The sequence below is a fragment of the Oryctolagus cuniculus genome, chromosome 2 (assembly GCF_051225735.1).
Source record: "Oryctolagus cuniculus isolate XC-2025 breed Fujian yellow rabbit chromosome 2, ASM5122573v1, whole genome shotgun sequence".
NCBI classification, from domain to species: domain Eukaryota; kingdom Metazoa; phylum Chordata; class Mammalia; order Lagomorpha; family Leporidae; genus Oryctolagus; species Oryctolagus cuniculus.
Window position 1 is genome coordinate 177,200,909 of NC_142868.1, and position 102,279 is coordinate 177,303,187.

General features: G+C 49.3%; 1 protein-coding gene across 1 annotated transcript; it reads left to right on the plus strand.

The window, feature by feature from the left end:
* The first annotated feature begins 7,355 nt into the window (after positions 1 to 7,355).
* LOC138843257 (calpain-13) lies at positions 7,356 to 58,226 on the plus strand. Its single transcript, XM_089326591.1, has 23 exons — positions 7,356 to 7,384; positions 11,510 to 11,741; positions 16,564 to 16,636; positions 17,643 to 17,758; positions 23,891 to 24,027; positions 26,386 to 26,560; positions 27,155 to 27,229; positions 31,572 to 31,657; positions 35,311 to 35,385; positions 36,800 to 36,945; positions 38,648 to 38,790; positions 42,680 to 42,691; positions 44,843 to 45,045; positions 46,084 to 46,120; positions 46,479 to 46,535; positions 49,562 to 49,619; positions 49,716 to 49,774; positions 50,792 to 50,860; positions 51,904 to 51,979; positions 53,990 to 54,118; positions 54,987 to 55,042; positions 55,602 to 55,659; positions 58,045 to 58,226. The coding sequence occupies exons 2-22, from the start codon at positions 11,544 to 11,546 to the stop codon at positions 55,626 to 55,628; spliced, it is 2,007 nt and encodes a 668-aa protein (XP_089182717.1). The 5' UTR covers positions 7,356 to 7,384; positions 11,510 to 11,543; the 3' UTR covers positions 55,629 to 55,659; positions 58,045 to 58,226.
* Positions 58,227 to 102,279: the final 44,053 nt, after the last annotated feature.

Sequence of the window (102,279 nt, forward strand, 5' to 3'; positions counted from 1 at the left end):
CTGCAGCAGAAGGTAGACTCAAGACAGTTTCCTCTGTGAAATTCCATCTTCTTGGTTTTTTTTTTTTAGATTTATTTATTTATTTGAAAGTCAGAGTTACACACACACACACACACACACACACGGAGAGAGAGAGAGAGAGAGAGAGAGAGAGAGAGAGAGAGAGAGAGAGAGGTGTTTCATCTGCTGGTTCACTCCCCAGCTGGCCGCAGTGGCCAGAGCTGCACCAATCCAAAGCCAGGAGCCAGGACCTTCTTCCGAGTCTCCCATGTGGGTGCAGGGGCCCAAGGACTTGGGGCATCTTCCACTGCTTCCTAGGCCACAGCAGAGAGCTGGATCGGAAACGGAGCAGCCAGGTCTTGAACCAGCACCCATATGGGATGCCAGTGCTTCAGGCCAGGGCATTAACCTGCTGTGCCACACTGCTGGCCCCCATTTTCTTGGTTTTGAGATCATTTAGAATCTTAATTCTGCCATCTGTTGGTTAAAGATTATTCTTGTATTTTTATTATTCAAAATGCTGAAAGACTTGAAAAGGATCTTCATTTTCATTTCAACATCTTCTTCCACAAGTGAGATGAAATGTTGAACAGAGCAGGACAAGGAGAGCTCTGTGACTGTTACAATGCAATGGTTCCAGGATAAGTCAGAATCATTAATCTATCATCTCTGGGTCAAGTAGAAAATTCTACTCACTGCACTATACTTACTATGCTAGAGTGCACTGCTGTACTACATGTTATACAACCCATCCCGTTTTACCATCTTACAGGTAGAGGACATGGGAGCTAAAATTAAAAAAAAGAAAGAAAGAAAGAAAAGGAAATGTCTGTGTGTATCAGTATTGCTGCAAAGATAGTTTTGTAAAACTTTTTAAAAGCAAATGTTTTACATATTTTTGTCTTTCTCCAAAGTAGGGACTCTATATAGGGGTGTGAGTAGGGAGGAGAAGTGGAGGGAAATTAAATACTTGGCTTTAATGAGATTATTACCTGTTTTTAGAAATACCAGCATTATTTCCTAACAAACACTTAAAAATATCTCTTTGCAATTCCATCACAAAATTTGGCTATGAATACCAGGCTTCTTAAAAATATTATTTAGAACTATAAAAAATTTAAATCAGTGTTTTAGAAAAATGTGAATCACAAATAAATGTTCTATTTTTTAGAAAGACTCACAATGTTTCTTCTATTAAGTAAATTGTGTTCCTGGCTGCTACATGGGACACCTGGATTGTGTTCTTGGCTCCCACCTTTGGCCAAAACACTCATCCATTGTGGGCACTTGAGGAGTGAGCCAGCAGACACGGATGCTTGCTTTTTAACAAATAAATAAATATCTGAAAACAAAGATGAACATTTGGCTCAGCTTCTAAAAGTTAAACTGATAATTGCTTGTAATACATTTCTATCTGTGTGAAGTGGAGGATATCTGTTCATCAGCAGACACTGTAAAAACGAAGAGGATAAAGCTGAGTGGGAGAAGATACTGGTAACACAACCAATGAAAGACAAATGTCCTGTGTAGGGGAAGAATTCCTACAAATCAATAAATAAAAGACAACACAGTGGACAAATGGGTGTAAGATATAAGTATTCTTTTCACCAGACAGGGAACGGTGAATGGGGAAGAAACTTATTGAAAGATACTCAATCTTCACAGTAATCAGGGAAACAATTTAAGACCATAGCGGGTTGCCCTTCCCACTCTCTAGACGGATACAAATAAGAAGCTTGCCAATACCAAGGGTGAATGAGGATTTATTGCAATGGGACCTCTTACAGCACTGGTGAGGTTAAAAACTGGCACAGCCTTGGAAATATTAAATGTTGGCATACTTGGCGAGGCAGAGTCTGTGTGTACCCTAAACCTGGAAATTCCACTCCTGGGAATGTGACCTAGAAAACAGCAGGTGTGCCCAAGAACATTTACAGCATGCTTTTTCAATAAAACACAGGAGAAGATTATTAAACATCCAAGGACTGGCGATAGTTAGTTGTACAGAAGAGGAAGTGAGTGAAATCTAGCTATTATTAACCTGGTGGGGTTAAAAAAAAAAGAGTTGCTGATGCATAAGTTGTATATTTAACTTTTAGGCAACTTTAGTTGTAACTGACATACAATAACTGAACATAACCTGTACACCTTGGTGAGTTTTTACACATGTGAAACATCACCATACTCAATAAATATTTCTATCACCCCCAAAGGTTTTCTTACAACTCTTTTTAATGCATTGCTCCCTACATCCCCATTTGTGAGTAACCACAGAATTTCTGTCATGGTACATTAATTTGCATTTCTAGGATTTTATATAAATGGACAATATGCTGTGTACTGTTTTGATTGGTTTCTCTCGGTATTTTTGGGGTTTTTTTTTGAGATTTATTCATGTTGTGTCTATCAATAATTCATTCCTTTTTATTACTGAGTAGTGCTTTATTTTATGGTTATATTATGTCACAATGTGTATATTCATTCACCTTGTGACAGAGTTTGGGTTGTTTCCAGTTTTTGCTGTTAAGTGGAAGCCTGTGTTGAGCTTTTATCTACACAGCTTTGCAGGAACATAGCACTTTCATTTCTCTTGGGTGAATTCTTGGGACTGGAATGGCTGGATCATATGGTATGTGGATGTTTACCTTTTTAGGAAATGTTTAAGACATTTTTAAAGAGAAGTTTAGGAAAACTTATTGCCACTGTTTACTGATGGGTCTGTACCATTTTGTGTATCCACCACAATGTTGTGAAGGTTCTGGCTGCTTTATTTTCTCACAATTACTCTCATCTTTCCAATTTTAGTCTTTCTAAAGTCTATAATGACTTCTCAGTATGCTATTAATTTCTGTATCACTGGTGACTTATGATTTGGGACATGTTTTCATGTTGATCATTGCCTGTACTTACATGTTCTTCGGTAAAGTATCCATTCAGATCTTTTGATCGTTCTCATGGATTATTTTTCACTCATTATTTATCTCTTCTTTACATATTCTGAATACAAGTCCTTTTTTCTGATATATGTGCCATGAACATTTTCTCCTGATCCAGATTTTCTTGTTTTCTTAATGGTATCTCTTTAACCTTGCTAAACCTAAGTTACCTTTCCTCCACTTTTTTTTTTCCTAGTAAGGCTTATAAATTTTTCTGTGCCTTTTTTGTAAAGATTTATGTTTTTGTTTATTTGTGAGGCAGAGTTGGAGAGAGAGAGAGAAACATAGAGAGAGATCTTCCATCCTCTGGTTCACTCTCCAAATGGTCCCAATGACCAGGGCTGGGCCAGGCCAAAGCCAGGAACCAGGAGCTTCTTCTAGGTCTCCCTTGTGGGTGCCAGGGGCCCAAGGACTTGGGCCATCTTCTGTTCTTTCCTTGCCTATTAGCAGGGAGCTGGATCGGAAGTGGAGCAGCCACGTCTGTAATTGGTTCCTTTGTGGGGTGCGGGTGTCTCAAGCAGAGGCTTAACCTGCTATGCCAGAATGCCGGCCCCCAAGCTTTTATGTCTTATCAAATACATTTCCACTTGTCTCAATTGAGCAAATGTTTTCTCCAATGTTGTCTTTTGAAATGTAATTTTAAGATTTACCTTTAGGTCTATGGTCCTTTGCACTTGTGTGTATGGTGTGATGTGTAGTCTAGGTTTGTTTACTCTTTTCCATATGGCGAGCCTGTTGATACACTTTTATTGGAAGACTTTTATTTCCCCATTGAGCTGCCTTTGTATTAGCTCACATAATTGACCATACACGTGTCTGCATTCTGCACTCTGCTCCATCAATCTACCTGTCCATCTGTTTGCCCTTATTATAGATTTATAACATGTATTAAAGCCCAATTAATTAAGTCTTCCAGTATTTTTCTTCTCTTGAAAATTTGGACTATTTTAGATCCTTTTCATTCAGATGTTTATTATAGCATCAGCTTGTTGATTTCTAATAAAAAGAATATGCTGGAGTTTTGGTTAGTATCATGTTGTGGAAATGCTATGGGTAATCGGGGGGGACTTGTCATCTGGTCATTACTGAATCTTTTAATCAACGACTCTGATATTTCTCTCCATTTATTTAGGTTTCCTTCAGTTTCTTTCGTCAAAGATTTGTTTGTTTTTTTTTTTGTAGAGATCTTTTGCTAGATATGTTCCTATGTCGTTTTTTTCTAGGTGCTACTATTTTCCTGTTGTTTCCTACTGTTTACTGCTATGGTAGGAAATACAAGCTGTTTTGGGTATTAACCTTGTATCTGTGACCTTGCTAAGTTTAATTATTATTTGCAGTAGTTGTTTTGAGGATCTCCCACCATCAAGATGTTAAAGTAGGGGCCACTTTTTCTCCTTCCTGATCTTTTGGCCTTTTCTCTTTATTGCATGGGCTAGGACCTTCAGTACTGTGGTTAATGTAGTGACAAGGGTATCAGGGTATTGCCACCTTCATTCTGACCACAAAGAGAAGAAAATACACTCTTCCGTTATTAAGTATGATGTTACCTGTAGGTTCTTTACAGGTGCCCTGCGTACATTTAAGAGCGTTACCTACTGTTTCTAGTTTTCTCTGAGTTTTTTTTGGTTTGTTTTTGTGTTTTAAATCATAGATATATGTCTTTGTAGCCCTTCAACGTGGTGAATTGCAAACCAGTCTTCCATTCCTGTGACAAACTTAACTTAGTCATGATAAAATATCTATTTGTTTTCTTACATTATTGGATTTCACTTGCTAAAATTTTGTCAAGGGTCCTTGCATCCCTTTGCATTCATTGGAGAATATTGGTCTGTAATTTTTTTTCAGGGGCTGAATTTCTTTATGAGGTTTTGTTAGTATGGTGCTGAACTGATAAAATAAACTCAGCAGTGTCTGTTTCTCTTCTACTCTATTTTCTGAAGACTTTTATGTGAGATCAGTGTTACTTTGTCCTTGAAAGTATCATACATTTCACCAGTGAGATTTTGTGGGCCTGGGGGTTTCTTTGTGAGAAAACCTTTGATTAGCAAATTGAGTTTCTTTGTGGATATAGGATTATTCAGAGTTTCTGTTTCTTCTTATACCAACTTTGGTCAGCACATTTATATAGCTCATCAATTTTTTAGCATTGGATTGTATGTAGTATTTTCCTGTTAGTCTTTAATGTCTTCAGGATGCATGATGACAACCGTTTTATCAATGATGATAGTGATATTTTCTCTCTCTCTCTTTCTTGACAGGCAGAGTTAGACAGTAGAGAGAGACCGAGACAGAGAGAAAGGTCTTCCTTTTTCCGTTGGTTCACCCCACAAATGGCCGCCACGGCTGGCGCGCTGCAGCCAGCGCGCTGCACTGATCCAAAGCCAGGAGCCAGGCGCTTCCTCCTGGTCTCCCATGCAGGTGCAGGACCCAAGCACATGGGCCATCCTCCACTGCCCTCCTGGGCCACAGCAGAGAGCTGGACTGGAAGAGGAGCAACCAGGACTAGAACCCAGCGCCCATATCGGATGCCTGCGCCTCAGGCAGAGGATTAACTGAGTGAGCCACGGCGCCAGCCCTATTTGCTCTCTCTCTTTAGATCTTTTTGGCTTGACTGGGAGAGTGTGTCCATTTTGTTGACAGATTTTTACTTTTCCTGTTTCCTCCATGGTCTATTTTATTAAGTTGTGCCCTTGTATTTGTTATTTGCTTTTATTTTGAGTTTTTTTTTTTAATCTGACTTATGCCATCATCGTTCCCTCGTGAGTTATTTGGGGTTTTCTTAAATATCCTATTGCTATGAAATCCAGCCTGTGCATTTCGTGTAGAAGAACAACTGGGAGGAAGGGGGAAGGTGAGGTAATAATGCCCTTACCCTGTGCCCAGGCAGGTGTGATTTAGATTCAGCTGTGTCTGTTCTCACAACTCTTCATTTTCACGGTGTAGGGGGAGAAATGCAAGGAAGCATAGGACAAGATTAGAACCAGAAAAGTAACTAATAATGGGTGTTCTTGCCTAAGGCTCATAGCTTACATCTCCTGTCTATTTTCTCATTGGGTTTTTGCATCAAGCATCCTTGGCAAAAGAAGAAACTTAGGTGCTCGGTGCTCAGGAAATTCCCTGGGGATCAGAGAGCTATGAAGGGGCAGAATGAGGACTGGAGGCCGGGGATCCTGAAGTCATTTAACTTCTGTGAATCTTTTCTATGTTCCAACAAAAGGGCTTGCCAGTCCTGTGTGTGAAACCCTGAAAGTGAACTTCAGTTTCTTCACTGAGGACTTCTTCGAGCTTCTTGTGAATCCCCGTAGAGATTGATCAGTATGAAATGTTTCCCAGAACAATTCGGCCACATAAGCTGCTGGTTATGATGCACATCAGAAAGCTACTGCTCCACAGGACACACCCAGGAAGAGCTGCTATGTGACATTCATTCTGACAACACCTGCCAGCAGTGCATTGAGTATCTGTTATGTGCCTGGTTTGGCGCCAGGTACTGGCAGACCAAAAATACTGTGGAGCCCCATTAGCGGGCCTTGGTATTACCTGAGACATCTCGGTCAGTCAGGAGCCCTCATGCCCTTTCTACTGTGAATCCAAGACATGTCTGCTCACCCAGCACTGTCAAGCTCTCCTCTGTCATTGTCCTGGTGTCCAGTGGCATCCAGCACCTGTTGCCGGAGGTCCTTAGTGATACACCCAGCTCCCGTTTGATCTACATTCTCCCTCAACTAGGCAGCCAGGGCTGAGAGAGGCACTGGGCCAGCCCGGGGCCAGTCAATGCTGTGGCCTGAATTATCCTGTTGCCAACTTCACAAGGGGCCTTGACCCCAGTGGGACTGTCTCTGAAACCAGGTCTCTAGAAGTTACCTAAGGTTAAAGAGTGGAGCCTAATCTGATAGGACTGTGGCCTTATAAGAACACGAGGTGTGGAGGGACCTCTCTCTCTCCCTCCCTTCCACCCATTCCTCTTTCTTCCCTTCCAACCCCATCCCATGCTGTGTGAGGACATGAGCCAGGGAGGGGGCTCTCACCAGCACCTGCTGTGCCAGCTTCCTCATTCCCAGAAGTGTGAGAAAATGAGCTCTGTGGTTTAAGCTTAACGTGCAGGGGTTTTTGGTACCCAGGCTGAGCAGACAGTCAGCTCGGCAGGGGTTACTGCGAGGACCTGGGCTACACTTTGTGTCATAGATGCTGAGGTGAGCAGAAGAGGCCTCCGTCCCCGGCAGCACCTCCCGCCTGCCTCTGGAGCTGGAGACAGGAGCACACACACTCTCCCAGGGAGAGCTTTATGCTAGCTATGTTCGCCATCTTGCTAGCCACTCCGGTGCCATTTTTCTTGCTACCCCCAAGAGTTACCCCAACAGCAGAAAACTTAATACCAGGCCTTTAATCTCTCTCTTTCCGTCACTTCAGGTGGCTGTCTTCTGCCTTTGGCTGTCTTGGCTTGTGAGGTAAGTGTAAAGTAGAAAAGAGGGGAAGAAACCAGTGTGACGAGTGAGAACACTTTGGGGGGTCCCTCCTGGGGCACACAAGAGGGACCTGTTGGCATGTTCTATACGCCCATCCTGAGAAAGTGAGGCTTCAGGCTGTTCCCCAGCAATGACATAAGCAGTTCAAAGAGAAAGGGAGAGCCTGGTAGGTGGGAGGTGTGTGTGTGTGTGTGTGTGTGTGAGTTGGGGCTGGGTTGGGGGGAGAGGTTGCCGAGCAAGCTTCCCCTGCCTGCTTTCCCTTTTCTTCACCAAGGTTCATCCCTCAGTTGATGATGCTGTGGCACAGCAGGTTAAGTCACCGCCTACAATGCCAGCATCCCACGTAAGCACCAGTTCTAGTCCTGGCTGTTGCACTTCCAACCCAGCTCCCTCCTAATGCATCTGGGAGAGCAGCAGCAGGTGTCCCAAATGGAAGATGAAAGGAGATTGAAGATACATCTGTCTCTCTCTCTCTACCTCTGTCTCTCCCCCACCCCAACTCTGCCTTTCAAATAAATAAATCTTTAAAAAAAGATAAAGATTCTCCCCTCAGAGGTGCCCACCTCCTCCAGCATTAGATGTATTCCTGTGAGTGGTTCCCACAGCCTTTCTGTTCCCCCTGGGCCTGGGCAGGCCAGTCATGAGTGGTGAGCAGCAGCAGAGCTGAGGACACAGGTCTGGCCGCCCACTGTGGCCCTCGCCTCTGCCAGCCTCTCTGAGCCTAGCCTGTCCAGGGTATGAGCACATCCTCCTCTTGGGGCTGTTGGGTCTCTGCACATTCTCTCCACACCCAAAATAATTGCATCACATGGATAACTGGTATTAATTGACCCCTGTCCATTCACCTATCCATGTGATAGGCATCTTACAAGTGTGGCTTCCTCTGCACCTCATAGCAACCCTATGATGTGTGTACCACTACTATCATCTCCACTTCACCAATGAGGCAAGTAAATACTAGAATGGGAGTTCCAGGGGCGGGCACTGTGGTGCAGCGGGTTAAAGCCCTGGCCTGAAGCACTGGCATCCCATATGGGAGTCGGTTCTAGTCCCAGCTGCTCCTCTTCCAATCCAGCTCTCTACTATGGCCTGGGAAAGCAGTAGAAGATGGCCCAAGTCCTTGGGCCCCTGCATCCATGTGGGAGACCCAGAAGAAGCTCCTGGCTTTGGATCAGCCCATTTCTGACCCTTGCAGCCACCTGGGGAATGAACCAGCCGATGGAAGACCTCTCTCTCTGTCTCTACCTCTCTCTGTAACTCTCTCTTTCAAATAAATAAAATAAATATTTTTTAAAAAAAAGAATGGGAGTTCCTGAAGTCCAGCCAGGTCACTACCCAGCATGAGCAGTGGGGTTCTGCAGGTGGGCTGGGAGCCAGTTGATTTTTTTTAAAGATTTATTTATTTATTTGAAAGTCAAAGTTTTTTAAATATTTATTTATTAATTTGAAAGTCAAAGTTACACAGAGAAGGAGGGTCAGAGAGGGAGAGAGAATTCGCTGGTTCACTCCCCAATTGGCTGCAACAACCAGAGCTGCTCTGATCCGAAGTCAGGAGCCAGGAGCTTCTTCTGGGTCTCCCACGTGGGGGTGCACATGGGTACAAGGGCCCAAGGACTTGGGCCATCTCTACTGCTTTCCCAGGCCATAGCAGAGAGCTGGATTGGAAGTGGAGCAGCCAGGACTCAAACAGGTGCCCATATGGGATGCTGGCACTGCTGACCGTGGCTTTACCTGCTATGCCACAGCCCTGGCCCCCATGGGGCCCAGTTTTATGATGCTGATGGAGATGTGAAGCAAGTCTTTAGATGTTCATTTTCTCCATACAAGTAAGGGCTGCTTGCTGGAATCCCAGATTGTGTTATTAAGGGTAACCAGTTTAATTTTCATGAACTAAAATTAGCTCACCACATGAGTTGATCTTATGTGCTAACATTTCACAGAGAGGTGGGAAGTTTGGCAAAGCTGTCACTGAGCACACACAGAGAGCTGGTAAACCCACAATTTTCACAACTCTTCATTACCAGGTGTTACTGCCTTTGCCTTGAGTTGTCAATTTCTGTCACTGTTTTCTTGCTCTTGAATGATGTCTGGCTGTTATTTCAGCTTCATCACTGTTTATTTAATTTGTTGTGGACTTAACCCTATTGCGAATGGTGAGGCATATTGGATATTTCGACTTGTTATTTTACAAAAACTATGTTGAAGAAATGTATATATCATGTTAAGTAAAAACCAAATGAAATTGTGTATATTTAACCATTTTTTACCTTAGGTTAAACCATACAAAACTGACTATATTTAACCAAAATTACCTACAAATATGACAATTACACATTGTTCCATCTACTAGTTCAAATATAAATTATTCATATCCTGTTTGCAAGACAATTGTATGTACATTTCCCTCCAAATTACATTTCATTGGTAATATTCTAATCTATGAAATCTAAACAATTTGCCACATACAGCCATTTAGCTGTAAGAAAATTGCTAAGTTATTGTAAGTTTGCTTACAATCACTTGCTTAGGTTCACGTCACATTCTTGATCACATGATTCCTTTTCCCATGTGATATGGGGAGGGGTGAGACACACAGACGCTGGGGTCTTTTGTGCCACCTAAGCAGACTGATGGAGAAGCTGTAAAAGCAGCACCTTGGGGTCTGAGGAGGTTTTTCAAGCCCCACAACAGGTAAGCGTGGATTCTGCATCGAGACCCAGGCCAGCTCACAGGTGCAGGATCTGATATATATATTGGCAGACAGTATCATCATTATGGTGGCCTGAATGAAAAACCTCAGACTTACTCGACTTCTTTTTAGGGAAATTGGGGCATGCACATTCATTGAACGCCGACTGTATGTGTGTTCTTTTAGGTCAAACCTCATAGAACACTACAACTAGCCCTGCAAGGGTGGGCTGATCAGTCCACACAGGTAGAGATGTAGCTGTCCAAGCTCTAGGATTAGCTCAGTATTGTAGACTTGATGGACATGGAAAGGAAACTTCAAAACCACGTGACCGTTCTCCACCATGTCTTGATTTTTACTCCTTCCCCCCTCCTTGCCATATTCAATTTACCAACTAATCCTCTTGGTTCCACCTGAAGTGTCTCTCCCCTCTGCCATGTTCACTCTCCACTCTCTATCATTGTCTGTCCCATGGACAAGAGCAGCAGCCTCCTCACTTCTTCCTCACTTCTATCTCTTCTCATCCTCTCCACCTGGCTCCCAACTTGCTCCCTACATCACCACTGGACATCAGATCTGATCCATCTGATCAGACCCTACCTCTTCAGACCCTGCTTGCAGAATGTAAAACCCTTCAGAATCTGACTCTAACCCGTATTGCTGGCCATCTCTTCCAAAGTCCCTGCCATTAGCTCCCCCTGCCCCCTGCCCCACAAAACCAACAAAGCCTCCAGTGACTCTACATTCTGTCCAGTGCTCCAAGACATTTCCAGCCCAACTGCTGGACCTCCGTACACTGACCACTCGGGGTGCCCGTAGGCACTTTGGAAAGAAGTCAATCCATCCTGTGCCTGGAAATTTCTTCCTGGAAGGCACAATTCAAAGGTCACTGCCAGTGAGAGAGTCATTCAGAGTGCCATGCAATTCACAGCTCCTCCTCTTTACTCCACCGGACTTTGTACACATTTTCAGTTGAACTCTTCCTGTTGGATGATATATATAGTTATTGAAATGTCTTCTATCTTTCCCACTTGATAATGAGCCTCTAGGGGATAAAGATCATGTTGTATTTATATTTGGATTGCCAGTATTCCAGAGAACGCCTGGCACAGGTCAATGCTCAACCAGTGTCCATTAAATGTATCAATGGCCCGGTAGGCTCTCAGGTACATCGGAGCACACAGTGAAGCTGTTCAGTACAGCAGACTGAATGCAGATCTGGAGTAAGAATGTTGAATTCTACCTGAGGCTTGCCTACCCACTGGCCACGTCACCAGGAACAGCGTGGATCTGGGTCTCAGTCTTCCCACTTGTAAATGGAGGGAGGGTAGTGGACATCTGAGTACCCTTATAGACTCAGGGCTGATGATCCAAATGACTTGACAGCTCACTCCAGAAAATATTCCTTCTCTCACCAGAAAGAAACCATCTCCGAAGTTTCACAAGGGAGCCATGGCGCAAAACTGCAGGCCTGTGGCAGAGTCTTCCTTCATCAAGTTCAAGGAGCAGGACTTCAGCTCCTTGCGGGATCATTGCTTAAGCAGGCGCCAGCTCTTTGAGGATGAGACATTCCCTGCCACGGCTTCTTCCATAGGCCATAAGTTGCTCCAGGAAAAGAACCTGTCCCAAGTGGAGTGGAAGCGGCCACACGTGAGTGAACCCCCAGGAACACACCCAGCTCTGGGACCCTTGGAGCACCTGCCTTGGTGCCTCCCACTAAAAGGAGGAAGGACTCAGAATGAAACTGGCCTGGTCCCTCTGCTACAGTGGTCAGTGGTGTATGCACTCGGGGGGATGGGGAGACTAATGAAAACAGGACCTGGGACCCTTGAGCTGTACGTAACCCAGTTCTAACAAACTACATCATTATGTTGAGTGAGCACATCACTAGGTTAAAATGCCTCAGTTTTCTCACCAGAAAAATGGGAAACCCCAGTTATGAATATTATAGTAGTTGGTCTATAGGTATAGTAGTTGGTCTACAGAGTCTCTTCCACCCCCGTTATTGGTCCATTTATCAGTCTGCCATCCTTTATTCTCTTCAGATATGAATAACTATATGTCCTTTTCTGTGCCCCTATCTGAATTTCCTCCCAGGGAATATATCATGTCAGTCATTCATACTGTAGGATGAATTTCAGTTCTTGCCCTGCCTCTCTTTTATATTTACATGTTTAATCTTATAGAAAATTGATCACCTAGCCGGCGCCGTGGCTCAATAGGCTAATCCTCCACCTTGCGGCGCCGGCACACCGGGTTCTAGTCCCGGTTGGGGCGCCGGATTCTGTCCCGGTTGCCCCTCTTCCAGGCCAGCTCTCTGCTATGGCCAGGGAGTGCAGTGAAGGATGGCCCAGGTGCTTGGGCCCTGCACCCCATGGGAGACCAGGAAAAGCACCTGGCTCCTGGCTCCTGCCAGGATCAGCGCGGTGCGCCGGCTGCAGCGGCGGCCATTGGAGGGTGAACCAGCGGCAAAGGAAGACCTTTCTCTCTCTGTCTCTCTCTCTCACTGTCCACTCTGCCTGTCAAAAAAAAAAAAAAAAAAAAAAAAAAAAAAAAAAAAAAAAAAAGAAAATTGATCACCTATAAAAGAATTTCAGACATCAGCCATCAAACTAAGGAGATATAGCAGAGCAATGTTTAAACCAGCCTCATTCCCGCCCCAGCAGATGTCCACTACTAGTTCTGCCTTGCAGCAAGGGGAGCCCTGATGATTTTTCTAGAACAATCTCAATTTTAGGGTGTGAAACTCCATGGGATATTTCTCATGGTCATACTCTCCTCGGGATTAATGTTGAGGCAAAAGATCTGGATTAGAACCACTGTGAGGGTTCTGAAACCCATTGCTGCTGTTGGTGCTTCTGCAAACTGATGGCAGAACCCAGACCAAGGGAAAACAGGATAATATCCAGTAAGTTAATGAATCTAATATCAGCAGCCATCACTAAACACTGAATACCCACCAAGCACTCTACTGAGCACTTTCAATATGGCCAGGGAGGTTAAACAGGAAAGGAACTTTCTGGCTGTGGATACGTAGTGGATATCTTCTCCAGGGAAAAGTTGACGGCATCTAGCTCTACGGGAGACAGCCTCTTCCCTGCATCTAGACAGATTTGTAGTTTAGGGGAAGGGAAGCGTTCATGGGGATGAGGTTAGGCTTGAGGAGCTGCTTAAAGGAAGATGTGGGTATTTCAGCCTCCTAGGGTCTTTCTCATTATCCATCCTCAGTAAATCTCCACCAACAACTTCATTCTTCTGACCTTCACCTGTCAAGGAGAGTTGAGGCAGGCACCACACATGCTGTTCTTTTCCTCACGTGGTACTTGAGTGCGTAACAGGGACTCTGCTAGGATTTGGATGAATGAATACATGAGTGAGTGAACAAATGAATGAATGACTCTGAGCCTTTAAATGTGACGTTCCCTTGGGTCTTTTATCACAGCTGGCAACATGCATATTTTAGTAGAACTTTTGAGGACTTTCCGTGTGTCCTCTCTTCCTTTATCTCCTCTGTTTGCTCCCAATTTTATAGGAAGGTGAGTTGAGGCTCAGCCAGGTGATGAGACTTGCCCAGGTGACATGGTTAGGGAAGGGAAGGGTCCAGGATTGAAATTCAGACTCCTGACTCCACATACTGTATTCTTACTCACATGGACATGAATGCATAATGGGAACTCAGCTAGGATTTGAGTGAATGAGTGAAAGAACACTTGAATGAATGACTCCGAGTTGTGAGATGCAACTTTCCAGCTTGTATGTGCATTAGAGAAAACTCGGGTTGCCCTCTTTTCTAGGCAGGATGGCAGAGGAATAAACCAATGTGTTCAACCCTTCAACATTGTGATGAACTTGACAGCCATAGTTGTAACTGTGGTCACAAACAGCCCGAGACAGGAACCAGAGCCAGGTTTTCCACCAGGCTGACAGGGACTCAGCCACTGGAGCACTGCCTGCTGCCTCCCCAGGTGCACATTAGCAGGGAGCTGGAGTCAGGGGTAGAGCCATACTCAAACCCAGTCACTCCCAACACGTAACACAGGCATCCAAGCAGCAGCATCTTAACCACTTCACCCAGTACCTAACCCCAGAGAGAGCATTTCCTTTTCTTTTTTTATGATTTATTTATTTATTTGAAAGTCAGAGTTAGAGAGAGAGACAGAGAGAGATTCTTCCATCCATTCTTCCATACACTGATTCCCTCTCTCTCTTCACTCTCTTCTTTTTTTTTTTTTTTTTTTTTTTTGGACAGGCAGAGTTATACAGTGAGAGAGAGAGACCGAATGAAAGGTCTTCCTTCCGCTGGTCCACCCCCAACAGGGCCGCTGCCTAATTCGTGTTTATATTCTATCATGTTCAATAATGACTGCGCCCTAGACTCTGGCTTGGCCTGTGGGGGCAGCCTTTTTCATTCTGCAGGTATTACAAAAGAACTGCATCAATATTTATTGAGCAAGGACTCTGTCAGCTGCTGAGCTAAGCACTGCACTTCCTGCTCCTCATTCGCAGGTGGCAGGTCTGGTTCTCCTCCACTGCAGGGCATAGTCGTGGCATCCAGCAGCTGGCCCTTGCCATGGTGGCTCTATCACGTGTTTCTCCCACCTGGGTGCACCTGTTCTGTGTTCATGCTCATTTTACATGGAAGGATACTGAGGCTTAGCCAAGCAGAGCAGAGAGCTCCAGGCTCAAGGTCATGCAGGGAGAACTGTCATGGCAGAATCCACACCGGTTTGTCTGCCGGGGCTGTCCAAGCATGCCCACCATGAGGAAGGGCTGCAGCTCCGTGGCAGAGAAATGGAGTGAAACAGTCCTCACTCCTGGTCCCGCCGTGGGGCCCCAGCCTGTGAAAGTCCCATGAGAGGAGGGCTCTGGGTGTCCCTGCTCATGGCAGCAGCCTCCTTTAAGAGCTCCAACTCCTTTTCCAGTATGGAAAAAGTGAGATGGAGTGGAGGGTGGGGTGGCACACTTGAGACACTGAGGTGCCAGCATACCGTATCAGAGTGCTGGGGTTTGAGTGCCGTCTCTGCCCCTGCTGCTGCTCCCAGCTTCCACTCGTGAGTCTGAGAAGGCCAACATGGAGTTCTGGGCTCCTGGCTTTGGCCTGACAGCCCTGACTGTTGGGGAGTGAACCAGCAGATGGAAGATTCTCTCTCTCTCTCTTTCTCTTCCTTTAAAATAAAAATAAACAAAACTTCATTTCAAAAGCTCTTAGGGTGCCCCCAAGGTGTTTTAAAATTGGCTCCGTGGCCCCAGCACACTGCCAGACTCAGGCAGGGCCTTCTTCCCTGCTGGCTTGTGTTAGAGGAGACGCGGTTCTGCCCAGCCTTGGCTCTGGCCGGGCAACCCCCACCCTGCAGGCCTGGGCCTGAGCGTGTTCCGCCTGGCATCCGATGGGCTGGTGTCTGTTGGGAAAGCAGGGAAGCAGTGCAGGGGGAGGATGCCCTCAGCTGGGTGAGGTGTACACTTCTGTTTGTCCTGGATTCTGCACCTCTACCAGGAGACTGGCAGCTCAGGCAGGGCTGGCAGGTGCTCCTGGACACATGACTCTGTACACTGATCACTGTGGAGCCAAAGAATCCATTTACAGCCCTGCCCTGTACCCTGGGAACTTGCTTGTCAATATAAGAAGAAATGACACAGCCAAAATTACCAAGCTGTGCACCTTGTACCACAGAACTGCAGGCAGAGCTGCACTGAGAGGTAGCTGAGACGAACACCGAGGGCTCCTTGTGCACACAAACCTCGAGGCCTGGCTGTGGCTGGGACGGGAGACAGACCCTGGCACAGTGTGCCTTGAATGTGCATGTGGGCCCCCTGCAGGAACTCTCAGGTCAGCTCAGAGTCCCCCGAATTCTGCCAGACACTGCTGCTCTCTGGAATCCTCCACTCGCCTCTTCCCGCCCTTTCTGTGGCTGGCAGGTGCTCTGTGTGTTGGAGGTCAGGGAAGAATTGGACACTGAGTAAACAGCACTTGGGACAAGGGCCCAGGCACCTTCCGGTCTCACTCTGAGTTAGCCGCATCTGAGCAGTGGGCCAAGAACTGAGCAATCGCATGTCCCATGTGGCATAAGGCTGGATTTGAACCTGGAGTCCAGAATGCCTAAGCTTCGGTGTGAGCTGGTCTGGTACTGTATTATGTTTAGAAATGTCTCCTCTAATACAGATATCCCATTCTGTTTTGTCCATTTGCAACCTCTTAATAAAACGCTGGTTTGCGGAAGGCTATTTGCTACAAGAATCTTGAATCCTCATTTATGTTATCCTCAAGCAGTTTGTGTGGGCATCATTGCCTCTGATTCCTGCCTTCCTGGTAGCAGGAAAAGCTGAAGAACAAAGGGAACGTTCAAACTCCGATTTTCAGTACTCACCTAAGATTTAACCTCGGTCCTTCAAAGACAAAGGGAATGATGTCTTAGGAACCCCCCTGGGACATAGAGGACAAAGGATGCTATAGTGTTTCTTCCTCTTTCCTAAGGATTTGTCAGTGGGCCCCCCTCACTTCATCCTGGAAGGTGTGAGCAGATTTGACATCCAACAAGGAAAAGCAGGTAAGAAATCAGCTTTTTCTGGGAAGCCACTGTGTCTTGGACCAAGTAGATAGATGCCCATCTGTACACCAGCCCATAATCCCCCATCTGGGCTTCTCCTGCCTGGAGAGATGATCTCTCCGTGGGCGTCTTTGTGGCATGAAATGTCATGGCAAGGATTGACTGCATGGAAAGTGTGGGAGGGAAGGGCTCACATGACATCCAAAGAGGAACTCAAGACCACACAGTCCTCAGCGGGGAAGAGGAGAGAAATCCGATGAGGGCTATAGGGTTCCCAGCATGCACAGGGGCTGAGCAAATATGAGCAGAGAAAAATAGAAATTTGGTTACTGCAATTGCACGGAACACTCTTGTCCCTGATGTTGGCAGCCAAACTCACTATGATGTTAGCCCTGGGTGCCTATGGCCAAAAGAGAATCAGGATTATGTCGGCTCCTCAGCTTCACCCCAGGTTTGGCTGGGGCATCTTCGCCCCATCTTCACTCACTGTCAGCTACCACCACTGCCACGAACACCACCAGCCCTTTGCCTATCTTGCTCAGAACTGACCCACTGAATCCTTCCCCCAGTGCTCTTTCAAAGGGTAGGAAACCATTACAATCTGAACAGCCATAATCCAAAACTCCAAAATTCAAAACGCTCTAAAATCCAAACATTTTGGGGGCTGGCATGATGCCACCGTGGAAAATTCCACACCTGACGTGATGGATTGCAGTAAGATGCAGCTGCACTACAGATGCTGTGTCACATTGCCTTCAGGCTGTGTCTAAGGTAGCCCGGGAAGAAAAGGGTGTTTCATGTTTAGACATGAGGCCATCCCCAGGATATTTTCTTTGGGATATGCAAATGTCCCAACATCCAAAAGCTAGACATTTCTGCTTCCAGGCATTGCAGATACGGGATTGAGAAGGAGCTGTGCAGACCCTGGAGACAGGGACCTGTGAAATCCTGGGTAGGGGCTTCCAGGTGTGGCCAGTCAGCTTCCTGTGGCTCTACCCTTTTCCAGGAGACTGCTGGTTCCTGGCAGCGCTGGGCTCCTTGACCCAGAACCCACAGTGTCTGCAGAAGATCATGCTACACCAGAGCTTTTCTCACCAGTATGCGGGGATTTTCCGCTTCCGGGTACGTGTACCACTTCCTGCACGACCAGGTTCTCTGTGAGCACAGGGAAGTGGCAAGAGGCAGGGTGAGTCTCATGGCCTGGCAGCTGGAGAGAGGAGTGGGGGAAGTCCCGTCTCTACAAGGGACTGGAGTTTATGGTCTGACAGCGCATGGGAAAGAGGAGAGTCACAATGTTTTTGTGCAAATAAAGAGAAATGGCAGAAACAAGTAGCAAGAGGAAAGAGCTGTCGGTCAAGAATCCTGCAGCCAGCACTGAACATTTGTCTCCAAGTCTATTTCTGTGCCATGGCGTGTTCTGTTGATAACAGGGGCTTTCTATGAAGCTGCAATACCTCCCTGGCTGAGTTCCCCTTCGTTATTCATTACTCTTTTCTCAAAAAGATCTTCCTAATTCTTGCACATTTATTCTTTCATGAGCATTAAAAAACCCTTTAGTCTAATTAAAAAGAAGCACCATTATGATGCAGAATAGAAGAGCCTTAAATGTATGTATTAATTTGGAAAAAATTACTGTTTTATTATTTTAATTATTCCTTTCCAGAAACATGGTATATCTCTATATGTATTCAGAAGTAGTTTTATGCCCTTCTATAAAATGTTGCGGTTATGTTTTCATATTGGTGCTGTGCCGTTCTTTGTAAATTTATTCTCAAATATTTTATGATTTTGTACCGAATGTGAATGAGGTTTTATTCCTCTCATTTCTAGCTTGATGTTGCTGGAAAATAGAAAAGCTACTACTTATGTATTTAACTCTATCCAGCTACCTTACCAATTTTTTTATTAGTTTTCCTTTTTTTCTTTACCTGATAATATCTGTAAGTAAAGATAATTCTGTCTCTCATTTTAATATTTGTAAAACCTATTTTGTTCCTTTGTCTGTCACATGGGAAAGAACCTCAGTATTCTGGTTTTTTTTTTAAGATTTATTATTTATTTGAAAGACAGTTATGAGAGAGGGAAAGCCAGAGTGAGAGATCTTCCATCTACTGATTCACTCCCCAGAGGCAGCTGCAGCCGGAGCTGGGCCAGGCTGAAGCCAGGAGCCAGGTGCTTCTTCTTCCAGGTTTCCCACATAGGTGGCCGGGTCCCAAGCAAGTGGGCCACCTTCTGCTGCTTTTCCCAGGCCACAGCAGGGAGTTGGATCAGAAGTGGAGCAAATTGAGCACTTGAACCCGTGCCCATGTGGGATGCCGGTCAAGAGGGAAACCCTGCCTTCTCTGGCTTTTAGGAACATACTTTCTTGACATTCTGTTCTTTCCATACACTGTTGGATTCAATGTGCTGGAAGTGCTGTTAGCATTTTTACCTATATCATGCATGAAATTGGTTTCTAAGTGATGTTACATTTATCATGTTTGAATTACACTAATTTTAAAAAATGAACTGATTATGCATGACTTTTTAAATATGAAGTAATTTGAATAACAGTTGCTAATCCCTGATGATCTGTTTTGTGAAAGTAAGATTGACCATTGTTGAAGGCCTCCCTACTCTTCAAATGTGATTTCTTTAACTCTCTCAGTGTATTCAGCTATGGGTCTGCCTGAACCTCGTATTTCTACTGGAATGAGGTCTGGAAATTTATGCTTTACAAGAAAAAAACTCCACTGTTTCTTCTGTGTTTCCAAATGTACTGCCATAGAGTTCCACGTACGATTTTCAGAGGGTTCATTCCATCTTGTAATCTATGGCTAAGCCTGCCTTCTCAGTCACAGTGCTAGATGTTCATTTTTCCAGTTTTCTTAATCCAACCAATTGATATAACTAATTTTTTTAGCAAATTAACTTTGGGTTTTCATTTTACTTATTTTTTTGAAATTTTTTCTAAATAATTAAATTAAATTTAATTTTATTTTTTATTTATTTATTTTTTGACAGGCAGATTTAGACAGTGAGAGAGAGAGACAGAAAGAAAGGTCTTCCTTCCATTGGTTCACCCCCAAATGGCTGCTACGGCCAGCGCGCTGTGCCAATCCGAAGCCAGGAGCCAGGTGCTACCTCCTGATCTCCCATGCGGGTGCAGGGCCCAAGCACCTGGGCCATCCTCCACTGCCTTCCTGGGCCACAGCAGAGAGCTGGACTGGAAGAGGGGCAACTGGGACAGAATCCGGCGCCCTGACCCGGTGTGCGTGTGCCGCAGGCGAAGGATTAGCCTAGTGAGCCATGGCACCGGCCAAATTTAATTTTTATTCTTTTATGTTCTCCTGGTTAATTTTATTGTTCGTTTTGTTTCTTTCCTGAAATTACACATTTAATATCCTTAGTTTTTTCTCAGTAATGTAAGGCTCATAATTTATCTCCGAGGTCTTACCTGTAGCCATCGGTTTCAATATAAATGACTTCCTTTTATCAATGTTAAGATGTTGTGTTCTTAGTTTCATTTTTTTTCTTTCACATGGTGGTTTTTATTAATGTTTATTTTATTCTCAAGTGATTAAGTTTGCAGAGAGTAATATTCCAGTTGCTGGGATTTCATTTTATTAAATTATGGTCAGAGAATATAATTTATACAATGTCTATCTCCGTTTGGGGAAATTACTAAGTTATTTGTATTTGTGGCCGCGTCCAGGACAGCTCCTGTGAGTGGCTCCTGGATGCACAAGAGATGCGGACCATCCACTCGTTCGTCAGTTTCGTGTAGGGAATCAACACCTGTTCTGACTTGCAGTTGGCATCACCTGCGCTGTCTGTTTTGTCTCAGCCTCATTTGCCTGCTTGCTGTACCAAGTTCTGAAACAGACAAAGCTGCCCCTCATGGCTTTTCTCTGGAGATCCCTGATGCTTCCAGACCTTCAGGCCGGCCTCTGCCTGTGCTCTTCTTTGCTGGTCATGGGGTTATAATCTTGCCATCTTCTTGTCGGCGTCGTAAAGCTTGCGTAGGGTCCCCACCTGCTGCGCTTACCTTGCTTTTGGCCACGAGTTCATGTTCTCCTGCTGTCATCTTGGCACCTCGCCCTCATACTTCCCTTCCATCCTTGGCTGACCCTTTGCCATTGCTGTCATTTTCCCAGTGTGATGAGTATGTCTCTTATATATATAAGTACGTAAGAAGAAACTGAAAAGTCACTAGCCGCCACTGTTTCTTCCCTTTCCTCCTTGTCTTAACACTTTTCCTCTAACGTCTCCTCCATGGAGAGAAGCAAGACCTTCAATCACCTCCTCAGATGACAGGAAGTCTCACTGGCTCGCCCTCGAGAACAGGTCACACTCAGGCGTGCAATTCTGGGATCCCGTTCCTTTTCCTCGGAAGTCTGTAAGTGTTGCCCCACTGTCTTGTAGTATCTAACAGTGCAGAAGAGAGATCCAGAGTTACTCTGTTCTCCTGACTTTCAGCATGGGCTTCCTGGTTGCTTGTCTGTAAGAGATGCTCACTCGCTCATTTGCTCGCTATCATGTGTGTGTGTGTGTGTGTGTGTGTGTGTGTGTTTGTCTGTCAGTCTTTATGGAGTTCAGGAAATTCTCAAGACTCTATCTGGATATATGCCTTCTAGAAACTCATCTCATGGGGCCAGTGTGTGGTGAAGCAACTAAAGCTGCTGCCTGCAGCGCTGGCATCCCATATGGGTGCCAGTTTGAGTCCCAGCTGCTCCACTTCAATCCAGCTTGCTGCTAATGGCCTGGCAAAAGCAGCAACAGATGCCCCAAGTGCTTAGGTCACTGCACCCACATGGGAGACTCAGAAGAAGCACCTGGCTTCAACCTGGCCCAGCCCTGCCTTTCAAATAAATAAATAAATCTTTATTTACAAAAAGAAAGAAAAAGCAAAGAAACTCATCTCACTGGAATTCAGCATTTTCAATCTGAAGTCCTGCCTCCTGCTCAGCCAGATTTCTGTGCCTTTATCCTGGGCTCCCGCCTTCATCATGTTCTTGCTTCCTGTGTGCCAACATGTGTATCCTGATCTTCCAACAGGTGCCCAGGTGCTGCTGCTGCTGCTGGTCCGAGGACCACACCACAGGAGCAGCTGAAAGGCTCCAGGGCTGAGCTGTGTCCGAGTCTGTCCTGGGGCTGCCAGCATAGAGGGAGTTAGGGAGGTGGTTGGACAACCTAAGGCCCAGGTGGGACACACTGTGCTCTTCCGCACGTGGTTCTGCAGAAGCGGCTGTGGTGCTGACCTCTGCAACCTCTTCCTGTCCCTGTGTGCTCTGGCCCTGCTTCCAGAAAGGACCCAGTTCCTAGAGTACCTCAAAAGGTCTGTCAACAAAGCTCTGGCTTCCTTATCAGACCCTTGGCTATTGCAAAGATGGCACCAGCATGGTTCTTGGGAGTCTACAGGCAATGTCCAAATGCCAGTCCTCCTCACCCAGAGCCAGGAACCAGGACACATAGGTCAGTAGTCTCATTCTTGGCCACAGTCAGGTCAACTGCACCTTATCTGGAATGGAACTCTTACCTGTGCTCCCTTTGTGTAGACAGAGCAAGCCTGGTCCCTGTTATCTGGGAGGAGAAGAGAGGGGAGGAAACTTTTAGAAGAAAACCCACCGGAAGTGCTCTTTCAAGCCAGGACTCTCTCCCTCTTCCTCTCTCTGTCACTGTCCCTGTCTCTATCCTCCTCCCTCCCCTACTTTTTTTTAAATTTCCTTGTGTATATTCTACTAGAATGGCAAAGCACTTTCTACATAAAACATTATCATTTTCCCATTACTTCAAAGCAATCCAATAAATGACTTTACAGTAAAAGGGCCTGAATGAACTCATTCTTGATGGCCAACTGTGCACCAGATAGCATCCTGGGCGCTGAACATCCCAGCTGTTAAAGACACGGGCCCCCTTCTCAACACTGGACTCTCACCCTCACAATCTCAGCCACTCTGCTGTGGCCCTTGGGCCAGCTCCTACTCTTACAACCAACTGACAGATGCAGAAGCTGAGTCACAGAGAATCAAGCGTCTTGCTCAGCATCTGTTGTTTGGGTGATAAGAGGCAACACCAGAATCCAGCACAGTCCCATCAACGACACCGTCTACTGTACGTTGCTTCAGAATTCAGCAGGAAGTCCAGATGATTTTTCCAGGACCCCACTTTGTAGGAGCTGTGTCCAGGCTTCCGGGTGTTCTCCCTCCCAATGCTGTCCCTGTGACCTCAACCTCCCCTACCTCCGCACCTGCCCAGAGAATGTTGAGTCCATGGCTCTACTGCGAGCTCCTTCAGAGCAATGGCTCACTAGTGAGGGTGAGATCATCTCCGTGGCTGTCTCCGCTGACAACGCCAGCTCTTCTCTGGAAGTGTGTCCTCAGCTGGACACACAGCCTGGCCTCTGGGGCGTGTGACTGTGCGAAGGTCATGTGCATGAGAGGCCACATTCACCCAGGACTCTGCAGCCCACCTGGCGCAGACTTGCCTTTCTCTTTTCTGATGCCCAGTCCTGAAGCCAGCGCAGGGGAGGCCAATGAAGGGGTACAAGAGGCTGCTTTGTCATGCATTGCCCTCCCAGGTAGTACCCCCGGGTGACCCACCCAGAGTTGCACTCTAAAGTTGAAAGCAGTCTGCTCTGGTGAGGGGCACCTGCTTCATCGGTGCTCTTAGTGGTGGCAACCCCATCCAGTCTCGTGTCTCAGCTGTGACAACAGGGCCAGCAGGCAGAAGGTGGGCCACAGGGGGGCTGTCGCTCTTATTCTTCCCAAGCCGGCAGTGTCGTTTTGCTTCCAGCCCCCCACCCCCATGCCCGCACAGTCCCCATGGCCTGGGGTGTCTTCCCTAGATGCTTGCTACGTGCTTATACTCCACCTCCTCCCTCAAGTCTCCAGCTCCTCATGGCCATCCTGCTCCTTCCTGCCCCCTGTGGTAGGCTCGCACTCCCCGTCTGCCCTATGTTGCATGTCGGTGCTCTCGGAGGACATGCCCATGTTAGGCCACAGCAAGTAGTGAAGCCGAACTAGAACCCAAGTCTCTTCTGCCCTGCCTGTACTTTCCTCGGCTACCTTGGCACAGGGCTCACTCTTTCCCTCTGCCAGAGACCCAGGCATGCCTGTCTTCTGCTCAGCAGCCTGGATGACATCTTGTTCTGGGTGAAGCTGGTGTGGTTTTCTTCCAGATGGAGTTGAGGGTGCATCCGTGGTGTTGGGGTGCAGGAGTTGGGGTGTGGGAGCTGCCCCACCTCCACTGAGGCATCTGCCTGTCTCTCTCCAGTTCTGGCAGGATGGCCGCTTGGTGGAAGTGGTGGTGGATGACCGCCTGCCTGTTGTGGACAACGCCTGCCTCTTCGTGCATCCTCGCCAAGGCAACCAAGAGTTCTGGCCCTGCCTGCTGGAGAAAGCCTATGCCAAGTAAGTATGGCACCCTCAGCCCAGACTTCCCACGCCGGCCCTGCTGGCCAGCATCTCAACCTGCCAGGCACTCTCGGCCAGTTGGCCCTGCAGCTCCCCACGGCTCTTCCGAATGTAAGCAGTGCCCCCTCGTGGCGTCAAAGCCTTTGCCACCTGGCTGAGCATCCTCTGTGAACAGTTACCACCTCGAGGGTCAGCACTGGGGCCACTGAGAGAGGCCAGAGGCACTGAAGAAAGGGGCAGCACTGCAGTGACCAGATAGAGATGCAGAGACAATGTTACTGGTGTAGGTAGCACCCACATGAACACCTGAACCCTACCTGCTCAGTTGTCCTCCTGCTTAGGGAGTGTGGGCATGAATTGGCCAAGTCTGTTGAATATAGGGGAGAGAAAAGCTTATGTGGGGATTTTTTTAAACCCCCTCCCCCAAGGTTGGAACATCGAGAGGAAAATGGGGATGATGGCCAGGTTGGCCGCACATCCACCCGCCCAGATAATCTGCAGAGTGCATCTGCTGCACTGCCCCCTGCTGGCCACCCCGGCCATGGATCCCAGCACTGCCCCCTGCTGGCCACCCCTGCCCTAGATCCCAGCACTGCCCCCTGCTGGCTGGCCCTGCCCTGGATCTCTTCACTCCTCCCTCTTCTCCACCATGGTTGGGCCCACGCTGCCCACAAATCAGGCTGAAGCAGGGCACAAGGACCAGGCTCTCAGAATTCCCCCCTTCAGGTGGCAAGGGATGGTGACAGCATGACAAGCACAGCTCTCTCTGCTGTGCTTGCTGTCAGCCACAGGGGCTAAGAGTAGTCACCCGGCTCCCAAAGCGCCAGCAGGACAGAACTCATATTTATACAGCGGAGGGAGTGAGATCTCCTTGTCCACAAGCCAGCTACCTCCACGATGGGTGTTATGGGAACTGTGGATAGACAGAAGGCTCCAAAGGACACAGGCAGGGAGCTAGTGGACCATGGAGGGTGGAGGCAGAGAGAGAAAGAGATTTCCCATGTACTGGTTCACTCCCCAAATGCGTGTGTATGTGTATGAGTGATTGAGGCTGAATGGTAGCTGAAGCCAGGAGCTGAGAACTCAGCCCTAACCTCCCACATGGGTGGCAGGAACCCAATGACTTCAGTCATCACCCCACGTCAGGGTGTGCATAGCTGGAAGCTGGGTGTGGATCCCTGTACTCTGATGTGGAACTTGTGCACCTTAACTGCTAGGCTAAATGTCTACTGCAGCACTATGGATTGAGGACCAGGAACCAGAATCCAGGAGCATCAAGGAAGTGGAGCAGTGAGACCCAGCAGGGCATAAGCGTGGCCAACCAGAGGCTCTGCTATTGGCTGAGTCAGTGCTCCTGCAATCAGAGCCTAGTGCCGGCCATAACCTGAGTCAGAAGGAAGGAGAGACAGGACGCTAAGGTCTGCAACCAGCCCTAAAACAAGTTGGTAGAAATCTGTCATGTGGCACTTGCTGTGGCCACAACCCTTTGTCCTGTGCACCCTGGCTTTCTTTAATAAAACACTTCCTAGGGCTGCTGCTGTGGTGTAGCAGGTAAAGCTACCGCTCGTGACACACCAGCATCCCGTGTGGGCTCTGGTTCATGTCCCAACTGCTCCTGTTCTGATCCAGCTGCCTGTTGGTGGCCTGGGAAAAGCAGAGGAAGATGGCTCACATGTGTGAGCCCCTGCCACCCACGTGAGAGCTCCTGGCTTTAGTCTGTCTCCGCCCTGGCTGTGGCGGCCATCTGGGGAGCAAATCAGCAGATGGAAGATCTCTCTGTCTCTCCCTCTCTGTGTGTAATTTTTACCTTCAAACAAATACGTGAATCTGAAAAATAAAAATCAAAAGGCGGCAGGGCTGGTGACTGGGAGTCCTTGGAGGGCAGAACATACACCCTGCCTGGTGTCTGGCACACAGTCAGAGATTAACACTGCCACCAATCAGAGCAGATGCTCACTGTAATAGCATCCAGTATTGGTGTGCATGATGCTGAGCAAACCCCATGAGGCCGAGCAGCTCACCCAGGTCCCACGGCTAAGCCTGTGGCGAGGCTAGGGCTCGACCCCTGGCCTGTGACTCCAGCACCTGTACTGCCCACCTCCACACAACGCTGTGCTCGTGGGACTGTCTAGTTCTGGAAGGCCAAGGAAGCGAGGCAGGGAGGAAAGTTCTGGTCCCCCCACGGGCAGCAGACTGCTGGAGTCCCAGCTGGATGAGTGGAAGGGGTAGCTGTGCTCCTAGTGGATTGGTAGTTCCTCGCCCGGGAAACGTGCAGTCAGTGCAGCCTCCTCCCTCCCCGGAGACGGTCAGAGCGGCAAAAGCAGCCCCCTGTGTAATCCAATTTCCCCCTCCCAGGCTACGTGGATCCTATTCCCACCTACACCACGGCTACCTCTCTGATGCCCTGGAGGACCTCATGGGAGGATTAGTCACCAACATCAACCTGCAGTCTTCCCCTTCTGAGCTGGTGAGGGCAGTGAAGATGGCCGCCAGGGCAGGCTCCCTGATGACCTGCGCCACGCCGAAGGGGGTGAGTTGGCTGCAAAGCCAGGACCTGCTGCTTCCTTGCAACCAGGAGTGGTAGATTCCCAGGTGACCGTGGAGCCCTGGGCTCTCTGATTCTTGCTGGCCCCAATGGGAGGGTAAGAGGCGCACCTCTGCGTTACCTGAGTCTGTCTGAGTCGCCTGGCTCCCTGTGCACGGGGAGCGTTCTCACACTCTTTAAACATGTGGGCCTTGATTCACATGATCCTGATCCCAAATGCCACTGGAAATCCAGGATGCACTCAGAACCCAGTTACAGCACAAAGAGGGAGATTCCTGGTCCTTGTAAATGGCCCAGCAGGCACACTGTGCAGTGTCTCCCTGATGGCCAGTGGTCGGCCTAGCAAGCAGCGCAGGGTTTCAGGTCTCTGTGGGGTCCCTTCAGCCATGGGTGGTCTCCTGGGACTGGACCTACCTGGAACCTCCACACCCAAGGGCCTTCCTACTCCACCTCTCAAGAAGAGAATTCTAGGCAGCGACACCTTCCCCAGTGGGCTGGGGGGACCCAGCTGGCTCTGCCCCTCTCTGAATTGAGGGCTTCCACGTCTGTGAGAAGTTTACCTTGCTTTCTCCCCTGCAGCCAACAGGTCATGCCCCGGTGATGGAGAACGGACTGGTGGCTGAGCATGCCTACACGGTGACCGGGGCTGAGCAGGTAAGGCCGGCCACAGGCCTGGTGTCTCTGCACTGGGCTCGGCTCAGTGTACTTTTCCCTCGACCCGGGTGCCAGCACAAAGGCCCCCAGCAAAGCTGCCAAGAGCCTTTATCACGTGCACTCCCGTGGTACCCACCACAGCCAGCCTCGGGTCCCCTGTCTGTCCAGAGTTCCTGGCACCCACGCCCCACCCGCCCGAGGAACATACCTGAAAAACACTGTCCTTGAGCTGACTCAGGTAAGGATGTCAGCGTGGCTGCAAGATTCAACCCCAGAGAGGAGGAGCTGACTGCCCCACTAGTGGACTCTGGAGGGGAGTTTGTCCTGAAAGGGGTTTCTTTGTAATGTACAAGCCGAACCACTATGGTGAAGCCCACTCCAAATAACAGGTGCTTAAAGAAGATAGAGGTCACCGCTCCCTCGGGGACACAGGAGATCCAGGGCACATGGGTGGCTCTGCCTTCCTCAGCTCAGAGCTGCCATCTGGGAGTCCAAAACCAGCTCCTCCCAAACCCCTTCTCTCCCAAGTGCGGGAGAAAGAGGCCAGGGCACCCTCATTCATCCGTGTCGGGGGCACGGAACATTTCCTCTCACTGCCCACGAGTCTGGCCGTAGTCCCATGGCCCCACCAAGGACAGGGTGTGCTAGCTGGACCACCATGTGCCCAGATAAACCTCTGTCTCTGTTCAAAAGAAGGAGGACATTGCTGGAGGGCACCCTTGGCCCTGGAAGGGAGAACTGACTTGAAACAGACATAAGTCTAAGGAGGTCGGTGGGTGGAGTCGGGCCTGGAAGACCCTGCTGAAGTCCAGCCTCCTCCATCCACTAATGCAGAGGCTGAGGCCTGCCCGGAGAGATGTCTCTCACTGGGATCCAGAGACAGCACCTGTGACACGGCTGGTGCAGCCGCTGCAGCTCCTCACTTCTCATCTCAACGTCCCTATGAGGCTTTCCTGCTAACGCCGCCCATCTCTATTCTTCTAGCACTCTTTACACCTAATGATAATTTGTAAGCCGAGAGAGGCAGGGTCTAACCCCCAGGATACATTTCCCACAGGATTATGGAGCAGGGAATGCAAAGTGTCAGGTTCTATCTGTCGCTTTCCCATGCTTGCACCACCTCCCTCTGCATCAGTCTCTCTCCCCTGGCCAATGACCTGAGGCCAGTTGCTCCATTGGTGGAGAATGTCCCAATTCCTAAAATGGGACAATATCTCCTGTCTCCCTAGTGCCCTCTCTGGGGTAGGGGACTACTGTCTCCCACTAGGCATCTAATCTATACTTGTTGGATCAATGGATGGGAGCACTGGCATGAATGAATGGGTGCATTGCCCTTGGCTGTGAAGGGGACCCTGCTGACTGACCATCCCAGAACGTATGTGAGGAGCTCAAATGTTGTTTCCTGCCAGTGAGGAAGAGCTTCCTCTGATACACACAGCCCAGAAGAGACCCTGGTCGTGACGTCACCTGACTCCCTGCTTCTGAACTGTGCACCAGGGCCTTCCCTGAGGTCTCCTTGGTGTCAGACAATGCCATCATCACCACTGGCCACATATGGACACGCCTGTCCCCGCAGCTCCCCTGTCCCAGACATGGCCACGTCTTGGGACAGAGAATAGACTTTATGTCGTGTGCCAGTTTTGCTCAGTTTTCAGCCCTGCCTGGATTACCAGGTTCACCAGATTATGGCTCTGCCCAAGACTGGTGAAATAGAGCTGTGATCAATGGGAAATACCTGTGTTGGGCTGGGACCAAGGAAGTCGTGGTCCCCACACTATCTACTTGCCACCCTTGGAGAAAACACTTTATAAACATTGAGACAGCCTTTCTGTCTCCTCTGAATACAGGGGAGATGGGCTTGTGTAGCCAGACGTCTCACTGGAGTGTGAGTGCGTGCAGGGGGTGGCTAGAGGTGGGCAGGGGTGGCTGTGACTGCCGGGCCACAGAGCAGCAATGAAAATGCCTCAGCTGGTGGGGGCCGCTGCCCATCCCATTCACAGCCCGTATGCTTCGCAACACGCAGTGACTTGCTTTTAGGACACCCTGAGCGATCTGATCAGCATACCTCTGCTGTGACAAGAGGTGATCAAGACCACATGTCCCACGTGTTCCATTCCCAGCAGCTGCCGTTCCCCAGCGTGTGCTCTGAGGACAGACAGGCTGGCTGTGTCTTCTGTAGAAACAGGTTTTCTAGGACACTGGACAAGTGCAGCTTGCATAGCCCCTTCTTGGAAATTCATGGAGTGTGTTAATTTCTAAAAGGTTCTGAGAGAGTCTGCATTAACCACACAGGGACTGCTTGGATTTCTCTCTAGGAATAATTGTTAGTGGTCAGCGGAAACTATATTCAAGAGAATATATCTGAGGAACCGCTAGTCTAGGTTTAGATAACTTGGGCTGCCTCTTGGCCTTTTCTGTGAGCTGCCTGAGGATAAGAGTATGGTCAGTAGCCAAGGAAGAAGCACATGAGCCAGCCCATTCTCATCCACAGCAAAGGCCTTGGCCTTGAGGGTGACCCAGGTGCTCCCTGGCCAAGGCCCACATGCTTCTCAGTAGGGTACCATCATGAAGGCATGACATAGTCCTACAAGGGCTGAGAGCGAGGAGGTCGGAGAGCTGACCCACCAGTGCTGAGATTAAATGAGCCTGTGAATGAATTGTGCTTTGTAATCTGCTCATCCTTCCTCCAGGTGGGTCGCAGCCAGGAAGACAAATGAAGCTGGCATTCTTTCTTATGCACCTAACTCAGTCAGCAACTCCCCTGGGCAAGGGGGTCAGTGTTATCTGCATGCCTCATTGAGCCCTAGCCTCAGCCCCTTTGAGTCTCTGGCTGATTTTCTTCCCCATGCTAACTGAGCCCCCTCACCATCCACTGTGCACAGAGGGTGGCTGTAAAACTCTTTGGGCCACCAGGCAACTGTTTCTCTTGTCCCTGTCCCAGGGCTCCATCAGATGCTGGTAGTTAATAATTAACTCTGTGCAAGGCTCAGAGTGCCTGGAGGGGCACAGAGAGGGGTGAGAAGCCTGGGTTTGTGCCACTTAGAGCCAGAGCACCTTCCACTGCAGTGCCAACCAAAGACAGGGAGCAAAGAAGGAACACAATGGGCAAGCTCCCGAGCGCTTAAGTGACCGCTCTTTATGGCGACGACCTATTGTTCGTCCAAGAGCCTAGCCCAGTGGCTCCAGTGTCACATTCAAGGTCAAGGTCACAGGCATACCCAGGAATGGATCTTCACCCATACGCAATTCCAGCATTAAGAGCCCAGAGTTGGGGAACAGACAACTGGAATCACAGCTCTGCCCCTGCCACTTGCCCTGTGTCCTTGGGAAAGTGCCTAAGCTCTGATGCACATTGCCAGCTCTGCAAGGGAGGAACAAAGGACCTAACACACTAGTGGGTGGCTGGCTTGGAGCCCCGCTTCCCCACAGGGGTTCTCTTCCAGGTTTATTGTGGTTTTCTGTCTCCCCTGCCTTAGAATCAGCAGGCAAGCTCGGCCCTTCTCTCTCCCCTGCAGGTCTCTGTCGCTCAGACAACATTGACACAAAGCAGTATCACGGCTGTGACTCAGTGGCATTGTCGGGCTGAGGGCTGCTGGCTCCTGGGACGTGGGCTCAAGGGCCTGCCCTCGTTTGCTTGTAGCTTTCCCGTGTGTGGGTAGAATGAAATAAAGGGGCAACCCTGGCCTCTGCAGTGAGTGATGATGAACTTCCCAGGGGCAGGTAGCAGGGAGAAAAGTTTAGGTCATCGTGGGCCACCTGCTCACAGACAGAGACATCTGGTTAGTGCTGGGATACAGGATGAGGAGGGCTAGCCTTGGGCTATGGCTCTCAGGCTATCCCACTCTTAATCATATCAGCCTCTTCTACCTTCCCATCTCACTTCAGTGCCATGGAAATGGTGCCATAGCTCCTAATGGGCTGGGAGCCAGGAAACAGGCTGTGTCTATGGAATAGAGATGCTGCCTGTGACAGGGCTTGGCAGGCCCTGGGAACCCATAAAGATCTCTCCTCTGCAGCCTGAAGCAACATCGCTGCCATTTATCTGCTATTGCCCCTCAGCTCGCCCAGGGTCTTGGATGCAGTCACAGGGGTGCTGAAGTGGCACCTGCCCTTGCGAAGGGCCAACAGAGACAGGGGCAAGTTTCTCCCCTCTCTCATCCCAATACCACGCAGGCATCAGAAACATGGTGGTTTGTTTGCTTCCATTTTTCTTGCTCTGGCTGCAGCCAGCTGAGGTCTGAGGTTAAATTCATCCTTACTGGTAAAATGCAGCTGTGCTCAGCTTCCTCTGCTCTGACTTGCACTGGAGAGCCCTGACCACTTGCTTCTCTGTTCTTTGCAGATCCAGTACAGGGGAAGACAGGAAGGACTCATTCGCCTGTGGAACCCCTGGGGCAAGACGGAGTGGAAAGGGCGCTGGAGTGATGGGTATGGCTTCTGCAAACTTCTCCCCATTCTTCCCTGAGAGGCCAGTGTGGAGGGGGCACCCTGCCCACGTGGGCACATCTCTCTTGCTGACTGTGGGTTTTACCACAGACCTGTCTGGTTCACACCTGGTGTGGCTGTCACTCTAACTCAAGCTCCCATGGTGCCATTCACTGAGTGCCTATTAGACACCTATTTTGTTCTCTGTATTAAGTGCCCTGAGTTGAGAGGACAGGTGCTGTGGGATATATACAGTTGACAAAAGCCAGTGTCTCTCCTCCAATTGGCCACGGTCTGGAGCTATGAACCCACATACCTAGAATTAGCACAGAGGGCTGGAGGCAGGGCAGGAGCCAAGCCCCCATTTGGCCAGAGAGATGGAGAAAAGGAACATCATCTTTTGATGGGATCCGATGGGATTCTGGTTTGGAGGAGTCTGCATCATCAAGATGGAGAAGGCTTCCTATGTAGGGGGAGGTGGGGAAACGGAGGCAGGGGTCTGAACGACCTTCTGCTCAGTGGACTCCAAACCTCAGTCCTGCCTGCTGCCCTGGACTGCCGCTGTCCTGGGTGCTGGAATAGTGCCTTGCTCACTGTGGGAGTGGATGCTCTCAGTGCCCTTAAGTAGGCCCCAGCGGGGACCAACAGAGTGGTCCCAGCATTCCGCCAAGAGCTAGGCTGGCCCTTCGCCATTGCCATGGGGGTTGACTCCTGGTCCCCCACCTGCTTGCTGACTGAGAAGGAGAAGTGGTCCCGGGAAAGACAGAGGGGCAGCAGCAGGTTACTTGTTCTTCCCAGCTTCCCTGGGTCCCAGCCCCATGGTGTGGCTCTGCAGGTCTGTGTAGACCAATAGAAAGAGCCACGGTTCAGTGGCCACCAGCAGCATTGCTGGGGAGGGAGGCGTGATTGGAAAGGAAATGAAATGCATCCAAAACAATAGGAGGACTGGGCCCAGCAGGAGTGAAAATCAATACAGTGAGGACAGTGAGTTCCAGAAGGAGACGCAGAGCCAACCAGGGCTCCAGGCCCAGGTCCAGGCTGCCCAGACTCTGGCTGGCCTGATGCTCTCAGATAAGCTGTGCAGTGGTCACTGATTCCAGGTGAGCCCGAGCAGCTGGTGTGTGCCTGGTACATGTGGGCGCTCTGCACGTGTGAGATAAACGCAGGACTGGGTTGAGGGAGAAAGAAGCGAAGGGAAGCAAAGCAGAGTGATGGGTACAGTAGCCCTGGCTGTGACCTCAGGTGCCCCTGAAGAGTAGATCCAGGCTCCTGCCCATCCCTGCCCCGAGAAGGGGAATGAACTTGTAAACTCCAAACTAAGCCAGCTTGGTCACCCCTCTTCCCTCTGATACTTCTATTCCTCCCCTTCCCCAGGGAAATCCTAACAGCCTCTATCTTGTCCAGTTCTCATTCCCATTCCTTACCCCAAGCTGCCCAGTACAGCCTGAGGTTGAATTCCTGATGTGGGGTTGGCTGGGGGGCAGGAATGGAGAGAGGGCGAAAGGCAGTGACATTCCCTGGGGGAGGCGGGGAAGAGGCACAAACCCACCTGAGCTGATGGTTCACTCATGTCTCCAACTAAGCATCAAGTCCTTTGTGAACCTAGCAGAGGCACTAGGGAGTGGGCAAGGAGAACCCTGGGTGCCCCTGGGTGGGAGGGGACGTGCAGGCCAGGACACAGCCAGGCTAGCCTGATGAAGAGGAAGGTAAGAGAAGGAGTATTGGGAGCTAGGCTTGGGGTGCCCAATGCCTGCATGGGAACTTGGATTTGTACCCTACAGGTGTGGGCATTGACGGGGGGCTTCTAAGCGGGGAAGACGTGTGTGCAGGCCAGGGCTTGGACGATGGATGCAGGAGTGGCAGCAGCACCAAGTCTGTAGGTCACTGCCTGGTTGAATGGCAAGGGACACCCACTTCCACCAGAAGCCAGGCTGGAAGGCAGCCACGGGGCCGGCAAATCACTGTCTGCACTGTCTGCAGGTGGGCGATTTCTTCCCTGCTTTGTAGGAGCGGAGATGGATGGAGTGCCCGGATGGTCTTGTGCCAGCCGTAATTAAAATTTCACTCATACACACTTAAAGGCAAACTTGCATGAATCAATAGCATATTGATTTACACTACATTTATTTTCCCTTACACACTGCAGAAAATGTAATTATCCCTTAATTATGAAATTGCCATTTTACAATAACACATCTGACTGCCTCAGCCTGCAGCCGGAAGCCGGAGTGGTGGCCCCTGCTTGTCATCCTGGTGGGGAGGTGACCCGGGTTCTCCATGCAAGCCCTTTCAGGAGAAGGAGCTCATTAAATTTTTTATGCCGCTGGGCTGTTGCCCGTGAGCATGACTCCACTCTGAAAAGCGGGCAGACGGAGGGGCAGCTCCTCCCTTTTGCCTGTTGAGGGTCTCCTTGTCTGCAGACCCTAGGACTAGCTTCTGGAATAGCGGGGGTATTCAGAAAGTGTCTGGAAAATGCACATTATCACACAGTTCTTTTACTTTCATTTTTCCCATGACCTTTTAGAATTATCCATTGTATCTCGTTCCAACATTAACCAGAGAAGAAGGCAAACAAAAGCTCACTTGCCTGCTGTGTCAAACTCACGTGTTAAACACCTGGGATGAGATGGTGGCCAAGAGAGCTCACTGACCTCATGGCACTGGGAGCTCAGTGGGGGACAGCATCAAAGAAACCAGCAGCAGGGTGCATATTGCCAAGATAGGAGTGGTGCAGTGGGCTATGGGAGCTCAAAGGCACCGTACCAATCCTGTGTAGGGAGCATGTAGGTGGCAAAGGGCCAAAAAAGTCATCCTAGGGGAAGTGTCCTCTAAGAGGAAAGATGAGGAAGAGACAATGGGCTCCACAGCTGAGAGAAGGAATGTTCCAGGTGGAGGAAGCATCATGGTGAAAGCCGAGATGGTGGGAAAGGAGGGATTTCTAAGGAAGTGAATTCAGCCATTATCACTGGAGTACTGAATCCAGGGTGGGAAGAGGAGAGGAAGTGGGAGATGGTCCAGGGAGACCTGGAAGGTAGGAAGAAACCAAGGCTCTCCTTCAGGAGCTGGAATGTACCCTGAGAGCAGGGGAATGACATCCCATGACTAAACTTTAAAAAGATCCTGTTGCTGTCGGTGCAAGGAATGGATAAGAAAGTGGCCAAGACTGAGTTCAGGGAGGCCAGTCAGAAGTCCAGCAGGGAGATGAGCGTAGTCTGAACTAGGGTAACCCCAGGAGGGCTGGAAATTAGTGGATGACTTTGAGAGCAGTTGAGGAGGTGGAATCAACCAGTGACTAACGTGTGGTGACTGGACGTGGGAGACAGGAGTGAGAGTTACCCCCTGCTACTCCCACTCAGGCAGTAAGAGGAGGAAGTGGATGAGTGTGGTCTGAGACAAGTGTCTTGAAGTATCTACAGAGAAGTGGGGCGGACTGTAGAGCCATCCAGAGTTCACCGGTGAGGATCAGGCTGGGGACAGGTGTTTGGAAGTCATCAGCATACAGGGAACGACTGACTCCTGTCCCCAGGTAGATGACACTCTCCACCTGCTCCCCGGTACTAGTGGTGGCCTGTGCGAAGCACCCTGCTGGGCAACACACCTGGATGAGATCAAACGCTCTGCATAGGTCACACTAATGATTGTCTCTCTATGCTCAGGTCTCAAGAGTGGCAGGAAATCCATAATCAGTGGAAAAGCCAGCTACATGAGGACAAAGAAGATGGCGAGTTTTGGTATTTACCCTTCTTTACTACATAAAAATCCCTGCTTTAGAAGGATGGACAGTACCTGCAAACACACAATTTTGGATGGAGATTTCCATGTCCTTTCCTTGTGTGTGAAGGTTTTTTTGGGTATGAAATACTGTACCTCCAGGGACATTTTAATGGTCAAAAGGAATATTGGTACCAAAGGTTTCCTAGCAACTAGGAGGCATGGTTGTCACACCTCTGTCTACTGTGCCAACGTGTTACCACCCTGGCACTCTGCAGTCTCCTTGGTGTGATATGCCAAACAGCAGCAGGAGGCCACTGCCCAGCTCTGGCTCTGAGTACAGGGGTAGACATCAGCATCACCACCCAGAAGTCAGGCAGGGATGGACGGTCTAAAACCACATTCTTGGCCAGCGGCTCATTTCTTTACTTAGAGGATAAGATGGAAATTTTTTTAATAAATCTTTTTAAAAGATTTATTCATTTCTTTGAAAGGCAGACAGGGAGAGAGGGAGGGTGCGGGAGAGGGAGCAGGAGCTGGAGAGGGAGAGGGAGCGGGAGCGGGAGCGGGAGCGGGAACGGGAGCGGGAGAGGGAGAGGGAGCGGGAGAGGTCTTCCATCTGCTCCTTCACTTCCTAGATGGCCACAATGGCCGGAGCTGCATTAATCCAAAGCCAGGAGCCAGGAGCTGCTTCTGGGTCTCCCACATGGATACAGGGACCCAAGGATTTGGGCCATCTTCCACTACTTTCCCAGGCCATAGCAGAGAACTGTATTGGAAATGGAGTAGCCAGAACGCAAACCAGTGCCCATATGGGATTCCGGCACTGCAGGCAGAAGCTTAGCCTGCCATGCCACAGGGCTGGTCCCAAGATGGACATTTCTTTGAGGGCTTGTTTGGTTTATTTATTGTGAATATGTGAAAAGGAGCCCGGATCTGAGTAATTAAAACTCAGAGGGACAAATGTGAGTTAGAAGGAGATATTCTCAGTATCCCTGGTGTAACCACAGAACGAGGTGGGGTTTTCAGTGTGGAATGAGCTTTATTCTGAGAAAGACCTCAACAGTGACTTTGGCAAGAGGCTCCAGAGAAAGGCAATGCTTGCAGCAGCATGTGAGGCCTGTAGCAAAGAGAACCTGGCAGTCGCTGTGGCCTGGAGAGGGCTGGGAATTGGCTCAAGGGGTTGAGGAGATGGTAAGTGCCAAGAGACGTGCAGAATTGAAGGTTTGACCCTGCCCTTGTCCTGCCGGCCACTGAACAGAATGGTTCTTGGAGGGGAGTGAGCCTGCGTCAGACTCAGGGCTTCAGGTAGGACAGAGGTAAGTCAATGGCTACTTCAGCTGGCACAGAAAAGGTACAGTAAAGGGGTGGAATCCACCCCTGGGGAACACCAGTGGTCCTTTGCTGATCCTGGTGTGTATCTGTTGTTAACAGGATGTCATGTCAAGATTTCCAGGAGAACTTCACCTGCTTATATGTATGCAACCAATTTCCAATCATCCTGCACGAAGGATTTATGTCCCATGAGAGATGGTCTCCAAAGATATTGAAGAATCAAGTGACTCTAGGAAACACTGCAGGTATTCCTGGTGTTGGTGGTCATTCTGCTAGCATGGAAGCTGTCAGCCCTGGCCTTGGCCTGGCTTCAGCTCTCTTTGGGCCTTGATTCTGGATAGACCATCACCCTGGAGCTGAAAGGAGGGGGATTTTACAGCCACTGCTTCTCCAAGGAAAGTGACTGCTGATGGGGAGTGGGTAGCAGAAGCTCCAGTGAGCATCCTCTGGCCCATCATGGTCTGCCTCTGTCCATATCACCTCTCCTGGGAGAGGAGCAGGCTCTCTGCTTATCGGTGAATGTTCAGGCAGTGGACAGAGCTGAGGAAAGAACACAGGACAGAAGTGAGAATCTAGATTAAACCATTATCATTGCCATGTGTTAGCTTTGAGATCCTGGGGTACATTTGACCTCTGGGTCCTCAGCACCCCAGCTGTTAGCAGTGGAACTAGAAATCCCCGTGAGCCCTCTTGAACCCACACGCACCACCCACCCACCGGCGAGAGGATGTGTGAGTCCCTGTGCCCTGTTTTGGTTGGTGAGCCCACAGAGGTAGGTCCTTTTGAGTCTGTCCCTCGGCTCCTCTGAGATGAATCTTATTGCTCTTGAGTCTGGGAGGGTCACATTCCCTCACTCTATATCCTGCTCGCTGTTTGTGACATTGATACGTGAAACAGCTCCCTGTAGAGACAAATATGAGTGTGCCTATCTACCCTTGATAAAAGAAGCTGTAAATATATTTGTGTGTGTGTGTGTGTGTATGTGCATGCCTGCATAGGTGTGTGTGTTGGCACTGAGACACTCGCATTCTCTTTAATGGCTGCCTTGTGACAATGGTTTGCTTGAATGATTCCATAGTCAGGGTGACCTTTTCCACCTCCAGCTGTAGTGCTCACTGTGCTGCTCACAACCTCATCACCAGGCGGTCATTCTTAGGTGGCTAAGTTACTAATTCACCTGCCTGAGCTGCACCTGTCTGCCTGTGAGACCCAAGTCCCCTTCCATGGATGTACTGCACGTAGTTGAACTAACCAAAGTTACACATTGTGGCCATTTTTAGCAATAGCTGACAAGGGAGAGAAGAAAGGAAGCCTTGATCAAGTACCTGTTAGGTGCAGTTTAACGCCTCCCCTTACTCGAGGGGAGCAGGAAGCCCGTGGCCATGTCCTTGGCAGCTTCCCATTCCCCTGTCAGAGCTTCCCAGGTTGAGACCTGGACCCTCTGATGTGTGTTCGCTCATCTCTGTCTTATCTTCATTCCTCCATGCATTTGAATCTAATGGTGTCCACAATGGTCCTCTCTCTTGCTATGGCTGCCGTGAGCGTGCTTGGGCAGAAGAGAAACCTAGCCTGGCACCTCCCGTTTGAACTTCCTCTGTCTCTATTGGTGCTTGAGTGATTGATGCCATTTCAAGTCTCTGGTGGTTACCCCTAATGCCTTAACACCCAAGGGCTCTCTCATTCCACTTATTATTAGAAAAATAGGCCTTGACTTTACAGGTTGAGAAATGTTTTTGCCATGCTGAGACTATACTCTACCACCCTGTATTTGAGGCTTAGAAAATAAACTTGTACCCCAACAAGTAACTGTAAAGACCAGACCCAGGCCTTAGGTCTCCAAATCCAGAGCTTATAATCCAACCCCACAGGAATCTTGAACTTGGTGATTGACCCAACTGGGAGCCCCAGGAGTGGAGCTGAGATCAGTAACATCTCTTTCCCATATAGGAGGACCTCAGAGGGACACTCACTATCTGTTTTCTGTGCAAGAGGACATGGGAGGCAGCAATGTCATCGTGTCCCTCACCGTCAGGCCACAAAGTTTGAAGGCAGAAGATGACCACTTTCCTCCACACTTCCAGGTCTTCAAGGTAAGACAGCCTGCCGCAGGGCTTTCACTGGGGACATTTCTCCCAGCTGGGGAGAGCCTCTGCCAGGCTGGGAGATTTGAATGCATCACATCATGGAAATTAAGCTCACAGTGGCCATCATATTCACCTGGTCCAACTCTACATTTGCAAGATAACCTAGGAGCTGAGGGAGATTAGATGTTCCTGTGTTGATGATGGGACTCACACCTTCCTGGGCCACTTGCATCACTTCCTGTTTTGCAGAAGCTAATACCTGTTGCTCAGAAAGGAGTCTGGTCCAAGCCCGGTTACTGCAGCACTGCAGATTCCTGGGTCCACCGTAGGCCTCATGAAGCAGAATCTCCAAGGACAGAGCGTGAAAATCTGCACTCTCAAGAGTTCCCTGGGGCTGGTTATGCTCAGTAAAGTTTGAGAATCATTGACTTCTCTAATCATTGATTAGCAAATCCTGGACATAAATGAAAAGGGTGCATTTTTCTCTTATGTGTCGACCAAAATGCAGCCATAGCTGGGATGTGGCCTGTGAGCAGCTGTTTGGCCATTTGCCCAAGTCCAGGTCTTTCTCTCTTTGTGGACCCCCAACCAACTTCTTAGCTGCAGAGGTGCCGTCTGCCCCTCAGCACGCCAGCACATACAGCGTGTGAGTAGAAGACACAGGAATCTGCTTTGTACAACATCATTTAAAAGGGGAAAAAGCTGCAAAAGGAAATTTGATGCCTCTGCTTCCTCCTTCTGCCCCAAACAATTCAGCACACCCAAAGGAAGGGGAATTGGTTCTCAAGTCATTCTCTGCACTAATGTGGGTCATTTAAAAGCCGCCACCACCAAACGAAGGATTTCCTCTACTCATGTTGAAGAAAGTAAGGCCCAGGGAGGAGATGACATAGAGTTCATAGCAGAGCTGGGGGTGGAGCCCAGATGTCCACCATGCCTTTGTCCAGCACTCCAGTTGCCGTTGTGAGTGCCAGGGATGCCTGAGTCCCATCACCAGACCAGACTACTGATGACAGCATCTCTGGGAATGACTTCAAACCTGCTGACTGGGAGTAAGGCAGAATTTGGGCCCCAGCTCATTTAGGGGCAGGCAGGATCCCTGGGTACTCTGCTCCTGGCTGAACAGTTGGTTGGACTGATGAGAAGGCCTCACAGCAATAGTGTGCTTCAAAGTTACAAGCATGATCACATTCATGGTCTCAAAACCCGGGTAGCCCCACTGTTGGAGATGCAGAAGCTAAAGTTCAGGGAGTGAGAATGAGCTAGCCAAAGTGCTACTCGGAGCTAATGGGGAGGTTTGATCCCAAGACCTGTGATCCCAGGTCCAGGGCTCTACGCTGGTCTTAGGCCCTTGCCTTTCTCTTGATGCCCAGGGCCCCAAGGGAAACCAAGATCCTGTCTCAGGAAAAGGGAGAGAGTGGCACTGGGTGGTAAGAATTCAGTGGAACTTGTTGGGGTTCAGCACAGTACCTTGAGGGTGTCCCAAACCTACTGAGGCTATCAAAGGACATCTCCCAAGAATGTTTTCTAGACTTTAAAAAAAAAGATATTATTTGAGAGTCAAAGTTACACAGAGAGAAGGAGAGTTGGGGAGGGGCAGGGAGAGAGAATGGTCTCCCATCCACTGGTTCTCTCCCCAAATGGCCAGAACAGCAGAGCTGTCTTTAACTCAGGAGCCAGGAGATTCTTCCAGGTCTCCCATGCAGGTGCAGGTGCCCAAGAACTTGGCCATCCTCCACTTCCTTCCTAGGCACATTAGCAGGGAGCTGGATTGGAAGTAGGGCATCTGGGACTTGAACTGGTACCCATACAGGATGCTGGTGTGGTAGGCAGAGGCTTACCCTCTATGCCACAGTGCCAGGCCTGGACATTTTCATCGCACTCTGGCACCAGAACACCCTTCCACAGTGGGGGAACTGGAGAGAACCAGGGTCCATCCTCCACTGCGGTAGCCAAGGAGAACAGGAATTCCCTTTACCAGACTTTGGATGCCAAAGGTGTAGACTTGTGATCCAGGTTGGTCCAGTTAGGTGCTCCCCCATCGCCACCATGACCTACCTGCCCCCAATCCACCCACACACACTCTGCCACTCGGAGTTTTCCTCTTGAAGAATTAAATGGAAGAGATGGGAACAGACTAGAATTCTGAGCCTCCCAGCAGCAAAGTAGGGCAGTCCCTACGGTGGTGTCCATCCATGTAGCCAGCTCACCTGGTGCCTGCCCACCTTCCAAGCTGTGCTGTTCAGATTCCCATGGACATGAGAAGCTACACTCTTCCAAGAAATGCTTTCTGGCCCATGCCAGCTGGGTTGTTTATGGTGTTCTCAGCCAAGAATCCCTCCTGATTCAGATGCCTGCTAAGAGGATCCTCATCCCCATATCCCTCACCTCTCAGCTCTGTGCAGATAAAAGTTTGGACCAAAAGCAACGATTTGGGAAGGGCAGGGAAGACATTGAGGCACTTGGTCCTCCCACCCAGGATGGAATAAGCCAGGGCTCCAGGTAAACCCAGTAACAATAGGTCAGCTGAGTCTCCCATTTCTGACATGAGTCAGAAGCCCAGAGAGGGTCCCAGGACGGCTCTGATGCACAGCCCCTGGGTCTGCTATTTACATGATCATCTGTGAGTCCAGGTCTCTGAGCTGGACAACACAACATGGTTTGTCAGAGGGCTTTACAGTTCAGGAGCCCTAGCCAGGAGGTAATCACACTCACTTTTAAGATGCTAGCAAGACCTCTTCTCGACTTTTCAGCTAGATTTGCATTATTTCTCACTTGCCCAGCTTGCAACACCAGGATTTCAGATCTTCACTTAAACAACAGACAGCTCGAGAAACACTTGGGTTGCAGCAGGCCCTGTACGTAGCAGCAGCCAAGCTCTCAGGAGTCCCTCGAGCTCTCATGGTGTTTGTGGCACAGGGCAGACCCAGTGAAAACAGCACTGTAGCCCTGGCATGGGCCTGTGGCTCCCTGCTTACTATGGGGCCTCTGCTCTGCTTTACACCAACATGCGGAACATGTGTGGTGTAAGAACAGGGAGGGAGAAGACAGGAGGTGGAAAGGGACAGGGGTGGACAAGCCATGCAATCCTCACCCCAAATCTCCACCCCTATTCTGGGACTCTCCAGCCTCCTCTCATGTCACCCTCGGCCTCCAGAGAAAAACATGCAAACCAAGTCAGTCCACATGGGTGGGCCTCAGGATCAACAGTGGAAAAGAACCAAATCCCAGTGTCATGGCAGCAGGACTGAGTGACAAAGTCACATGGCTTGTTGTGTGTTTGAGTGACAAAGTCACATGGCTTGTTGTGTGTCCCCAACTCCACTGAGCTTCACTTTCTATATCCATATCCATAGACCTGGATCCTAGGGTCTGCTGGCAGGATTTTTGTGAATGGCATGTCCCATACAAGTGCTTCACAAAATGCAGAGTGGCTTGGATTCGGTGCTTCCTTTGACTACACAGAAAGACTGGCATTTGGCCATTTCCCCATAGACATGCAGAGGTTCCTGACTGCTGGGCATCCTAGAACAAATACCCATATTTACGGTGGTCTGATGGGAAGACAGTTCCCTTCTCACTGGAGCTCCCAAAGTTGGGGAGTTTACACTGGGTCCAAGTTCTGTCTTTTCTGGAGGCCCCGTGAGTGCTGTCAGCGTTGTTAGGAGCGGTAGGCATGCCTCAGATACTTCCCCTCCTGGTCTCCAACTTGCTGCTGCCTGCAGCTGAATCGGCTTCCTTTCTTACAACTCTGCACAGCGGGTCAGTAATCATCCTCATTCTGTCCAGGGGTACCAGGGAACAGGCTGACACAGGAGGTGAAGAGATCCAGGGCCACTTGACTTTCTGTTTCAGTGCAGGTCCCTGAACCTGTCTTTCTTCCTCTCGTCCACAGGTGGACTCTCAGGTATGGCTCACCGGCACCTTCCCTGGGCTTCCCATGCCTTGGCCGCTGTCCGTTGGTAAAGTGCTCTTCCTGTTCCGGCACCCAGGGCCTTCATGCAATCAGTGGCTGCAAATGCAGCCTTGCTTTGTCTCGCATCAGATACTTGGGCTCCCCAGACAGGTCAGCTCGGTGGGAAAACACTGAGCTGCCCTGGTCTGAAGGTTGGATCCCCTGAGCTGCTCCCTTGTTTAGCATTCAAGAGGGGCTGGACCCATTTGCAAGCATTTGCCACTGGTAGAGGGGTGAGCTTGATGCATCCAATCCCATCTCACCAAAGACGAGAGCAGCACAAAGTGGGTGCCTCAGGAGCATCCTTTGCCCCCTGCGTTAGTCAGCCCCACAAAGCCGCCACCCACAGAATGCGTGCGCTCCAAAGGCAGCCTCAGGGAATGTCCTCCAACTCCACTCACAAGCAAATCCCCCCCTTCGAAATGGGTGACCTGGCTCAGTGTCAGTGAAAAGCAACTTAGAACTATTAGGAAGGACCAGAAGGTCAGACAGATTCGGCAAAGTCCGTGCTCACAGCACTCAGCTCTGTCCGTGTAGAGGAGCCGTGTGGTGCCCTCACTGCCAAGTGGGCAGGTGTAGTGGAGGCACATCTGCCTGGCTACTGAAGACAGGTGTGGGGAGCAGGATGTGGCCACAGTCAGCTGAGCATGGCTGCGGCATTTCCAGCCCTTCCCGACAGAGGTCAGAGCAGGGAGTCTCAGTGCAGGGGACAGTCGGAAGTTCAGGCAGAGAGCTGATAACAAGGAGGCCTGCCTGGGAGCTGTGTCCCAGCTGCAGGCAGGGGTTAGGATCCTGCTCTGGCCCTGGGTGCCCCAGCCCCGGAAGGGAAATATCTGGCAGGGCTTTGAGAGGAGCAGTCAGGTGTGAGGAGTGGTCAGCACCCCATTCCCAGCTCTGGAGGACAGTGTGGAGACTTGGACCAGGAAGGCACATGCCCATCCCTAGAACAACATAAACAGGTCTGTGCACAACTAGTCCTGTGTTAACTTGATGTGTGGGGAAGGGGACCCCTGAGCCATGGACCAAGGCCTCCCCTCTCTCCCCACACTCTATTTCTCACTGTCACTGGGGACCCGGGACAGGGCTGTGAGTGTCCAGTGGTGGAAAGAGGGCAGTAAGCAGGGCCATCTTCGCCTTCTGGATGGTGGGCCATGCGCTGCGTCCCCCCACCCTCACACACGATCAACCCAGGGACTCCTGGCATGGCTCACCCTCTGGGAAGGGCTCGTGGGTGCCAACACTGCTTTTGTCAGGAGGGTCCAAGTGAGTCAGGTTCCTGAACCCACTGGGGACTGCAGGTTCCATCAGCTGGATAGCCTTGGAGGAGCTGCTGAACCCCCCACTGTTCACCTGGGGGACTGGCTCCTGGCTCACCTGGGAGACGGCCCTGTCCTTGCCGTGTACACAGCAGCTCTCTCCTTCCCCCTTCAAGCAGAGCTCGTAAATAATCATTTCATGCTGTGTAACCATTCTAGATGGATTCTTCAGGCTAGACTATAGTAGGGAAAATTTGTTTAGTAAGGGATTTTTATTATGTAATATGACTGTGACATCCAAAAATGGGAACTGCATTATATTTATTGTTTTATCTCTAAGAAAAATATTGAAATAAAAGGAAAGTCATCAGGGCCTATTATTTTCCAAAGAGAAGGAATCTCAGGGCCCCACTGCAGGTGAACCAGAGGAAGTGAAAAGAATCCTACTGTGCCACGCTATCACAGGCTGGGGTGTATTGTGCCAGGTTCAGAAGAGAAGGGCAAGACCCAAGGGGAAAAGAAAGAACCTCGGTACTACACAAGGCCATCAGTTTTCCTGGAAATCATCTCTCTCTCTAAGCTGAGAAAGGAAACCCAGAAGCCAATGTGGTCTCAGGCTCAGCAAGACGAAACTGTGTGTTCTACTTCTCTGCATTCATTGTCGAGGGGCCACCCAAACAGAGCAGCCTCAACTGCGCTGTGTAAGAGTTCAGACAAAGATGGCCTCCATTGTCAGTGTCTTTGGTGCTGTTCTGGTGAACAGAGAAGGATCTAGAAGGTGGAGGAGGGAGGGATCCTTTCCTGGTGGCTGGAGAGCGTTTTCTCACGATGATCCTGTGTCTTCCAGTTCCAGGAGTTCCGGGAGAGATTGCCGCCCAATTTTTTTTCCCAATTCAGAAATGCTGTCCAGGGTGTAGACTGTGAAACCAAGTGTAACCTGACAAAGATCTTCCATCTGAACCCTGGGACCTACGTCGTGGTCCCCTCCACACATCGAGAAGAAACCGAGTTCCTGCTCCGAATCTTCCTGAAAGTGCCGGATGGTGACAGGTACAGGGCTTGCGGCATCCTGCATGTTTGCTTCTGCTTTGTTGTCTGAGGTTCATCGTGCCACGCTGCGCTGTGCCCTCTGTGTCGCGCTAGTGTGTGCTGTGTCCAAGGGGGACACGGTGAGGGCCTCGCTATTGAGAGCCTATTGAGAGATACTGTAAAGGGGGGTGACAAGGCCTAGGAGCGAATGACCCTACCACCAGAAGGAGGCGCTGCTGCTGGATGCAACACTCGATGCAGAGACAGCAGACTGGAGGGGACTGCTTCCAGCGAGAGGGTGAGAACACTGCTCCTTGGAGGAAACAGCACTTGAACTACTCCCCACAGGACAGTGAAAGTTAATGGCTTAAAGGGGAAGGCCACGCAGGTGGAAGAAAAAGCCCAAACAGGATGGAAGGGGGTGAGCATGGGGCTTTTTGACGAGTTGAGTGGTGGCAGCCACGTGTATGGGAAAGTGGTTTGTGAGCACGTGTGTCAAGTTGTCTAGAGTTGGGGGTATATCAGGGAAACATATCAGGGAGACACTGAAAGGTGGGCTTTAAAGATGGATGACCCCAGTCATGAAGGGTCCTGAATGCAAAGTCATTGGGTCAAAAGTGGGATCGAGAAGAACTCGCTCTGCTGGGCACCTCGTCCCCTCTTGGGGCTGAGGAAGACACCACCACAGCCATGCTGGGCATTATAATAGCATGGGTGAGGCCTGCAGGCAGCACACTGCCAGTTGGTGGTGGAACGTAAGACACAGCTTCTCTGCCTGATGGCATTGGAGGTTACTGTGCTGAGTGTATCTGATTGTGAAAGACACCATTCACCAATGACTGGAAGACCAGACCACAGTCACTCCCAAGGCTGGACACAAGGCCACAGTGCTTGACTGCCTGTGAACTGCCATAGCGGTCCACGCCCCAGCCAGCAGTGCTGAAGACTCCACTCAAGTCCTTGGCACAGATATCCAGTGTCCTTGGCTGCTCTCCATAGGCAGGTGTCCTTTGAATAGTGAGCTGGCCATTTACATCACATATTCCCCTGTTTTTCCAGGAAGGTCGGCAGTGATTTCAACCTCAAGGCACTGAAGGTAGGTGTGCAGCAAAGTTTGGCTAGTGAGTGTCACTGCCCACATCCCATCTCCAGGAGATTCTGTCTCCTTCACTGCCTTACCCGTGACCATGAAAACAGAGACACCATAATGGGCAAAAGGGGGCTTGAAGGGGGAGGGGCGAGACAGAGCAGAGGGGTTAGGGGAGGAGACCAGGCCCCCAGGGCCAGGCTGGACACAATAGCCTTCCTTCTACAACCTTCCATTGATTTTTCATGCCCCTAAGGGGTTCTCCACTTGTCTGACCTCTATCTCTGATCTAGGCGGGGTGGTTGTGTCCTTGTTGGTGGCCTCTTTCCCCACAAGCTTAATGTTGACCATTTTCCCTTTGGTCCAGGGAAGTCTACCGGAGGATGCCTCCCCAGAAGTTGTTTTCCACAGATACACTCAGCAGGTACAGTGTCTAGTGCTGAGGGCCTTTTGGAGGATTGGGGAGGGAGGGAGGGAGCTGAGGAAGGAAGACTTCTCCCAGGCCCTCATGAGAATTCAGGGAGGAAAAGCAAGGTGACAGATCATTCTATCAGCCCCTCTCTCTCCCTGGATTGGCTCCAGAACGTCTCCAACTGCCAAGCTCCGTAGAGAAGTGGCGTCCTCATTGGGATGGCATCCATATGGAACTTAGAGCTTGGGAAGGGAGGGGATAATTATAGGAGGTATATATGAAGTGTGTTGCCTTTTGAATCTTTAAACAAGCAGCTGGCGCTGTCCCTTGAAATCCTTCCTTCTCCCACTTGGCCACCTCTATACCAACCTGGCATCACTCTTCCTCAGTGCTGGCCAGCTGCAGAGAGCACCAATGGCACGCTTCCTGCCAAGCCACCTATGTGCACACGGGATTTGCCTAATGGTTTAGTAAACTGTTATAAAGAACTCCCTGACTTGTCAGGTTAAAAGCAGCTGCCAAGGGCTCTGCATGATGGGACTTTACCGTCGTTAATCATGTTGGCATGGGAAGTGGAAAGCGATACAGATGACCACATGCACCTGCTGCCTTGGTGCAGCCAGAGGCCAAGGACAAGAATGCATTTTCATTCCCAGTGCTAAATGGGTAGTGGTAACCTGGAGGCAGCCTGGCCCCAGCAAGGAGGCAAAAGGAGAAATGAAAAGTGTGACCAGACATAGAGGGGGCCAGTGCAAAGTACAATGACTTTGGACCCCTGGGATCCAGACTTATTTTGAAAGATGGAGTCCAGACATGGACTCAGGCACTTTCCTTGATGCACAGCAAGGCAAGACAGGATGACTGTCTCCAGCCCATGAGCTTCGGAAGGCAGAGATGACATCATATGCATTCCTTGTCCCCAACTCTGAACGCTGTCCTTGGCCAGAAGAGGTGCTCAATCATTTCTGTGGAATTGAATTAAGACAGATTGGCTCCCCCAGAGCAGGTGCCCAAGCCAAGGTTAGCTTCCCAGAGACGGTCAGCAGGGCCTCATTAGAATGCCTGAGTCCTTGTTTCCTTCAGGGCAGGTGGGAAATTCTCACACGTGGCCCGTGCACCTGCACCTCTAAAATAAGCTACCATTTGTCATGTGATGACATGGTACAGATTCCCTAATCACAGCTCTCCTACCCAGTAGCCAAACACCTCCTCACAGATGGTGACTGGGAGCCCCCGTGGGGCCTTTGTAGGAATGAGAAGACGCAGGTGCAGCACTGTGCCAAGGGACACAGCTGGAAGTAGATGCCAGCCCTCCTTTTCAGCCCATGGTGGGGACGGTCTTGAACTGGTCCTACTTGGCTTCATTCTGCAAAACCTGTAGGCTATCCTCAGAGGCTGTGTCCTCCACAGCAAGTTTAAAGCAAAAATATTCATCCATGCATTCACAATCCCCTAATCTCTTATATGAGTTTAACTTATGAACTAATACTACAGTGTGTTCTTACCACTCCTCCTACTTCTTCCATTAGCCAGAGTGTGGTGTAACACTCCAACCAGCTTCTGCCTGAGGGCAAGGAAGCACACACTGGGATTCTTGGACAGGCTAGGTCCTTTCTTCTACCCATCATTTAATTGCAAAGCACTAAGGACACTGAGAGTACTATGCCAAGCACTTGTTAAAAGATTTACTTATTTATTTGACAGGGGGAGAGGAGAGAAGAGGTGGGGGGAGAGAGGAAGAGAATGACTTCCATTTGCTGGTTAACGCCCCAGATGGCTACAGTGAAGCCTGGGTCTCCCCGTGGGTGTCAGGGGCCTAAACATCGGCTGCTGCTTTCCCAGGCACATGAGCAGGGAGCTGGATCAGAAAAGGAGCAGCTAGGATGACTACTGGCACTTCAACATGGGATGCCAACCTTGCAAGCTGCAGCTTAACCTCCTGTGCCACAACGTTAAGCTTTGGGAATACCCAAGCACTGGCCCTTGGGTGTCATACATTTTGGTGGTACAGGCAAACATGCAGTTCTTTGGGAATTATTCAAGCAGCTATCATCTCCATTCTCTATCTCCATTTCAACTCATCACCCCTCATTTCCTCCAATACTGTGGTTGGTTACTACGTGTAGGGTCCGGGTCAGAGTGATCCTGAGGGATCTGGCTTAGAGCTGAAGGGCCCCCAAAGGAAAGATGATGGGGCTGCTTTGTGTCCAGTTGGAAGTGCCGAGGGCAACCCTAAGAGTGGGAAGGGACAGTGCGTCTGTTGCCTTTGAGGTGCTGGCTCTCATGAAAACTCCCAGGAGGCACCTTACCCTCCCTCACCCACTCTACAAGACCACCAATGCCAGCTCCCTAGGCAAAGGCTTCCCCAGGTGACAGTGTCACATCCTCCTCTCAGCTCTTGCCAGGACGTGAGAAAGGGCCACAGGAGGACGTAGCACAACCTTGCCTCTAGAACATCATTGAAGACGCTGCCCATCGAGCTGTTCACGGCCCCCAACAAAAATTCGAGTGCAGCTAACTCCTGCAGAGCTCAGGCCAGGACAGGTTTCTCTCCCCCGCAGCCTCAGTTGCTTCCTGAGTTTAATCCAAGGAAAACCATGCCAGCTCCCTCTTTGCTTCAGCTGCTGGGAAGACTAGTAATGTGCTCAGGTGCAGCCGCCTCCCACAGCCTAGATGTCTGGTATTTTTCACTCCGTGCCCACCGAGGTACACACCGTAGTTGTATGTTCTCAGTGTGTTTCTGGAGGCAGAGGGGAAGCACACAACAGCCCTTATCCAGAGGGGCTCCCAGCACCTGGGACAGCGAGGAGGAAGCACCCACTGCTTGCAGTCCAGGGGTGAATGGAGAGAGAAAAGCAAGGTGCCAAATGTCGGGGGTGGCCAGCACCACAGGTGTTCAGGGGAAGGCTTTGAGACAAAGCCTGCCGGGCCCGAGGTGGGTGGGAAGTGAGTGTTTAGAGAGTGCTCTACTGTCAGGCAGGTGTGCCTGCTGGGTCCCAGCTGTGCTGATGCCCATGGTCCTCTCTCAATTGCACCAGGGGCTGGACGTGGACGCTACCAGGCTGCAGAGCCTTCTCAACCAGGAGCTCCTGTCAGGTATGGTCATCCCAAGGACCTTCTGCTCCCAGCCTGACCCCACCATCCCCCTGCCCCCTCAGACCAGCATTTCCAGCCTTCCTGTTCTCTCTCCAGGACCTGCGGGGGACACATTCTCCTTGGATGAGTGCCGCAGCATTGTGGCTCTGATGGATGTATCCTTTGCCATTCAGAGCCTATGCATTCTGAGAGCTTCCCCAGGGGCCCAATTAGGGCTCACCCAGGAGCTGGGGTCTTGTGGATTCTCTGCTAGCTCATTAACCCTCTGGACCAACCACAGCCCCTGTACCCATTTCTGCTAATACACTGCATTGGCAGGTGCAGGAAGTGGCTACAAGCGGCAGGACCAAGCATCAAGGTCCGGGCTTGTGCTCTCCAATGAGCTGTTTGGCCCCTGCCCTCCCCGTCTCCCAGGCAGGAGAGACGGGCTCTGCACATGGCTCTCCCCGCACCCCACTGGCCCATGTGCTGTCTCCTGGGAGAGACAGATCACCCAGTTAGCACACTGTTAACAAGGCTTGATTGGCAACGCAAGGGTGGCCACTGTAGAACAAGAAGCTTCTCGATGAAATGATAAATCAGGTCCTGTCTCCGCTGGCTGTGGTGGGAGTGCTCGGAGACACACAGCAGTCTCCTGGCCTGGGCAGCCAACAGCCTGGGGCCGGACCCAAGCAAAGCAAATGGGGCTTTGCTAGCCTCCCTCCTCCCCACTTGCCAGCTTCCCTTCTTGTTTCTCAGAGGACTTCATCTGTTGTCGTTGAACCCATCTTACGTGTTGACCAGGGCTGGCTTTACCCTGGAGAGTGTTCCCTGCACACACCTCTCACTGCGGCTTCCAGAGTGACAACCCCCGTGCTCCCTGGCGGGGACCCCACCCCGACCGGTGAAGGCCGTCTCCTGGGCTCCTGTCTTCAGATGCCAGCGACATTGGCCTCCCTTTCTCAAGGCTTCCTTCTCCCTCCAGCTGTTCATCTTTCTCTAGAAAACCAGTCTAAGCCTGTTTGCTCCCAGAATCAGAGGGAGCTCGCTGGCATGGGGCAATGCCCTGGTGACGCCACACGCAGGGGGTTATTGCTGATGGATGGAATGCTTGGGCTTCAGCCTCCTTGGCAGTACCAGAGGCCCCTCTGCTCTTTGCACGCTGGACCGGTTAACCCTTAACTCCCCATCAGCTGAAAGTGAACGGGTGGCTCGACCTAGAGGAGTTTGCGAGACTGTGGCAGCGCCTCATCCACTACCAGGTGCGAGCAGGTTCTCCATGACTGACAGTCCTGTTCCTTCCAGTTCAGCAAACGTTTGCTGGGGGCACAGACCTGCACTGGGATTAAGTGGTGCAAACAGAGGGACTCTCGCCCCTGCCCTCGCAGACAGCTCCCATTTTGTTTGAGGAGGTGTGCTGGCAGCACGAGAGGGCGCAGGCACTGCCCGATGAAGTGGCAGGATGATGGAGGAGAGCCAGGTCACTGGGGACTCTGGCCTGCCGGTCAGCTGCACCTAGACCCTGACCTGGGTCTGTTCAGCTTCTGCAAGGGCTGTCAAGTCTGCCCTCCCCACCTTTAGATTTCAGGTCCTCCAGGGCCGAGCTCCCTCAGATTCACCTTCTCCCACTGGCTTCCATGGGTGGAAGGCCCATGCAACAGCAAGCTGGTTCGCAGACCACCTTCTGCAGTGCGTGTGCACCGGGGATGGGGAGGCGGTTCTAGTCTGCTTTCAGTAGGGACGACACAGCGCTCACTCCTGTGCAAGCCCCGCTCCTAAGCACTTTCTAGAGATTTGCTCCTTTAGTCCTTGCAATAAGGCTGAAGTAGGCATCATCATTTGCCCTGTGCTTCTGATTAAGAAACTGGTGTCTCAAAAGGGCTACAGTGTGCCCAAGGCTGCACAGCTGTGGGCAGTGGAGCTGGGGTTTCCATCGGAGCAGTTTGGTTATAAAATCTGCTGTTTATTGCGACACCGTGTGAACTTTTCAGAGAGCCCACACCTCCCTTGAAGTCAGCAAATTGCCCTTGGTGTCAGGGGCCATGTCAGGGTTGGAGAGGGGGAGTGGATTGGGGAGCAGCTGGGGAGCTGAGGAGCTGCAGTCCCGGGCATGGCCAGGTGTAGCCACTCCTGCCTTCCCCAGCCAGCTGCTCAGCTGCCCTGCCTACCTCTGAGCTGGCTCCACCCCAGTCTTGGTGAGCAGCCTCCCCCACCTCTAGGGGGGATGGAGACATTTCTGGGAACTGCCCCAGTGCTGGACACCTCTAGGTCTCACATGAGCTTCTTGCTTCGTTTTCCGTTTCAGCGTGTTTTCCAGAAACTCCAGCAGAGCTCTGGATTTCTCCTGAGCTCAGACCTGAGGAAGGCCATAGAGAATACAGGTAAGGCGGGGCCCTTTCAGCTGTGAGACAGGGGACGTGGGGGTGGCGTGTGTGATGTGCACGCTGGTAGCTGCTGTAGGCAAGGTGGGCGTAGTCATTCTGGGAAGTCAGGAGAGAGGTGATCCTGCCACTCTCCCCCTCCCCCGTTCACTCGGCCTCAGTGGGCCTCTGTGACTTGGGCATCACCCCTCCTGCCCCCACCCGAGTCCTCATGAGCCAGTCACTTTCCCCAGCGACCTTTCTCCCAGTACAGCTCTGACCGTGAGAAAAGAGCCCTGGGTGATTGATACCCTACCAGGAATGAACGGGGCTCGCCTTGCAGAAGCTCGCATCTCAGGACCTGGGCCATGGGGGTTCAATACCCAGAAGCAGGTTCATGATCTCTCTTCCCTCTCTTCACTGAGGGCTTAGGCTAAATTAAACCACATGGCATCTGTCTGCTTCAAGGAGGGGAAGCTTCCAGGCCTGGGATGATGACAATAAAGCCAGAGGGTGCACAGGTGCTTCATAGTTCACCAAGAACTCCTCATCACGTCATCCCGCCTGATTGTCAGAAACCTGGGCAGGGCAGGGACCACCACCTGTAAAACCATGGCCCCCGGTTAGCACTGGGAGACAGTCTCCATAATTCTCTCTCCGGTGACACCTGGCCAGGACGTGGGCTAGGAGGACAGGGCAGCTGGTGTCCACGTAAGCACCGACCCGCCCTCCAACCTGTCATAACCGGGGAGTCTGTGCTCGAAGCTGAGCGTGCTGCGGTATCCCCTGCAGGGCTTGTTAAAACACACGTGGCTGAGCCTCGCGCAGCGTTTCTGAGGCACAAGCCTGGAGGGACTGAGCAGCTGCTTTCCCAACAAGCTCCCCGGTGATGCTCCTGCCTCTGTCCTGGGAACCATACGTTGAGAACCGCTGAAGAGTCAGAGCAAAGTCTGTAACAGAGACCTCACTAATGGCTCCAGAATAATAAAAAGCAGAAAAAGAGAAGTTCAAGTTCAGCTGAAAAGGCTTCAGGGCCAGGCAGGTCATGGTCACGTAAGAGGGGTGACCTCTGAAGGTGGCCAGTGGGAGAGTGTGCGTGCTCTGCCTACAGGCATCCAAGTTCACGTCTTTCTGAGTCTGCTGGCAAGACCAGTCCTGCCTCCAGCAGGCTCAGCCCCTGGTGGGTAGTGTGACTTCCAGGGTCAGCTGAGCTGCAGGCCCCACCACTGGCCAGTCTTCTGGAAGTGCGAGTTAGCCAGGCCAGAGTGAGCCAGGTGCTGATCTCCTGCCCACCAGAGGGAGCATCCTCTGAGCCTTGGCTCCACTCCGAGGCCCAGCCCTTCTCTGGCGGAGCAGCGCAGGACTGAATCTCCCTCCTCCCCGGCCCTCTTCCACCTCCCCCCATCCCCCCGCCAGCAGCTTCCCTCATACAGACCTGGAGACTGCCATGGTTGGGGGTAGGGGGAGGCCGGGCAGAGGCAGGGCTGGAAGCGAGCCCCACCGCCCTGACAACTTGCACACAGCATGGGAATGATCTGAGTGCTCTGAGGGCTGCTTTGTCCCCAGAAGAGGGGTTGGTTGGAGGGCGGGTTGGTGCTTATGTGGGGACCAGCTGCCCTGTCTTCCTAGCCCGCATCCCGGCCAGGTGTCATTGGAGGGAGAATTATGGAGACTGTCTCCCAGAGTTAACCTGGGGGCCATGGTGGTTTCAGACAATCAGGCGGGATGACGTGATGAGGAGTTCTTGGTGAACTATGAAGCACCTGTGCACCCTCTGGCTTTATTATCATCATCCCAGGCCTGGAAGCTTCACCTCCTTGAAGCAGATATGCCGTGTGCTTTAATTTAGCCCTAAGCCCTAAGTCTGGTCTCTGGCCGACTCCAGAACTGTGTCCATGGGGCCTGGCAGCCACCGGGGAGAAGAGACACCGAGCAGGAGAGGGGAGAGAGGCTGCTGGGTACCCAAACCTCACGAGGCAGAGGGCCACCCCCAAGGCTCCCCCGACTCACCAGCTCACCCTGGGGCCCCAGACTTCCTCACAGGGGTCTCCATCAGCGGGAAGCTGCTGCATCTCATGACTCTGCGGTACAGTGACAGCTCTGGTAGCATCAGCTTCCCCAGCCTGGTCTGCTTTCTGATGCGCCTGGAAACCATGGCAAGTAAGTGTCCCTGACACCCTGGGTGACCAAAGAATACAGCAGAGGGCTGGGGGGGCACCTCGTCTCAGCCCTGGACAGGGCCTCAGGAGGGGGTGAGCTTGGTCCAGTGTCAGCAGTGGCGTTCCCAGCCTGGTGACTGTCGCCGTGGGCCCCCGGCACTTCCCCTTGCTGGGGCCTCTCTTTCCTCTCTCAGAGGTCGGTGTGGCTCCCTGTGTGCCCTTGGCGGGTTGTGTTGCTAGCCGCACCTGCTCTCTCCTTGGGCAGGGAAGGCTCTGGCCTCTGCTGAGGAACCTCCCACACTAGTGACCAGGTGGGGGTGGCAGGTCTTCCCCAGGCTCAGCGCTCACCCCCACGGTGGAGGCAGAGGGTTGACATCTTCGAGCAGCCTGAGCTCCTGTGTTAAATGAAAGCTGCTGTGAAGCCCAGGCCATGGTGCAGCTCAACATGGAGCTGTTGGGACTGAGCGGGAGGGGGAGGGGGCTCAAAGTGCTTGCAAGTCCTTTTTCTTCTGATCCCTCCCAGCTGGGAGGCGCCTCTGCAAACCTAAGCTGTGGGTGGGCACTTGGGCCCCAGCCTTGCTCCCAGTGATTCCTCAGTGGACGAGGGAGCTCCCCACGCTGCACTCGGGCCAGCATACACGGAGCTGAAGGTGTGGTCACGCAGCAGCAAGGGCCAGAGCAGCCCTGGGGGGAGGAGAAGAGTCCCAGCTGCCCCACGTGCAGAGGGAACAGGAGGGAGGAGAGGGCGGGAGCCAGTGGTGCTCTGCAGAGCAGGGCTGCTGCACGTATGGTCACATGGCCACAGTCTCCACCTGAGCCCTGCCATACTCCCTCCTCGTTCAGCTGACGCCTCTCCTGCTTTGTCCTAGAGACTTTCCGTAACCTCTCCAAGGATAGAACAGGACTGTACCTGACAGAAATGGAGGTGAGCTGTCTCCCCAGCCCTAGGGACGGACCACAGCCCCCCGGGGCCACCTCTGCAGATCGGACTCCTGGGGTAGTTTTCTCCCTGAGGATAAGGGATCATCCATCAGCAGCAGCCAGGCTGCTGGCCCCCGGCCTCCAATTACTGCCTTTATATATTGCCAGCTGCCAGGCTGCTGGAGGACCTTGGCAGAGAGATTTTATTTTATTTCCAAGAGCTTAATAAAGCAGAGGATTATGTGGGAGTCATAAATCCAAGGGGAAACTCAGGAACAGCCACGGAGCACACTGTACATTAAACTGACTCCCATTGAATTGTTGAACCTCCCAACTGGCCAGCTGGTCGACCTCCAATGTACCTATCAGTACCTGGCTTCTCAGAGAGGAGCAGAAGATGTATGTGACAGGGGTGCTGAGACCTCCTGCTTGGGTTGAAATTAGCTAGAAAGGGGTGAGGAGACTGGACTGAGGTCTCCCAAGGGAGGAGGGTGGCATTCCCTACTCTGGGCTAGGCTAACGAGATGAAGAACTTGGTTGTAACGACAATGCTTATTTCCCAGTGGCTGAACCTGGTCATGTACAATTGAGGTGAGGAGGAGAGAAGACCGTGTGGTCCAGGTAAGACATGGTAGTGTTGGAATCCTCTCCTCCTCCTAGGGACCATGCCCCTTCTCCTCCCTCACTGGGAAGGCTGAAACCTTATCTGTGTGAGCCAGTGCTCAGCTGCTCAGGGCTCTTGAATTTCAAGGCCAGTGCTGCAAATGTCTGTGTCGTGAAGACCAGGGGGCATTCATGGAAGGAAGCAGCCTGAAAGTAATGAGTGGGGGTTTAGAAGTCTTACCTGAAGCTCCAAAGACAAAGGGGCAGTGCAGGTAGAACGGTGTGCAGCAGTAGGGACAGATCATGTGGAGGGGAGCTCCAGGTCTGGTCCCACCTCCACCACTGCCTCACCGTACAGTGGACCGACCACATCCATCTGTAGTAGTCTGTGTTCATACCTCTTGTATGTGTGTACTGAAGAATTAGCACACTCTCTCATTTTCTCCACATTGGTTTGCCTGGGATACACCCTACAATTACGTAGTCCACACTGCTCCCCTGCAGTAGTAGAAGCCCCAACAGACTCTTCTAGGCTCCTCTGTGACTGGGGAGCCCAGTAGTGCATGCTCTCCCCTGTTGGACATCTCCAGATGTTGAAGGTTCCTTGTGGGACAACACCTGCTTCCAGAGAACACTCTACCCATGCCTCTAGCTCCACCCTCAGGACCACCGTAGAATCACAGACCAGATGTGCCAGGCCTTCAGATACTGAGGATGTCTGCTGCCTCCCCGAAAGCCTTCCTTCCCCAGTTGTCCGTGTTGGTTCTCACTTTGGACCTGCTGGTGACCTTACGTCTGCAACAGTGTTTCTTTGATGAGTACCCTCTCCACACAGCAGTCCTGCGATCTATAACCTCTGAAACGTGAATGTATTTCTAAACATTTGTTGACCCTCCCAAGCATGTATTTTTTTTTTTAAGATTCATTAACCTATTTGTTAGAGTGACGGGGCGGGGGGACAGAGATGGAAAGAGATCGTCCATCTGTGGGTTCACTCCCCCAATGCCCACAGCAGCCAATGCTGAGCTGGCACACCTTTCCATCTTCCACGCGGATGGCAGGGACCCAAGCACTTGGACTGTGATCCACTGCTTTTCCAGGCACTTTTTCAGGGAGCTGGATTTGGAAGCAGAGCCACCAGGACTCACACCAGCACTCCCGAAGTGATACACGGGCATCCCAAGCTGTGCCGCTGTGCTGGTCCCCCAGTCATGTGCTTGGAATCTGGAGACAGACACCGTCTCCATGAGGAGATAATATTTTAGCGTAAACACTTCCTGATAGATTCGTGGTGCTTCCTGTTAGTAAACATCACAGAGATCATGGTTAATTCAAGTCCATTCTATTTTCTTAGATTCCTCTTTTAGTCCTTCTTTGCAACAGGATATTTAACCACCTCTAAGTTTTTGTGCCTATTAAAATCTGCATGATTTTTAGAATCAAGAATGACTCCTCAATTATATCTTTAAGCTAAGTTGGCACACAGGTCCCGAAAGTGTGAACTTTTGCAATGGCTGGACTCTCTCTCATCAGCTTTTTCTCTATATGGGAGGCCAGTTCCCTGTTGATGAATTTTTCCACCTTTTCTGTTTTGAAGGCTGCATAAGGAGGAAGTAGAAGATACAAGCTATGGGTGTTTTGGTCCCCTCCCAGTGCTGCCCCCGGTGCCCTCCTTAATCACCAGGCTCTGGCTCTATCCTATTAAAGCACAGGCTTTCCTTCTGGGCTCATGGTCGCTCAGCAGAATTGGAAGCAGGGGGGTGAGGAACTTCCACCTCCCCATCCACAAGCTCACCTTCACCTATAACCAGGCCCCCTTGCCTGTGGTGTCAGAGAGCAGGCCCCCCCTCACCATCACCTATAACCAGGCCCCCTTGCCCTGTGGTGTCAGAGAGCAGGCCCCCCCTCACCTTCACCTATAACCAGGCCCCTTGCCCTGTGGTGTCAGAGAGCAGGTCCCCCCTCCTCACCTTCATCTATAACCAGGCCCCCTTGCCCTGTGGTGTCAGAGAGCAGGCCCCCCTCCTCACCTTCATCTATAACCAGGCCCCCTTGCCCTGTGGTGTCAGAGAGCAGAACCCCCTCCTCACCTTCATCTATAACCAGGCCCCCTTGCCTGTGGTGTCAGAGAGCAGGCCCCCCTCCTCACCTTCATCTATAACCAGGCCAGCTTGCCCTGTGGTGTCAGAGAGCAGGTCCCCCCCTCCCTCTGCCCCTCTCTCTCCCTCTCCCCCTCTCCCTCCCTCTTCCCCTCCTTCTTTCCCCCTCCTCCCCCTTCCTCCCCCCCCTCACATTTCCACTGGTTATCAGTCTGAGTTTCCTATACCCCTCATAACCCTGAAATAAATTCTGGCAGCCAGGGTGTAAATTTAAAACTCCAAATGCAATCTTTCCATTTCACAGGTTAAAACCCTTCAATGTCTCCCCGTTGCTTATATGAAAAATCTGGAGTCTTCCGTGTGGACCGCAAGATTGAGCAGCATCTCCCACCTGCCTGCCCGTTGGCCTGCACCTGCGCCCCTCCGCCGTGCTCCCCTCCCACCACAGGAGTGTGTCTTTATTTCCATCTGTTTTCCATGCTTTGCCCAGCCTCGGGTCCTTGACCCACTCTGCTCTGCTTCACTGAATCATACCATGTAAACATTAATATACTCTTCTTGCCCCACATTAAAAACTATGATGATTGATTTTTAAAAAGATATTATTGCATAACCCCAAATCACAAGTAGTTACTCCTTTGTTCTACTAGAAGTTTTATGGTTTAGCTCTTATCCCTAGGTCTGTGATTTATTTTGAGGTGGCTTTTGTTCATGGTATAAGGCAGGGGTCTGACATCATGGTTTTGCATTCAGATAATCAGCTGTTCCAGCACCACTTGTTGAAAAAAATTATTTTCCCCCATTGTATTGCCTTGGCATTTGTTTAAAAAAAATAAATGTGTCCTAATGTCTGTCCTTATTCTGGTACACATGCGTTGTTTTCTCTGTTTTTCTAGTAGCTTTCAGATTCGTTTATTTTTCCAGTTTTTTTTTCTTTTTATAAAAATGTTATTTTTATTTATTTGAAAAGCAAAGGGAGGATATGAGAGAGAGAGAGAGCAGTAGAAGAACTCCATCCTGGTCTCCCACATGGGCAGCAGAGGCCCTAATACTTTTTTTTTTAATCTTTTATTTAATGAATATAAATTTCCAAAGTACGACTCATGGGTTACAATGGCTTCCCCCCCCATACCGTCCCTCCCACCCACAACCCTCCCCTTTCCCACTCCCTCTCCCCTTCCATTCACATCAAGATTCATTTTCGATTATCTTAATATACAGAAGATCAGCTTAGTATACCTTAAGTAAGGATTTCAACAGTTTGCTCCCACACAGTTTATTTTGGCTTTCTGGGTTCCATGCATTCACATACATGTATCATTTCTTAGGATCAACTTCTCACTTACTGCAAAAAAACTGTGTTGGTGGGCTGAGATTTTGATAGAGATCACATTAAATTTATAAAGTAACCTGGGAAACATTGATGGCTTCACACCGTGAAAGTCCTTTGATCCATGAACATGGGATGTTTCTCCACTTTTTTTTTTTTAAAAAGTTCTAGTTTTTGATAATGTTTCTGATTTTCAGTGTAGAATCTTGTACTTCATTCTTGAATTTACTCTCAAGGATTATATTATTTTTATGCTATTATAAATGGAATTTTTCCTTAATTTCATTTCCTGGTTATTCATTGCTAGTGTTTAGAAATAAAATAGATTTTTGTCTATTGATCTGACATCCTGTAACATTACTAAGCTCATTGATTAGTTCAAATATTGTACTGGATTCCTTAGAATTTCATCTATACAAACTCATGTCATCTGTAAATAGATATAATTTTTCATATTTTCCAATTTGAATTCCTTTTACTCTTTCTCTGCCCTTATTATCCTGAGTATGATGTCAACTGAGAGTTTTTCCTAAATAGCATTTATCAGATTGAGGACATTCTCTACTATTTGTAGTTGGCTGAGTTAACACACTTCAAATTACTGTTTGATGTCTGTATCCCCGGCTAGACTGTGAGCTTATGAGTCCCTTTCTTGTTGATATCTCCTTAGTAAAAAATCAACGTGCCTTCATAGAGAAATTATTCCATAAAACCATTTCCCAAATGACTGAATTAAATCATTTATTCAGCTTTGTATCTTCTTCTGTTTTGTTCTCATCCTAACTCTTACAAATATTATTTTATACCCAAGTCTCCCCAGTATTTTATCTGTTTCTCTATTTTCTTCCCTCTTGGGGTACTGGGAAGCAGATGGCTAAGATTATCTTGTTACTCTCTGTAACCTGTCAGAATCTCTGTTCTCTGATGAAGACCACTATCTGACCTGTTCAGCCTCATAGTTGTGAGACCTGCTTTGCTGTGCTTGGTGCACATGTAAGCTCTGCTGGTTCACAGTCAGACTCCTTTCTTCCAGGATTCCCATCACTCTCAGGCAGCAGCGAGGCTTGCACTGTTGGCCAGCACTCAATGCAAAGAATTCCCTCTCCTCATTTTTGGTTCTCTGTCCAAGAAAATGTCACTGGAACAAACTAAGGCTTGTCTTAGGAGCTAAGGGAGTCGTGTTACTGGGGTTATTGGAACCGTATCACTAGTCTACTTTGCTTCTGGCTCATTCCCTACAAACTACGAAGAAAGGTCTTTGACCTGCCCTTGGACTCGCTGGGCAAGTTGGGGTATGCGTCCATTGTGAGAAGACTTCTCTCTGGGTCTCATCCTCAACCCATCTTCTCCTCTCTGACTTGTTAGCTTGGGAAATGGGTAGGTGCAACTAGGCTGAACAACCCATCCTCTCCTCCCATTGAATTCCATTGCTTCCTGAACAAAGCACCATTGCCACATTGAAGGCAATACTGATGTTAAAACATCAAGATCGTAATTTTTAAAATGCTAATACTCAGTGCATTGGTATGTGCTCCTCAGACATTTGAAGCTGTGCTGGTCTGTATTGATTAGAGTCTAGAGGTTTAATGTACTGCCAGTTCCATACTGTTGACAGGTGGGCTGATATCATCCACGACCACGGTTACGTACTGTTCATGCAGCAGTGGAGCACCTTACTCCAACAGAATTCATGGTTTAACAACTTCCCACGACACAGAAATAAAGTCTCTTGAGGAAAGGACCACCTTCTAACCTACATGAAGGTAAAATGTGGGCCACAGTGGCCTTGATCTTGCTGATCACCAACAGTAGATTTTTCTAGAGTGCACCTGCCTCTGTCCCAATACATCCATCTCTCCCACTCTTTGGACCAGAGAAATTCTTTGAGACACTTGAGTCAAATTTGGGTTGAAGACTGACACCAAGGGGCAGACAAGACTGTCAGAAGTTTGAGTCAAACTGCTGTGCAGGTTGAGTTGAGGGCTGGAGTCTGGATTTTCCATTGGCAGTGTGAAAACCCCCAACCCCATTCACAAACACAGAGCTGGTGGTTACAGGCGAGGCCAGGGTGTCCAGCCTTCTGGGGTTGGTGTTGGAACAGAAGGGTAACCAACTGAGAGAATGACACTTACACTCTAAGGACGTAAATCAGGAAGGGAACAGCTGGAAACCAGGAAAGTCATGGCCCAACAGTAGAGACAGGAGAGGAATGTGAGGAGCAGGCTGTTCCGAGGGGTGATAGCTGGGAAAATGGAACCAATCATTTATCAGTTTGCTTAATGATAGGAAAAATACTGCTCATGAGGGTTTTGAAATTCTGTTGCAGAGTGTTGAAAGAATTATTAAGATAATGAAAGACTATGCAGGCAAAAAAATGAGGTAATTTTTAACTGTGGAAGAACAAAGAATTATGAAAGAAAGGCAGTGTGATCTTACACTATTTCTTCACTCAGCGAACAGTACATACATAATTGTAACAAAATAAAAATTAATATTGGTTTAACAAAAATGTGATACAAGTACATTAGAAGAATGGAGCAAGAAAAGATACAGATAGGAAACTAGGTGAAGAGCACCCTAGCCCCATCTTCCATCATAAAAATCAATAGGCATTGAAAATCGACATGTCAAATATTAGCTGTGTAAGCATCTTATTTAGAAAAAAATGGAGGCAGCACATCAGAAGACAGTTTGGGGAGAGAAATTTAGAGCAGGAATGGGAGAGAGGAGTTCTGTTTTACCTTCATGCCTTGTAATACTATCTGAGTTTTTCAATTATGTACATTAGACCAACATTTTAGGAAGTAATAAGTAAACTAGCAAATAGCCAGAGACAAGATTTTATGACTCAGGAGGGAGGGAGGGAGGGAGAGAGGAAACAAGAGCCAGGGCTGCTGTTGTACACCAGGGACAGGGAAGTCAGAAGATTATAGTTACAGAAAGGTAGCATCTGTATGAGAGACGTCACCTAACGCAGCCCCATGCACCTGAGAAAAGCCACGCCAGGGTGGAAGTCCGCAGGCAGCGCCTTGCAGCCTGGCTCAGGCAGAGAAGCCGCTGCTGTTACAGCTGCCCCTGGCCTGGCCCCTGACCCTGGCCTGGGGTAAGGGAGGAGTGCCTGCTCCCGACTTTCCCTCCATGCTGCTGCTGGCCCTCAAGGTGCATGAATTGCCTGTGGCTTGGGCTCGGGCTGGAGCCAGGGCAGAGCCGCTGGGGAGATGTCCTCCAAGGAATCCTGAGGAAGGGGGTGGGCCATTCCCACTCCCTGGGGGACCTCTGGGGTGGTGGCGCCGGTCAGCCTTGCAGTAGGAGTGCAGAAGGCTGTGCTCGCTGTGCTGCGGGATTGTCCAGAGCGGCCTCGGTGGTCCCTCAAAGGAAGGAAGTTTCTCACTCACCCTGTGCCTTCTGCACGGGAATGTCCTGTCTGTCTCCAGGACTCACCCACAGTGAGCGCTGGAGAAGCTGGCTCCTACTCCAGGGGTGTCCGTGGTCCCTGGTGGCTGTGAGGTCGCTAAACCAGCCCCATAAAGCAGTGACCTTCCAGGGCTGTGGGCCTTGCCTTTGGCCAGGTCCGGCTCCAGCAAGCCCAAGACCACCTGGCAGGTCACCTGAGCACTTCGGGACAACAGCCTGGACTCCCTAGACAATGACACAGGAAATAGCCTTCTGTGTGTGAGAAAGGAGGGGAGAAGCTCCAGTCACCCCCCCCACCCATCAGTTATATCCATTTCTTGGGAGAGCCAGAATGAGCCAGTTTGCCCTTGGGGAGCTGTGGGTGACACATGACTGGGGCCGTTAGCAGATAATCACACTCTCATCAGCAAGTAACACAGCAGTCTTAGCACCCACGCCCTGGTGGACATGTGGTGCACCCTTGCACTGGAAAGGATGCCATCCTGTCATTTGCAACAGCAGAGGTGGACCTGGGGACATCGTGCTGAGTGGAGTGAACCGAGCTCAAAAAGACCGGTACTGCACGATGTCACTCATCTGTGGCAACTAAAACAGCTGATCTCATAGCAGCTGAGAGTAGAATGGGGGTCAGCAGAGGCTGGGCAGCCGGGGGAGGGGGAGGAGTGGGCGAAGACGGTCAGCGGCACTAAGTTACCGCGAGACAGGGGCAGGAACTGCTGCTGTGCTGTCACACAGTGGGCGACTGTCGCGAACAACAGTGCGTTATGTGGTTCAAAAAGCTAGAAGAAAAGATACTGAATGTTTTTGCAACAAGGAAATGATAAATGTTTGCGACGTGAGATATGCTTGCCCTGATTTGAACATTATACAATGTCTGTATGCACTGAAACATCTGTGATATCCCATAAATATGTATAATTGTTATGTCAATTACCTTTTTTATTTAAAAAAAGAAATCACTCTCCCCAGTGTCTGAATCCTGATTGTTTCACAGCCAAGTGGCTAAACAAGACATGTTTTCCATGGAGGCCTCCCCGTGACAAGAGAGGTCTGAGTGTGGCTCAGCAATACAGCGGGGGAGGGGAAGGCAGCCAGCAAGGCAGGTGGCGCTCGGCCCCCGTCAGCCATGCAGTGGTCAGCAGGCTCTGGAGGTCATGGCCCCGGCGGGCAGAAGAGGTTCCTGAGAATGAGCAGGTCAGACCCGACTCGGGAGACTTCGCAATTTTGGAGGTGATTTCTGGAAGCATCTGCCGAGTGGGGGAATCCTTGCAAATGCGTTGGCCAAAAGGGCAGGACCATGGGGACCTTCCCGTGTGCCACTCTCTGAGCAGAGGGCGTCAGGGGGTGTCGCGGGGTGCACAGCCACACCAGGAACAAGGTCAGTGTTCTGAAGTGGATCGTCTGGTGTGCGCACAGCAAGCACGGCCATCCAACTGGCAGCCACTGGGGCGGCAGCCAAGTGTGCATCATCCCATCCTCGCAGAGCCGAGTCCCTCTTGTTTGGCTTTGAAATGGCCAGAGGGTCAGACTCCCAGCAAAGCCTGGACCAGGCCGCTTTGTCTCCCGGTCCCCTGCTTGGCGAGCCAGGATATGTGACCACGCTCCTTCTGGGGCCTGGGCTACCAGCAGGCAAGAAAGGCCTCAGGTCAGTGGCAAGCGGCCCAGGGATTGGGCCAGGCCCCGTCTGTGCCGGTTGAATCCGCATCCATGGGGCAGAGCAGTTCCCTGCCTCCCAGAGCCTCCCTCGTGAAGTGCATCTGGGACTGTCTCCTGCCCAGGGGAGAGCCCAGGCCCCCAGCCCCTGCCACACTGCAGAGCTCTGGAATGGAGTACGAGGGGTGCAGGGGGCCTAATGGCAGTAGCCAGCCCAGAGGAAAGAGCAAAGTGGAGGGACAGGAGGAAAGGCCAGCAGATGGCGCTAGAGTGGGAGAAGGAAGAAAACAGACACAGACCAGTGGGATGTGGCCTGGAATGACGTTGACAGAAAGGGAGAGATGGAGAACAAAAGATCAAAAGAGAAGGAAGCAGAAGAGCCTCTGTGGGTGCTGCTGGGAGTGTCGGCGACGGCACCCAGGCTGTGAAATCCATGCCCCATGGAAATGCTGACTTGTCCAGCTCCTCTAACCTCAACCCTCTGGGCCTGCAGCTCTCAATTTTATTGTGCACCTGAAATGAAATGATTTAAGATATCCTCAGGGGCTGGCGCTGTGGCGTGATGGATCAATCTGCTGCCTGCAGTGCCGGCATCCCATAAGGGTGCCAGTTTCTGTCCCGGCTGCTCCGCTTCTGATCCAGCTTCCTGCTAATGACTTGGGAAAAGCTTCAGAGGATGGCCCAAGTATTTGGGCCTCTACCATCCACGTGGGAGACCTGGGTGAAGCTCCTGGCATGTGGCTTTGGGCTGGTCTAGCCCTGGCCATTGCAGCCTTTTGCAGAATGAACGAGTGGATAGAAGATCTCTCTCTCTCTCTCTCCCTCTCTCTCTCACTCTGACTTTCAAATAAAATAAATCTTTTTCAAAAAATCTTCACGAGTTCTAGTTCAGAAAGCCAGTCTGGGAATTTGCCTTCCTACAAGCTCCCAGAACAGGCGTGTGCCTCAGTGAAATTCTGGGGATCACTGCTCCTGCATCCCCGTGGATAAGGGCAGTTTGGGCTGAAGCATCCAGGATAACTTGGAAAGACACAGTGAAGTCCAGGGTAAGGCCTGCCCCTTGGAGGCCTCGCCACACCCCAAATCCCTTCCTTCCTTGCAGCTCCCAAAGAACCAATGTCCTGGCTGGTTTTCCCCTCTAAACAAGCTACTAAACAAGCTAATTGAGCAATAATCCTAGAAGAATCCATCACTCTGACAAGGTTGATTAACCAAGCCCCGAGTGCTGAACATCCCAGCAGAAGGGTCGATGCCGAGCTCGGCCGCGGGACACAGCTGTCAGAGAAGATGGGTGTACAGGGGGCTAGTGGCCCAGCTTTGTACCAGTGCAGGACGGAGGAGGGCAAGGGGGCCTGTTTTGGGACCACATTGCCTGGGGCATCTCTAACAACATTCTGGACTGTTCTTTCTGAGAGCACCAAGTTCCCACAGAGGGTATCTAGAGCTCTGAGCCACTCTGGACGGTCGGCGGAGGGCCAACCCAGACTGACACGTCTTTCTCTTCTGCACTACGGCTCTTACGTTACACACCACTCCATTTCCTAAAAGGATTTACTTTCTTCAGCCCCTGGACAAGCTTCCCTTGGACCAAGGAGAATGCGATAAAACACTGCCCCCTGGTGGTCACCACTGTTGCAGCTTCAGATCATTCACCTTCCAAAGGTTTGGCCAGTGTGGCGCCTCTTGTCAGCCCAGCCCGAGTTCCCACCATTGGAGCCCTCCTGTCTGTGTGACTGACTCCTCACCTCACTTCTGCCAGTGTTTGAATAAAGAGTGCAAGCACCCTGGTCCAAGAGGAAGCAAACAGTCCCCCGGCTGTGGTCCCCACACACCATGTGGTGTCATCCTAGGTGATTAAGAGTTTCCAGCTGTGTTCAGCCACAGCGTCTCCACCAATGCAGAGAGAATGGACTGAGCATGTGTAGTATAATGATAGGACTGGACAGAGCACTGAGCAAGGACCTTGGCTTCTACGTTTCAAGTCCTGTTTCTGCCTCCAGCCGGCTGTGTGTCCTCAGGGGAAGTGACCTTCTGCAGCTGTGCTGCCATATCTAAAAATGAAAGGCCTGGACTGATGCATCTCTCAGATCACAAAGTTGGGAAGCCAGGTCCTAACAGATTCTGATCTAATCTCAGCCAACATGGGGTGGGGGCAGCAATGAGGAGCCAGAAAGAGCCCCCAGCAATGCAGCAACTGGGAACCCACACTCCTGGGGCCGCCGGCTAACAGAGCTCTCTTCCCTCAGCCTGGGAGGTGCTGCTTCTCTCTGAAGTTTCTGACAAATGTATTGGCTAGAGCCAGCACTGACATGGCCCGAGGGAGGACACAGGGTATGGTGCAAATCACAGTGGTGCGACACTGCCACCCAGTGGCCATCTCCACTAATCACAGCCCAGCCCTGCCCCAACACTGTAGACCAGAAGCCTACAGCAAGTCCGGTCCTCCTGTGGTTAAACTGGCAACACCAAATCAACCCCGAGTGCGATCGCAGCCCTGCCACTGCTTCTCCGTCTCACCCTGGTCAGCTGCTTCCATTGTCACTGGGCCTGAGCCACTGTCTCCTCCTCTAACTCCAGACATGACTTCCATGGTCAGAGGTTCTAGGCCCGCATGGAAGCAGGAGATCCCTACGACACAGAGGGTTCAGCACAGGGGCCAGGGGTGCCACCCACAGGGTCGTCCATCCCTGTCCACACAGCCAGGAAGCAGGACCCCAGGGTTCAGCCATTCTATGCCAAGGTCTGCATCCAACCCAGCGGTGGCCAAGGTGGGGGAGGAGAAAGAGAGGCAGGCAGACAGAAGCCTGCTTTGCTAGTTTCTTGTTGAGGGCAGTGTGGTCACAGGTTTTGCCATTTTGGGTACCAGGGTCTTACCTACGCGTGGGGTCCGTAGTGTTCAGGTGGATCTGAAGAACAGTGCAGATGGATTCCCTTAACTAAGCTTACTCTCTATGCAGAGCATGGACAGGGGGTGTGAACTGAGGCTCCAGAACCTTCCCCAGGGCCCAGGGACTGAGCTTGGTGGAGGACAGAGTCGAGTGTGTGTCGAGTGTGTTGGGACTTTCCTGAGCCCCCCGGTATTCTTCTCCTGGGATAGCTGGGCTCCCGCCTCTTGGCCATGTTTCCGATCACCAGCGTTTGTTGTTTACTCACTCGTCTCACAGTGCCGCTTTCAGCACTGCAAGATTCCTGCAGAAACCTTGGTGCCTTCCCACTTGCAAACTGCAGAGACGCCCGAGGCAACTGTGTGGATTTCCTCCACTCTCACCCCTCCGAGCCTTCCCCAAGCCATCGCTCAAGAAGAGTCACAGGTAAGACCCGGATCCCTTGAGGAGCCAAGTCATTCGTTCACACTGGGATGCAGTTTCTGGAGCTGCCATGGTTTCAGGAGGTGCATGGTGATTTCCCTTGTCACTGAATAATGTATGCAAACAGACTCGTCCAGAGGTGGGGAAAAGGAGAACAGCCATTTTTAAACACGATGTATTAAGATCTAGTAGAGAAACAAGTAATCACACTAGCCAGTTAAACATAGACAGTGCAATAGAGGGACAGGCATTTAGGTCGGCTGTTAACCTGCAGGCCAGGACACATGCATTCCACAGTGGAGGACCAGGGTTCAATTCCCAGCTCCAGTTCCAGCTCCCAACACCAGCTTCCTGCTAATGTGGATCCTTGGAGCTAAGGGTGATGGCTCAAGTAACAGGGCTCCTGCCACCCATAAGAGACCTAGACTGAGTTGCTGGCTCCTGGCTTCAGTGCTCTCACTGTTGTAGGCTGTCTGGGGACTGAACCAGCTAATGGTGGTGTTCATGCTCACTGGCTCTCTCCTGCCTCCCTCCATCACTCTCTCCCGCCTCCCTCCCTCTCCCTCTCCCTCTCCCTCCCCCTCCCCCTCTCCCTCTCCCTCTCCCTCAAATAACCCTTTAAAAAGCAGGAAGTGTCACATAAGGAATTATAAACTGGTAAGATGTGTTTACGTTCTAAAAGGAGCAAGAGAGGACTCCACAGACTACAGGAATAGTACACTCAGCACGCAGCTGTCATCACAGTAGCTGAGGGTGCTACCACGGGAAGTACTGAGAACTTAACAAGATATAGATCTTGTTGGAACAAGTATAGCTGCAGGCCATTGGATAGTGGAGCAGCCCATGGAGGTGCCATGGATTGGAGCTAGGGCCCAAGGGGCCGCTTGCTGGGTGCCAGTGACACCCATTGGAGAGGGCAACCTACATGCTCCTCTGTCTCATCATAGGGAGAGAAAGGGAACTAGGGAGCCAGGGGAGGGGCTCTTTCTTGGGTTGGCCTTTAGCACCCTCTACTGTTGAGTGCTAATCTTGCACTGGTGGGCACAGACGCTGTGTTTGCACAGGGTTCAGGTCCAGTATTATGAAATGATACACAGAAGACCTGAGTAGTAAGAGCATGGGCTCCATGCCAGCTCGGTGCCAGGCTGTATGTTGTGTTCCTCTCACATCCCATAATCTCATCTATTATCCTTTGAACTGGATGAAGACACTTGACATTAGAAGTAACATGAGAAGACAGGAAACCACTGTGTGGCTGAGCTGGTCTGTGGGTGGCTCCTGGGGCCTGGTGTGGGCTTCCACAGCAGGCTCAGGCTGCTTTGCTCTGCAGAGGACTGAGGACGGGAAGATTTCATTCTCTCCCTCTCCAGCCCCACATCGCTGCTTTTAATTACTAATTTAATTTTTATTAAAACAAAGGGAACAGATTTCATGTGGTTCATAGACAGAATTCTAAGAAATAATGATACTTCCTTCCCTCTCTGCATCCCTCCTGCTTGCTACCTTGCTTTTGAATTTTTGCAATAACATTGTATTTTTTATTTATTTATTTTTTGATAGGCAGAGTGGACAGTGAGAGAGAGAGAGACAGAGAAAAGGTCTTCCTTTACCGTTGGTTCACCCCTCAATGGCCGCTGCAGCCAGCGTACTGCACTGATCCGAAGGCAGGAGCCAGGTGCTTCTCCTGGTCTCCCATGTGGGAGCAGGGCCCAAGCACTTGGGCCATCCTCCACTGCACTCCCGGGCCACAGCAGAGAGCTGGACTGGAAGAGGGGCAACTGAGACAGAATCTGGTGCCCTGACCAGGACTAGAACCTGGTGTGCCGGTGCCGCAGGCAGAGGATTAGCCTATTGAGCCGCAGCACCAGCCGCGATAACATTTTAAATTTACTTCATAGGCTTAACTCAGTAAGTAAAGGGTTCAACAAGTAAAAAGTAAGAAGACCACTATTCAGCAGGAGTATAGACAAGGACTATAAACAGCAATCAAACCCCAAAATGTGAATTTCACTCATATGAATTAAATTTTTTGTACTGAATATGTTGACTGTCACAAACCAGAGAAAACATGATATTTGTCATTGTGGGTCTGACGTATTTCACTAAGCATAATGGTCTCCAGCTGCATCCAATTTCTTGAAAAAGACAGGATTTTCTTTTTTATGGCTGTGTAGTGTCCTGTTGTGTGTATATAGCACAATTTGCTTTACCCAGTCATCACTTGGTAGACATCCAGGCAGACTCCATAAACTAGCTGTTGTGAATTGAGCTGCCATAAACACAGGGGATGGGTGACTGTTTCCTTTGAGTATATTCCCAGGAGTGGGATGGCTGGATCATATGATAGATCTATCGTTAGGTCTCTGAGGAATCTCCGTATTGTCTTCCATAATGATTGTACCAATTCACATTCCCACCAACAGCATATTAAGGTACCTTTTTCCCCACATCCTCACCAGCATTTGTTTCTTTTTGACTTTTGGATGATAGCCATTCTAACTGGGGTGAGGTGACTTCTCATCATCGTTTTGCTGATATCTAGTGATCCTGAGCATTTTTCCTACGTGTGTTGGCCATTTGTATTTCATCCTTCAAAAAATGTATGTTTATGTCCTCTGCCTGTTTCTTAACTGGATTGTTTATTTTGTTGTTAAGTCTCTTGAGTGTCTAATATCTTCTGGATATTAATATTTTATCAGATGCTTAGTTAACAAATGTTTTTCCAATGCTGTCAGTTACCTCTTTGTTGAATGTCTCCTTTGCTGTGCAGAAGCTTCTTAGCTTGATGTAATCCCATTTGTCCATTTTTGCTTTTATTGCCTGTACATTTGGGGTCTCATTCAAGAAGTCTTTGCCTATGTCAATGTCTTTTAAAATAGTAATTTAAAAGCTTTAGATCCTTGATTTTTGTAAAGGGGTTAAGGTAGGGGTCTTGTTTCATACTTCATGCAGAGATCCAATTTTCCCATTTGTTGAAGAGACTATCCTTTCTCCAGGGAGTAGTGATTTTAACTCCTTAGTTGCTTGTAGATGTGTGTATTAGTTCCTAGGATGTATACTCTGTTCCATTGGTCCACATGTCTATTTTTGTGCCAGTATCAGGTTCTTTTGATTATAACAGTCCTATAGCATGTCTTGAAATCTGACATTCTGATGTCTCCTGCTTTGTTTTTATTGTTTAAGATCACTTTGGCTATTTGGGATTTCTTGTGTTTCCATGTGAATTTAGGGTCATTCTATTCTAGATATGAGAAGAATTTTCTTGGTATTTTGATTGGGAGCACATTGAAGCTATAAATCCCTTAGGGTAGCATGGACATTTTGGTGATGCTAATTCTTCTCATCCACAAATGTGGAAGATTTTTCCATTTTTTGTGTGTTACATTTCTTTCCTTAATGTTTTCTAATTTTCATTGTAGAAATGTTTCACATTTGTCATTAAATTTATCCAGGATATTTAATGTGTTTGTAGCTATTTTGAATGGAACTGACTATATAAGTTCCCTTTCAACCATTGAATTGTTATTCTTTTATGAATTCCATTAGTTGCCTAGTGGAGATTTTGCTTTCCCTGTATATAGGATCATGTCATCTCCAAATAGGGGTATTTTTACTTCCTCCTTTCCAATTTGCATTTCTTTGATTTTTTCTTCCCCAATGACTCTGGCTAAAACTTCCAGAACTATATTGAATAATAATCATGAGAGTAGGTATTCTTGTCTAGTCCAGGATTCAGTGGAAATGCCTCCAGCTGTTTCCCTACAATATGATGGCGGCTGTGAGTTTGTCATATATTGCCTTGACTGTGTTGTGTTGAGGTATGTTCCTTCTGTGCCCAGTTTTTAAAGGTTTTTTTACATGATGTATGTTGTGTTTTATCAAATACTTTTTTTTGACAGGCAGAGTGGACATTGAGAGAGAGAGAGACAAAGAGAAAGGTCTTCCTTTTCCATTGGCTCACCCCTCAACGGCTGCTGCAGCTGGCACGCTGCAGCCAGCACACCACACTGATCCAAAGCCAGGAGCCAGATGCTTCTCCTGGTCTCCCATGCGGGTGCAGGGCCCAAGGACTTGGGCCATCCTCCACTGTACTCCCAGGCCACAGCAGAGAGCTGGACTGGAAGAGGAGCAACCAGGACAGAATCCAGTGCCTCGACTGGGACTAGAACCCAGTGTGCCAGCACTACAGGCAGAGAATTAGCCTATTGAGCCATGGTGCTGGCCTTCAAATACTTTCTGTGCATCTATTGAGATTATCATATGATCTCTATTCTTCATTTTGTTAATGTGATGTATCACATTTATTGATTTGTGTGTGTTGAACCATCCCCACATTCCTAGGATAAATTCTAGTTGGTTTGGATGAGTGATCTTTTTGATGTGTTGTTGAATTCTATTAGCTAGTATTTTGTTAAGGATTTTTACTCCTTTGTTTATCAGGAATATTGATCTATAGTTATCTTTTTTGTTGTATCTTTTTCTGGTTTTGGAATTAAGGTAATGCTGACCTTATAGAAAGAATTTAGGAGGGTTTTCTCTCTTTCAATTTTTTTTTTTTTTGAATAGTTTAAGAAGAATTGGAATCAGTGCTTCATCAAAGTTTGGTAGAATTCAGCCGTGAAAAACAGGAAGTTCTGGTTTTTTTTCTTTGATGGGAAGCTCTTTATTACTGATTCAATCTCAGCCTTGGTTATTGCTCTATTCAGGTTTTCTGTGTCTTCATTCCTCAATTTTGGTAAATTGTATGTGTCCAGAAATCTATCCAATTCTTCTAGATTTTCCAATTTTATGGCAGATAGCTGTTTGTAATACTTCATGATGATTCTTTTTATTTCTGGGTATCAGATGTAACGTCTCCTTTTTCATCTCTGATTTTATTAACTTGAGTCTAGTCCCTTATTTGTTAGTTGGGCCAAGGGTTTATCAATTTTATTTATTTTTTTTAAAACTAGCTCTGCATTTCACTGATTTTCAATGTTTTTGCTACTTCATTTTTATTTATTTCTACTTTGAATTGTATTCTTTCTTTCCTCATACTGATTTTGGCTTTGGTTTGTTCTTTTTCTAGGTCCTTAATAGGCATTTCCAATTTCTTGATGTAGGCACTGATTGCTATAAGCTTTCTTCTTAACACTGCTTCGGCTGCATCCCATACGTGTTGGTGTGTTGTGTTGTCATTTTCATTCATTTCAAGAATTTTTTGTTTTCCCCTGTGATTTATTTTATGACCCACTGTTCCTTCAGCAACGTGTTCTGTCTCCAGGGGTTTGCATACTTATAGAGTTTCTTATGTTGTTCATTTCAGCTTCATTCAATTGTGGTCAGAAACATACATGGTATGACTTAGTTTTTTCAATTTGCCAAGACTTCTTCTATGGCCTAGTACATGGCCTGTGCTACAGAATATTTCATACACTGATGAAAAGAAAGCACTTTCTGCAGCTGTGGGGTGAGATGTACTGTATATATCTATTAGCTCCATTTGGTCAATAATGTAGATTAGTTCTGTTGTTTCTTTGTCGATTTTTTATCTGCATGATCTCTCCATGGTTGAAAGTGGTGTATACAGTTTTATTGTATTGGAGCATATGTCTCCATTAACATTTGTTTTAAATAGCTGGGTGCCCTAGCATTGATTCATATACATTTATTATAATCACATCTTCCTATTGAATTGATCCTTACTAATTATATAATTGCCTTATTTGTCTTTTTAAACAGTTTTGTCTTAAAGTCTACTTTGTCTAATATGAGAATAGCTACACCTGCTCAATTTTATTTCCATTTTCCATTTTTTATTTCTAAGGAGTATCTGTTTTCATCCTTTCCCTTTCAGTCTGTGTTTATTAGTGAGGTATGTTTCTTATAATCAGAATATAGATGGATTTTGTTCTTTTTTTAACTTTTATTTAGTAAATATAAATTTCCAAAGTACAGTTTTGGATTACAATGGCTTTCCCTCCCCCATAATTTCCCTCCCACTCTCACCCTTCCCATTTCCCACTCCCTCTCCCATTCCATTCACATCAAGATTCATTTTCAATTATCTTTATATACAGAAGTTCGATTTAGTACATATTAAGTAAAGATTTCAAGAGTTTGCACCCACACAGAAACACAAAGTGTAAAATACTGTTGCAGTACTAGTTGTAGCATTATATCACATTGGACAACACATTAAGGACAGATCCCACATGGGAAGTAAGTACACAGTGACTCCTGTTGTTGGCTTAACAATTTGACATTCTTGTTTATGGCGTCAGTAATCTCCCTAGGCTCTAGTCATGAGTTGCCAAGGCTATGGAAGCCTTTTGAGTTCGCTGACTTCGATCTTATTCCAACAGGGTCATAGTCAAAGTGAAAGTTCGCTCCTCCCTTCAGAGAAAGGTACCTCCTTCTTTGATGGCCCCATTCTTTCCACTGGGATCTCACTCACAGAGATCTTTCATTTAGGTCTTCTTTTTTTTTCCAGAGTGTCTTGGCTTTCCATGCCTAAAATACTCTCATGGGATCTTCAGCCAGATCTGAATGACTTAAGGGCTGATTCTGAGGCCAGAGTGCTATTTAGGACATCTGCCATTCTATGAGTCTGCTGTGTATCCTGCTTCCCATGTTGGATCGTTCTCTCCCTTTTTGATTCTATCAGTTAGTATTAGCAGACACTAGTCTTGTTTGTGTGATCCCTTTGACTCTTAGACCTATCAGTATGAGCAATTGTGAACTGAAATTGTTCACTTGGACTAGTGAGATGGCATTGGTACATGCCATCTTTATGGGATTGTACTGGAATCCCCTGACACGGGTTTTGTTCTTTAATCTATCCATTAAGCCAGTCTACATCTTTTGAGGATTTAGTCTATTTATATTCAAGGTTGTTATTGATAAGTAATAACTTGGTCCTGCCATTTTCCATGAATATTCCTATTGTTTGTTTTGGATCTCCTTTGTTCTCTTACTACGGGGTTTTCTGCCTTCGTATTTTTTCATCATGCTGATTATGTTTCTCTGTTTCTGTATGTAGTAGCACATCCTTAAGTATCATTTGTAAGGCTGGCTGAGTGATGACAAAGTCTTCAATTTTTTTTCTCACCTCGGAAGGTTTTTATTTCACCTTCATTTTTAAAAGACAGCTTTCCTGGGTAAAGTATTCTGAGTTGACAGCTTTTTCTTTTAGTATTTGGGATACAGTTTTCCATTCTCTCCTGGACTATGGGGTTTTTGTTGAGAAATCTGCTATAAGTCTAATGGAGATCCTTTAAAGGTATCTGGCATTTCTCTCTTTCACATTTTACAATATTCTCTTAACGTTCTACTTTTGAAAGATTTCTACAATGTGTCATGGTGAATATTTTTCTGCTCATGCCTATTTGGGGTTCTATGTGTTCCCTGTATTTGGATGTCCATATCTTTCTACAAATTGGGGGAATTTTCTGCTGTTATTTCCCTGAATACATTTTCTAAGCCATTCTACTTTCCATACCTTCAGGAACTGCTAGGACACAAATATTTGGTCACATTAGGGTATTCCATGGATCATGACACCATTTGCAGTTTCTTCTAAGTTTTTCCTTTTTTTTTTTTGTCTGAGATACTTCAAAAACTTTTCTTCTAGATAGTGTATTATTTTTTCTGCCTCACTGAATCTGTTAAGGCTTTCCATTTTCTTATTTGACATATTGAATTCATTTCCAATATCTTGGTTTAATTTGTATTCAATATTTCTATCTCCCTGCAGAATTTCTCATCCATGTCATGTGCAGATTTCCTTATTTCATGGAACTGCTTCTTTGTGTTTTTGAGTAATCTTAGAATCACTCTTTTGAACTTCTTTTCAGGCATTTCATCCACCTCCCATTATTTCATTTCATAGCCCAATACTAATGCATTATTGTGTTCCTTTCAGGGACTCATATTGTCTTCCTTGTTCATTTGCTTGTGTTTCTACCTTGATTTTTACACATCTGGGAGCTCATTTGTTCATGTCACCTCTGAAGGCTGTGTTCTTGGAATTGTGCCTCTGTAGCTGGGACGAATGCCTATGGCTCACAGCAGATATTCAGGGTTGTGTGCTGGTAGGGCCAGGGATCTTTGGCCAGCATTTGTGGCTGGAGCACGAGTCCAGAATGACACCCAAGTTGGGTATGGCAGGTCTTCTCTATCATCAGTGGCGTGGGGGGTGGGGCATGTTGATGTTGGCTAGTGTGTTCACAGCCTCAGCCCTTCTCTGTGCCAAGGTTAACCAGGGACTTACTGCCCCGAGTGAGCTCACAGTGCCTGTGCACACTGCCCATTCAGGTGCATGAACTGAACATAGCCCCTGTGCCCCATAGCATGAGCACTGCACCCTCTTCAGGGTCCCTCTGTAGCACACAGGGAATTCTGACTGGGCAAGGACCCAGAAACCAAGTTATACCCATGCCTTTCTCAGTCCCAAGGCTTATGCAGAATTCACAGTCCCAGGATTCTCACAGCCACAGGGTCCTGGGGATCCCTTCTCTGCCCTGTGACCTTCCCTGTCCCTGGACCAAGCCTCCTGACCGAAGTCGGTTGGAGCTCCACCTCGGCAAACTGAGTCTGGCAAATGGCTGGGGGCAGGGGAGGGAAGAAAGGTGGCCTCCCTTCATGGAGCTAAATGGATGCCCTGTCACCTGCCAGCTCCCAGCGCTGGACTCAAAGCCAGTGGGGGCTGCAGCATCCTCCCTTGGACAGAATCCCAGTGGTGCAGGCTGGGCACCGCCCTCCCGCTTGCCTTGGGAAGGTGGGTTTCCTGGCCAGCTGAAGGAATCACTGGTAGCATGCTGCTGGCTGCTGAATTTCTGTCCACTGCCCGCCCTTCTCCATGGAGTCTCTGCTGTTCTGTAGATTGTCCGCTGAAAATGTCTCTCCAACGGTGCCCTGGGGAGCTGGTCCTTTTGTTTTGCTGGTATCTACCAGTGACTAAAATCGATGTGTCTTCTCCCTCCTCCTCAGGCATCTTGGACTACCAGTCTGGATTCGTCCTCCTCTGTTAAGCTACACAACCCTTCCCGGCCTTTATTCTTAGACTCTCCAGCCTGGAGAGACAGTGAGGCAGATGCCCCGTGGGCATCTAGGGTAGTGATTCCCAAACCAAAGTCTCCATGGAAGCCTTGTGAAATCATTTCCTGGGCCTGCTTCTGGAGATTCCAGTTTAGTACATTTGGGGATGGAGCACCCTGGAGTCTGCATGTTAGCACAACCCTCAGAAGTCTCTGATAGACTCCATCAGAGGAGCATCCATTCCCACTGAGCTGGCAGTGGACGCTGAGGAGCTGCCCACCTTTGGTGGGGTGCAGGAGTGAGGCTTCAGGCTAACTTCTTTCAGATCCAGCTCCGCATGGGGAGGTCAGTCCTGACACCTGGCTTTCCAAACTCGGAGCAACTCGGACTAGACTAAGTTACTGGAATTAAGACTTATTCTATGCATTTGCTCTCCCACAATATGGCTCTGGGAGAGGAGGAAACAGCTTCTACACAGCTGCCTCCAGTTCAACCAATAAACTGTAGGACCTGCTCCTGATTGGAGGAGAGCAGCATACTCGGCGTGTGGGTAGCAGAGTTGGGATTGGTGGAAGAGGATTATAAAGGAGGAGAGAGACAACATGCACCAGGAACATCTATCTGAAGGAACACCTGTGCAGCCCCCGAGAGAGCCGGCCGGCGGTGTGCCACTCCCCCGCGGAAGTGGGGAAAGTGGCTAGGGGGAACCGCCCTTCCACGGAGGTGGAAGGGTCGGTAGCCAACCCGGGAAGAACCAGCAGCAAACCCGGGGAGGGCCGAGCAGACGAAAGAACAACGCAGGGTCCTGTGTCGTTCCTCCACGAAGACGGGGAGCGACACCCCAGCCCTATGCAGACACCTGGGGGTGACAGTCAGCGAGGCTGGAGGAACATGGTGACCCAGATCCATGGGGTCATAGTCACCATCACCCTATCAAGATTATGATATCTGATCAACTTCAATGTAAAATAGCCTCAAGAATGGGGAAATTTGGAAATGTCTCAAATGCCAGCCTGTTTAACCCCGTCCACTTTCCCACGTCATGCTGCTCAATCAGCGCATTGTGCAAGAAAGCTGGTGGGTGCCAGCCTCATGAGTGCAAAGCAGAAGTTAGACACATCTGTGGTCCCCACAAGAATACAAGGCCCCCAGGCAGATGCTCTGCCTTGCTCAGGCGTGTCTCCAGAGACCAGCTTGTGCAGGTCATATCGCAGGCTGTCAGGGGGAAGCCCTGTGGCCTACTGCAGATTCAGGCAGAGGCAAGCTCAGATCCTTGCCACATCCTGCTGTGTGATCTTGACCTTCACCTCTGGACCAAGCTGCCATTCTCTGTAAAATGCACATTTAAATACGTTGCATCTTGGTGCAGACATTTCGCCAAGCAGTTAAGTTAGCACCTGTGAGAACACCTGTGTTCTACAGCAGAGTGCCTGAGTCCCAGCTCCACTTCCAATTCCAGCTTCCTGCAAACATGCGCCCTAGGAGGCAGCTGAGGATGGCAAAGTCATTGTGTCCCTGCCTCCCGGGTGGAGGTGCACATGGAGTTCCTGGATCCAGGGTTTCCCCAACACAGCCTTGGCTATTGTGGGCATTTGGGAATGAACCAGCAGATGAGAGTGCTCTCTCTCTCTCTCTCTCTCTCTTGCTCACTCTCTCACTCACTCTCGCTCTCTTTCTCTCTCTCTGTAAATTTGTTAATTAACTAATTGACTTGTAGAAGTTTTAAAACACTGACTCTTGTCAGAACCCATAGAATGAGCAACACCCAGAGTGAACCACAGTATAAACCATGCATTTTGAGGGATGGTGATGCACCCATGAAAATTCATCAACTGCACCAGAGGCCCCACTCTGTCAGGGGAGGGGGGTGGTGGAAGGGGCTGTGGAAACAGGGCGGGGTATAAGGGAACACTCTGCATATGCATCTCAATGTTGCTATGCTATGTGCCTGGGGAACATCTTCCCTCTCTGTGTCTGTCTCCCCAGACCTGATTCCCGCCTCCTCCTTTCACGGAATGCTTTGCTGAGCCAACTTTAAGCTAGATGATCTCCAAGACTCTTCCCCTTGGGATATGATTTCTAAACAAAGGAGTTTAAATAAACTGGAAGAAATATAAAAGGAACACACTGTCACAGTACAATGTTGAGCACAGAAGTGTGTCCTCGTCCCGGCTCCCAGCACTGGTGCATCCCTCCCAAGCCTTGCCTTTGGAATCTGTGTATCTGTAGGTTCTGGGAATGTAAGTGCTTCTTTGCAAAGTGCTTGGTTATCTTTAAAGACCTCACTCCAGTATCTGTTCAGGGCCAGTCGATCTCCATTCTCAAGCAAAGGAAGGTCCATATGAAGCCAGGAGCCACACAGGAGCTTCCTCCATGGCAGATCTCCCCAGCTGTGCCTGCCTCCCTGCTAGGCCCCGCCCCTAACCCCCCCTGTAGGAGGATGCATTTGAGGAAGTGGAACAGGTGTGAGCCCTGGCTCTGCTGTGCACTTGCTGTGTGACCCGGGACGTTCCCTAACACAGCTGAATTTTCTCCTCTTTCTACATCAGCTCGACAGGGTTGTTGTAAGGAGTAAGCAAAATAGCACAAGTAATGTCTCTGGCCACACAGATGTGTAAGAAGTCACCAGGAATCTCACCCATAAATGGGAAAACCGTGTGAAATATCGGGTCTGTGCCTAGGTCACAATCCTCCAGGCACTGTCGTCTCGTGCTGGTTGCCTTTCAAAGCGGCCACCAGGTGGCAGCCACGGGCCGCGCAACTAGAGCCTTGGCTGTCACCGTGGAATGCTGAGGCTGCCAGGACCCGCAGGGACAGCGAACCACAGGGCTAGGTGAACAGGAAGCACTGAACACAACCACCTTATTTTAATCCTGAGGACCTTGTAGGAAGCTGTAGAGGAAGACAGGTGGGCTGGGGTGGGGAGAGGAACCCCTGTGGGATTGAGCAACAGTCAAGCCCAGTCCCTGTCTTCGGTCAGTGGGGCTCCTGCCCTGTTCCGGGGCCTCTTGCATCCTCAGGACACAGAGGACCACATGCAGCCCATGCAGGGAGGGGCTGGATTACCTTCCCACAGAGCCCAGGCTCCTGGGAGTGGCCCATCAGCCCCAGCCCCAGCTCTGTGTGAGGCTCAGCCTGGGCTCTCGGGAAGAGCACTGGGGACCCTGGGGGAAGCATGCAGCCCATGTCTCATGGTCTCCTTCTGCCTCATCCAGCCGGGCGTCTTCTGATCCCCAAGTAATCTCTGCCACCGGCAGCCTCAGTGATTTGTAGAATCCTCGGTTAATCCCCCTCTTGCTCGGCTCCTGAGCAATTGCATCTGCTGCTCGGTGGCTTCTAATCCCATCATCCCAAATGTCCCCGGGGAGCCTCTATGGCTGCGTGTCAGATGTGTGTCCCTGCTGGGGCCGCTCAGGCCTGTGGGACTGGGCCAGAGCCTGGCCGAGCCCCGAGCTGGGCCCACTGCTCCTCTCTCCTCTTTTTCTCCGTCCTGTGAGTCTGGCTTGCAGGCAGGCCAGGGAGGAGCCTTGGGTCTGTGGGGGCACGTTGGCCAGAGCAGGGGATCCCCCAGCCTCTGCCCTTCCACACGGACTGCCTCTCACCTGTGCACAGTGACAACCTCCGTCTCCTCCTCTGTTAAATGGGGTAACAGGGATCCTATGTCATGGGGATGCTGAGGGTTTACCAAGCCAGACAGGCAAGGGGTTCACAGCAGCCCCGGTGCATCACGGGCAATTAGGGTTCACTGGCTGTGGGTGGCCGGGAGTCTCCACCTGCGCCTCCAAGCCTCGGCAACTGCTTCTGCCCTCTCTGTCCCACCCCTGGAGGGTGGGCCCAGGAGGGAGAGCAGTTCCTCCCAGAGCCTTGAGAGACACGTGGGGGGTGGGGGACAGCTCCTCAGCAGGGTGTGCCCCTGCAGGCAATGCACCTTCTGGGGGCTCCCTGCTCATCCCCACTCCTGGCCAGGGAGGAAGGTATCCTGAGACTGCAGCTGTCGGAAGGAGTGCTGTGTCGAAGGCAGAATGAGGCATGGCCACCACTGCGTGTGTGGCTCCGTCTCTCCAGAGATGTGAGAGTAGAGGCCAGGGAGGAAGGCGCTCAGGAGCAGGCCTGCCCCAGCCCCCAGCCAGGAAAGAGAGGGCCCCACGGTGTGTCCAGGAAGGAAGGCTATCAGGTTAGCAAGGATCCACACGTTCCAAAATGTTCTGTGTGGGCAAAGGCGTAGGAAACAGGCACTGGTGTGTGTTGTGGGGGAAAGATAGCCCCTGTGGAGGGCACGTTGGCAACATCTGTAACAAAAGTGCCTGCATGTGAGGCCCATAAGTTCTGTGAGTGAAGGACTTCATGCTACAGGTTATCTCTGCAGAAGGGGAGCGACCTTGCAGCTCTGGTTGTAAGCAGTTTCAGGGCAGGAGACAGCCTGGATGTCGGTCACAGAGGATGGTTACACAAATAGTAGCCCATGCAGGGAGACCCTCCACAGGCATTAGAATGAGAAACTCCTGATCCTGATCAGAAAATGTCTCCAAAACCTATATAGCTACTTCAACAAGTTCATGGGATGAATGGAATTGAAAGTTTATCTTGGTGTAAAATTGTTGAAATGATACATACAAGAGGTCTTCAAATAATTCACAAAAACTCTATGATGTTGGGTTGGTGCTGTGGCTTAGGGGGTCAAGCCACCATCTGCAGTGCCAGCATCCCATATGGGCGCCGGTTCAAGTCCCAGCTGCTCCACTTCCAATCCAGCTCTCTGCTGTGGCCTGGGAAAACAGTGGAAGATGGCCCAAGTGCTTGGGTTCCTGCACACATGTGGGAGACCCAGAAGAAGTTCCTGGCTCCTGACTTCAAATCAGCACAGCTCTGACTGTTGTGGCCATATGGGGAGTGAACTATTGGATGAAAGGTCTCTCTCTCTCTCTCTGCCTCTGCCTCTGTCTCTGCCTCTGCCTCTGCCTTTCTGTAACTCTGCCTTTCAAATACATAAATAAATCTTTTTTAAAAAACCTATATAATGAGAAAACTATGCATGCGAATCAAAAAATGCACCAAAATAAATGTATAACTTAATTTCATTTCCATGAAATTTTTGAAGTACCCTCATGTGTTGCTAATTGAAAAAAAGGGTAAGGCGACAGAAGAGTGTGGGAGGCATGCTGTTGTTTGTGTAAAAATAAGTGGGGAGGATACGAAGGGATTTTCTTGTAATTGTGCAAAAGATTTCTAGAAGGATGACATAACTAGTAGCACTGGCATCCTGCATAGAGAACGGTGTGTTAGGAGAATGGAGAGGAGAGGCATTCAGATAGTTTACTGTGCAGCCTTTTGAATTTTGAGTCATTTGATAGCACAAGCTACTCAAAACTTAAATTTAGAAATGTTTAAGAGCAACGATTAAAAAGAAAACTGTTGCATGAAATGAAATTTAAGATTTTTCCTGCTCATAGCATGATTGATATTCTCAATGAATCAAAAACGTCAGGACAAAAAAGAAAAATCCATTTTAAAGATTAGTTAAAATTGCTTCACAAAATAAGCTTGCAGACTTTTCAACTTCGAGTCATCGGGACTTCTGCCTCCTGCTTAGGGCACAGAAAGCCACCAAGAGCATGGCTCCTGGTGGGGAAAGACAAGCCAAATAATCTCCAGAATGACAACTTGTCTTGAACTTACCAGAGAACTGGGATTGCCAACAACCAGCTAAGGCGAAATCCAAGAAAAAGAGGCATCTCCAAAGAGAGACTGAGCACAAGCACTTTCTTACATGCTACGTTCCATACAAGCTGGAGAGAATCCAGCCCAGATTTTTAACTAATCACTTCGGACCACATATGGGGTTCACATGGTTGTACAGGGGCTGCAGACTGACCAGAAATGCACCTACAGTCTCCTCTCCATGTACCACGCTGGGTGCTCACAAGACAAAGTGGGTGATGGTGGGAGACCTAAGCAAATCTCTCCTCTCACTCAGGTCTGGGCCAGGGAGCAGAGCTGCAGGAAAAGCACAAAGTTCTAGAAAGTTCCTTCTCCCTGTATCCTCCATGGAAAAAGATGTAAATCCCTGGAAAAGAGCAAAACCTTGTTGTCTATAGGGCATAGGTGGAGACACACTCAGCTGGGAGAAGGCAAGAGTGAAAACCCCACCCCCTGGATGACGGCCGAAGTACCTGCAGACCAATGGAGGCTCCTCCAGCCAGGGGAGGAGCGAGGTCCCTGAAGCATCCCCACCCTGCAGATGCTGAGGCTGGAGTAGCTGAACTAAATTCCCTCATCCCTGCCCCAAACCCCAACCCCAGGCTTTCAGTATTGTGTATCAAGTCATGGCAAGCTGTTGATCAAGAGCCTGAAGAAGGTTCTGGCACGCAGGGAAGCCCTGAGGTTGAGACTGGAGCAAACATTAAGGAAAATCCTCTGGCAAACCAACAGCCACCCTAAGCAGGAGGTAATATGAAAGAAACATGGGCTGTGGCGGGCAGTGGTTAACCATGGCAACAACACAACCCAGACACCGCTCAGTTCCTTACTGCATTTCTCAGCCTTCTGTGAGAAAGTCCTAGTAAAAGACAAGGCACAGCCATTTCCATCTTAAAAACAAAACAACCACAAATGAACAAAAGAGCTTCTACACAAAATGTTCATCTTCTAACAACAGCAACACATGAAGTGCACAAAGCAGCGAGGAAAACACTATCAAGAGACAAAGCAATCAATAGAACTAGATTCACACATGACACAGACACTGAAGTTACCAGACAAGGAATTCTAAATAACTGTGGCTGACACGTTCAAAGTTCTAGTGAAAAGATGGAAAGTGTGTACAGTGAGAAGGTAATTCCCCCAAAAGATATAAAGTGTAAGACGACAAAATGCAAATGCTAGAAATAGAAGACAGAAATGGAGAACGTCACCAGTAGACTTGACAGGACTGAAGATACATGGGACAATGTCAACAGTCCCACATAAGTGAAACTGAAAGCCCAGAGGCTAACAGAGAGAACAAGGTAGAAGCAATAATTAAAAATGTATTGACAGGCCAGTGTTGTGGCGTAATAGATTAAGCTGCTGCTTGCAAGGCTGATATCCCATATGGGTGCCAGTTCTAGTCCCGGCTGCTCCACTTCTGATCCAGCTCCCTACTAATGTGCATGAGACAGCGGCAAAGGATGGCCCAAGTGCTTGGGCTCCTGCCAAGGCTCCTGGCACAGCCCCAGCTGTTGAAGCCATTTGGGGAATGATCCAGCAGCTGGAAAATATTTTTCTCTCTCTCTCTCTCTCTCTCTCTCTCTCTCTCTTTCTTTCTCTCTCTCTCTCTTTCCCTCCTCCCTCCCTCTCTGTCTTTCTATAATTCTGCCTTTCAAATAAAATTTTTAAAAATCTTAAAAAATACATATTAATTAAGAATTAAAAATATAAATACATTAGCAGACAGCAAACCATAGATCCATCAATTGGAGAACAGTAAGCAGGAGAGAAAAAAGAAAGAGGGAGAAAGAGGAGTAGCAGAAGGAAGAGAAAGAAACCTGAACAAACCATATTCCAACAGCTGAAATCCATGGCCTACATGAAAACTTTGGAGGTAACCAGAGAAAACGACATCATGACAAATGGGGGATTACAGCAGATTTCTTGTCAGAAACAGTAGCAGCCAAAAGACAATGGAGTGACATCTGTAGAGTGCTGGGGAAACAGACTCATTCAGAATTCCTTTTTCAGCAAGGATATCTTTCAGAATTAAAGAAGGAAACATTTACTTTTTCAGAAGATAGCTGGAAGAATCCACTGCAAGCAGATTAGCTAGAAACATTAAACGTTCTATAGGAGAAAGTATATGGAACCAGAAACAAGAATTTACAAAAAGAAACAAAGAGCAATGGAAATGTTGAAAAAAATTTTCAGGTAAATTTTGTTGCTCTAATAGATAATCCACTAAACCAAAAACAATAGCAGCATCTGTGTGCTCATAGCACAGTTAAGGGGAAAACAATCAATGCAGCACAAGGATGAGAGGAAGAAACAAGGATGTATTGTTGTAAGATCCTCACGATACAAATGGAGCAGTATGGTAGTTATATGAAGTGCACTGTGATTAATTAAATATTTCTGTTATAAAAGTTAAGGAAATTGTGGGCACTGCGGCTCACTAGGCTAATCATCCGCCTTGTGGCGCCGGCATACTGGGTTCTAGTCCCGGTTGGGGCGCCGGATTCTGTCCCGGCTGCCCCTCTTCCAGGCCAGCTCTCTGCTGTGGCCAGGGAGTGCAGTGGAGGATGGCCCAAGTACTTGGGCCCTGCACCCCATGGGAGACCAGGATAAGCACCTGGCTCCTGGCTTTGGATCAGCATGGTGTGCCGGCCGCAGCATGCCAGCCGCGGCGGCCATTGGAGGGTGAACCAATGGCAAAAAGGACGACCTTTCTCTGTGTCTCTCCCTCTCACTGTCCACTCTGCCTGTCAAAACAATTTTAAAATAATAAAAAATAAAAAAAACTGCCTAAAAGTTAAGGAAATTGCCGGCACCTTGGCTCTCTTGGCTAATCCTCTGCCTGTGGTGTGAGCACCCCTGGTTCTAGTCCCAGTTGGGGCACTGAGTACTAGTCCCAGTTGCTCCTCTTCCAGTCCAGCTCTCTGCTGTGGCCCAGGAAGGCAGTGGAGGATGGCCCGGGTCCTTGGGCCCTGCACCTGCATGAGAGACTAGGAGGAAGCACCCAGCTCCTGGCTTTGGATCAGCACAGAGCCCGCCATGGTGGCCATTAGGGGAGTGAACCAACGGAAGGAAGACCTTTCTCTCTGTCTCTCTATCACTGTCTATAACTCTCTCTCTGTCTCTCTCTTTCTCACTGTCTAACTCTGCCTGGCAAAAAATAAAAAATAAAAAAATAAAGTTAAGGAAATTGGGCCTCCACCTATGATGCTGGCATCGCATATGGGCACCAGTTCAAGATCTGGCTGCTCCACTTCTGATCCAGCTCCCTGCTAATGTGCCTGGGAAAGTAAAGGAAGATGTTCCAAGTCCTTGGGCCCCTGAGCCCGTGTTGGAAACCTGGATGAAGCTCTTGACTCCTGGCTTCAGACCAGCCCAGCATCAGCCACTGCAGTCACTTGGCGAGTGAACCAGCAGATGAAAGATCTCTCTGTCTCTCCCTCTCTCTCTGTGACTCTACCTTTCAAATAAATAATCTTCAAAAATAAAGGTAAACTATTAAAGTGAACTCATTATTAAATAAAAATAGCACAAGAGTGGAGATAAAATAGAAAATAAGAAATAGGCAATCTGAAAAAAGAAAAATGGGATACCCAATAGACAGCAAGACTGTAGATCTTAATCCAAGCATATCAATAATTATATGAAATGTAAATTGCTTAAATCCACTTTTATGGACTGAATTGTGTCCCTGTACCTTAGAATGTGTTTGGTAATAGGGCCTTTCAGTGTAATTGGTATTGGATGAGGTTGTAAGGAGAGGACCCTAGTCCAGTAGGATGGGTGTCCTGATCAGAAGAGGAAGAGACCCGCGTGCACACCCCGAGAGGACTCTGCTTGAGGACGTGGTGAGGAGGTAGGTGTCCAACTGCAGGCCAAGAACAGACGCCTTGGGAGAAGCCAACCCTGCTGACACTCTGATCTTGGGCCTCAAGCCTCCAGAGCTGCAAGAACAGATATTTCTGTTGTATAAGCCACCCCATCAGTGGCATTCTGTTTTGGTAGCCTGAGCACACACCAATTAAAGATGTGATTATAAAGCTGGATTTTTAAAAAGACAAAATTATATTCTGTCTCTCAATATAAAACTACAACGATGGGGAAAGAATATGCAAACCCTATTCAAGAGTAAACAGAAGCTGTCACATTATAACAGGCAAAAGAGATTTCAGAGTAAGGAATATTGCTAGTGACGGAGGTGGGCGGTGTGCAGTGAATGTGGGGTGGGTCACCCAGAGACCCCATAGTCCCAAGTATGTGTCCACCAAAGGTGAGAGCTTCTGAATATGTGAGCAGAAACTGATTGTAACAGAACAGAGAACTAGACAAACCTACCTTGTACTTAGAGACTTTAACAAGTCATCTGTAGATAACTAATGGAGTGAAAAAGTCTCTAAGGATGTTGAAGATACAAACAGCTTGACCTCATTAATATTTATAAAATATCCCACCCAACAGAATGCCCATTATTTTCAAGAACACATGGAATATTTACCAAAATAGATTGTGTTTTGAAAGCTGAAAAAAACTCTAAAGGAAGTTAAATAATAGAAAGTATGTTCTCTGACCACAACAGAATTAAACTAGAAATCAAAACCAGAAAGATATCTGGAAAATTTTCCAAATATTTGGAAATTTCCAAACAGACTTCTAAATAACCCAAGGGTCAAAAAGAAAGTAACAGGAAATTAGAAAATAATTTGAACTGAACAAAATTAAAAAGTATAACATCAGACTTTGTGTGATGCATTTTAAAGCTATTGCCTAGAGGTGAGATATATAGAACTAAACACTTGTATTAGAAAAAAGAAAGTTATAAAATGAGGGATTGATCTTCCACCTTAAGAAACTAGAGAAGAAAAGCCAATCAAGCTAAAGGCACACAGAAGGAAACAAATAAAGGGAGAGACAAAAATTAATGAATTTGAGGTCAGAAAAACAGTAGAAAATAGACAATGGAATGGAAAATGTGCCATTGAAAAAAACTGAATTGAAAGATATCTAAGCCAAGCTAGAAGAGGAGACCAAGACATCAAGCACTTTAAATCCTTAATTCTAAATTTTGAAATATATGTAAGACCTGTTGAAAATGACAGAACGCTAAGACGTCAAGGAAACCTAAATGAAAGCAGAGACCTGGAAGAGTCACTGCTAATTCATCAAGTCATCCCCAGACTGACCTGGGGGCTTGATTCAATTCTAATAAAACTCCCTGAAAACTTATATAAATTGACATGTTGGTGCTAAAACTTATGTACAAAGGCAAAGGAACTTAAATAGGTAAAAAAAAATGTTGAAAGAAAATAGTGAAGTTGGAGGACCCACACACTACCTAATGTTAAGATTTTCTATATGGTACTAAGGTCAGTGCATGATTTGTATATGTGTGTGTGTCAATGGTACATTTAAATAATCTAGAAATAGAGCCATACTTATATAGTCAAGTGATTCTTTTTAAGATTTATCTATGTATTTGGAAGTCAGAGTTACAGAGAGAGGGGGGTAGACAGAGAAGTATTTCATCTGCTGGTTCACTCCCCAGATAGCCATAATGGCCTGGGTTGTGTCAGGTTGAAGCTAGGAGCTTCATCCGAGTCTCCCACATAGGTAGGCGGTACCCAAGCACCTGGGCCATCGTCTGCTGTTTATCCCAGGCCATTAGAAGAGAGCTGGATTGGAAGTGGAGCATCTGGGACATGAACTGGTACCCATAGGAGATGGTGGTGTTACAGTCAGAGACTTTATCCACTATGCCATAGCACCACCCCCGATTTCTTAAAAATTTACTTATTTGAATGACAGAGTTACAGAGAGAGAGAGAGAGAGACAGAAATCTTCCATCTACTGCTTTATTCTTCAAATGGTTGCTATGGCCAGGGATGGGTGATTCCAAAGCCAGGTAATGGGGAGCCAAAAACTCCATCTGGATCTCCCACATAGGTATCAGGGACCCAAGCACATGGGCCATCTTCCATTGCCTTCCCAGGCAGGTTGGCAGGCAGCTGAATCAGAAGCAAAACGGCTGGGATTCTGGATTGGAACCAGTGCTCCAGTATGGAATGCCAGTGTCACAAGCAGCAGCTTAACCTGCTTTGCCACATGTTGACTCCCAGTCAACTCATTTTTTACAAAAGTGCAAAGGTGGGGCCGGTGCTTCGTGGCATCCTGTATGGGTGCCAATTCAGGTCTGCTTCCATTCCTATCCAGCTCTCTACTATGGCCTGGGAAAGCAGTAGAGGGTAGTCCAAGTGCTTGGGCCACACACCCACATGAGAGACCTGGAAGAAGCTCCTAGTCTCAGATCAGCCCACCTCTGGCCATTGCAGCCATTTGGAAGTGAACTGGAAGATGAAGGATTCTCTCTCTCTCTCTCTCTCTCTCTCTCTCTTTGCCTCTGCCTCTCTATAACTCTGCCTTTCAAATAAATAAAGAAAGAAATCTTTAAAAAAAGTTCAAAGGCAATTCAATGTTTTTCATAAATGGTGCTAAAACACTTGAATATTCACTTGCACAATAAAGCAAGCCTGAAATCCGTACTTCCTACCCCTATACACAGAATGGGTCACAGGGTTACAGAAGTTCAGTCAGCTCTTCATCTCACTGAAATGACAAAAATCATGACATGGACAATAAAGGGGGGGGTCGTGAGCAAAGCAAGTGAAAGTGGATTTAATTGAGAAACAGAGACTCCTGCTTGCCAGGAGGGGTCCCCAAGGTAGGGGTCCATCAAGCTCTGGGTATTGGGTGCTGATATAGGGAATGCCTACCAGTGGATCAATTCTACATGGTTGTGATGCGTCAGGGGTCTGCTTGGCTTTTTCCTTTGTCTCATGCATAGCGGTCATGGTTCCTGACCACTTAACAAACATTGTCATGTTGAGCACCTGGGAGATGGGACAGTTGAGAAATGTTGTTGACCTGACTGGTTACAGTAGATTATGCCTACCTGATCAGTTGCTAAGCCCTTGAGACACGCTGCTTTGTGGTGTGTTCTGGTGTGATGTCAGAGCCTGGTTTCTCTTGTGGTTCCCTATGGGTATGGGACCCACTGTGTTCCCTTACTATCTGTCTTATTTTCTTGGGGCAATGTCTTTTATCTAATTGGCTGATGGCATGTTTAATACAAACACCTGTTTCCTTATTCCCACAAAGGCCCTTCCTAACTGCCTATTAACCCTTCTAACTCCTTGCAATAGTCTTAAATGCAATCTAAAAAAAATTAAATTCTAGGAGTATAGAAGGAAATCTTTGGGTAACCAAGACTTTCTTAAATTCAGCACCAAAAGCATTATCCAGAAAACATCAGCAACACCAAAGATAAGTTGTATTTCATCAAAATTAAGAACTAGTATTATTTGAAATACTGATAAGAGAATGAAAATCACAGACTGTCAGGAAATTATTTGTGAATTACATATCCAGCAAGTGTTTGGATATATATATATATATATATATATCCAGAATATATAAAGAGCCCTCAAAATTCAATAATCAGAAAATAAGCAACCCAACTTTTGTAAAGAGAGGTGTAAAATATTTGAAACAAAGTAGACATGCAGATAGCAGACAACCACTTGAAAAAATGCACATTAAGGACATGAGGAAATACCACTATTAGAAGGGCTACAACAAAGTAGCCTGACGTGGCCAAGCACTGAATGCGCTTGAATAGCCTGAAGGTGCCAAACAACCAGAATTCCCACCCAGTGCTGGTGGGAATGACAAGGAGTGCAGCTGCTTGGGAGAACAGTTTGCCAGTTTTTTTATTAAACTTAAACCAACATCTGATCTAGGACCTGGCTCTTTTACTTCTGGGTGGGACAAATATATTCACCAAAAAAATCTCTAAGTGAATGCTTTTAGCAATTTCATTCCTAATTGCCCCAGACTGGAAACATCCCAAATGTCCCTTCACTAAGGAAGTGATAAGCAAATAGGGAGACCCACAGGCTATATCCTAGGTAACAAGTCACAAATTCCTGACACATGAAGCAGCGTGGATGACCTCAAAAGCATTAGTGAAAGCAGCAAATAGCAAACTATGGAATCTCTAGCTATATATGCATATATGCGACATTCTGGAAGATCCCATGTATGTGACATCCTGGGAAAGGCAAAGCTATCGGGGTGGAACAAAGGTTAGGAGTTGCTGGGAGCTTGGGGATGGAGGAAGTTTTTAGAGACTTGGAGCCATCCTATAACTTAATGGCAGGGATGGTCATGCAACTGTATTTATTTGTCAAAACTTGCAGCCCAGTACACTCAAAGGCTGAGCTGGGTTCTAGAAAGGAACTTAATAATTCGTGGAGAATGACATTAAAAGATAATTGTCTGATACAAAAAGCTTGAAAACATAGATAACAGAGGTCTTCAAAAAGTTCATGTTAATGTGTATTAATGAAAAAGCTGCATGCATTTTAAAGTGTTTGAACCGAAATAAACTTTTTGAAGTACATTCATATATAAATTATACTTTAGTTTTCAAAACACCATAGGGAAAGTAGCTATAGGCCTATTTATGTTTAGAATTTCCATGGTTATGCAGTGTGCAGAGACTTCAATCTGGATACCTGTGTTCTTTCCCTGCTACCCCCTGTCTTTTTAGAGAGGAAGATGAAACAGTGCTTGTGTTGTGCCCTATAGCTGAGAAGGCCCTTGGGCATGCCTCAGCTCATGGGACCCTACCAAACCCCATAACGTATCCTTACAACTGCCATTCAGCAGATGCAGATACTGAGAGTCTGAGAGCTTAAGTGAGCTGCCCGGGTGCCCCAGGTAGCCGGTGACCGACCAAGGCTTCCACGTTGAGTGCTCTGTCCTGTACCCATGCTGTCAGCCTTCGTTTCAAGGGCATTATCTCCTGAGACCCACATACTGTCTGAATCCTCTCTCCCTGACCAGCATCCTCTGCCTGCAGGTTACCTCTGTGCTGACTGCACCACCGGGCAGATGTCCTCAAACTCAGCTGAGCGGGTGAGCATTGCACACTCAGGCATGCACTAAGCCATGTTGTGTTCTCCCAGAGCCCATGAAGGGTCCCCTTGGGAGGGGCAGCTGAGTGACCACAGCACTCTGTGATGGTCTCCAGGCTGAGTTCTTTAGGTCTACTTTATTTTATTATTTTTTATTTATTTGAGAGGCGAAGTTAGAGAGAGAGAGAGAGCACATTTCCACCTGCTGGTTCACCCCTCAAATGGCCTCAACGGCCAGGGCTAGGGCAGGCCAAAGTCAGGAGCTGGGAACTTCTCCCGGGTTTCCCACGTGAGTGCAGAGACCCAAGTACTTAGGCCATCTTCTGCTGCTTTCCCAAGTGTACCAGCAGTGAGCTGAATTGGAAGTGGAGCAGCCAGGACTCAAACTGGTGCCCCTGTGGGACACCAGCACTGCAGATTGTGGCTTTACCCACTGTGCCACAGCGCCGGCCCCTGTAGGTCCACTTTAGTGCCTGCTCCCACCATAGCAGGGAACCATCTCCCACAACTCATGAGTGAGGCATTGTTTGTTGGTTAGCTGATTGACTTGGAGAGTTAAAGGCGTTCACCCGTGTAGGAGCTCACGTGTTCACAAGCATGCTCTGACCTTCCTGAATCTTACTTCCGGTCGTCCTTACCCAAGATCACAGCTTTTGGTCCCCTGCAGATGTGGTGCTGCTCTCTGCCATCCCATCAGAGCCGGAGAGCAGGCTGCACCCTCCCCCCTGCCCTCCACAGCCCGGGGGCCTTCTCCCCTGCCCTCAGCCAGCTTCCTCTCACAGAGTGTTCAGTGGGTTTGGAAGCAGAAAAATAAATGACCAAGCCCAGTTTCTTCTCCATTCTTCCCGTCTACCCACCTTTCCATCTGCCGATCCATTGTGCTAGCTAGGTCTGAATCAGCCGTAGACAGTCACAGAATAGCAATTCTTGAGTGCCTGGCTTTGTGTGTGTGTGTGTGCACGTATGTGTGCGGGGTGTGGGGGTATGTTTGCACAAAAGCATATGAGAGACAAAGCAGAAACAGGAGGGATGATTAGGAATGAGAGCTTTTCTTGGAGAGAAAGAGCTAGAAATTACATCCGTTCAAAAATATCCTGCCTCCTTCCCAGATAAATATAGCATTGTGAGTGGATGTGTCACTGAACAACCCTTTCAAAACAAATCCGGCAAGAGTCACTGGAAGAGGCTGCTGGTGCGGGCTCTCTCGCCCTGCTTGTAGGTCCTCCAGGCCTGCTCTCCCTCCCAGAGCTCCCAGGTCAGGGAGAGGAGGGAGGAGGGGAAGTGGCTATGCCCCGACCAAGCATCTGGAAAGGGGAGAGTAGCAGGTGCAACAGTGCTCTGGAAAGCGACTGCTGGCCAGAGGTCCAAGGAAGAGCTCAAGAGGCCATTTCTCCATGTTACAGAGGAGTGACAGCTGAGGTCAAGAGGCCAGCCGCACAAAGCTGTGCTTCCCAGGTGTGTGGGTGGGGAGCATCAGGACTTAGCTCCTGGGATTACATTAACTGCCGGTACTGCACAGACACCTCTCAGCCAGGCACAATAGCTACAGCATCATGTACAAGTTGGGTATTAGCTTCAAACAGGCCAACATTCAATTAATCCTGCCAGCAGCCTTCTGAAGTAGGTGTCATCATCCCATTTTACAGATTGAGAGACTGATGACAGGAGTGCTTCAGTGATTTCTCTGGGGTCCCACAGCTGATCATAGCAGAGCTGGGCTCTCTCTTCCAAAGAGTAAGGAGGGTGGGGGCCGGCACTGTGGCGCAGTAGGTTAATCAGTGCCTTCAGTGCTGGCAACCTATATGGGTGCCGGTTTTAGTCCTGGCTGCTCCTCTTCCAGTCCAGCTCTCTGCTGTGGCCTGGGAGGGCAGTAGAGGATGGCCCAAGTGCTTGGGCCCCTGCACCCACGTGGGAGACCAGGAAGAAACACCTGGTAGCTCCGGCAGTTGAGGCCATTTGGGGAGTGAACCAGTGGAAGGAAGACCTTTCTCTGTCTCTCCCCCCACCCCACTGTCTGTAACTCTACCTCTCAAATGAATAAATAAAAATCTTAAAACAAAACAAAACAAAAAAAAGAGTAAGGAGGGTCCTCTCCCTCCCTCCCAACATGGTTATCTATCTATCTATCTATCTATCTATCTATCTATCATGTATCTATCTAGAACATCCGAAAAAAAATCACGATTCACAAATGAATAGCGGAGGAGTGCATTCCTGCTGCCTTCCAGTGCAGTCCTGCCTCCCAGCTGTGGTCACTGAAGGGAAGCTCCTGGGTCCTACTTCCCATGTGAGCGATGAACCAGCAGACAGTCGTAGATCCACCGGGAGGGAAGAGGAGGGGTCATTTGCAGTTGGAACTTCCCAGCTGCTTGCCTCAGTGGGGCACCACTCAAGGCAAGACTCGGCCTCGGCACCTGTCCTTCCAGCTCAGCTCGGCCCCAGGCCCCTCTCCTACTGACCAAGCAGTGCGACCTTTGGCTCCGAAGCCTGATGAAAAGCTAACTTAACGGAAGCATATTTCTCACAGTTGTGGATGCTGGGAGCCCAAGAGCAGGTGCCGGCATGGTCAGTTTTGGGTGAGGGCTCTCTTCCTGGCCACCTTCTTACTGTGTCCAAACATGGAAGAGAGAAGGCAGGGGAGACGTCAAGTGAGTACAAATCTCTGGTGTCTCCTCTTACCTGGACGCTAATCCTTTTGGATCAGGACAGTACCCTTAGGGCTTAATTTAACCAATTACTTCTTATGAGTTCCCAATGCCCAAACAGCCACTCCAGGGGTTAAGGCTTCAGCATATGAATTTTAAGTGGACATACACATTCAGTCCATAATACCTTTGCAGTCAGATACACCCAAGGTCAGTTTCCACTTCTGCCCCTTCTGCTCTATGACCTTGGGAAAACCCATGCCTTGTGTATGAGCTTCCTGCTGCTGCTAAAACAAATCCCTGCAAACTTCCTGGCTTAAAACAGGACAGGTCAGCTGTCTCATGGTTCTGCAGGTCAGACACCAAACCACAGGGCAAGTCAGGGCACCAGAGGGGCTGTGCCCCTTCTGCCCTAGGGGAGAACCCATTTCCTTCCTTTCTCCAGCTTCTAGAAGCTTCCCCTGCTCCTCAGCCCCTGACCTCTGACTCTGACCCTCCTGCCTGCCTCTCCTGAGGACCCACGCAGGCAATCCAGAAGAATGTCCTATCTCAAGATCCTTGACTGAATCAAGTCTGCAGAGTTCTCTTGGTCACTTATGGAAACCAATGCAGATTTTCTGGGGAGCGGGCATTATCCAGCCTTCAGTGCCCGGATTTGCTTATTTGTTAAATGGGAGGGATCACCTGCTCTTCACAGTACTGTGGGAGGATCTGAGCTACTGAGTGCCCAGTACCATTCCTGGCATAAAGATAAGGAGGAAGCCCTGAAGAAGAGGCCCCTGCTCCCCACCGCCCCTGTGTGGGGTTCATGTGGGATCCCAAGGCCTCTCCTGGGTCCTGGCTCTCAGTGGGGACATTAAGAACCCCTGTTGAAATAAGGTGATGGATGACTCTGACCTCCCAAATACTATGCCAAGGCTGTTTGCAAATCGAAAGGCTTCTTGGGCAGCGGTGGGAAGATGCCGAACAAAACCATGAAACACAATGTTCCGTGACATAAATCCCAAGATATTTATGTTGGGAAAGCTGAACAGAAAATCATTGCATCTGCATTTCCCTGCACTGGGGGCTTCTCGCCCCTCTCAGCTTTGGCAGAGACTTATGGCAGCCACCAAGTCTCCCTGGGCACAGATGTAGGGCTGTCACCTGGAAGGAGGAAGGGTAGCCCAGGCTCTCTGTCACTGGGGATGCTATCCCTGCATTGAAGCCAGGCTCAGGAGACTGAGGGCATTGGGTGGCCAGGGCCACACAGCAGGTGCATTGTCAAAGTGCACAGATCAGAAGCCCCATCCCCTGTGAAAGAATTCAAACTCCAGAAGGGGTCCTGACCTTCACAAAGGGCAACAGGATGAGCAGGGGCCCAGATCTCCTAGGTAGCACTCCTGATACCATTGGGTTCTCAGCCAATATGGTTTAAACCCATTGTTACCCAATGTTCTCATTAGTAAAACATCTTTCAGCACACCTCCAAGAATGTCTATTTAGGTTATATGGCATAAATTATTGTCCAGAAGTATTATGTACATGTTAACTCTTTTCCAAAATGATGAGCATAGAAAAGTAAAAGGTTACAGATAAATATAAAGAGAAGGTCTACATTTCGATCCTACACGCAAGCCAGTGAATTAACAGACACGTCCCACTGTGGCGATCACTGGGATAAACTGCCCTTGCACTTGTTCTTCCCTTTCCTTGAATCTTAGTCCTCTGTTCAGTTGACGGAGAAGGATACATCTCCCTGGCCAGGAAGGCTGGGTGTCTTGCTTATAAAACTTCCTAAGGCCAAGAGCAGTTATGTCTCTGATGGTGCACAGAACGTGGTGTACAGCTGGTGCCTGGGGTAGGAAAACATTGGCTGAATGCTCACTTTGATCCCAGTTTTGTGGTGAGCACTGGGGATTCAAAAATAAGACATGGTTGCCAGTGTCTGGGAGTTGATGCTCCAAGGGAGAGATAGGCATGCATGCTACATTTCTACTCAGTTCCCTGCATGTCGGGGCAGAGGTGTGCGGGGGACATGGAGGAAGGAGTGGTAATCGCTCTTGGGGGAAGTGGAAGAGGGATCTCCCATGGAGAAGCAAGGGTTTGAGTTAGGCGTGAGGGAGGTCTAAGCTATTGGAGGCAGAGGAGCACAAGAAGAACATGGAGGCATGTGCAAAGGCCCAGAGGCGTGAAACAGCCTGGTGTATACCTGATGTACATGGTCACAAATGGCTATGGCTGGAACTCGGCGAGAAGAGCAGGGACTCACAGAGAGGTGGCCAGAAAGCTGGGCAGGGGGTGGCTGTGACAGTCCCAGGTGGGAAAAGCGTGTGGTCAGTTCTGCCTCTGTGACTCTCCCACCCTCAGGGGCCCGTTCGCAGTGGCTCTTCTCCGTATAGCTTCAGCCCACTGGGCAGCTTTTGAGAAGGGAACTCAAGCTGTATAGGGAAAAAGCAGCTCTCCTAGCCCTCCTCTGTCTAGGGTGCTGAAGCAGCAAACCCAGGCCATGCCCACAGGGTCAGGGGCAAGAGGGGATCCAGGTGAGCAGCAGGTTTTGTTCACAGAGTGGCCACCAGCCCTGCAGGTGCCCTGTGCCACTGCTTCATGCAGCACAGAGGGATGTTGCTTGGCTTCGATCTGAGAATCTCATCCAGCTCTGCATGGGAGACCCACTTTAGCCTCCATGGCCTTGTTTCTCTACAGAGAGCCATGGTCCCCAATCCCTGTCTGCTCACTGAGGCGGGAGACTACTTTCTTTAGCTTTAGGCTTAGATACTGGGCCAGTTTCCAGCACCTGGGACAGCTCTAAGCTGAGCGGGTGACTTCTCTTCTTGCTTTAAATGCTTTTATGCAGGTGACTGTTCCAGCCCAGTAGAGGGGAAGTATGAAGACACAGGGCCCCTGAACTTGGAGGTAATGGCTGCCCACGGGAAAGGTCCATAAGAAAGAAGACACGCCCCACCCCACCCCCCAGTCCTCCATGCTGCACCATATGGCTTTGGGCCTGGAGAACTTACTTGCTTGGCCATTTGCCTGGCCCGGAGCCTCCTGGTTTGGGCCTCCTTGTGTGTGGCAGGTGCTCACAGGACTTGGACATGGACTTCTGAGTTACTTTCACTCCAGAGACTGGGAGGAGTTGAAGGTCCTCTGTCACTGCCTCCCAGACTTGGTGAGAACACACCTTATCTAGGGGTGCAGGGAGAGGCAGGAGAGAAGCTGGGAGGATCTGCAGAGCTGGGGCAGGAGGAGTGGGCTGCTCATGTCTTCCATGAAGCTCAGAGCAGGCTTGCTCCGCAGACCCAAAGCTGAGGCTCAGAGAGGGGTGTCTTGTATGAGAGCAATTTGCAGCCGGGTTTGCAGACCAGCTTCAAAAACACAGGATGTCGAGGTGCTGCTGGATGCCCCCCCACCCAAGCCACAGCCCACAGATACCTGGGACAAAGTCACCCTTGGGGGTGGCCCATTCAGTGTACCTGCTTTGGGTGGTACTGGGGCAGGCTGGTATTGTTAAGGTCAGAGCCCTACCCTGGGGGATGCCTCACTGTGCCCAGGCAGGCAACCAAGGCAGTAAGACCCGGGGGTCTCTCTGTCCGGCACAGGATGGCAGGACCCACCACACTGCCCAGAGGATTCTCAGAGCCCTCCAGGGCATCCTGGGAGGAGGAGGGAGCCCACCTAAGGACCCAGCTGGGAACAACGGCTGCCTCTGACCTCCGGGACCTGGCTTCAGCTCCTTACCTGGACAAGGAACTAGGCTGTCTGCGTGTCCTTTAAGTTCAGACATTCCGGGCTCAGTCTGGGCTTGCTCACCCAGACCCTGTCCACCTGCCAGCCTGAGCCAGGAGTCTGCCAAACAGCCGGCTGCCCGGAGGTGATTCAGCACCCTGGGGGCCCTCTGTGAAGTCATGGACGAGTGTGGCTTCCTTCCCAAGGGGACGAGGCAGGAAAGATGTATTTTGGGGCTTGTTCTTCCCTCTCACCACCATGGATTTGAGAAGAGAGCACCACCCTCTCTGTCTCGTGCCTTCTGTGGCACCCTGTGAATGAATGTGAAACCACATCATCGTGGGGAGGAGCACAGCCACTCATCCAGAGATAGCTCTGTGAGGCTCAGCCGGCGGTCTCATCCCAGCCCTTTGTCCCCAACATCCTGTCATTTCACAGGGCCAGCACCTGGCGCATCCTGCAGGGGCTCTCAAGGGATCAGGGTGCTGTGCCCAGGAGGGCAGAGCAGGCAGGAGGGGTGCTCTGTTCATGGCAGAGCTCTGTTCTGCACCCAGGGTGGAAGCTGCAGGTTTTCTATTTCGGCTTTTCAAGAGGGAGGGACGTTAGGAAGGGACAGGCTCCAGGCCAGAAGTAATGTGTCCAAAATCTAGTGAGGAGAGAGGTGGAGTTGGGGTCTGCCCTGTGGCTCAGCAGGAATTGGAGCAGAGAGTGGGGAGGAAGGACCTGGCCTGAGCCGGGCTGTTGCGCCAGTGGTGAGTAGCAATGATGATCTGAGTGGTGACATCCGCTGTGCCGTTGGTTTTACAGTAGGGACTCCAAGGGCCTGGGGACAGGGCTTAAGGAGCATGTGAACTTGGGTGGGAAAGCAGTTTACATCCTGGTTTTCACTGTCCTTGGGCTGAAACAGCAGTCTCTGCTACTCTGCATGCAGGAGACAGACCTCGCAGAAGTCACAGATGCATATCCCAGGACAGGGCACTTGCTGCCACCGTCTTATTGTGCCACGCTGTCACTCCCTCTAAAATGTGGTGAGGCCACAGTGGGACATTGTTTATCACCTGGGGGAGGTGCCCCATGCATGCCTTTTTTTGTTTTTAAGATTTGCTTATTTATTTGAAAGGCAGAATTACAGAGAGACAGAGAGAGATAGAGAGGTCTTCCATCTGCTGGTTCACTCCCTAGATGGCTGCAACTGCCAGACCTGGGATGACCCAAAGCCAGGAACCAGGAGCTTCTTCCAGGTCCCCCACATGGGTGCAGGGGCCCAAGGACTTGGGCCATCTTCTACTGCTTTCCCAGGCCATAGCAGAGAGCTGGATCGGGAGTGGAGCAGCCGGGACTTGAACTGGTACCCATATGGGATGCCCGCACTGCAGGCGGCAGCTTTACCCACTACACCAGAGCACTGGCCCCCTCCATCCATTGTTGAGAAAGATCAGGAGAGAGAGGGGTTTCTAGCCCTGAGGACGCTTCACCTCCAGGTTGGGATTAAAAACATGAGCACAGACAGCTCTAAGTTCAAGTCCTCACTCCACCACTTCCTAGTTGTGTGGCCCTCCAATTCGGTTTTCCTCTCTTAATTAGGAATAATAATAGTCCCCCCTAAAAGGTGGCTTTGAGGATTAGATGACAGAATGCCTGCCAAGGGCTTAGGGTGATGCAGCAAAGCTGCTGCTGCTGCCCAAGCCCTTGCCCAGGGTAAGGTGTGCACCTGCCGCAGCCCCCTCACTCCTCCCTCCACCCCCTTCCTCTCCAAGCTTCCCTTGGAGGAAGCTAGCTCCCTGAGAGAGGCCACCTCGTGCTGGTTTTCAGCCTCTGCTCCTGAAACATGGCTTCCTCCCAACCTTTCCAAACAAGACACCTGGCACGCCCAGGCTGATTTAGTGGTGGTGGAAGCACAGTGACTCACGCAGACCGCACACGCTGAGGCAATTATGGAACCACCTAATAACTAGCATGACATTTAGAAAGGGCCCCGGTGCCTTGGGATGACGGCTGCTGTCAGACCTGAGGGTGCTGTGATTTTGCACCTGTTCCAGGCAAGATGCCAGCTACAGGAAATTGTGACCCTGGGTTTGGTGGGCTCTCAGTGTCCTCAGCATGTGTAAACAGAGGCAGATTTACTGCATGACTCCAGGGCCCTCACCTATCCTGTCCTAGGTTTCCTACAAAATCTGTAAAACTCTGATTTGGTGGCACTTTTTTTTTTTACCAAAGAGACCCTCAAAACTGTTTAGTCTGTGGACTCCACAAAACCTAATCCATCCCTTGGTTTAAACACCAGCTGCCTCCTCCCCTGCCATTGTTGCCATCAAGGTCTGGAAAATGGGTTAAGGGTGGGAGTTGTGAGTCAGGGGCCTCAAGCCAGGCATGAAGACCCAGGGGCGGGGGCCTTCCCACAGCCTGAGCTGGGAGTTTAGAGGTTTGTAGAAATAAGCTTCGGGGGTCACCAGGGAAGGGAGCTCCTCTCCCCTTCTCCTAGGGTTGTGGCTGTCGAACTGGACTGTGTAGAAACATCACCCACTGCACTTGTGAAAGATGGACCCCAGGCCTCCTCACCCCAGCCCCGTTCCTGATCCCAACATAGCTTTCAGCCAGTGGGTTTGCCACAGACCTGGTCGTCTGCATTTCTAGGGAGGACACTGGTTGTGGGCGCAGGTGACGCAGTGCTCTGATGGCCTCAGCTAACTGCAGGTTTCACCTGACAGCCCAGAGATGAAACACCTGCAGTGGGCAGGCACCTGCAGGAAAAAGCCGGGTCTCAGCCTGAAACCTCAAATCAAACACATCACGTGGCAAAACGCTCTATGCCTAAGGGACTTTAGAATGCAGGAAGTGTTTGAAAGGAAGACCATCTGGCCATCGAAGGCAACTTGGAGGAACCAAAAGAAGTTACTCAGACCTGAGCGCATTCTTCCAGAACGGAAAAGCACATGAAAAAATAGGAAATGCAATCCTATAGATAAAGGAAAGTCTTGAAATTTTGGGGAAAAAAACAATTCTGTATCATCTATAACCAAGGCAGCCTAGCAGGCGAACATTGCAAACCGTTCTGTAAACTGTGGCAAGATGGACGTTCTGCTAGGGACGTCAGGTGTGCACGCAGAATGGTCAGGGTTAAAGGCACGGATTCCCTAGGAGGCTCCCAGAGCGGAGGGGACTTTGACCATGGTGTTCTTATTCAGTGGGTGGGGGATGCTTCAACGATATCCCAGCCCAGCCATATCCAGGACCTATTTCTCCAGCTGCTGGCTCAAACCAGGCAAAGCCTGCTCACAAGAATGCCATGAGTGTGTCAGGCAAGTGGCAGTAAGCTTTTGAAATCCCTGTCACCTTGGGGCTGGCGCTGTGACATAATGGGTTAAGCTGCCGCCTGCAGTGCCGGCATCCTATATGGGTGATGGTTCGAGTCCTGGCTGTTCCACTTCCTGCTCAGCTCTCTGCCATGGCCTGGGAAAGCAGTAGAAGATGGCCCAAGTCCTTGGGCCCCTGCACCCGTGTGGGGGACCTGGAAGAAACTCCTGGCTCCTGGCTTCGGATCGGCCCAGCTCTGGCCGTTGCAGCCAGTTGAGGAGTGAACCAGCGGATGGAAGACTTCTCTCTTTCTCTCTCTGCCTCTCCTTCTCTCTGTGTAACTCTGACTTTCAAATAAAATAATCTTAAAAAAAAAAAAAGAATTCCCTGTCACCTTGCAAGTTCACAGTGTCTGTTCACCATGATCTTAGGTAGCTATTCGAACCTTTCAGTTGGCTGATACCTGCCATCCCAATGAGTGGGTGCTGGGTGCTCCTTGGCCTTCTTTTGCAGCTAGCATGAACCATTTCATCACCGTTAAAAGCTCTGCATGGATGTGGAGAGGAGTAGGGAATCTGGGGACTACTCTGGGTTTTCCTGGAATGTGGCTTAACACAGCCTCAGGAGTGACTGCAGGGGCCACAAAAGCTGTGGTCCTTCCTCTTTGTTCAAGGGGACATGAGAGGCCAGCAAAGCCCAGGAGGTGCTTCTGGGAGGTGCAGAATGGCTTCCTAGCACCTCGTTTGGGCATGGCTCACAGACACACATGCTCACTGACACGTGAGCCTTCATCCCTGGCATCCACTTGAGGTCTCAGGAAGAGGCCAAGAACCAGCATGGAGTAGCAGTTACAGAAGAAACCAGTTTTCAGCTTGTATGTGAAGTTCTGTATTAGACTGGGCTAAAATATCTGCTAGGGGAAGAAACTGGAAAGTTTCAATGGGGTCCTTTTAGGGACGCACTGAATACACATCCTTTGGTCAAATGCAGATGAACAGGTGTGAAATTGACCATGGAGATGAAAACAAATATTGCCATCACAGATACCCTCTGCTATCCCGTAAGAAAGACAAAGTTTCTTTTGTTAATCATGAATCTTATGAAGTGCTATGTGATACTTGGCTACATGTTTACAAGGGGTAATTCCCAACCAGGGTAAATGCATTCAACCTTTCATGATTTAACATTTCTTTAGAGTGAAAGCATCCTAAACCCTGTCTTCCAGGTTATGTTAATAGAGAAATGTACAGCACATTAACATTATCCGAAGTCCCCTACTGTGCAATAGAATCCCATAGCATCTACTTGTATCTACTTGTATAACCTAGTGCCCATCAATCAATCTGTCTCTTCCCCCTTCCCTCCCCAGCCTCTGGTAACCACCTCTACATTTTTAACTCTGATGATGTCTGTTTTTTAGACTCAACACATGAAAGAGATCAAGTGACACTTGTCTTTCTGTGGGAATGACCTCCAGTTCCATCCATGTTACCA

What these genes read in the sequence shown, in the direction of transcription:
- LOC138843257 (XM_089326591.1), top strand. Translation starts at nt 11,544, where the DNA reads ATGGCGCAAAACTGCAGGCCTGTGGCAGAGTCTTCCTTCATCAAGTTC. An exon ending in CATCCAACAAGGAAAAGCAG is followed by an intron (nt 16,637 to 17,642) that starts GTAAGAAATCAG and finishes ACCCTTTTCCAG; the next exon opens with GAGACTGCTGGTTCCTGGCA. An exon ending in CCTGCGCCACGCCGAAGGGG is followed by an intron (nt 26,561 to 27,154) that starts GTGAGTTGGCTG and finishes TCTCCCCTGCAG; the next exon opens with CCAACAGGTCATGCCCCGGT.